This window comes from Mauremys reevesii, linkage group 6 (genome assembly GCF_016161935.1).
Source record: "Mauremys reevesii isolate NIE-2019 linkage group 6, ASM1616193v1, whole genome shotgun sequence".
NCBI lineage: Eukaryota > Metazoa > Chordata > Testudines > Geoemydidae > Mauremys > Mauremys reevesii.
In genome coordinates this window covers 75,335,510-75,479,688 of record NC_052628.1, presented here as the reverse complement: position 1 = coordinate 75,479,688, position 144,179 = coordinate 75,335,510, and the positions used below count along the sequence as shown (strand labels likewise).

Below are 144,179 nucleotides of genomic sequence, written 5' to 3'. Positions count from 1 at the left end.
TATAAACGGACAGGAAATTGAAGGTGAAGACGACTGAGTTAGATGCAGAAGCCAATATTTAAGTTTCTCATGTTGACCTGGCTGACACAGACGATTTAATTTTTGGTTTTAAAAAAATATATATATTTCATTTAACTATTTTAAACAATTTTAACAAAAACAAACCTGATTTTAAAAAACTTGAATGTTTAAATTAAATTCATATGCTTGTTTTGTTAAAATATTATATGTTTGCTGTTGAAGAAAAAAATCCAGAATACATAACATTGTTGTTTTAGTTAAATAAAACAATTTAAATGTCTGTCTGGTAATGTTCTCCTCCTAATACAGCATGGCAAGAAAATCTTCCAAATATTAATGACTGTTCACCTCCCAATGATTTCCTAAATATCTGCTTCAATTACCTTTGGTAAATGAAATAAGCAAACAATCGTTCATTTTCTGATACAGCTGTAAAACTAACTGAAAAGTTTTCAAAATAAATCATTTAAAAAAATTTATAGTGTGTACCTTCTAAAAATGAAACCTACATCTATCTCTGAGTTGTGAAGAATATGTATTAAGGTTATAACAACCAACAAGAATGCACTTTTATGTAGAAATCCGTGATTTAAATCAATTCCACCCTCCTCACCTCCATTTATTTCAATGCAGTGTAGTCTAAAACCTGATTACACTTCATATGTAGGCTTTGAAGGATTAGATTTTTATCTGTAAATGATGGAAATGTCTATTTCATTTTACATGCACAAACCCATGAAAAAAATATTTCCACTGATAACTGAAATTTACAGATAGGCAAAGAAAGAAAAATGTTGCTTGAGAACTTAGTTTGATTTAAGGATATTTATTTTGTACATCTCGACATGTGATGTTGACAATTTGTGTTCTGTTATAATGCTAATTTTTAATTTAACTCGGTGTCTAAATAATTATTGTCTGACATCTCCCCCACCTCCACCCCATGGTCTAACGCCCCCATAATTTCCCACAACTGCAAAAATTTACATTGAAAGACAACTAAAAAAAATGCCTAAAAATAAAGTCAAAATTATAAAAATACAAACTGAATTTGCCAAGTCTATTTATATGTAAGCGTGATCTATTTAAATGTTTAGTTGTTGTTTTCATGGATCAAATGGAAAAGGGATGGGAATGAAGGCCATGGTGAGGACTGAGAGTTAATGCAAGGAATTTGAGAAATTTAATAGGCATGAAAGCACTGCAACAGTATTTAGTATGAAGATTGATTGCAAAAAATAGTTTTTCTTACCATTATGAAGAGTCCGCCATTTTGTTCCACTTCGGCTGTTTCCATAAGCAGTTCAATAGCTTTCTTATTTCCAATTATTTTCACTATTCGGGCTATCAAATCTTTCTTTGGTTCTCGAAGCCTAAAAAAACAACCCGCCACCCCCAGTCAATGGGATTTCTCACATGAGTAAAATTAAACATATGACTTCAATGGGACTACTCAAATGAGTAATGTTATAAACACTACTGTTCGTAGGAGATTAGTTTTGGGTAACTGAAGCTTAAGATACATGTAGATTTTCTCCTTAGGTATCTGTACTATCAACTCAGTTTTTTAAACGGATTTCAAAATATTGTACTTCTGATAGCTCAAACTTTAAGTAACATGCCTTGTTTTGTTTTTAAATATCTTTGTAAGGCTTTATTTCCTCCCTACTGATGTTTGTAAGGTCTTTTCAGCAAGCATTTGCCCATGCACATGTAGCTGCAGCATCACAGCTTACTATCTATGCATGAGAAACCATGAAACTGACAGTACATGAACTGCTGTCACATGAACAGAGTTCACATACAGTAATCTTAAATTCTTTGTAACTAAATAGATGCAAAGTTTTTAGACAAATATGATCAAGATGATGGTATCCTTTCAAATCCAGTTTTCTTTTTAAGGGACACAATGAAGTAGTTCAGGCCTATAGTTTATATTTTATTTTTTTAATTAAGGGTCTGCATCGGGCATGGCGGCGCGCCTGTAATCCCAGCTACTTGGGAGGCTGAGGCTGGCGGATAACATAACTAGCATTTCTACACTGATCTGATTCAGAATGACAATTCCTACAAAGACAGGTATTAAACATGTAAATGAAGGAAAACAGACTTTCAGCATATTTTAGTGTAACTTCACAAAATGTAATGACACAAATTGATATTGCTCATAAAGCCATAAAATGCCAAACTGGAGATTCTACACATCTATAGTTAACTAGAATTCATTTTACTGTACTATAATTTTTCAAAATTCAGAAGAACATAAGATATTTAGTAAGAACAGGCAATGGCAATAATTAGTGTACATTTTTGGATACAAATGTTGTCTGTATCAGTTTTGGTTTTTGTTACTTTCCACAATGGTAAGTTTATGCAAACTATCTACTATTACACACTAAAACCTTAAAATAATGTTGTTAAGTTTGCAAAATCAAACACTCAAAAGTTAGGAAATGCCAGAATTAAGACTGTCTGTGCAATTCTGTATGCATAATACCATCTTTAATTACATAATCACATACTATTTCCTCCCCACAGGACACCAGCCTCATTCAGTGCACAGGATGGACAGTGCTCACTAAGGGAAAAATAGTATATTGTTATGTAATTAAAGACTGTATTATGATGCATACATAGAATGGGGCCTGAAATAAAGTTGCACAAGTAACCTTGGTATTAACATTGACACTATTTTCTGAGTGCATGAATTAACAAATTTAATATTCTTATAACAGTTTTTGTGTAATTGCCTAGGTTTTAAAAAAGGCAAACTGGAAAAACCCAGAAATTCCACCATATGGCATTATATTGACACCCACAATGCTCATCAGCAATGTCAACCTTTAGATCCACAGCACAGACCTCTGCCACTTGAGTTAAGGAAGTAACAGAGCAGAAGCAGGTTGTCCCCTATGCTTGACCCCTTCCACTCTGTCCCTTTTGACCTGTCCTTGTCCCAATCCTGTCTTTTCCCCATACCTTGCGCCTCATCACAGTTCCATTTTCTTCACCTATCCAGTTCCAGTCTTTACTCATCAGGTTTCTCATCCCAGTCTGAGTTCCCTCCTCTTGGCCTCATTTGAATTTTCTCTTTTGCCACCCTGACCTCCAGCTGCCCTCACACTGCCACCCACTAAGGCTCCTCACCAGAGTTATCTCCCCTCCATCCCCCCACAACAGGTTATCAGTCCCAGTCTCCCCATCCCATTATCTCTGGCCAGGGCCGGCTCCAGACCCCAGCGCGCCAAGCACGCGCTTGGGGCAGCATTTTGCCGGCAGGGCGGCAGGCGGATCCGGCGGACCTTCCGCAGGCATGACTGCGGAGGGTCCGTTGGTCCCGCAGTTCCGGTGGACCTCCCGCAGGCATGACTGCAGAGGGTCCGCTGGTCCCGCGGCTCGGGTGGACCTCCCGCAGGTACGTCTGCAAGAGGTCCCCCGGAGCCGCGGGACCGGCGACCGGCAGCGCGCCCCCTGCGAAATGCCGCCCTGCTTGGGGCGGCCAGATTCCTAGAGTCGCCCCTGTCTCTGGCTCCCAATCTCATTGCCCACCCAGTCCTCACTAGCCTCCAGCCTCAGTTGCATTCAAATCAGGTGGCTTCCTCCTCCATGCTACCTGGGACCAGCGAGGATTAATTCTTCAGAGTACAGGAGAGACAGGTTCCCAGCTCTCAGATCAGATGTTGGACCTGGCATAGGCACAGCTCACAAAAGCCCAGAGTGGCAACTGCAGGAAAAGTCCTGATCAATCCTGGGCTGGAGCATGCCCAGTGCAGACAGAATCTTTGAAGGCAATTAGCTACTAAAATTTAAGTTTCTACTGAGCATTTGTGAACTGCAATTTTTCAAAGAGTTGTAACTTAGCCAAATTTGGGCAGGTTTTCCCAAGGATGGCAAAAGGGACATGTCTGAAACAAATGCCACTCCCCATGGCAAATGTCAAATACCTGCTCTGAAGCATATGTGGGTGGAAGCACTAGAGCTTTTTAATTAAAAGATTTCCACAATTTTTCTACATGGGCAAAACATTTTTTTCCCTAGCCATATTCTCAGAAATGGCTGAACACTTTTGGCTGAAGTTTTCAAAATAAATAAATACATACATAAAATAAAAAAGTTTAGCCTCAGGTTGACACCTTGCATGGAAAATTCAAGCGGAAACGTTTACGACTTTGACAAATTTTAACCAACTGAAAACAGGATCTTATAATGGGAAGTGTTGGGCAACCTTAATAAAAACTGGTGCTACCAGACCCACCAATAATACTGCATTTAGGTTTCAGGATTCTGGGAACCTGAACAAGCCATTCAAACCCTTATCTCATAATTTAACATGGCCACCTAAAATAGTCAACCACTCAACAAGAACACAGTCTTATTCTTCCCTTCAGTAACTTTCACATAATCTACTGGATTAAGGAACATAAGATCTCACCGATAAGAAATTTCATCTGCCACTTTTTCCTCAGAATCTTCTTCAGTAATCTCGTACATCCCTTTATAATTCATTTCTAATCTTTCACCCAGTCTGTCCTTGACAGGCCGTTTCCGTTTGAGAAGACTTTGTCCATTTTCTTCCTCTTTTGGCGCTGTTTTTTTGTCATCCTGCATGTATTCATCTAGCTCTTTATTTAATATCTCCACATCCTGGTCAGTTTCTTTCATCAGCTTTTTAGCCAGTAAGTAATTGTAAGACTCAGACTGCCTACTCTTGTCAATAGTACCCTCCATTCCTAAAATTCCAAGTTCAGTGGCCACTGCATCCTGATTTTGTTCCTGAAGCACTGCACCCCAAATATTGTTGATCTTCTTACCCCCTAGGACAGTTGGCTTCTGGTGACTCTGGCCAAACTGAAAAAGCTCTGGTTTAGCAGGAGGGAGGTTAAAACATTTTTGTCGTTTCCGTTTCCACACAGAAGCTTCATCATCTGAATCAGAGAAGCTCTCATCACTTGAGTCCACACCATTGGTTGTTCGATAAGGAACACTTGGTGCACAGGGTGAAATGGTGCTCTGGAAAGGTTTGGTTGAACTGTTGCCATCATGTGGTTTCTGAAATGGCAAAGTCATTTTGTATTCATTCAATTAGTATTTCTAAAAAGGAAAGCTACCTTGATGATTTGATTATAATTAGTCTCACTAATACACTAATTTACTCTGACTCATATGTGAGAATAATTTTAAAAAACAGACTAGACTAGATATACTTTATTTTTAACTAAAACTTTCATCCAAGGACTTCAAAGCACCCTACAGACACCAAGTCTCATTCAGAATACCCATTGATGATTCTCCATTTCAGATAGGTAAACTGAGATGTTCAAGGTTACACAAGGTATCTGTAAAGAATAGATACTACTATAACCCAGTTCTTGCTCCTAGTTACAGGCAAACCACAAGATATACTGCTGCGACCATTGTAAACTTAGCATTCTTTACCGATAATTCCAGTTCTTAAAAATTATCATAAAAAGAGCTCCTAAAAGCCAAGATAATCTTAAAACTAATCTTTTGCCTCCTCAATTTTAGATGAATACATTCCTCTCTTTAACCCACACACTCTTTCAGTAACCTGATGGCATTCCTGAATTATTTTCTAGCATAAAGCAACAGAAGTAAAGACTCTTCAGCTTTTCTTACCACTGTATGAAATATATAACTGCTTTGAATGACAGGGATAGCTGACAGCACAAGACTTTGGAAAAACAAGGTGAGCATAGCCCTATGCATTAAAAATGCATCTGTAGTTTACATGCTCCTTTCTTGGTGTACATCTCAAGACTGTATTATCCTATTCAGCATTATCCTATTTTCTGCACTTCTACCACCATGTATTTCTCATACGATCTGATAATATACACATGAAAATCAGTATTTACTAAAAAAAAGTCTGAAAGCTAATTAAGTGCAGTCTCTCCAGCAGGTAACGGCTTAAACACAAAAAAGAGACATAGCTTTAAATTCAGAAGGAAATAATTGCTGTCATGACATGTCCTGTTGAAAGGTTTTCAACAATACAGCACAACTAACCATTAAAAACCAACAACACGTGCGCTGGCAAACGGTGGTAGTGGAAAAGCAATTAGACAAACGGGTGGGGGGTTACTCATGTTTCACGGGACAACAGTACCTACCTATTTGATAAAAAAAACATTAACTAAGCTCATGCAATGTCTCTTCCGAAGGGAAACACCCAGCAATTCCTAACAAATAATCCCACTGCTCGTCTCCCAACCCCCTCCCCACAAAGCACAGCAACAACAGCTCCCCCTCACCCCCCAGCCAGAGACACAGGCTCACTATGCAACACACCAGGATAGCACTGGAGATGTGCCGGGGGGTGAGAGGATGCGGGCAGGCGGTTTATCAAGGGAACTGTTCCCAACCCATCTCTCCTGGCCCCTTCCCGGCAGCATCTCAGCGCCGCTCCGGCAGGCCAGGGGCCGTGGCCGGGGCATTTCCTCGGGGCGGCGCGTTCCCTCGGGCTCCCCCAGCCCTGCGCGGAGTCTCCCGCCCTGAGGCCCGCCCCGGCCGCCCGGCCGCAGCAGCAGTGGCGGGAAGCCGGGGCTGGGTCAGGAGCCGCGGTGGGGTCCCTGCTAGGGAGGCGGCCGAGCCCCCAGGGCCACCCCTCACCTGCGCGGGGCCCCTGGCCGAGACGCTGGCGGGCATGTCGGAGTCCGAGTCCGAGATCTCCCCGTCCTCCGCATCCTGCTCCATCCGCCGCGCCTCCAGCGCCATCTTCCCCGAGACCGCGGGCGCACCACTGAGCGCCGGGGCCGGAGTCCGCCAGCGCTTCCGCTCGCAGGGGAGAGGGGGAAGCAAATGGCGCCGCCTACCTCAAACTTCGCCCATGCAAGGAGCATCCGCAGGGCCTACATGCCCCAATGTGCCTTGCGCTGGGTGGGCGGGCGCGCCGCAGGGCATGCCGGGATCTGTAGTCTTTGTCGGAAATCCCCATGGAAGGCCTAGTTGGGACTGTTCCAAGGGAAAAAGAAACCCAGGCACGTTGTCCGGACACCATCTTGCCACATCCTATTACATCGGCCACCACCGTCAGGTCTCTGCGTGGGCAACGTCACCCGACTGCTTTGCTAGAGCATGTCACCCTGTCACCACTATTATGGGAGCTGGAGAGAAAAGATCCCTGTGGCTCTCATGTGGTAGCACATCAGCAAGGTGTCACTGGATTGCCACTTCCTGGTGGCATAGTGTTGCCACATTATCTCAACAGATAGCAATACTGAATGATTGTGTTGCTATCTTTTGTCACTCTTCAGGGCCAGTTACAGTCCCTAATTTTATTTATATAATTATATTGTGCAGATGTATAACACCTTCCTTCCTAGGCCTGTAATGGACTTTACAAATGTTAATGAAACATTAGAAAACTGCTATTAGATAGTTAAACATGATTATTCCAGTTTTACAGAGTAAGTTACTGTGGGCCTCCATGCAAGTATGGCCTAGCCCAGTGTTACATGCAGCCAGGATAAAATGTGACTCATTATATACCCCAGTTTCCAAGGTTAACTCACAGTAAAACAGTGTAAAAAGGTGTCTATACTGTAGCCTGATCTGCAGATTGTGTATTAATTATATTGATTACTTAAGAATTCCTAGTTATCATTCTGAAATTTGACAGGTTCTTGTCCCAAGATTAGGCTCAAGTGTTATTAAACTTACTGTTCAGTTGGAAATCACAGTGTGCACAGTTGCAACACTCACACTTTAGGAACCCTTCTGTATTTGTAATAGTTTATTAATACATTTAGCAAAGTCACAAAAACTCTAACCCAGCAAGGTAGAGAGAGATAATAAAGAATGTACATCTGAACAGCCATATACTCACTATGCCTTGCAGAAAAACTTGAAATGTTAACTATTATCTTCCTCATCACCTTCCTCATCATCACCATTGGCCATCATCCTGGCACCTCCCACGGGCTACATCTCTCTCTCCTCTTGTACACAGGCTGGGATACAACTTTTATAATATGTTATGCTGACATCATTATAGGTTTCTTCCCTCTTCTTTATTTTTATTTCCTCACCCTACTAATGTTGAGGTGCCCTTCTATAGGTTAATATTTTAATAATCTCAACTTATCATCATATCTGTCACTTTGTTGCCATGGTACTCTTGTGGTCAGACATCTGCAGATGTTCCTATCCTAAAATATCCAAAAACTGTTTTTTGTTCATATTCTTGTGGTTGCCTGATGTCATTATGTACAGACTTCTCCCTTAAACATTCTGTTCCCAGTTCCCCAAAACTTAGGGATGACAACTGGGCCATTTATGTGTCCCAAAGGTCATAGGTCTCAAGCCTTATGCTTACTGCTAAAGCTAATGTCTTACAGGATACAGGCCTGTAGGTTCCTTGCGTTACTGCTAAATAAAATAAACACTAAAACTAGCTGTGAAAGAACTCAAATGTGAAGTTGCGGAAGTATTAACTAAGGTTTGTAACCTGTCCTTTAAATCGGCTTCGGTACCCAATGACTGGAAGTTAGCTAATGTGACGCCAATATTTAAAAAGGGCTCTAGGGGTGATCCCGGCAATTACAGACCGGTAAGTCTAACGTCGGTACCGGGCAAATTAGTTGAAACAATAGTTAAGAATAAAATTGTCAGACACATAGAAAAACAGAAACTGTTGAGCAATAGTCAACATGGTTTCTGTAAAAGGAAATCGTGTCTTACTAATCTATTAGAGTTCTTTGAAGGGGTCAACAAACATGTGGACAAGGGGGATCCGGTGGACATAGTGTACTTAGATTTCCAGAAAGCCTTTGACAAGGTCCCTCACCAAAGGCTCTTACGTAAATTAAGCTGTCACGGGATAAAAGGGAAGGTCCTTTCATGGATTGAGAACTGGTTAAAGGACAGGGAACAAAGGGTAGGAATTAATGGTAAATTCTCAGAATGGAGAGGGGTAACTAGTGGTGTTCCCCAAGGGTCAGTCCTCGGACCAATCCTATTCAATTTATTCATAAATGATCTGGAGAAAGGGGTAAACAGTGAGGTGGCAAAGTTTGCAGATGATACTAAACTACTCAAGATAGTTAAGACCAAAGCAGATTGTGAAGAACTTCAAAAAGATCTCACAAAACTAAGTGATTGGGCAACAAAATGGCAAATGAAATTTAATGTGGATAAATGTAAAGTAATGCACATTGGAAAAAATAACCCCAACTATACATACAACATGATGGGGGCTAATTGAGCTACAACGAGTCAGGAAAAAGATCTTGGAGTCATTGTGGATAGTTCTCTGAAGATGTCCATGCAGTGTGCAGAGGCGGTCAAAAAAGCAAACAGGATGTTAGGAATCATTAAAAAGGGGATAAAAAATAAGACTGAGACTATATTATTGCCCTTATATAAATCCATGGTACACCCACATCTCGAATACTGTGTACAGATGTGGTCTCCTCACCTCAAAAAAGATATTCTAGCATTAGAAAAGGTTCAGAAAAGGGCAACTAAAATGATTAGGGGTTTGGAGAGGGTCCCATACGAGGAAAGATTAAAGAGGCTAGGACTCTTCAGCTTGGAAAAGACGGGGAATATGATAGAGGTATATAAAATCATGAGTGATGTTGAGAAAGTGGATAAGGAAAAGTTATTTACTTATTCCCATAATACAAGAACTAGGGGGTCACCAAATGAAATTAATAGGCAGCAGGTTTAAAACAAATAAAAGGAAGTTCTTCTTCACGCAGCGCACAGTCAACTTGTGGAACTCCTTACCTGAGGAGGTTGTGAAGGCTAGGACTATAACAATGTTTAAAAGGGGACTGGATAAATTCATGGTAGCTAAGTCCATAAATGGCTATTAGCTAGGATGGGTAAGAATGGTGTCCCTAGCCTCTGTTCGTCAGAGGATGGAGATGGATGGCAGGAGAGAGATCACTTGATCATTGCCTGTTAGGTTCACTCCCTCTGGGGCACCTGGCATTGGCCACTGTCGGTAGACAGATACTGGGCTAGATGGACCTTTGGTCTGACCCGGTACGGCCATTCTTATGTTCTTATGTTCTCTATGGGCTACAATACTTAAGGTCCAAATCCTGAAGTTCTAGTTCAGCTTTTACTTAGGTTCTGGCCCTGCAATAAGGGCAGAACCCTGTGTTTGTGTGGTGCTTGTTGCAGAATAGGGGCCTTAGGCTCAGATCCACAAAGGTTCTTAGATACCTAAACCACAGATTTATGTGCCTATGTCTCAATTTTAGGCTTCACTGCAATTCACAAAACTTGCACTCCCTGTACGTGCCTAAACTCGCTTGGCTCCTAAATTTTCAAGGTAAACATTCCCTTGGTGCCTAAGATTCTGCCTCTGGGTATGCACATTGTTCTATCTCCCTTCTAAACCCAGCACAATCCACAAACTGGGGGGAAATGGGCATTCCTCCCATATCTTCCCTGCAGGGCCCGATCTGGAATGCATGCTCTGAGCACACCTCATGGATTTGGCCCTATTCAGAGTCTAAGCAAGGGACCGAAGGGGGCCAACCTTATAACTTTTAGCTCACTGGTTAGAGCACTTAACAGGGAGACCCATGTTAGTTCCAGTGTCTGCCTAAAGGTGGAGAAAGGATTTGAACAGTGATCTCCCACACCTCTCAGAAGAGTGCGCCCATCACTACAGGAGTATTTTGATGTGTTGATGTCTCTCAATCTCTCCTGTTTAAACTTTAGGGTGAGAGAGAGAATGTCATAAGAATGGCCATACTGGATCAGACCAATAGTCCATCTAGCCCAGTATCCTGTGTTCTGACAGTGGCTGGTGCCAGATACTTCAGAGAGAAAGAACAGAGCAGGACAATTATTGCGTAATCCATCCCCTATCATCCAGTCCCAGCTTCTGGTAGTCAGAGCCTTAGGCACACCCAGAGCATCCTTGACCATCTTGGGTAATAGCCATTAGTGGACCTATCCTCCATGAACTTAACTAATTCTTATACTTCTAGTATAAGAAAATCCTAATTGTCCTCTTATTGGCAATATCAGAAGAGTAGCCAAAGGTGGTTGTTAAGCTACCTGGTATGTGGTATTAACTATACACTATAGTTCCTCCAAATCAGCAGAGCTGGCCTTACCGTGAGATGATCTGAGGCAGCCACCATTAGGACCCAGAGTGTAGAAAATTGTGTCTGCTACTGGTGCATATGTATTCTCTCTGCTCTAGATGCACAGAGATGGTGGAGTGCTGTGCTGGAGGAAGGAGAGCACAAGAGACATAACAGGCAGGCAGGAGAAAAGGTGAGAGGGAATAACAGAAAGCAGCAGGAGCTGCAGGGAGAGAGAGGAGGAGGAGGCTCTTATGTACCTCTCTAGCACCCCCGGGAGCCTGGACTGATTAACACCAGCTTCTCAGGGAACTTCCTGTTTCCTGCTGCTTACTGAACCCACTTGAGGAGAACAGGCAGTCAACTGAAGTAGTAGAAGCCAGTTAGGCCCTTAAGACTCTGATATCTCCCCTCACTCAGGCCCTGCTACCATCCTGCTTATTTGTCCCCTTCAACTGAGTGTTGAGAGCTACTAAAGCTGGCACAGAACAGCAGTCATGAGTGAAAGAAGAAAACGCCCTTCTGGGGCAGCATTCAGAAAAAGAAAAAGCAAAGGAAGCTTTTCTATCTAAGCAGGAAGGCGCTCTCCTTAGATACATAGACACAAATGTTCATGGTGAGCCTTCCGGCCCCAGTGAGGATGTGAGTGGTGAGGAGATGCCTGATCTTCCAGTTAGTCAGAGTGCAGGTGACCTGGCAGCTACTGCAGCATCCATATCTCCATCTCAAATGGATGTAACCATGCACATTCCTGAAGAAAAGTGTAGATCAGAGAAGAATGTGGTGGAGGTGCAAGAAACAGCTGCTGCTGAGTTTAGTTCCTTAAGTCTAGATGATCCAGGACTGTGGACCCACTTGAGCAGTAGCCTGAGGGACTTCCTTGTACTGCATGGGCCACAGCAAGTGAAAAACTTCATGTTCCCCAAAGACAATGAAAATAGAAGTTTCCATCCAACACATTAATCCCCAATGGTGACAAAGTGGAGAGGCCATGGCTTATGTACTCAAAAACCCAGAATGCTGCATACTGTTTTTGTTGCAAACTCTTCTAGTTTAGTATTCCAGCCACATTGGGATGTACAGGAACAAAGGACTGGAAAATCTGGCTAGAAATCTGGCATGCCATGAGAAGGCAGCAAATCACCAGAGAGCATTCCATAGGTGGAAAGGGCTTGAGATGAGACTAAAGTTAAAGGCCACCATAGATGATCAGCATCAAGAGAAGATTGTATCAGAGTCTCTTTACTGGCAAAATGTTCTGAAAAGGCTCATGGCCATTGTGAGAATGCTTGCTACCCAAAAACTAGAACTGTGTGGCACTTCAGATCAGCTGTATGTGCCAAACAATGGAAACTTCCTTAAAATTGTGGAGCTGATGACTGAGTTTGATGCTGTACTCCAGGAGTATCTAAGAAGAGTCACCACCCAAGAAATGTATACACACCACTACCTTGGAAGAACAATTCAAAATGAGATCATACAGTTACTGGCAACAAAAGTCAAACAGAAGATTGTGGTAGATCTGAAGTCAGCAAGATATTACTCTGTTATTCTGGACTGCAAACCTGACATCAGCCATACAGAACAAATTACTTTAATGGTATGTTTTGTAACAACAACAGAACCTAGTGAAAATGTCCCCGCAATGGTGACTGTCAGAGAGCATTTTCTAGAATTTATTGACATTGATGATACTACAGGAGCTGGTATGACAAATGTGCTTCTTAAAAAGCTGGAAGATATGGGAATTGCCATAGCTGACACGAGAGGTCCGGGCTATGATAATAGTGCCAAAATGAGAGTAAAGAACAGAGGAGTGCAGACACAGATCCGAGAGTTAAACCCTCAAGCTTTTTTTGTCCCATGCAATTCTCATTCATTGAACTTGGTGGTCAGTGATGCAGCATCAGCTTATAGTGAGGCTGCTGAATTTTTTAATATAATTCAAAGCATCTATGTATTCTTCTCTGCATCAACTCATCAATGGCAAATTTTGAAGCAACATCTGGGAATATTCTCTCTGACACTGAAACCACTGAGTGCCACACGATGGGAAAGTCGAGCGGAGGCGATAAAGCCTATCAAACACCAAATTGGGAAGATAGATGTTGCCATAGTTGCCCTTATGGAGGATAATGCTATGACAGGAACTGTTTGTGGGAGAACAGTGGCAGAGGGAAATGGAATCACCAGAAACATACATAACTTAAAATTTCTGTGTGGCTTAGTGTTGTGGCATGACATACTGTTTGAAATAAATGTTGTAAGCAAGAGACTCTCACGTGTTGACCTTGATATATCTGGAGCAATGGAACAACTGGACAAAGCAAAGTCATACCTACAGTCTTACCGGTCAGATGAGGGATTTCAAAACGTTCTGAAGAATGCACAGAAGTTGGCAGAGGAACTTCACACTGAAGCTATTTTCCCACTCATTCAAGAATACAAGAGTCACCGAAAAAGAAGACATTTTGATTATGAGGCAAGGGTATAATCCCATGAGAGACCCCAAACAACAATTCAAAGTTGAATTCTTTAACCAGGTGCTAGATTGTGCAATACAGTCAGTTGAAGAACGTTTCATGCAGCTCAAGGAACACAGCAGTATATTTGGGATGTTGTATGATATTTCAAAACTCCTCACTACACCTGAAGAAGACCTACGCCAGCAATGTAGGGCACTAGAGACAGTGTTGACACATGATGACATGTGCAATATTGATGTGAGTGATTTAGGTGATGAACTAAAAGCCCTTTCAAGATACATTTCAGTAGGATCAACTCCAAAGACGGTTCTGGAATATATGTGCACAAATAAGATGACCACTCTCTTTCCAAATGCTTTTGTTGCTCTGCGCATACTTCTAACACTTCCTGTAACAGTTGCTAGTGGAGAACACAGCTTCTCCAAGCTGAAGTTAATAAAAACACATCTACACTCCACAATGACACAGGAGAGGCTGGTTGGCCTTGCAGCCATCTCAATAGCATATGAGCTGGCCTAGACTGTGGACCTTCAGGAAGCAGTTCAAATCTTTGCCACCAAAAAGGCATGGAAAGCACCACTTTGATTATTCAAAGAGATAAAAATGCCAGTGTTTACTATTCAAACAAGAAAAATTACATTTGCTGTTCAGGCGTTTGAAAGTTAAATGTTACTTAAAATTTTTGAACAAGGCATTTTAAGTTGTTAGTTCTGCTTTATTGGGGTAGGTAGCAGAGCAGTACCATGAGAGGAGTAGAACAGGAAGAAGGCAGAATTGAGACCTTTCAAAGTTTTGGCCCAAGCGAGGGGGCATGAGGGTATCATTTGAGCTCCCCACCTCAGGTGCCAAAATGTTGTGGGCCAGCCATGCAAATCAGGATTGATACAGATTGGCAGGCTAGTGTGGACAAGTTGTGTGCTGCATGTGCTATATCTGTTCCATGGGTTGATGATTTCAAGCCCCAAGTCTGGAAATCTAGCACATTTCACACTTAAATTCACTTCAAGATATAAAGAACTCTAACAGTAAACTTTTAACATAGTTCTAAGGAGCAGATGGAAAAATAAGGAAGATGGAAAAGGAAGACATTCAGAGGGTGGAGTCTTTCAGTTCTCAAATGTGGGACACAATAAGACTGTCTTATGTACTTATTAAGTGTGTCCCCACCATTACCACAGTATCTGAGTACTGCACAATCTTTAATATATTTATCCTCACACCCCTGTGAGATAGGGAAGTACTATTATCCTCATATGCAGATAAACTGAAGTTCAGAGAGGCTAAGTAACTTGCCTATGGTCACACAAGCTATCTGTGCCAGATGAGGGACTTAAACCCAGGTCTTTTAACTCTTAGGCTAGTGTCCAAACCACTGGACAATCCCACCTCTCTCAGAAGCACTCCAAAGCCAAAATGCAAAGCAACCTTATAGACACTGTGGATTTAAGGTCACTGTGAAACATACAAATGAGGGCATATTTCTGAAAAGACAAGGTCTGGGCAAGATTTTCAAAATGCATTAGTAAATATCCCCTTTCAAAATTCTTCATGTGGGATCTGTCGCACACTCTTTATACACTAGGTTTAGAACTTCAGTGTTCAATATTGAGAGAAAACCTGTGTCTTTCTAGTGACAAACCTACATATAGCAGTATATCTCTCTAGTGTCTTTTTATTGTCCCTTTGAGAGGTGTCAGAGTCAGAACTTCTGAACATGAACTCTCTGAAGTTTCAGAAGGGTCATTTGAGTTCATAATCTCTGTGAGGCTTCTTGTCAATTTCAAACACAGATGCCTGGGATCCTTTTCTTTCTTGGGGTTCATTGTGTCAGGGAATGGTAGGCCACAGCAGTTATGGCCACAAAGCTCTCTTAATTAAGTGAATCAGGTACTGTTCTAAAAGCATGTCCTTGCCTGAGTCACCTCTGGAGCTGCTGAAGTTCCAACTGCATCAGAAGCTGCATAACTTACAGCTAACTGGAACCTGCTTGATCTTAGGTATTAAATTAACCTTAGGAATAAAGCTTGTATTAAGAGTTACAACTACAGGGAGACTGACTGACTGACTCAAGAAGTTAGGGGATACAGGGCTTCTTACCTCTGGGTCACTAGTTCAAGCCCAGCCCAGGTTAGTAGTGATTGAAACTTGTTATCTAACAGGTCTTGTGGTGACCTCTGTGAAAGGAATTGATAGTCTCATTCTAGTACCAGCTTGCATCCTTCTTGGTAGTTTTAGCAGAGTGGACAATGATTGAATAGCCATGGAGACTGAACTACTTTATAATCTATAGAGACCTCCAGGTCAAAGTTGTGAAGGCACTCTGTCAGGAAAGGTGAGGAAGCTCTAACTGCTTGTTGTGTGGACAGATGAAAGACTTCATCTCCTAGTGAGGAAAATTAGGTAACTTTCAGAACCACTGATTTTACTTTTTAACCCAAGTGCCTACAACATCCAAGAATATTCTTCAGATACACCAAATAGATCCCATTCCTTCCACCACTGAAGTCAACAGCACATTTTGCTGTGAAACTGAATATGTAGCATTTTGTTTGTTTTTGGAAGGGTGTTTTCTGGACTTGTCAATAGAATGCACTTTGAATTTGGCTGCCTTTTAATAAAATGGTTGATTACTTTTCCTTTGCAATTCTCTTTTATCACATTCAGGCAGAATTTTTCATTGCATATGATCACTGTTATGGAATAATAAATAATAATAATACTTAATTATAGAGCACTTTTCTTTGGTAGATCTCAAAGCACTTACAAAGGTGGTCAGTGTCAGTTAAATTTTACAGATGGGGAAACTGAGGCAAAGAGTGATGTAATAACTTACCCAAGGCCACCCAGCAGGCCAACAGTAGACCCAGAAACAGAATACAAGTTTCCTGAGTCCCAGTCCAGTGCTCTGTCCACTAGGAATGAACTTCTCATTTGATTAATATAACACGTATACATTCCACTGGTTATCAAGCTAAGTCTATATATAGTAACATAACAACAAAAAGATGTCCCTTTGTTTTGATTGTAGACTCAAATTCTGTTGTGGCTTTATTTTTTTTTTTTACTAGGTCTTTATATCTTTCTTTTCCTCTCAGTAAGTCTACTTTTAAATGCTTTATTACAAATATAATTCCAAAATACTCTGCATTTGAGACTGTAACTTTTTCTTGCAGGGGCATAATAAATTAAAATGATCATTATTGTTATTAATATTACTGCTAATCAATATATATAATATGTAGTATATAATATAGTAGTATATATATACATAAATAAGCAAGTATTTTCCCTAATTCATATTATGATTATATATATATATATATATATATATATATAATACTTGCGTACAGCTTTTAGATCCTGATACTGCAAATACCTATGCACATGCTTAACTTTAAGCATGTGAGTAGTCCCATTGAAGTAAATAGGATTTATTCATAAGCTTAAAGTTAAGCATGTGCGTAAGTGCTTGCAGGATCGGTGCTTTAGTATCCACTTTAAATTATATATTTTTTGGTTATTCAAAACATGTTGCATTCCTGAAAACATATGGTAGTTATCTAGTGGCCATTGAAAGTCATCTAAATTCCCATAAGCATTAAATGTGAACTGCAATTTAAAGGGAGAAGATACAAGTATCATGAGTGCTATAACTGAAAGCAATTAGATAAACAAACACTACCAAAATACTGGGTGTTTTCTTTGACAGACCCTGTTCACTCAAACACTTGTGCATATGCTTTACTTTAAGCATGTGAATAGTCTCACATTGAAGAGGGTGAATTCAGAGGGAGTACTCATGCTCAAAATTAAGCATTTATGTAAGTGTGCAGAATTGGTACCTTAGTCATTTCCTCCTGTTGTTTGTGCTAGTTTTTACAAAAGAGGGGAAGAACATTTTTAAAAATAGGAAAAGGCAATTGTAAAACCACAAACTTTGGCATGTGTGGTGCAAAATGGCAGGTGTAGTACTTGAAACCAGTTTTAACTTATTTTGTGAGATTTGAACTGAGTTCTGGATTAATGTATTTCTTTAAGCAAATAACATAAGAATATGTGCTTTTGTCCTCTATCACTCTTTTATATTGTATAAACATAGCTGCAGTTTTAATGCTTTCAAGTCCTGTGTGTTTTGAGTGTTTTTTCTACATTATGAATATCAAGTCCTGACTTCTTTCTTTTTACTGGAGGACTTTGACAACTTTGGTGGAGGACTCTGAGGATGAAAGCTAAATTACAGTTCTTCCACTTGACCTACCATTAGAAGTGGTGGGGATATTGGTCCTGATTCTCTACTGTTTTGCACCTCCTGTCACTTTCATCTGTGCAAAGTCAGTGCAAACTGAGTGTAAAATGAGAAAAGGAATATTTTACACCTGTTTTGCATGGGTGTAAATGACTACACAAAGTGCAAGGTAATGGGGAATTAGGACCATAAGGATTCAGGCAATCTGGAATCAACCTGTGCAGTGAGGGTGAGGGCATAACAAGCAGTAACTGCAAAGGTATCAGTGAGTTACTTTTACAGACTTGTCCCCTACACATAGGTGCTGGAACTAGGGGTGCCTCTGGCTTGAGGTCGTATTAACAACCCAAATACCTGGTTTCTGTCTTCAGCACCCCCCACTATAAAAATTGTTCCAGCACCACTGCCCCTACACCTGACATCAAAGGCATCTAAAATGAGTTGAGGTCACTCATGCTAGCTCTGGAGCCATAAAATAAACACTAGCTGAGGACTGTGAGAGTCTAGTAGTAAGGCTGGCAAAAAATGATGTTTACTTGTGAGTGGAGTGGTGCCCAAGGAGGCAGCTCTCAAAAATGGAGACAACCTAAAGGTGCCACAGAGCTAGAGCAGGTAGCCCCAAAAAGTCTGAGTGAGCAGTGCTGTGGTTGCCGATAAAGCTGTGGAACTAGAGCAAGAGTGGAGTCAGTTCCCATATTTTCATGGTTGGAGGGTAAAGCTTCAAGGGAGATGTAGTGAGGCAGAAGCTTAGGGCTTACAGGTTTAGTCCAACATTTTTAAAGGTGGATGCTGATTTTGAATCCCTCAGCTGCCACTGACTTCACAGCACAGCTCCTATGAATATTAACTTCAAGGTGTCTCCAGTCAGACATATTAAAATGGCACCCCAAAACAGTAGTCACTTCTGAACCTTTTTGCCATAGCCCTTCTAAAGAGATCTGTTGGAGAAGAAACAGATGTAAACTTGATGTTTTACTAGAAGTCCTTTCAAAGGACTATGTACACCTTTTCTTGGGACTGTGAAAGACTGATAGTCTGGTAGCACTGCAAAAGGAGAAAGAAGCAATCTGACAAGTGATCAGCAGACAGCAGCCCTTTCCCATTTGTATTAACCTGTTTCAAGGACTGTATGCAGGGGAAACCAGGTATCAACAGATGGAGGGGAACTGATTAGAGATCTTCTAAATATTGCCAGAGAGCAGTAATCTTGTGTGCCAACAGAAGCCAGGGGAAACCAGACCTGGGAGCTTTCAGCATGACAGTACTCCAGGACTCTGGCACTTTTCAGTTGTGGCTGCCCTGTTCTTTTCTACGATGGCATCTTTTCCTTGTGAAATATTTTGGAGTGGATCTTGATTTGCAGCCTGGATACTGATAGATTACTGTGTTTTATCTCCTTTGAGCTACAGAATGTAGTGCAGCTCCAAAACTAGATGACTTCCTCAGGTCCCTTCCAACTCTGAGATTCTATGAACTCAGGCTTCAGAGGGTTTTGCTGTCTCAGAGTTCTCAAATGACTTCTTGTAATAGCCTCACGTTGACGAAAAAAAAGGAAGCTACATAGTTTAACATTCTCTACTGCAAAATTAAAAATACATTTCATTGCACAGTGAAACAAACACGCCTCCTTGCACAGAAGGGGTTCCTTGAATCCCCCAGCTTGGTGCCTGTAGCATTGATTTCTTCATACACTAGATGGCAGTAACTAATTCATTCGCTCCCTCTTTCACTAGCCGGTCTGTAAAAAGGATATGTTATTTCCTGTAAGAATAAACTCTCTCATGTATCGATAGTTGGAGGAACAACTCGTCTTGACAATCTCGCTGAATAACCCCCCCGGACCAAGAATGTGGGCAGACCCCTGAATTCACCAATCATGTCTCCCAGAGTTTGGGGGCGGATCAGGGCTACGTATTGCTGACTGCTTCCAGTAGGTTTGTCTGCTTGTAATACAGCTTCTGTTCATTATGCTGCGGCTAAGCTTTGCTCTCTCCAGACACGTTTTACTGAGGAAGAGAATTTTAGCATCTTGTAAGAGGCCTGCTGCATTTATGTCTACTTTGCTGATCAATCAGCCCCAGTATGCGTGGTTGAAAGACCTGGGACTGAAAGAAGAAAATGAAGGCGTGTATAATGGGATCTGGGGAGGAAGAGGAGAGGTAGGTTTGTAGCTCGAGGAACCCTGAACCAGTGGCATTGATTAAGAGTTGCTGACTTTCTGGATTAGGACAACCGAGCTGCTGCCAAAAGCTGGAGGCGCCTGAAATCAATATGCTGCCGAAAAAAGGAAGAAACTTGTTAACTATGTTGCAGTCGGACAGCTATAAAGTTATTGGTTTTGTGCAAAAGAATTTTCAGTGGGAGAGCAAAGTAGAAATGTTTGTCTGCCCCATCCCCCATTATAGGCTCTCTGAAGTTAATAGTCACTAGGGTTGAATAACCACAAGTTTGTATGTGGCAATCTCTTTAGGCTCCAGCTTTCCGTATGCATTATTTGGCTTGCCTCCTTTGTAGGGCGATGTTATCTTGTTGCTCCTTGAGTGGTGTATTTTTTTCTGACACGCTTTGTGTTTATTGTGTTTTTTGTATGTGTTTGCATTATTACTTATTCCTTTTTGCATAAAAAAAACTGTCTTAATACCCTAGATATCATACCCTCTCCATCCAATACACACCACCATTTCCCCCTAGTTGTGCATATTTCTAACCTGATTGTAAAATATTCTCTCTTTAGATTGTGACAACATATTGCCCAGCTAATGCTGAGCCAATAGCAAGTGTGCGACAGGTAAGTTTGTCTTTTATCTTTCTGGTGCCTACTTAGAGCAAGGGATCAAAAAAGGCACATGGTAGCCAAAGGCTAATTTGGAAAATAAAGTCCAACACCCTGGTGAGAAGGCCAGTCCTCCACCCCAGCTGCTAGGAAGGAGAGGGAGATGAAATTCTGATCAAGTTGCTGTCTCTGGGTCCTCTACCCATATTAGTCTGGCAATCAGGTGGCTGGTTGGTAAATGTGAAGCTCTTGGGTGGCTGCAATGGTCTCTCCCTCCCTCCCCAACCTCCTGCCTGTCTTTTGGAGGGAAGGTAACAATTTTGCTATTCAGTCTCTCTCTAGTCTTGGAGGTGCTACAGAAAAGGAGGAGATTCTGCTGCTCTCCCTTCCCATAATCTTTTTTAAGGAGTTAGGAGCTTCCCTTACATCCCCCATTTTGTGACTAGCTCTAGTGCCTGTTGCTTCTGTTCATAACTTTCTCATCCAAGTATCTGAAACTGACATTTCTCTTCATGGTTTCACTGCATAGCAACAATGACATGGAACAAGAGTCTTCACAATTTCACTGGTCAACTATATTTGCATAATATAGTTTGGACAACTTCCGTGCTGTGGTGCTTAACTAAATTTCTACCCCCTTTATTACAAAAACAACATAAAAAATGTATGTCTATATTGTGGGGAAAAGAAAAACAGGGTATTCTTAACATAGGTTAGCTCTGGTTAAAATATCAGTGAAGACAGCAGCTCAGCTAACTCAGGTTCACAGCTCGAGTTCAACCCAAGTTTCCCTTAGGCTTTAACTCTTGCTAACCCAAGTTAAAAAGCAGAGTTGCTTTGTTTCCGCTACTGTTTTAACCTGGGTTAGCTAACATGGGTTACCTAACCCTAGTTAAGATGACCCTCCCCACTCTTTTTTTCTTTCAGTGTAGACATACCCTTAAGCTCAAATGCTGCCCTTCTGGTCCCATAGGTGAGGTGAGCACAAACCAGTAGATCCAGATGGAGGACATATAGCATGGGAGAGAGAGGGCTTGTTAGCCTATTCTCTTTATTCCCCCACCCTCTAAGGGTTTCAGGCTTCATAGATCCAGTGTGGATGGGCTGGGTACAAAGGAGTGAAGCTGGGAGGGTAGATATTCTGCAATACTTTTAATACAAAATAAAAATAGTAATAATAATAAATAGTGGGATTTACAATAATAAAGCAAAATGTCACTAAATGGGCTATGTGTATTCCCATGATTTTTTTCCCAAGGGGAATACAGCTGAAGGAAAACTTTATTTAAACTGTAAACTTTGGCTAGGATAGTAGATATGTTCCCCATATCTTTGTTTATGATATTAATTTTCCAATTTAATTTTTATTTCTAGCAACTATCTTGTCAGCACAGTTAGAAACCAGCATGTCACACTGTGAACACAGTAGCTTAGAATATAACTTTCCTAAAGAATGATTCCTCCCAATTCGGCACTGTCCACAGAAAATCCATTCTGCTTGAGTCATGCTCACTGCCTCTTCTGTATTTCAGCTTCAAGGAACCAGTAGCAAAGTGACTTTTGTGTTTTGTGTCCGTCCCCCCCTCTTCCCCTCACCTTAAATCTTTGTTCATTTAGGCCACCTTGGAGGACTATGAAGAAACAATAAAGAAAGCTAAAGAGGCATGGAAAATATGGGCAGATGTAAGTTGACAAATGATTATTCATATTTTTGAAAGTGTCTCTACAGCAGATAAGGACCCCTGAAACCACAAAATTACCCTTTTCTGTTAGAGACTTAATCAAGACCCCATGTCCTATACCAAGGATGGGCAAATTTTTTGGCCTGAGGGATGCATCGGGCTTTGGAAATTGTATGGAGGGCCAGTTAGGGGAGGGGGTTGTGGCTTGGCCTCCACCCCCTATATGTCCCGTCCCCCCCCCGGACTCCTGCCCCATCCACCCCTGCCCGCACGCTGTCCCCTGATGGCCCTTCACTGCCCCATCCAACCCCTCCTCTCATTCCTGATTCCCTCCCCTCCCTCAGGACCCCTGCCCTATCCAACCAGCCCTTCTCCCTGTCCCCTGACTTCCCCAGGAACTCCTGTCCCTGACTGCCCCCTGTTGGCCCATCCAAGCCCCCTCTCTCATTCCTGACTGCCCCCCTGGGACCTCTGCCCCATCCAACCATCCCTTCTCCCTGTCCCGTGACTGCCCCTGGAACCTCTGCCCCTGACTGCCCCCATTACCCCATCCAACCCCACCCCCGACTGCTGCCACGGGACCCCTCGCCCCTTTCAACCCCTCTGTTCCCCGCCCTCTGGCTGCCCTGATCCCTATCCACACCCCTGCCCTCTGACCACCCCCCGAACTCCCCTGCCTTCTATCCAACCCCGTTCCCCCACTCCCTGCCCCCTTACCGCGCTGCCTGGAGCACCAATGGCTGGCGGCGCTACAGCCGCACCACCTAGCTGGAGCCAGCCATGCTGTTGCCAATGTGCAGCGCAGAGCACTGGGTCAGGCCGGGCTCTGCAGTTGCGCTGCCCCAGAAGCTCACAGCCCTGCTGCCCAGAGCATTGCACTGGCGGCGGAGCGAGCTGAGGCTGTGGGGGAGGGGGAACAGCTTGAGAGGGGCGAGGGGTAGCTTTGGGGCCGAGCGGGACGGTCCCATGGGCTGGATGTGGGCCACAGGCTGTAGTTTGCCCACCTCTGTCCTATATGATACCTTAAACCTAAATTGCGCGGCAAGGACCTCATAATCATACAGCACCTTTTCCAAGCCCTCACTGCCCTCCAGGTCCAATGTGTTCATTTGATATAAAATGCAAACCATTTAAATGTGTCTCCAAACTTTCAGTGTGCCACAGACATTTGTATTGTAATGCGTTTTTGTACTATAGAAGCTGTTGTAGAGAGTGGAAGGAAGCTAGAAGTCTTTAAAACTAAAGGTACATCCAGACTACCTGCCGGATCAGTGGGTAGCGATCGATCTGTTAGGGATCGATCTATCACGTCTCGTCTAGACGCGATATATCGATCCCCAAACGCGCTCCTGTCGACTCCAGAACTCCACCAGGGTGAGCGGCAGAAGCGGAGTTGACGGGGGAGCTGCAGCTGTCGATCCCGCGCCGTGAGGATGGGAGGGGAGTCGAAATAAGATACATCAACTTTAGCTACGCTATTCCCGTAGCTGAAGTTGCGTATCTTACATCGACACCCCCCTCCCCCCAGTGTAGACCAGGGCTAAGTAAGAAAAAGGTGTGTGTGTCTGTCAGAGAGATGTTTCTTGTTTGGTTGGTTTGTCCTCTCCCGCCACCCTGAAGCTGCCCATGGAGGAGGTTTTATATCTAGCAGGGCAGTTGATCACTGTGGTAATGGGGAAGGCACTATTCTTCTTTCCCCTTGGGTAACTTTTTAATTTTGGGGAAGATGGATATTGCAATTTATTATTTTTCTCACCCCAGAAACCTTTTAGAGAAAATAGCTGCTCTTATCCCAATAATAATATATTTATCCATCATTGTTGGATGTATCAGGCCAAATTCTTGGCTAGTGTACATCAGCATATTTATGCTAGTTGAGAATTTGGCTCATCAGCTTTCTTTCTGCTGAAATTATCAGCAGTGAAATATAGTTAACAAGGTTAACGTTTAAAATATTCATAGTAGGCTTCAGAATCGATAAGCAGCTGAGCATGAATTGTTTCCATTAATATCAACAGTACTATAGTTTCAGCCTGTCTGCAGACTCTGGTAGATATTACTGGAGTGATTACATAAAGCTCACTTCTTGAAGGTTGTTTTTGCAACCAAAAGGATTAGATGGCTTCTTTTTTTGGACAGTTTAGCTTAAGACATCTCTTAAAATAGGGAATTGTGTTGCCAACTGCTCTGCCATGTAAGTACATTATACACTGGGCTCTAGCAAGATATTCACAATTCACTATGTGAAATCAGGGCTGGCTGGCCTACAAAGGAGGGCAGTAAAAATGCATAGTGAGCGTGGTATGTGAGGAATTTACTTTCTGACAGGTCCCTCATATTTGTTTGAAAATGGTCCACATTTCATATATCCTATACTGGACTAGGATAAGGGGAACAGTAATTTGAAGTCTGCATTCAGCCAATGATGGTGTCTTAGCACCAGAACCCGCAAACCCTTATTCCCATGAGCAGTTCTATTTGAGGCCCTGATTCAGCAAGAATTCAGCCTAACATTAAACATGAGTATCCCACTGTAGTCAGTGGGAGGAGAGAGGACAAAGGTACAGTAACTGGCTGCTTCTTCCCTTAACGTAAATAGTGGCCTGGCTGCATGTGCCTGTAGCAGAAGGTGCAGTTTAGTCTCTGAATCAGTTTCTTTAAAAAAAAAAAAAATTTTTTTTTTGTCTAGGTTCCTGCACCTAAACGTGGAGAAATAGTGAGGCAGATTGGAGATGCCTTGAGAAAGAAAATCAAAGATCTGGGAAGCTTGGTAAGTGTCCAGAGAAACGTGTACATATTTGAAAAAGTCAAAATTATGTTTGACTCTGGTTTTAATGTAGCTCTGTGTAATTAAGTGAGAAATTGTTAGTCTTAATAACTTCTAAATACTTTTTGGTTTCCACTAATGATCTGTGGTAACAAATAAGATTTAGTTAACTTTTTTTTTTTAAAAAGGAAGTCTGCATTTTTGGTGCCCTATTTTAAAAATAATGCCACTTTACCTTAGAGTTTTAAAGTGATGACATCACAATTCTCAGGCTCAGAATTTAGTGTGACCAGATAGCAAGTGTAAAAAATCGGGACAGAGGGGGGGGGGGGTAATAGGTGCCTATATAAGAAAAAGCCCCCCAAATCAGGACTGTCCTTATAAAATTGGGACATCTGGTCATCCTATCAGAATTCGATCAATATTTTTCTTTTGCCTCCACTGTCCCTTCTTCCTTCCTTCTTGTACCAGTTCACAAAGCTGTATTTGTTGTAACTTGTGTCTTGTGTGGGAAGCACTGCTTCAGTTTTTTAAGACATTTTGTTTACTGGAAGTGGGCCACAAATATTTATGAATTAATAAACGTAGGATGGGGTTTTCAAAGGTGTTCAGAATTAGTCTAACTCTGCTGGCTCCCAAAGGAGCCAGTCATCAAATTCTCAGTGACTTAAATGGAGTCGGGAGCTAGCACTTGAAAAAAATCATACCTCTAATTCACAAATGGTCTTAAAACTACACTAGGCTCCTGGTCACGCTGTCATCTCCAGTTTCTCCCCTTCCCCTAAGAGCATTGTCCTCAACACACCTGTCAAAACAGGAAAAAATGTGATTCTGAAACTGTCCTCTTTCCAAACAAAGACCTTTACCATGCTCAACTGTCACCATGCTGCTTTCCCACCTTTCTGTGAGACAGGGCATTGATGCTAGAATGATCCTGAAAGAAGACTTCCTCTCATACAGAGCTTTTCAACATGGGTTCTTTCTGGTGATCTGAAAAATGGTGAGAACTAAGATGTGGAGAACGAGGGATTTAGGTCTGTGAAAGGATCTCAGTAAGTGCTGGTGCAGGATATAAAAAGTCGGAGGATTGCTGCTGTTGGACCATTAGGCAGTTTCCATTAGGGAATGAGTGTGCTAGGTACCTCTGTGTTTACGCAGAGTACTGTTTTCCTGCCTAGTGTGGACAGACAGAGGTCTGAAAAATGTGCTAGAGACAGCATGTGATGCAGCTCTGAATTGCTAAAGCATGAAGTTATTACATGGTTCTCAATCTGATAAGGGGAAAAAAATACTAGAACCCCGCTTGAAATCTATGGTTGCTGTAGTTTCAAACTCCCACTCCTTGTCTTTGGTGAACCCACCATCAACCTTTTGGGAGGCAGAAATTCACCCAGAAAACACTCCAGCACCTTTACAGATACAGATGAGCTTTTTTTTTTTTTAAATCCACCAACATTCAAGTGCCCCTCCAACATCCGTCCCTTAGTTACAGAGGAGGGCACCTCTTTCCCCTTGTGTGGCTGATCTTGAGTGCAGTGTGGTGCATAGTGGCCATAAAGATAAGCTGCCCTTTGAACCCAGAACTCAGACTCCTGGCCTGTTGTGTCTCTGCAGCAGTAGCAGGTGCCCTGTTCTGCACCCTGCCCTGTCCCATTTGATACAGTTCCACATGGGAAATTATTCATTACATTGGAGAAGATGGGGGTTAATATGAGAATTGAAAGGTGAATAGCACTGAATAGTCTTTTTACGTGCCCATCAGGTTGGCAGCTCATAGTCATCCTGCCATCAATCAATACATCTGTGTCTTCTCTGTTGTTTCCAACTGGTAAATCCCCAGCTTCTAGCAAAAATATATAAACTGGCCATTAACAAGATTAGGCTTGAAATCAGACGAACATTTTGAACATCAGAGGAGTGAATTTCTGGAACAGCCTTCCAAGGGGAGCAGTGAGGGCAAAAAACCTAACTGACTTCAAGATTGATAAATTTATGGCAAGTAGCTGATCTGTGACTACTACCACCCAGTATCTCCAACAGCTGGTGATGAGACACTAGATGGAAAGGCTCTGAGTTACTACAGAGAATTCTTTCTCAGATGTTTGGCTGGAGAATCTTGCCCACATGCTCAGGGTCTAACTGATTGCCACATTTGGAGTCGGGAAGAAATTTTCCGCCAGGTCAGATTGGAGAGACCCTGGGGTTTTTTTTTTTTGCCTTCCTCTGCAGCATGGGGCCTGGGTCACTTGCAGATTAAAACTAGTGTAAATGGTGGATTCTCCGTATCTTGAAGTCTTTAAATCATGACTTGAAGACTCCAGCCAGAGGTTATGGGTCTGTTACAGGAGTGAAGTTCTGTGGCCTGCAATGTGTAGGAGGTCAGACTAAATGATTATGATGGTCCCTTCTGGCCTTAAAGTATGTGAGTCTAAAAAATGATCCTGTGTGTTCTTAATGTGGTCAGGTCTCACTAGAGATGGGAAAGATTTTTGTCGAGGGTGTTGGCGAAGTTCAGGAATATATTGACGTCTGTGACTATGCTGTTGGCTTGTCCCGAATGATCGGTGGACCTGTCTTGCCTTCAGAAAGTAAGCACATGTATTAAAATTTGTATTTATAAAGTTCTGGATATAATGGAGCTTGTTCTACATTACTGCACTGTGGATTATATATTTATGCAAGTTACCAGTTTACTGTATCTGCTGTTGTGACTTGTTTGATCTATGTGATGACCTGTTTTGGTGCTACAGAGTGCATCCATTCTTGTCTCAGTTAGAAACTACATACATACAGTAACTAAGAACTGAGTTCCTCTCCATTAACAGAGTCGCTAAATCAAAGTATAGAATGAGTACAGCAAAATCTAGCTCGTTTGCACTAAGACATGGGAAACCTGTTGACAATTAAATTTTGCAGATTGATGAGTCAGCAAGAAACATGCTTGTACTTTTGTTTCCCTCATTATCCAACTGACATGATTATTCCTTACAACTAGTTTACCAGCATGCTGTAGAGTACAACTGTAACACAGCAAATATTGTATGAGTAATTAATTCCTACAAATAGACTTCACTAAAGCTATTAAAGTTCTGCCGGAAAATGAGATGACGCTATTTGATGGAAATATCTGGCTTGTGGATTATTGAAATCAGTTTCAGCAGATCATCTAGCTGGAATGTAAACACCCTTTCTATGTATTAAGATACTGCCATGCACCAAGACAGCTCTAATACAATTTTGCTGAAACTGACCTCTCTTTTGTTCCCTAGCAGGCTATCTGCATTGACTTTTTTTGTGTCTGTCCTAACAGTTGTTAGAAAAATACTCTCTATTATGCAGCAGAGCTTATGCTATGTTTTTGTTCTGATAACTATGCAACTATTCTGGTGCATTTACCAGCAAGTAACTTATGTTGTGTTAAAAAATGTCCTACAATTGCCAATACAAAGGTAATAAATTGAGTTCTGCCCACATCACTGCAAATAAGATAAGATAAACTATCCACCTACTTCTGATAAACAAAATAGATGGGTCCCAGAAGTCGTCAAACTTTGGCTGTCTCAGATCCTGAAGATTTGTTGCAGTCCATGCCTTTTCTTTTTTTATTTATTGAGCAAAACAGTCACGCACACACACACACACACAATCAAATTGCTCTAATTTGTCTTTTTTTTTTTTTTTTTTCCCCCAGGACCTGGCCATGCCCTTATAGAACAGTGGAATCCTGTGGGATTGGTAGGAATTATCACTGCGTTTAACTTCCCTGTAGCAGTATATGGTTGGAATAATGCAATTGCAATGATCTGTGGGAATGCTTGCCTCTGGTAAGATGCTCAAATACTTTAAACTAAAATGCTGATAGTGGTAGTCTTTGCTCATCATAGCAGAGTTATGTTTGTAAGGCCACTCTCAGGCATGTAAGGAATGCTGTATTTGAAATGTCAGGTCTCTGCTATTCATCCCACATTTACAAACTCTTCACTTCTGATATCTCTAGGTTGGCTTCAAGTCCTGCTTAAAAGCTCTATTCTACCTTATATTACTGTAAGCTCTTTGAAGCAGGGGATGTCTTGGAATTCATGTCTATACTGCATCTAGCACAATGACTGTAACAGCCCAATTAGATACTGAGCCCTCTAGGCTCTACTGTCATACAAATAATAGAGAATATGGTTGACGTTTAAGAATTGGGTACATAGAGCTAGGCATTCGAATAAGTCATTTTATTTTCAAAGGTTCTGGGTACCTGTAGCTCAGCTTCACTTAACTAGAAGTTCTGGATCCGTAACACCTCTAAATATTGAGCCACTTCCACCTAAGTATCTAGCATTAGACACTCAAATCTGAAAATGTCTGGTTAAGCTTACTGTGCCATACCTCTAACTCTGATTCCTTGCATATTACAAGAGTTGCATATGGTATTTTGGGGAATGAAAATGATTTTGCATTTTTTTTTTTTTAAAGGAAAGGTGCTCCTACAACGTCCCTCATTAGCGTAGCTGTTACAAAGTAAGTTTTGGAATATATGCACATATAATTGCTTTTGCACTTTGTCTCTGAGATCTTGAGGCTGAGATGAGAGTGGCTTTGTCTCCTTCCCCTGCCATGCAGACAATAACAATGTATATTGAATAAATTTGTTCCCCTGGTTGCCCCTTTTTTGAGTCCTCTGCTGGGCAGTAGCAGATGTCTGGGATCTTGCAGTTCAGCTTCTCAGTGTCGGAGAAATCAATGATGGAGAGTCTGCGTGATGTTCTAAGTGTAACATGTTTTGTTTGTGCACGTACCAATTCTGAGTGAGACTGTGAAACAGCAGCTGATGCTTCCGTCTTCCAGGAACCTCAGCCCAACACCAGTGCCTAGATTTCAGGAAGCAACTTCAGGCTCTGATTAGTGTTAGTTCTTTAGGCAAACTCTCCTGCTGCTTGCACAGTTCTCGCTCTCCTGAAGTTGCCTCAAAACAGAACCTGGCCAAATCCAAAACTAAAAAGCCAGCATGTCTTCCCAAGAATCAAAACTTGCTCACATGCAAAGAGAAAAAACCTTGGACAACTGTAATAATGCCACTCGGTGACACCTGTGATGACACTATCAATACATTGAGGAGATGGCTTGTATGCACTTTAACCTGTTTTAAGTAATGAAAGTACTACAATATTTATACTACTATTCATTCCTGAGAGTATGCCCCTGCCCCCCCCCCCCATGCTAGATGCTACTTCCGAGAATAATTCCATTGAATTTCCAAAGGAAATACTATGAATTATGCTATAATTGGGATTTTATATGCGCATCTCTCTTCTCTTTGCCAAGTACATCCTGGAAGGTGCACGATATTTTAAATATGTGGATTTTGTTATAAGCCTTACTATTACACTGGACAAAGATCTTTTCGGAGAGGAGAATATATTTATATATAAACAGTGCACCTGATACAGATGATAAAAATAAAAAATTAAGAGTCTATTTTTTTTGAGACAAAGTGAAAATAGTAACTGCTGATTTTTTTTCTCACATGCATCTGACTGAGATCTCTCAAATCCCAGCCTCTCAAGAAATTTCTCTTTTTTTCTAGGATAGTAGCCAAAGTTCTGGAGGATAACAAAGTGCCTGGTGCAATCTGCTCCCTGATATGTGGTGGAGCAGATATCGGGTAGGCAAAACTTCTTGCATTTTGTGGAGAAGGGAATGGCGGAAGGGTGGCTTATGGGAATAGTCTAGTTTGAAAATAGCTTTGCTCTCTCTGAGCCTTGTACTACACTTAGAACCAATTGAATCTACCTTGTTTTATTTGCCTCTAACTTGGACATGCCTGTCTATCCATAAACTCTTTAGCACAGGAAACATCCTATCTTGACTATCTGGAAGGCATCCAGCACATTGCTGGCACTGCTGTAAATATGTAACTAATAATTCCATGGACCATTGCAGGAACAACCATGTTACTACAAACATAACAAAATGTGAATCTAGCTTCTAGTTTGGTGAGGGATTTGTCCCCATTTTTAACTCTTATTCTTCCCCTCTCTCCCTACTTTGTAGCCACATCTAACAAACTCTCTGAACAGCCCTAAAGAATACAGCCTGGGTATAGTCCCTGCTATATCCCTTCCCCCAACAACCTTTATGGGCATGCCAGTTGGGGATGTTCACTCCCATAGAGGTGCATGTGAGCCCACAAAGTGCCTAAAGCCTTGGCAGCCGTACACCCCAAGTTGTAGTTGATAGCCTGGGTCTGGTAGCATTAGGTTAGTTGCCGTGCCAATGGTGCTGTACAAACAGCAAACAAGTGCTTAAAACTTTGTTCCTGTAGGCAGGGTTAGACTTCAGAGTTAGTGCAGATGGCACGGTACTAGAATCTGACACGGAAACATGACACTTATTCTGGCACTTTCGCTTCTTTGAGTTGCATTCCAGTTAGGCACTGACTTGATTCTTTTAAATCTGTTTTGTATTCCTGGCTTTCAAAGGCGTAAATGTAACCTTTTGTTATAATTAAAGCTAAGATTTTGTCATGCATATTTTTAGTAAAAATCACAAACAGGTCACGGGCAATAAAGAAAAATTCATAGAAGCTGGTGACCTATCTTGTGCATGACAAAATGGGGAGCTGCGGGGTCCCCACACCACCCCTGGGGGCTCTTCTGGAAGCTGTGGGGTCCCTCCACTGCCCATGACCTCCGTGACTTGAGTCCACAGGGCCTAGGAGCTGCAGGGTCCCCCCACTGCCTGCGATGGCTGGGAGTTCTGGGCCCCGCAGTTCCCAGCTACCATGGGTGGTGGGGAGACCCTGCAGCTCCCAGGCGCTGCGGGCTCAAGTCACGGAATCCATGACTTCCAGAGACCTCTGTGACAAATCATAGCCCTAGTTATAATTAAGAAACACATTTCTCATGTCAACTTGCTCCAATTGTACACACTTTTGAGGATAGTCGTGTTCTCTTATGTAGCACAGCAATGGCAAGAGATGAGAGAGTGGACCTGCTGTCTTTCACTGGCAGCACTAAGGTGGGCAAGCAGGTGGCACTTATGGTTCAAGAGAGATTTGGTAAGTATGTAGAATTTTTGCTTTTTCCTCTTTTAAGTGTTTGGTTTGTTTAGGAAGTGAGGCTGAGGGAACTCTGACAATAGAACTTGTCTCAGTTGCCTTTTTAAAAAAACCAAAAACTTTTGTGTTACAAGTGCAGCAGCGAAGCAGCATTTCTGCTAATTCTAGCCTAATCCAGGACTTTTTTTTAGAGTCTTCTGAAATCTGGCCTCTGCTGTACTCAGTGGGCCTGCAAATTGTTTTTTTGATGGCCTCTCTGAATCTACCTGATTCTTGTCTAGTATGTGGTAATGCCACTGTGGTCAGCAGTGATTTCTGGGAGGGGTCAACAAAATGATCCTTGGGAAACTGCCTCTCCCGACCCAAGTGTAGCTGCCTCATCTTTTCCCTTTTTTTTAAAGAAAAGGGGAGGATGTGTTATCATCAGGACATCTGCCTCTGCTGCAGAAATGTTGCGGAATCCTGGATCCATGCCCGATTGTCAACATCTAGATGTTTTTCAGTGGACAATTCTCCATATAAACCAAAAGCCTTGGGCCACTATCCCTCGATCCCTTTGAGGATTTTGGGTTGCATTTTTCACTCTCTTCAGTCACTCCCTGATTTGAACTATAGAATTCACAGCAGCTTTCACTATTAAGGGCTCAATAAGAATGGAAGGCCATACCTTCCTTCACATTTAGAGATTTAGGACACTTGCCAGGAAAATAAGCACAAGTGCTAATTTTTCTTGCTGATCCCCCTTTGATTTCATTATCATCTCTCTCATTGTCCATGTCTTTCACACGCTGCACTACTTCAGTGTTTTTTGTTTTTGTTTGTTTGTTTTAATTTTAAAGCAAAAACTCTCACTGTAGGCTGGACTTTGTTACCCTTAGTCCTTGAGTAGCACCATTGGTTTCAGTGGGAGCATTCGTGGAGTAAGGTATTGGTCCCTGTACAGGGACCGTCTATGATTGTTACTCATAGCTAGCTTCTTAACTCACGTTATTGTTTACTTATTTTAACAGGACGGAGTCTGTTAGAGCTTGGTGGAAACAACGCCATTGTTGGTAATACACAATATAATAATCTCTTCTCATATAAGTTATTTCTAATGTTAATATTGCGTTCATAGTAGACTAATCTTTTTATCAGGGATTGTCGTCTTCTGTGTATGGAAAGTACCTAGCATACAGTGAATGTTATCACAGCTGAAGGCCCAGATTTAATAAGTTCCTTAGGCAACTGCCTGGCTTGAAACACATGAAATACCCTGCTGAATCAGGACTAGATAATATGTGAACAATGATCCCTCCCCCTCCACACACACACCTCCCTTCTCATAAGCAGTCCTCTACCTTCCAGCTCTCAAGGCTCTACATCCTAGTCACCATCTTCCAGTCAAGGACTAAATGGAAATCCCTTTTGAATGTCAGTGCCTCTCCTTAACTGGCCAGAGGGATCACTGTGGAACAAAACACCCTTAAAAAGCTGAACAGGCAGCCACTGATCTTGGCATTGAGGGATGGGCATTATAAATTGCACCCAAGTTTTTCACATGGTTGTGCTGAACATAAACACTGGATCATAAGACTTCAATTTTTAGCTTGAGAAACCCTATAAAATAGTAAAGCTACTACTGCTGTTCTCTATTAACTGAAAACTGTAATCTCTGAATTTATTTTTCCCAGTTGTTGCTTTTCCCAACTTTGGTTTATTTATTTTTGCATTGCACTCTGCTTGGGTGATAAGTCTAGAATGGTCATTTTTCCATCCTGGTTGTTGTGTACTAGCGCACTGCTGTTCTGGGGTTGCAGTATTGTGAGGGACAAACTAATTTAGGAAAATACAAGTGAAAGTCAAGAAACATTTGTCTATGTATTGGGCCTTGGGGGTGTGGTTTTATTTATTTTTCTGGTATATTCAAATGATGGGATATAAACTATATCACTTGACGACCATGTTTAAGGATGGCTTTAATTGGTGGGTAGGTGATTTTAGTGTTCTAGAATATATTTATACTTAAGTGCCAGCCAATAGGCATATAATTCTGGGAAAACATTCTTAAGAAAAATACCTACTTCCCTCTTTGTTGTCCAGTAGTATAGTTCAGATTTAAGTATCTCAAAGCCTGATCTAGTGCCCATTGAAGTTGATGTGAGTCATTTCCATTGACTTCTAGGGAGTTGGATCAAGGTCTTGGAGAGCAGCTGGGAGCAGCTCGGGTAGCTATACACGGGCTACCTCTGCTTGAGCTAATGTGCTACAAGATCAGTGTGGCCATGGCAGCACAGGGTGCAGCTCAGGGTAGGTGCTCGAGTTTGTACCCAGCAGGTCAGGCAAGATTGTACCTGAGCAGCTAACCCGAGCTGCAGCTTGTGCCACTGCAGCCACGCTGATATTAACATACTAGCTCACGCTCGCACATGTATGACTACCTGAGCTGGCAATTGTACCTCCTTGCTGCTATGTAGATATAACCTTAATGGGGGCAGGAGAAATGCACACTAGTTAACACTTGATGTCCTGGTATACTTTTCCCCCTCTATTGCACACTTTTAGCCTTCTTAGGTTGTTGAATTTCCAACCTTGCTAATGGATAAAAGATCCCTCTGAAACTTGTGTTTAAGTTTTATTTCTATGTCTTGTGGCAGGAAGTAGCATAGATTATCTTCCTGTTGTTTTAAACATACTGCCTTTTGTTGTCATGGTCTTGTCTAGGTGACAGGGTAAAAGATGCCTGATCATTTTTGCCTTTTATTTAATAATCTTGTAAACCTAGTTCCTGCTGGCTAATCTGTCTGAAATCTTTTTGAACAGTCAAACCCCAGTATGACACCAGTTTGAGCTATCTTAATTTTTAAACTTCTTTTTCTGCTTCATGATTTTTTTTATTTTCTTTTGCTGTCCTGGATCCTCTGCATTAGTCAGTTGTGCCCTTTGGCATTGATCCTCCATGCTATCTGACCACCCTTTGGTGGTGTTTCGCCAGGCCATCTGGGTTCCACTCAAGCAGAATAGAGAGGGGAGGGATGCAGAAAGCTGGCTGCAGTTTCTTGATTCACAATCAAGTTGTGTTGCTTGGGGAACTTTGTTCAAAGTGGCCTGGAGAACCAAACCTTTGTGCTTAATTCCAGATACATACAGGAAATTAGTTTTAAAGTGCCCTTAACCTACACTATTCATTCACCTCTTTCCTAGTGCTACCTGAAAGGCCTAATATAGTTTACTATGTTGACTAATTTGTGTCCACCGAATTTAGAGGGGCTTGGAACCAGAAGCCAATAACTTACACCTTGATGTTCAATTCCTCTTTAAGTGTTTGAAGATGCAGATCTTAACCTAGTCATCCCTTCTGCTCTATTTGCTGCTGTGGGGACAGCAGGCCAGAGATGCACAACTGCCAGAAGGCTGGTGAGTAAATATGTATTGTACAGTTGGGATAGTTAAATCATCCAGTATGAAGGAGAACAGGAGTAGTCTTAAACCATACTTCTAATGCATCTAAAGCCAGTGGGACAGGAAAAATGACTATTAACCTGTGGATTTAAGTTCCAGAACTATTTCCTTACATTTCTTTTTTTAAAAATACCCAATCACGCTAAAACTGTAAAATATAAACTCTAACATTTCTCATCCTTTATACTCATTGAATTTCACTTTGCTTTCATTGCCAAGGCAGTCATCTTCATTTATTTGAAATATACTGTAGTTTCTGCTAGCAAGTAGTGCAGCAAGTAGTACAGTGTTTGGATTATAGCACATAGGGATTTTTCTTTAGTTTTTAAATAAGTAATTTCCATCGTATTAAAATTGTTTTGACTATCTCTGTTACTATTTTTTGTATAAAAGCTTGTTTTAACAAAATTTAAATATTAGAGTCTAATTTAACTGATGTCCCTTTTTAGATGAATATTTCCTGCTCAAATTATGGTTTTGTTCAGTAGAACTTCAACTAAAAACTAATGTGTTCAGCGCTCAAATATTTTATCTAATTATTACACTTCAGACTTCAAAGACAAATTAAAAATAAAAACTAATCTGTTTTGCACCATCCTTACAGATGTCAGTTGTTTAGCTACTATAAAAAGTGCAATTTTGGTATGAGGAACTTCTTCTCAAACTCAATAGAAGCTTTAGAAAGACATTTATAATCCATTGTAAATGAATGTTGCAAATTAACCATAAGCAAACAAAACAAGAATATTATATCAGTGTGTTTTCACCATTTATTTTGACTTGTATTTGTTTTAAATTGATAGCTTACGTACTGGATTTTTGTGTAAGCTCTTGAATCTTAGCATGAGACTTCACAACAGTAACTTGATATCAAAGTTCACTTGAGATGGGGAGCAGCACTCTTTTTAAAAAAAAAACTGACTGAAATGTGAAGATTAGCCAGGCTCTACTGTAAATTTCAGTACTTTTGTAGTGAGAGAGGCTGCATGTCTTCAATTTTCAGTCCAGTGAGTAGGGTAGGATGGGGTGAGAGAAAATATTTCAGACTTGCTAACTAGATTTTAAATCTATTTATCTTCTCTTAGTATTACTGGGGACTGATTCAACAGGCATTTTGTTGCTAACTCTCTCGATGTTATCATGAGTCTTATGATATTTGGAGGGTTTTTTCCCTAAAAATCCCCAGGTTATAGTAGTGTGTGTGTGTGTGTGTGTGTGTGTGTGTGTGTGTGTGTGTGTGTATTCTCAACTTTTCATTTGAAAAAATATGCTTAGACCTTGTGGAGAAAAGCTTTGAAAATGTGACCTGGGCGTCCCCTGAAGACCCAGAAGGCAAATTAAGACTCTCTTAAAAACTATTCTCTTTTTTTTTTTTTTTTAAAGCAAGTCTCATGATTTTTGAGGCCTTATTTAGGCTTTTTTTGAAAGCTTGAGGTTGATTATACAGCTCCTATTCTTCAGGGATGCCCAAAGCTCAACACAGGAAGTTTTGCAAATTTCAACAGCTGTGATATTTTACTAACTGTTTCATAAAACTCTTGTGACTCTATTTAGTTCTTGCATGAAAGCATCCATGATGAGGTGGTGGAGAAACTTGCTAAGGCCTATGCACAGATTCGCATTGGCGACCCATTGGATTGTAAGTAGGGTTTTATTTTATTTGCTCCTACCTATGGAGGGAAAAGACTATTACAAAATGATTGAGTTAGCTTCAGTTAGAATAGGAGCTGTGAAATAGGGAGGAGGAATCTAATTAGTCCTAATTGTTTTGTTTATCTTGGACATATTAAATGGCTATTTTCCCAGCTATCATGGTGATAGGCATGTTAGAAATGTATACAGTTGTCCTAAAATAATGTCTTTGATTTCTGTGCCATATATAATATGTTTTTACTTTTCAGCCGCCACTCTGTATGGGCCTCTCCACACTAAACAAGCAGTGATGATGTTCCTTGACGCAGTGGAACAAGCCGAACAGCAGGGTGGCTCTGTGGTGTATGGCGGGAAGGTGATTGTTTTTACTATCTGGGCTGTTAGAATAGAGCATCAGAAAAATGACCACAGATTGGTGGGTGACGGAGAGCCCAGATCATATTCTGACTGGTTGTATGAAGCTGTCAGGAGCTTCAAATATGTAAGTCTATCAAGTCTGACACTTGACTGGTGGGTGGGGATGGCTCGACCTGAAGTCTGAAGCAACATGTTTTAGAGAATTGAGGTTAGTCTGGGAAAATGAAATCCTGAGTTCAATGTCAGCTGTGCCACTAACTCAGTATCTGGCCCTGGACAAGTCTCTTGCACTTTCCCCAATCTGTGGAAAGAGAATCCTGCTTTCCTTATTCCTGTGTTGTTTAATTGCAGTTCACATTTTCACACACAGAAAAGCAACTCCCCTCTCCTCCAAACCCTGGCCTCCCATTCTCAATGAAACACTGGAGTTAGGGCTCTGAAGGACATCCTGAGTCATGTAGGCATCTCCATGGAGCAGGATAATAAACTCTTATCCAGGACTTCAATTTGGATTATTGCAATCTCCTCCCTGACACCCATATCTTTCCCAGGTTTCTGGCTGGTGGGTCTTGCCCAAATGCTCAGAGTCTAACTGATTACCATATTTGGGGTAGAGAAGGAATTTTTTCCTAGTTCAGATTGGCAGAAACCCTGGAGGTGGAGGGAATTTGCCTTCCTCTGCAGTGTGGGGCACGGGTCACTTGCTGGTTTTAACTAAGGTAGATGGTGGATTCTCCGTAACTTGAAGTCTTTAAATTGTGATTTGAGGACTTCAGTAAATCAGCCAGAGGTTAGGGTCCCATTACAGAAGTGGGTGGATGAGGTCCTGTGCAGGAGATCTGACTAGATGATCACGATCGTCCTTTCTGGCCTTAAAGTCTTTGAGTCTTTGTCTCCACCTTCAGTGCATTCAGAACATAGCCACTCAAGTGACCTTCCCTGCTTGCCATTCACAACACATATGGGAAGAGGGAAGTTTACTGTCTGTAGGGTCACTTTGCAATTTGATTTTGTGTGTGTATAATTGTATATGTAATGCTATACATTTTGCTCTTCTATTCTGGATGTGTTACAAAGTAGAATTTGGTACAGTGTGTTCAGTTTAGCTACTCATGGAAGGTTTTCTGTTTCTCATTGCAAGATATAGTTATTGCATCCAGACTATTGAATGGGATGCACTACGTGTACCTAGTTCCTAAGCCAAACACTGATTTTTTTCTGAAGTAATAACTTGGCTATCACTTTTTTTGTGTGTTTTGAAGGTTCTAAATCGCCCTGGTAACTATGTTGAACCAACAATTGTGACCGGCCTTCTCCATAATGCATCCATCGTGCACACTGAGACATTTGCCCCCATTCTTTATGTGCTGAAATTCAAGGTAAAAAAAACAACAACAAAAAACAGAAGGAGGAGTGAAATGAGCTTTGGTCCAGTGTTATTCAAAAGTGCATATGCCCTGTATGTTAAATTGAAGCATGCAAGGGGGAGAGGGAGAATGAGAGAAGTATTCCCAAGTGTGTGTCATGTTCATGAAACTGTTCTGATTAGGTGTATTATTGGCCAGTTATTATGATTCTTAACTGTAGGGGTATCTGGCATAACTGCATAGCTCAGGACTTGTTTATGTTTATAATCTTATTTAAAAAGCACCCAGGCTTAAAGATGGTAGTCTATACAGGACTGTAGCTGATTATTGCATAGATTGGGGGTGGGTAGGGGGGAAGCTCTTTGTCATTGCCTTTCTGTACAACCAGTGTGTGCAGGCATGCTAATATGTGACTAGGTGTACAGCTATTTGCCACGTGATTAACATGATGCAACATGGCACTAGTTTAAGTTAGCATTCTGTTTTTCATGGTACCTTTTTGTGGTGGTCACTGCTTATCTTCAGTAGTCCTGGCATAACTACTTATGTAATTCCTTCCAGACAGAAGAAGAGGTCTTTGCTTGGAATAATGAAGTAAAACAAGGTCTCTCTAGCAGCATCTTCACCAAGGATTTGGGCAGGATTTTCCGCTGGCTTGGGTATAACTCTTATATTTTTCCTCTTTCTAAAACACAGGATTGTCTAATTTGCAAACACTTAGTCAAACATTACTACTTCAACATTAAAGCCTCTTTTCGAGAAGACACCTGGCTCTTTTCCTTACCATGTGACTACAGAAGTTCACATTGTTTGTCTACCTTGTCTTTGCTCTTAGGCCCAAGGGATCAGACTGTGGTGTTGTAAATGTCAACATTCCAACCAGTGGGGCTGAAATTGGAGGTGCCTTTGGTATGTTAATTACATTTCCTACCTTGATGTTTTGGAACAAATTGATAAATTTAATAGCAATACGTCACCAGGCCCAGATGGTATTCACCCACGGGTTCTGAAGGAACTGAAATATGAAATTGCAGAACTACTAACTCTGGTATGTAAACTGTCACGTAAATCATCCTCCGTACCAGATGACTGGAGGACAGCTAAAGTGACACTGATTTTTAAAAAAGGCTCCAGAGGCAATTCTGGCAATTACAGGCCAGTAAGCCTGACTTCAGTATCAGGGAAAATTGGTTGAAACTATAGTAAAGAAAAGAATTATCAGACACATAGATGAACACGATTTGTTGGGGAAGAGTCAATATGGCTTTTGTAAAGAGAAATCATGCCTCACCAATCTATAAGAATTCTCTGAGGGAGTCAACAAGCGTGTGGACAAGGGTGATCCAGTTGGTATAGTGTACTTGGACTTTCAGAACGCCTTTGATAAGGTCCCTCACCAAAGGCTCTTAAGTAAAGTAAGCAGTCATGGGATAAGAGGGACGGTCCGCTCATGGATCAGTAACTGGTTAAAATATAGGAAAAATAGTAGAAATAAATGGTCAGTTCTCACAGGGAAGAGAAGTAAATAGGATCCTCCAAAGACCAGTGCTGTTCAACATATTCATAAATGATTTGAAAGAGGGGTGAACAATGAGGTTGCAAAGTTCACAGTCAATACAAAATTACTCAAAATGGCAATCAGCTTTGGACTTTACTAATAGTTACAAAGGGATCTGTCAAAACTGGGTGACTGGGCAACAAAATGGCAGATAAAATTCACTGCTGATAAATGCAAAGTAAAGCACACTGGAAAATATACTATCTCAACTATACATACAAAATGGGATTTAAATTTGCTGTTACCACACAAGAAAGATCATTGTGGATAGTTCTCTGAAAACATCCACTCAATGTACAGCAGATGTTAAAAAAGTTAACAATGTTAGGAACTATTAGGAAAGGGATCAATAATGAAAGAGAAAATATTAATCCATGGTATGCTGACACCTTGAATACTGTGTGCTGTTCTGGTCGCTCCATCTCAAAAAAGATATTAGAATTGGAAAAGATACAATGAAGGGCAACAAAAATGATCAGAGTCATGGAACAGCTTCCATATGAGGAGAGATTAAAAAGACTGGGACTGCTCAACTTAGAAGAGAGATGTTTGGGAGGGGAGGAATGTGATAGAGATCTATAAAATCATGAATGGTGTGGAGAAAGTGAATAAGGAAGTGTTGTTTGGTCCTTCACATAACACAAGAACCAGAGGTCACCCAATGAAATTAACAGGCAGCAGGTTTGGAACAAACATAAGGAAGCGTTTCTTCATCCAACACACAGTCAACCTGTGGAATTCATTGCCATGGGATGTTGTGAAGGCCAAAAGTACAACTGGGTTCAAAAAAGAATTCGATAAGTTCATGAAGGATAGGTCCATTAGTGGCTATTACCCTAAATGATCAGGGACACAACTTCATGCTCTGTGTCCCTAAACCTCCAACTGCCAGAAGCTGGGACTGGACTATAAAGCATGGATCATTCCATAATTGCCCTGTTCTGTTCAGTGCCAGATGCTTCAGATGGAATGGCCACTGTCAGAAGACAGGATTCTGGGCTAGACAGACTATTGGTCTGAACCAATGTGGCCGTTCTTATGATGCTTTTAGATGATCATATCCTACAGCAATGGAGCCTATGGTATAAACCTGAGGTTCCATTTTTAAAAAACAAACAAACATCGTTTTTGATTTTTTCCCCTTATGAATACTATTTTCTTCTTGCATAGATTCTGGTAAAGACTAGTCACAGCATTGCCACTTTAAGAATAGCTTATTTCAGGTCTTCTGACCACTTGATTTTTAAGGCCAAAATCTGCCCAATTTCCTCACTGTAAATCTACAGAAATCAATGTTATTGCTCTGCATTTATGCTAGTGTAGCAGAGACTAGAATTTGGCCAGTGGCAAATTTTCTGTTCCATTTAGAAAAATATTTATTTAATAAAAGGATAGCATATGGAACACTTATTGCTGTGAAGGAAAGGTAACCCAAAATACCTTGATGATGGGTATGTTAGAAAAGATCTCATAGCTTAGGGTAACAACCTCTCACTGGGACAAAAGCACAAACTATTAAAACCAAAATTCCAATTGCTGCATGCATAAGGAAAATGGCTTTTAGAGAACCGCTATGTATGTTGTTATTGAAACTTGATTCCAAATCATGCCAGCTAGTGAACTTCTTCCTAAGGGGATCTGTAAAACATATATTCACCTTTGGCACTTCTCTCTTCTAAACCTCCCCATCCTGAAACAAAACAAAATAAAACTGCCATAGCATTTCTCTCACACTACATAGTTATTTTCTCCAATGAAAACCAGCCATTCACATAATACAGTTGTCAACAGGAAGGCAGTGAGACAAAGTGGGTGAAGGCCAGCATTTTCAGCCTGAGTATGTGGAGGTGGGTCTCTGTTTTTCTTGTAAAGTGGGGGAAGGAAAAGAGCTTTTTTACCTCTGAGAGTTGTAATTGAACTTATTAAAAAAACCCTCTAACCTTCCCCACAGTACAAATATAACTTTGGTTGAGTGTGGGAGCATAAAATAACCACAAAGGAGCTTCTAGCCCTCAGCAGTGTAATAATTTTTTTTTTTGGTAAGGTGGTGAAAAGCACACTGGTGGTGGAAGAGAATCTGGCAGTGATTCGTGGAAATTGTACATGAGAAGGTCCACTTGGTAAGAGCTAGGCTTACATAATTTATATACAAATCAATGTAAAAATGCACAGGTAAACTTACTAAAGTTGATCTCTTGCAACGGAAGATTTACAAGCTAACTTCCCATGGCAGCAGGAATAGTCCCTTAGCAGTAGTGTGGACACTACTGGAACTTCCTAGCTAGTAGCAGTCTCAGAGATTGGTCAGTGGTCTGTTGGCGAGACTGCCCAAAGAGCTACAGAGACCAACAGATTTTTGTAACAAATAGTTCATTATTACAGAACAGGAGATAACCAATTACAGGTATAATCTGCCCTTTTTTTAAGAACAAGGAAGAGATATATTCATCCAAGAAGGAAGTAGGGTATTAAAAACATCCAATACAAGGCCAAAAATCTAGATACCCATCCTTTTTGGAAAAGAGGGGAAAGTCCTGACATCTATAGAAGGAATTATATTTTTAAATATATTCGTTTCAATCTTCCTGATCTTGAACTTGATTGAGTAAAATATAATTGCTCTGATTTGTAAGGAAATCTGTGAGGTTGCCTCTACAGAGAGTAAGGCCACTACTGACAGTGGCAAGTATTTAGGTAAATACTTAATTTCTATGAATGTCCATTTTTACTGGGCGACTATTGACACACACTGTCCTGAACCATATGTATGCCAATAACTAACATCCTTGCTTCTGTATGCAGAGGGCCACGTAGGGTGACCAGATGTCCCATTTTTAAAGGGACAGACCCGTTTTTGGAGACTTTTTCTTATATAGGAGCCTACTACCCCCCACCCCCGTCCCGTTTTTCACAGTTGCTATCTGGTTACCCTATACATAGTATAGACTAGGAAGTAGAAGTTGTCTTTCAAATTACTTCTACTACTGAAAGCATCAGTCTGCCTCAACACTCTTGGTTGGAGACAAATGGAGGATTATATCTTCAGTCTGGTGAAGAGGAGGTAGTTAGGGAGGGGATGCAATCCTCCTGTGCTGCCCAATTTTTACACTGTAGAGATTGGTAAAAATGACTTTTTGCCATGCTTTTTAATTTAAAACAAACTGGCAAATGCGTTAAGGAAGGCTTGTAGACATGAAACAGTTCTTGTAATTGATTTCAATGATCGTCTATTTCCTAAATTCTTCTTGTTTCTCTTTCAGTACAATCAACTACAGCAAGGATTTGCCTTTGGCTCAAGGAATCAAGTTTCAATAACAACCTTGTGAAAGGGGGTATCCTGAAAACTCCTGACATTTCAGAGCCATGCACTTTCCAACATTTGACTGAGATAATGATCTGAAACTATACTGCACCAAAATAAACGCAGCAGCTACAGTACTTCTATGTCAGAAAGCCAATTGTTATATTTTGCATCAAATTCTTATTTCAGTTCTGAAAAGTAAATTTGGAGGGAGGGGTTTTGCATTGCATTAAAGTGGCCTGCAGAATTTTACAATGCCTTTTCTATGTGCTGCAGCATCAGCAGAATTTCTGTGCCTTTGTCCAAACACTGACCTTGATGTGGGTGTGGTTGTTAGATCCGTGCTTCAGAAATGCATGTTCAGTGTTTAACCAATATCTTGTCCCATATCAGGGACTGTAGTACAGGGGCTGCTGATCCCCTTTTAAATATATAAATAAAAGCACATTTCAGAGACTCATGATGCTTCTGATTTTTTTTTTCCATGACTGACTTAGGGCTAGGACTCTTCGACTTACTGGCCCCATTTTCTCCCTGCTGATAGTTCAGTATCAGAAGTGCCCTTGGGCTGGATGAACCATTTGATATTCCTTGCTGTCTGTCAGCAAGGAGGACCCCATCCCTCGTACCGGGACATAGAAGATAAGATCGTGGGAAATGGTTCCTGCTCCTGTACTCTGGGCTGCTCCAGTTGGCAACTGGGGATTGAGTCATGGGGCCAGATTATCCTTTGTGTTATGTTCCTTTTGTGCCACTCAACCAGCATAAAGAAGCCATAGACCAGGTGCTGGGGAATATCCTTAGGGAAGAAGGAGTCCCCAGGGAAGAGGGGTTTGTTGGGGAAAAACAGGGTGGCCAAAGTGCTATTGCACTCCAGATATGCTCAACAGCCATAATGGCCCCTGGTAAATTACAGCAACCCTGAGGGGGTCAGATGGGAGCTAGACCTACAATCAAAGAGGTGCAAAGGTGGCTGTAAGATGCTCCCCTTTTCCCAATCCTGTGCTGAGCAGATCGTGGGCCAAACAGGCACTGGGTTGGTGGTAATCTGGTCAGTGTTATAATATACACAGTTTTTCTCCCCAAACCTCCATGCAGAGGATTCCATAATTGCAGAACATGCTGATGGGTTCAGTTTGGGCTTTAGCCCAGGGCCACAACATAGATCTATAAATCATGCACTATCACATGAGATTGGCTACAAATGTCACAATCCTGCTTCTTGCAGCACTAGCTGAGTCTCTTCGTAGCATGTAATAATTTTTTTATGTAAAACAAAGAATAGATTATTAACTTAAAATACTTGATAATTCCATAGCGTGGGAAGTCTTTTGGATGGCACTTTCTAAAGAGCTGGAAGCTGACCTGACTCGGCTACAAGAGAAGTCAATGGGAATTTTAGCAGACCTAGGCCAATGCTGAACATTTTTGAATGTCCAGCCTTTGATTGTAAACTGACTGGTATTTAAAATAGGACATAGTCTTTGTAGAGACATAGAAGTGCATCACTTGAGACATTCAAAACTAGAACACCCAGTCCCCCAGCAGCAGATGGATCACTAGTCATTACATGATTAAACTGTTTCCCCTTCTTGATGCTCCTTAGTTCTTGCAGAGACTTCAGGGAAATTCTCAGTTTCGAGCACCTCTGCAGCTACCCTTGTTTACTGCTGACTATTGCCACCATTTATCTACTTTATAGAGAATAAGTAACAAGCACCTGCACATTATTGGGACTATAATTCTATCTAGACGTTTGCTGATCTCACAAATCATGAGATCAAAGCTCATGTTGTTAGTGTAGTTGCTAGAGTTTGATCTGGAATTACAGTTCAAGCCTTCAGTGTGTGACTGGTTGTATTTTAACACACTTTCATCAGATCCTTAGATGACTACTGCTACCTGTGGGTGATTCTAGCAGCTCTGTAAAAATGGGTAACTGGACATCTCTGATTTGGTCACCAGAGTGGTTTTTGTTGAAGCTGGTCTGGGGAGGGTGTAAATGATGGTGGGGTAGTTTTTGGCATGGATACTTGTGCCATAGATTAGATGCCTATAGCAGCAGTATATATGGTGAATTAATAAGTCAGATAAGTTCAGACTAAACTGCATTAACTGTCATTTGATTGTTGCACTCTGAGAAAGCCAGTTTGAATATTTATGAAGTATATGTTCTAGAGCTGCTAGTGAGCTACATAATGCAGCTTGCCATATAATGCAACTGCTGTTGGTGGCTTCTGCTGGTGCATAAACTTAATTACTATTGAATGTGAAACATCAGTTAATTGCAAATGTTACGACGTGGTCAATAATTAATTTCTTAATACAGTATCATTTACTATGAAATGACCTTGAAGAGAAGACACTTGCAAACGCCTTCCTTTGGCGGGGGGGTGGCGGGGATTTTTATTTGTAGCCAATGAAACACATACATTCTACTAGTGCCTTTTCTTTTATAAGCAGTGTAGCAGTGGCTTCTGTCACCAACTAATCATGAAAAATCACCTACAAATCCATGGGAAAGAATTGCTGTTCCCATTATGTTCCATTGTATCCTAGCACAGTTTGTAATAAGAGAGTGAACTACCAGCCTGATGACATCGGAATTGCTTTCAGGCTCAATAACTAGTGGATACTACTAGCTTACAGTGAGTCTCAGGTTGGATTTTTGCAAATAGCTGCCCTCGATGCTAAATTAACAACCTTGAAAGTCTCCGCAGTTATCTTCTAGTACTAATACAACAGCAAATTCAGAATTGCCTACTGCATATATTGCATCATGCTGCTCTTTCTGTGATATCCCTCTTAAAAATCTTTGTTTTTGTTGCTGAACATCATAGGAATTCAAAACCTTGTGGTTACCAAAACTCTAATTTGATGCCACTACTGTGTGAGAAACCAATTAACTTGTACTGAAATCAGTGGAAGTCTTCGCATTACTTTCAATGGAAGCTGTCCCTAAATTGATGGTCATGCTCAAAAGTGCTTTGCCAAGCTTGTCTTGTGAAACATATGTCACATTCCTCCTGCATAATGTAGCTCACTAGATACACATTACATAAATGTGTACTGGTAATGTGAAAAATAGACTGGGTACAGGGGAAGGGGTAGAAGGGAGATATGAAGTATTAAAAATGTATATATTGGAAAGGATATTGTTCAAGAGGTTATTTCTACATGAGGCAGGTGGGTTGCAAGTACCTTTGCAGTATCCTTTACATAGTTCTCGAAGTGTAGTGAGGTCTGCTTGGCTAGTGTTCATGTATCAATGAAATCTTGCATAACTGAAGCTGTGAAAGTGCAAATTATTTTTTGAAGTGAAAAGGAGACTACGTTTCTTTATTGAACAGCAAAATTGTGCTGAACTTAGTTTTTTTTTTCAACTTCCAGGTGCATGCAATCTTTGAATAATTGAGTTAGTTTGCCAATCCCACTTGCTGCTACTATATTTTTTCCAGTGTTGGGCATCTGGCCTCAATTTGGAAGTGATCAGTAATGGATACCCATCTAAACAATTTACACTGAGTTGTCCATAGCATAATTTTTACATTAAATATTTTGTGGGGGTCGAGGTGGTAGTGGGAGGAAGAGAGTGAACTTGCCCACCCTTTATGTAACATGAACAATTTCCAATCTTTTGGAGTAAGGGGAAAAACACTTGTACAGTGAGCTGTGTGGACTTCATTTTCACTTTGTCCTCTAGGTGGCACTGTTGGTCAGAACAAGACCTGCTAAATAGCAGCAGAGTGCATTTGGTTTTTAAGTTCTCCTTCTGACTCATGAGGTCACACTGTGGAACAGCCTTTGCATTCATTAGGCAGATGGGTAAAAACACCAGCCTCTACTTTTATGAGTGCCTTTTACATTCTGCACAGCTGGGAACATTACTTCTTTAGCTGATAATTACAGCTACTTCACTCTGCTTAAGCCTCAGCTGATTAATACCATTCTTGTATAAAACATTAGCTTAAAAAAAAAAAAGTCAAAGATGAAAATACTATTTCAGTTTAATTGCACTCAAACACCCATCCTCCATGGAAAAGGGCAAACCAAATTAAATACCTTATTCAATGCTTTACTTCTATTTGTTTGGGGGTTTTTTTTGTCCCTTTTTCAGTGCAAGAATCCCCCAAATTGGGTTGAGCGCACTTCTGTGTGGAATGGAAACTGAGAAAGTTCAACTCCTGTACCATAGAAGAAGGAATACTTTTCCAGGAATGCAAGTTTTATACCACCTCTGTAAGTTGGTAATAATAATTTACACTCCCATAACATCTTCTATCCAGGGATCTCAAATTCCTTTGCGAACTGTAATGAATTTAGCTTTGCCATTTCATTGAGGTAGGGAAGCATTATTATCCCAGTTTTACAGATGGTGAAATGAAGGCAAAAAGGTTAAGTAACTTGCCAGGATCACACTCAGAGACGGAGAGCCAAGAATAAAGCTCTCTTGCCTCTATGGCCTATGTTTAATTCCCATAGGCATTCTTGAATTTTCAAGTTTTCACCTTGAGGTTTAGAAAACAAAACCCCCAAGCCGCTAATAGACCTATTGTCAGTATGTGACTTAGACAAGGCTATAATGATACAATGTTCTGAGCGCGATAGGTGTCAAATGTAAATGGAAAGGGTCTGAGGATATCATTGCATTGCATTGCATTGTCTTGAACTTTAGTTCTAACTTAGAGCAGGCTTCCTCCTTACTGATGCAACACTTATTTTTCATGGACCATTGATTAAATATTGCAATCTTGATCCCACAGAGTGAACACTTCCAGGTTCCCAGCACTATCTTTTATTATTAAACAATATTTACATATAGTGCTATAAGTGTGCATAGCACTTAACATAGGCCCAGATTGGGAACCCCTTGCTTACTCAAGTAATCCCATTAGAGCCTGTGGGACTATTCATGGAAGTACTTGCTAGTTTGAAAAAAGGGTTCACAATGCCAACTCTGAGTGAGTAAACTCATGATCCCTCCTCTGAAACTGTTCACAACATCAGAGGGGTAGCCGTGTTAGTCTGGATCTGTAAAAGCAGCAAAGAATCCTGTGGCACCTTATAGACTAACAGACGTTTTGGAGCATGAGCTTTCGTGGGTGAATACCCACTTCATCGGATGCAAGTGCATGTGAGGGCTCTAAGGCAGATAACAGGCAGAAGGATAGAGGAAGAAATATGTAGATTAAGGTTATGTGAAGAAGGAAGGTGCATGGCATACAGGATCAGGGAGGCCATTCTAGGCATAGGAAGTAGCATAAAAGAAGGTGAGAGCGAATTACGGGAGAAATTGAAAAGGTGACATGGAGGGAGGTGGATTGGTAAAGTTTGGGATCCAAACACAAGAGTGAAGAGATACAGGCAAGGGCAGAGCCTTGAAAGTGAGGATGAGACAACTAAAACTGATAGGGAGGAAATGATAAAGGGAGGATGTGGTCATAGTGGTATACGAGAAAGATAAGTTTGGCAGCAGTATTTTAGATAAATTGAAGATTATATTAGGAAGGCTACAGTGGAGGAGGTTACAGTAGGGCAGGTGGGAGATTATCAAGATATGGACATTGCAGCAGGAATGGAAGGGATGGAATGGATTTTGGGTCTGTTGAAAAGGAAGAAATGACAAGATTTAGCAAATGCTTGAAATGATGGTACAGGACAGAGAGACGTCAAGCATGACACGTAGGTTGCAACTCTGGGGAGTGGGCAAGATTGTGGAACTCTCTACTGTGATGGTGAAAGAATGGGAGGACTTGGGGCAGAGTGAATCATTCCTTTTTTGAGATGTGTTCTGACCTTTACAAGAAAAATGACTGCAATATCTCTTAGCCTATGGCTTGTGTAAGTTTGCTCTGTGTTTTTTGTCAACTCTGATGTAATAATAATCCATGTATTTCAAACCATGCTACAGCTGGTACATTTGCTAACCTTATACTAGCCAATATTTGCCTAAAATACTCCAGTTTGCATGCTGATTATGTTATTTGCTATTCCAGTTGCTCATCACCAGCTCCTTAAAGAAAAACAAATAGATTAAACTGAGGGCTTAGCTCTGTCTATTCAATATGGATTGTTCCAACAAAAGGACTGGTACATGGGTTGTGTGTATTTGTTTTGCAGAAGTCTCTTCTTTTTTAAATTGCACAATTATCTGTTACCTATGGTGAAAGATTCATGCTTACATCTGAACATTAACTTATTTCTCCATTTTTTGTAGCTGGGTTATGAAATTGGCAAGTGCGGCCCTAATAATTTTGCAAATCTTAAGCAACTTGTGCATAAAGTATGAGCTGAACAGGAAATAGAACATACATTTCCTGCCTTCAAGCTGTATGATTTAACCACTAGAGAAGCAGCTGCTTCATCATAATGTCAGGTTAAACCACCAGGAAGTCACAGTACTACTTTTTATCCCTGATGACAACGGCCCTGAGGCAGCTTCTACTATAGTTAAGGGGAATTCTGGTGCAGATTCAGGCCTTGTCTATACCGTGCGCTAGTTAGTGTGCAACACACTGGCAGGCACTGGGTGATTTGCACTCAGCTGGCTCATAACAAAAGTTCCCTAGCACACCTTGACATAGTCTCATTATAAAACTGCTTTATATCAGTGCTTACTGGGGAGCTTCTAGTGTGTGCCAGTGTAACCCACATACCTCCAGGCTGTGGTGTTCTGTCCCATCTCGTGGCACCGAGACCACTTAGAGAGAGGTATAAAATGAGTCTGTTCTACAGCCTTTGCTAACAGGCGCTTGGCTTTTAGCCACTGCAGTAGAGGTTCATGCACTAAGCTCCAGAGGCCCCAGGTTTGATCCTGCCCACCGACAACCAGGGTCTGTCAGCGTTACACCAGCAGGGTCTATGTGTACAGTTTGTGCACAATATGCTTGTGCACATTATAATTTGTGTCTCAACTAGTGCACACTAGCACACCCAGTAGACAAGTCCTTACATGGGACCAGGCCTCAATTCCATCAGCATATTTTTTGGAAGTCCTATAGACTGAAATACCTTGTTGACAGCAACTGTTATACCTACCTTTGTTTTAAATGCTCATAGATTCCAAGGCACCAAAAGGGACCATTTTGATCATCTAGTCTAACCTCTGGTATAATACTGACCATGCAATTTCCCAAAAATAATTCTTTGAGCACATCTTTTAGAAAAACATCCAATCTTGATTTAAAAATTGTCAGTGATGGAGAACCTACCATGACCTTTCCTAAATTGTTCCAATAGTTAATTACTCTTTTAAAAGTTTACACTACCTAGCCAGTCCGAATTTGTCTAGCTTCAACTTCCAGTCAGACTGTGTTTATACCTTGCTCTGCTAGACTGAAGTGTCCATTATCATATGTCTGTGATTAGAACAGAGTGTTTGTTCACTCCAGTAAAGCGGTAAGTTGCTTATGTACTGTTTCTTAAAAGGGAACAGCAAACTTAACTTCTGTAAGTGTACCAGGAGAGGGCAGAACACTTCAAGGCAGATAGTTTTGGGGACATTCAGGATGGGGAGTGTGTTTGGGGTCACCTTGCATAAAATAAGTGGGTGATAGAGACTAGAGTGGGACTGTTTGTGTTGTAGGCAGTTTGCTGGGGTCAGAGTGCTGAACCCTGGCTGCTCAGCACATAGACACTCAGGGGCTTTCATGCTTGTCTGCTAACTGTTGGTGTCCAGGCTGTGAGCCACAGCAGCAGAGCATTTAAGGCACCCAGGATTATAGGGCGGGTGGTGACACAACCTCTCACTAGTCTGGATTGCACCCCAGAACACTACACCCTCGTGTGCTTTATCTGTTTAGGACACTGATCCATACACTTCCAAGATCATTTTCTTCTGCGTAGCAGTGACTTGGAAACAGGTAATGCCATTTTTGACACACAGTACCACATCCCCTCCCCTTTTGCCCACTCCAGCTTTCTTAAATAGGTTATATAGCCATTTATTTTAACATTCCCGTCATGGGACTCTCCCACCAGCTTGCAGAAATACCAACTAGAGCAAATTTATACACACAAATGAACAATTCCAGTTCTTCTCGATTGTTCTATCGCTGGACATCTTGAAATCACCCATACAGCTGAACCTAGGAGAGCCTCTCTCACTCCTTCTGAAACTCTCCTGTTAGCTGCCTCTGTTCACAGCTGTCTAGTTTGCCTAGCAAATAACTTTTATACCAAGTCTCCCTGCTTAGCTCAGCTCAGCGCAGTACCAGGGAGTGACTAGCCATTCAGAGACTTCAAAGAGTGGAGCTGATCAAAGCTCCAAGGATTAGAGCCTCACATCCTTTACCAAGGGACCAACAAATGGATCCTGTCTCAGCTGCTTACTCAGGGGCCTATGGCCTGGCTACGCAACCCATTCACAGAGAGCAGCCAAACAGTAGAAGCCATGGACACTTAGGACAGTGTAGCAATAATAGATATTAACATGTCTAGCAGCAAGTTTCCAGGCAAGTATTGCTCAGTTTAGGTGATGTTATAAGACACAGGCAAATGGCTTTAGCCATCTGAAAAGTGCAACGATCCCCAATAAATGTACTACTTGGTATGTCTTATTCCTACTAAATTCCTGGATCAGCCACTCTATGTTCTCATTTACTAGCCCTTGAATTGCTCAGTGTTGTTCAGACTGTTGTGCAAAATGAAATGATCTTGCTCTTTTTCCTCTGAAATCACCTACACAATCATGAATGAATTTCTTCCTTGCTGATAGCATTAGGAACCTTAGTGCCCAGCAGCATTTAACCTTTCCATCCATGACCCTTGTAGAATTTGGCTGCAAAAGTATTAATTTTATTTTTCCCAAAGAATCACCATGGGCAGTGGGCCTAATTTTCTTGCTATGCCTTATCTTGTGCATTGCATTTTACACTCACTTTGCCCAAGTGTATGTGATTTTGTGGCACAGCAAGAGCTGCAACTAAGCATTTTAATGCCTGAGGTGAGCTATCATATTTGCACCACTAGAAGTGATGCAATTTCTGCCTTCCATTTAGCACAGAGGTTTTCAAAGTGTGGGTGTGTGTGGCGGGGGGGGCACCTTCCTAACAGGCTGCACGGCACCCTACAGTTTGAAAACAGTCATCTCCTGCCAGGACCTGGCAGACTGGAAGCTGGTGGGAGCCACCTGATCCGCTGGGGCCCCTGGCTTTCCATGCTGTGGGAGCCGGGGTGCTGGCTGGCTGCCCGGCAGCCCTCCCTGCCCTGCTTCCCAAGCCAGGCCACCTCTGCACAGTTGATGCTCCCCAGGCATGGCATGTGGCATAGCTCCAAGCCTGTGCCCTGAAGGAGCTCGGCGTCGGCCAGTGATGCCCCTGGGAGTCGGCCCCTATTCGTAGCTGCCATAGGATGCTCCCAGAGGTGCTCCATGCAGTACTCATCCCACCTGCCTCTCAACAGCCTGGTCACACCCTCTCGTCTCCAGGGGACCTGACATTGCAGCTGGGTCACTCCCACCACACTTGCTGTGTGCAGAGCGGAATCGCCCTGGCTCCCGTTGGCTGCCCTGCCCCACCTCCTGGCTGCTGGGCTCACAGTCACACAGCCCAAGCTCTGACCTCGGCCACACCAGCACAGTGCCCAGCCCAGGACTTGCTTCCACCAGCTCTAAAAACCAAGGCCATGAGAATGGAGAGATCTCTAGGGTTACTATATTTAAGTTCCCAAATAAAGGACAGTGCCAGGAGGAGAGGGAGCTGGAGGGGGCGTTTAGGGGGTGTGGGAGAGGTGTCTGGGTACTGGGAGGGATATTTGGGGGGGTGCTGGAATGGGTTTTTGGAGGGCACTGGAGTGGGTACCCACTGGAGGTGGGCTGCCAGTGCGGTGGGTGGGGGGAACCAGCTTATTGGTGGGGGGAGCCCCAGCTGCTGCTGAGGGAAAACTGCATGCAGGGCTCCCACTTCCCCCATTCTCCTTCTGCCCCCTGCCCCGTCCCTTCCCTCTCCCCACCCCCTTTCCTCTCCCCACTAGTCTCTGCTCCCTCCCCCTACTCCTACTCCCACATGCCCCTGTCCCTGCCCATTCCCCTATCCCCTTCTCTTCCCTTGCCCTGCCCTATCCCATCCCCCTTCCTTCCTCTCCCCCCCCACATGACCCCCTTTCCCCCTTGCTCTGTCCCCCCCCCCCCCACAGGCACTCGCCTTTGTACAGAAAACAGGATGTAGGCCATAGAGGGGGCTCAGCACATGCAGAAGGGGAAGCCGAGCGGCACTAGGATCCAGGCGGCAGCGTCCAGCTGCAGAGGCATTGAGAAGCAGCTCTGGACCAGCCCCTCCACTCCTGGCCAGGGCCTCTGTTTGGGGGGGGGGAGGGGAAGGGGGAGAGAAATGCCCCCAAAACTATGCCCATGGACTCTGGCCCATGCTGCTGGGCTGAATTCTGTTGCAGGGGAGGGGCTGATGCCGCTGGGCCGGATCCTGCACGGTCCCATTTTTGCACCTCTTGCCCTCACTGACTCTGTGCCCTGGGCAGCTGCCTCCCTCACCCGCCCTAGTTATGGCCCTGGGCACAAAAGAGTGGAGTATCAGGGTTATGCAGTTGGAAACCTTTGGCACAATAGGGTCTTTTGTCTTGTTGTCTATTTTTAACAATACTTTGCATCCATTTGTCCTATAGCAGGCGTGAAGTGAAGAGGCTTTCTTTTCCTCCATCACAGTAAAGGAAGTCTGGTCTAGCTGACCGTGTCCAGGTCATAGATTGGTTAGTGAATCCAGCTTGCTATTGTAACCCACACACCTCCTGGCTGTGGTGTTCTGTCCCATGTAATGGCACCAGGACCACTTAGAACGAGCGATTAATGAGTTTGCTCTACAGCCTTAGCTAGCAGCAGGCTGGTTTTTAGCTCATGCGGTAGAGGCTCATGCACTAAGCTCCAGAGGTCACCTGTTTGATCCAGCCCATCTGTGTTACACTATCACTGTTTTTTTTCCTCCCATAGTGAGCTTTCTAATTGTTTTGTTGGTCAGATTGGATGTTTGGACTGGACTGATCACAGCTGTGGCTGCAGTGGACAAACACCATGGTTTTGTTAGTAATTCACAAAGATCCATTTTCTTTTCCCTCTCCCCACCCCGAGAGCACATTTTAATCATTTTGGAACATGCCAATGCTTTTGCCTCACACGCTTTACTAAGCAGAAAAGGGTTTTAATCACAGTATGATTGATAACCATAGTTAAACAGAACATTAGCCTAATGACATGTAACTCCAGCATGGTTGTTAACTTGTGTACAAGTTTATTCCTTAAAAAGGAACTGATGTTGCCAGGCTTTAAGTTCAAACGAGTGAAAGACAGACAGGTCCCTCTTGTTCTCATGTGGCTTGCAGTTGTGGCTGTGGAAGCCCAAAGAGAAACATGTAATAGTGAGCTAGTCCTGGGGCATAAGCAGTGCAATTGAATCTGCAGAATAACATGCACATTTCACACCCTCCATGCGTCTGTCCACATGTAGAGTCAAGCAGGCACAGGTATGAACCACAACAAAATCCATATAAAGTGAAAAGGGTGTAACGCATATTTAAGTTGTTTTATTATAGAGGGAGCTGATGGAAGTCTCTGATTTTATAGTAGTAAACTTTATATTCTGTGTTTTAACCTTTTTACATTCAAGATACATTTTAAAAGTACATTTTGGGGAATGGAAGCAAAACTCCTCTACTGCTAACAAAAAAAAAAAGAAACAAAAATTATACCAAGGAACCCAGAAGCAAATCTTTCCACCTCACCAAAGAAAAATCAGGATATGCTAATAGCTAATTCAAGAAATAGGAACTGAGTGATGAAAAACTGAAGGGGAGGGAAAAAAAGACAGGTAAATAGCAACAGTCAAAGATGAGAGAATGATTGAAGTACTCTGCTTAGTGTTAAATGAACAATTTAATCACTAGTCACTCACAATGGCCAAAGCCATCAACTAGGAAGTGTTGAGAATGTGATCATGGTTTCATATGGAAGAATACAATACTGTTCTTAACCTCACATATTCATAAAATGATGCTAATATTATACTTGTTATGGCAGACATTCTTCAGATTTAGATATTAAAGGGCTGTGGTCAGTGTTTTAATCTGGTTTCTGATGGTGAGAGGCAATATAACACAAGGTCTTGCCTCTTGTGAAAAATTTTTTATATATTATTCAGTGTGATCCTCAGTATGACATTATGAGGGCCTGATTCCTGGACTATGAACAATAGAAGAGTAATGAGCAGAGTTGTGTTGGCAGCATGATTTTAGAGCTCACTACTACCAGAAATCAGTCTGAAATGATTAAATATCTCCATTTCTACATGGAATGAAGTTCTATAAATAGGGAACAAAAAAGAATAATTGCAGAGCAGTTTGGTTTTTTTTAAATTTGCTGTGCCAAAACTTTCCAAATAGTTTCCACTTGCTAGAGGCTGTATTTGAGTAGTTCCACAGTTAATACAAATAACAGAGGATAGGCGAGAATAGTCTTATACAGCACTTACTATAAGAGCATTTATAGAGCATTGGCCTGTAAAAAGTGGCTGGCCAAATTATGCTGAATGTCTTGTTTTCATTTATTGCATGACATTAAAAGATCAGAATGCATTTAATGTGTTTTTAGCTAACAACCATTCTATGGTTCCAAAGAGATGTTATGAGATTGCAAATGGGAAAAGAAGTGGTTTGTGCAATTGTGAACAGGAGGAGAGACATACTTTTTATGAAGATGTAGTTCACATTTTTGAGCCTCCCCTATTTAATAGTATCTGTGTTCTACCACTTGAATACTTAGAAAACCTACAAAAACTATGCATCATGATTAAAGACTACTGAAGAAAAAAAAGACATCTGAGGTGATACCAAAAGATTCGGTGAAAGCAAACATAGGCTTGGTTTTCAATAGAAGACATGAGAGCAATTCTAGCAATTACTTTCCCATAAGTTTAACTTCCATTTCAACCAACATAATAGAACAAATTTTGAGGAAAAGGTTGAAGAGCAATGCTGGCAGAAATGGGGACTTGAGTGGAGCTGGATTTGCTTACACCAATAGTGTATTTGGTATCACTTTTCTGAACTTTTAGGGTGAAATCGTGGGCACTGTTGAAGTCAATGACAAAACTCCCATTGACTGTAATAGGGCCATGATTTCAACCTTAGGCCATTTCTTCACTAGGCTAAAGGTAGTGTGTATGTGTGGGGGCTAATGCCCGTTAGCTAACACAAAATAAAATCCTAGTGAAGGCAAGGCCAAGGTAGTGTTCACATATTATCTCTTTGAGGTAAATCTAGCCTCACCCCTACTGTGTACCTCAACTGACTAACACGCAAGAAAATTACAAACTATATTGTCTACATGAAGATGTTTCCAAAGATCAGCTAATGTGGTAAAACTCCTGCCATCCTTTTTGAGCGCTTAGAGAATAAGGGCTTATCTGCATGGGGAAGTTGACTGACATAGCTATTTTCCCCATGCAGACAAGCCTTAAAAGAACCACAGGTGTAAACCAGCATGGGTTTATAAAGACCAAACCTCAGCCAGCTAACTGGATAGCTTTTTTGATAGAATTAGTAAATTAGTTAATGAAGGGGAGATAGTAGATTTAATATTTTAATGTCAGTAAAGCATTTGATGAAATCCCTCTTAAAGTAATTCAAATTGGATGGCATGGGAACACTGGCATGTAGCTCAGTAAACTGGCTAAAGGGTGAACACAAGGGGTAATGATAAATAGTAAAGTATCTGTTGAGAAAGGTGTTTAGTGGAGTACTACAAGGATCAGCGGTACGTTTCGTCTTAAAACTTGGGTAACTTGTCAGTACTGTGCTCTGATTGAAGCTGGATACCATGTAGTGATTGTTTTAGATGTAGTTGTTCACATGAGAATCATAAGCCTGTGTCACGAACTGTATTCCATGAGAAAAAGTCAAGAGTTCATCACTTACGTGTTGGAATTAAACATTGGTAAAAAGTGACTTCCCTGTACAAACTTCCCTTCACGGCTTGCCTCAGCTGCAGCTTTTGTACTGAAGCAGAATGAGATCACATTGAAGGGTTGTGCTAATCCTCCAAAGTCATGGGCTCTACCATGCTGGTGGAACAGTTCCTGAGCTGTGTTTTGCACTATACCAGGAACCAGTTGTAATGAAGCGGTTAAGCCACCGGTTAATTCTTTACTTTGGAAAGAACACTTAGTGCTATCTGCAGATGTATAGATAAGAGCTAGTTTTTAATTTTGCACTTGGCAGCACAGCCAACTGATTGCTCTCTAATCTGCCACTAAGCACTGGTAAAGTGCCTTCTCAATGGAAAATTACCTCATCAGTATCATTATGTATGAAATGCAATTGAAGGGGCCCTTCAGTCTACAGCCCTATTTCCATGCTTCCTACATTGCCGAAGACCAGGAAACTTGTTTATAAGCAACTAATGGAGTTTAATATGGACACTTCTATTTCGTCATGACTTGAGTAACTGAGGGATGGCCTTTCACAGGGCTTCCTGTCTGACCAACAAGGTTGGGTTTTGAATGGCTCTGAAATCAATGAGTATGTGACCAGTAACCAGATTAATTCAACACAGCGGATACAAAGTGTCATGTACATAGGAAAAAGATAACTGCCATTAAACACAATACACAAGATGATTATGCACACCATTGTTGATTTTGTTTTGCTATTGTTACTTAAGTAGCTACAGTACCTGAATATTAAGTGAAAGTTGTTCTGGGAAGGAGAGAGAGAATAGAAAAAGTGAGATGTATAGGTGGGAGAGATGTGCATAGCTACATCTTGGGAGGAGCTACCTATAGGCTATATGACATCTTGTAGTAGCTCCTTGTTCTTTCCATGATATATAGGAATAAACTCTCCATGGCAGGGCAAGCTCCGTGGAAGGTAGTGGTGTCACATCTTTAAAACCTCTTCTCTGGTAGTCTTCCTAAGCTAGAATTTGGAGCACTTCAGGGTGCACCAGGTATGATCTAGCTATTTAATTAAGCTTTTGCCTCTTTTTTAGTAACAGGAGGTTTGCAGGGGTGGGGAGGGAGGTTGTTAGTAAGTAACCTACTAATAGCCTATCATCTAGTCCCACAATTTTGTGAAACCCTGATTTTACCAAAGTTCTGTCTTCCTTGCATTATAAAATTTCTGCTACTGGTATAGCAGCCAGCAGGAATTAGGGAGGAGCTCACTGATTTCAAGCCACAAATTTCAGAGGCAATAAGTAAGATTTGCCATTCTATGCATGCTAGCAAATTAAGAGTGTTAAATAAGGGTGCTGCTATTTCTCACCTGGCAAACTGCAATTAATGTACGAGAGAGGTAGCCGGGTTAGTCTGGTTCTGTAAAAGCAGCAAAGAATCCCGTGGCACCTTATAGACTAACAGACGTTTTGCAGCATGAGCTTTCGTGGGTGAATGCACTCTTGCATCCGAAGAAGTGGGCATTCACCCACGAAAGCTCATGCTGCAAAATGTCTGTTAGTCTATAAGGTGCCACAGGATTCTTTGCTGCTTTTGCAATTAATGTGTAGCTTCTTCCAAATAAAGAAGTTATGTTATTTATAAAAAGCATATGACAGAGTGATAAAAGGCCCAGTTTGTTTGCTTCAGTTTCACTTATAAATAGCCGTTCTTTTTTCATTATCTTTATTGCAGGCTATTCCTCCTTAATAACTTCAAACTCTCAATGCTCTTAAGTGCAGCAGGTTACCAGTAACTGCAGCTGATCCAGTCAGGTGATACACTGATAACAGTTCCTAAGAAATCTGTAGCAGTAAGGGTATGTCTACGCAGCAGCTAGAAAGTATAATTCCTAGGTCACGTAGCCGTAGACATGCCTAAAAATAACATACACAGCAGTACTGGCAGTGGTTTGGGCTAGTGGCCTGAGTACGTACTCGAAACAGTTGTGCTACAACCTGTCCCCTCTCAAATGTAGAAGGAATGTGATGAAAATTTGACATTTTATTGTTTTTGTTGAAAATTCTCTCTCTCTCACACACACACACACACACACACACACACACACACACACACACACACACACACACACACACACACACACACACACACACACACACACACGGTCATTTCATGAGCAACTCTGATAGAGCTCTAAGGCCCAAGGCAGAGGCAGAAGGGTCCCAACAAATGGGCAAAACCCAGTTGGAACAGACAGGTGAAACTCAACTCCTCTGCCTTGTCATCCCTGGTAATAATCCTATGTGTTTTACTGCAGCAGGGGATGATCTGGTCTTTATTGACTAGAGCAAGTCCAGAGCTGTGAGATAGAGGCTCTACGTGTTCTTACTAGATTAACCTTGCAGAGGTTTCATAGGCCCTTTCCCAGCAGCTCTCTGTTTCCCAGTCTGGGGAGGGCATTGCACCATAATTGGCACTTACACAACACCTTTTAGCTCTGATCCCATAGTGCTATTGAAACATTTATAACACACTTGTGAAGTGATCCATCATCATTCCAGATTTACAGTTGCAAAAACTGAGACACAAATGAGTTGCTGAAGGCAGTGTGCAAGTGACACTACCAATATCAGAAGACAAGTATGAGCTCTGACCAGGGCCGGCTCCAGGCACCAGCCCAGCAAGCAGCTGCTTGGAGTGACCAACCGAGAGGGGCGGCACGTCTGGCTCTTTGGCCGAAAGTCCCTCACTCCCTCTTGGAGCGAAGGACCAGCTGCCAAAGACTGAAGCAGCAGCAGTAGAGCTGCAGATCGCGCTCTTTTTTTTTTTTTTTAAACACACACTGCTTGGGGCAGCAAAAACCCTGGAGCCAGCCCTGACTCTGACCTTCCCCCACAACAGAGCAGTGCAGCGCAGCAGTTATTTCTCCTGCATTAGAAAAAAATTAGGTTACTTGGATTCACCTTACCTTGAATTGTGCCATCTGGGTTAAAGAGACAAGTTTCCGAGCTACACAGAGATCTTCTTCACCCACCTTGTGTGTCTCTAATATGCTGGGACCAACACAACACTACAAACAACATGTAGGTTAAAGGGCAGCTATCAGCCCAAAGATCTATTAGAATAAATTCGGATTACTCATTCACTGCTGCAATTGTTTATTCTGGTCACTGTTATCTAATATATGTGCTTGGGGAACAGTATGGTTAGTGATAAATCTTTAGCTTACCTGCTCTCCTTCCCAGTCTGCTGTAAAACTTAACTCAGCATATTACAATACAGTAGGCAGTCAAAATTTTCAGGGGGTGTCTGATTTTCATAGGGTGGAAGTTCAAAAACTTTCTGAAAAGCCCCTTTTAAAGGAGCTTCAAGTTGGACACTTAAAAATCAATAGTCACTTCTGAAAACTTGGGCTTCTCCATTACAATTTTCCCCATGAAATTTGTAGGAAACAAAATTACTCTGTAGAGAATTCCAGCAAGTGTATTTTATATCCATTTGTTTGGTAAATAGTGTAGTTCTTGTTCCTTGTCCAATTAGTTTGATTTTAAATCTAAAAGAGACCATAAAAACCCGCCTGGTTAGCGGTTCCTCACCACTAAATTCAGTAAAGATCTCTTCCAAAGTGGGTGTAATCAGAGCTTGTCCAGCATGAAACCCCTCCCCTCCCACTTACTGTTAATAGGTAGAACTATTTGATGTCTTCACAACAAAATCAGTTGACCCTGCTTCTGAGACATCTTTTCTGTGCTTTGTAATTTCAAGAACTGCTTTTAATTCATACCCTCTGCAAATTCAAAGTCAGCTCCTCAGTTGGATGGAGTTACATAGGCAGCTCTGTATAATCTCCACAAGGTTTAAAAGACACCAGGTTTAGAAATACTGTTCAGATGTATTTGAACACAGACTGGGATAGTCTTTTCTCCATCCTGGGCTCTGCTTACAGGGCTCTCTTTGAATTAAATAGGAGGCATGTGGGCACATCCAAAGGCAACATTTGGCCTTTGGATGTGCCCACATTAGCGATCTAGGTTGTGAAATTTTTTTTGAATAGTTAATTTGCCAAAACATGCAGTCTCAGTTGACCTGAAACTTTGTGAATTTGATCCAATTTGTTTTCCCTGGGGAAAAAAAAACGTATCGCAGGCCAGCAAAATAAGACAATTCCCCCCCCCCCATTTTAACTTTTAGCCCAGGGGTTAGGGTATTTGCATGAGATGTGGGAAACCCCAGCTTAAATCCACTCCATGGAGCAAGGACTTGAACTCAGCACTGCCCCATCCCAGGTGAGTGCCTCATACTCATCACCAGGCTATAGAGTCACTCTTGTGCTCTCTCTCTTTGGGCCAATGAATGTGTAGGTAGGTCCACAAAGTGGACCAGCTTCAACAGGAGAGATTGAGAGCAACCCCTTCTAAAACAGCCTAGAGCCTGGTCCTTGCAGTGCTCACTTGGGAGACAAGAAATCTGAGTTCTAGGCACAGACCCGTGGGGGGGAAGAGGGGATTTAAACCTGGCCTCCTACATCCCAGACAAGTGCCATAACCATAACCTAAAGGTTATAAAACAATGGTACGCTCACTCTTATTTTGCTAGCCCGAAACGGACTTTTCTGATTTGCTGACAAATCCCAAACATTTTCAGCACTAAACCAAAAAATTGATTTTTTTGTCCAACTCTACTTAAAAGTTGCCGCAAGAGGCAACAAAAATTTAGTACAATCTCTGTTGTGGTATTTCACCAAGTAATGTCATGGAGAAAACTATTACCAGCCTTGGCACACATATCATATTGCAAACTCTGAGGCTCAGATCTACTGCTGGCCTACGACTCTCATAGAGCGGGTGTTTCCAGGGGCCGTTGTGGGATGGACCGAGCTGTGTTAGGGCGAGAGGAGATAAGACTGTGGAGATCTAATGTTTTGGCAATTCCTCACTGCCATAATCCTCAGCAGTGGAATCACATTAGGACAGCTCTCGGTTGTGCCCTAGCTTGTCTCTCCTGTTCCTTGCATTAAATTCACTGGTGGAAGTCAGCTACTGCCCTCCATTGCACCCCTGCAACTCTACTGACTCTGTAAGTGAGGGCAGAATGTGGCTCATATTTGGGAAAGTGAGGTGAAAAGTTGTGTGTGGAGAGATTTGTTTATCAATTTGCTCAGCTATTGATATTTATACCTCTAAGTAAATAGGAAAGACCCGCCCAGAAACTTTACAGCCACAAAGAGTACATTCAGTGGAACTTCTGCCATGCTGTGTTTAGGATGGGATGGAAAGTGGTCACTTGGGGTGTGGAACTCTAACTTCCAGCATGCTGGAGAGCAAAGCCTTGCAGTGCTCTCTTCACTGAGGTGTGTATTTGTGGGGTCACCACATCAACCTGAAACAGATCCACTGAATGGGAGAGGTGCCCAATGGGCACCATATACAACTGGCCCCTAGCTCAGCTGTGCAGATTGCTGCACCTTGCCTACAGGCTGAGGGCAGAGGCTTTACCCAAAGTTCACAGCAACATGTTACAAATATGGGCCAGATACTCAGTGGTGTTAGAACTAGGGGTGCTGGTGGGGCTGCCGCACCCCTGTGCTTGAAGAACAAACATCTGTTTTCCATCAGCAGCATCCCCACTATAAAAATTGGTCCTGCAGATCCTCAGCTGATGTAAATCGGTCCTGGTGTTACATGGATTTACAGCAGCTGAGGATCTTCTCCAGTGGCTGGAGAGGAGGAAAAATACATCCACACTGAGAATCTGAATGAAAGCCTTCAATGGAAAGGCTCTCATGGCCTGCATTAGGCTTTTGATCAGGCCCTAGCTGTATTGTGTATGATGATTTTTAGAAAATGGTTTGAAAACAGATTTTGCAGGCACAAAATTGATTCACAGTAAGAGCAACATTTCTGATTGCAAAAGCCTATATCAGCTTTGTTTATCGTATAAAACTGTTACAATTTCACTTGTACATTCCACATGTAAGACTTTTTTAAACAGTTTTTTTTAATTAAACAAAATAAGGTACATTTCACAGAAATGATTATAAAAATGCATATATAAACATCTGTTTACTTACAGGCTCTCTCTTATGCTACCCTAAATATTGCCTCATGAAAACCAATCAACCCACTTGGAAACCAAAGAGTTAAAATCACCAGTTACTTCATCATTTAAGGCTCTGTGAAAACAACAGAACAATGTAACAAGAGGAACACCTATTTTTCTTCTAGTCACTCCAATAAAATAGTTTCTATTATTGTATTTTCATTAACTTGCCAGTTCCCACTGTGTAAGGGTGATAGACTCTGTGGGATCTTCTGTGACCAAATTAGCTATGGGACTCCCAGTAACTGGAATGGGAACTGCACAACTAAGACCTCATGTGACACTTTGAAAAGCTGACAGCGTCTTAGCACTGAAGGACATCCTGAGCAAACTATGTTACAATGATAGTTTAAAATATCCGGTATATTTTAAATCTGTGTTTAGCAGCTCAGTGTGCCACCTAGCCTTGTAAACAGTTTGCAGAAGCTACAGTTCATAGTGGGTGGGATATTCTGTAAAAAATTGTGAGCGTTTGCATAGGGCTTGATCTGGTCATCTACTGGGCACTCAATTTCCATTGAAGTCAATGGGCCAGATCCTCAGCTGGTATAGCTCCAATGAAGTGAATGGAGTTGTGCTGATGATTTACACCAGCTGAGAATCTGGCACATAAGAAGCAGAATGCACTCAGCACCTCAGATTCAGACCCAGAGAGAACAGACATGAAGGTATTTGACACATGCATAGATTTTGGGGAACTGGAGCAGAAGAGAAGAAAACTAAAAATGGAGTGTTTATTACCGGTAATAACTACAGTAATATCAGAGAGACAGGGGTCTCTATCTGAAAGAGAACAAGCATTTTCACATGATGGTTCCGTAGCTGTACATCCAGGACCAAATTCTGCTCTGTCACATCCATGTAAATGAAAAACAAATATTGAGATAAAGAGAGTTACTCCAGATTTACACTGGAGTAACCAAGAACAGAATTTGGCCCCAAACTATAAAAATCCCATACTGATGTGTAACTAGCAATGGAAAAACATTATCAGCATACACAGATATATTTCATTGCACAAGAATAAACCACTCTCCAGATTCTTGAGATGGAGAAGCTACTGCAGCAGTCTGTGTGGCTCTAGATTCAAAAAATGGAACATGAACTCCAGCCTGCAGAGTTCACTGCAGTGTTTGATGCTGCTTATCAGACGCAGGAGAATGAGGTATGAAGTAGCCCAGAATATGAAGGTTTCAGTCACCATCTTCAAGTAGTCTTTGTAAGTTGTTTTGTATCTTAAAGAAGAACAGAAGGTTCAGATATACTTACTGCTATTCACAGTTAGAAAGCATTCTTCAGTGCAAGTTTGAGTGCATCAGGTAATTCTGGCACTGCTATTTATGCCCTTTCGAATGGTTGCTATACTCAAGTCAACCCAACATCCATGTGCGTCCCTTGGTACGGTAAATTGGGGTGACTGCCCCAGGCCCTGGAGGGTCCCCGCACATCGATAAAATCATGAGGCGGTGGGCAGGGAGGTGAGGCAGGAGGATGGGTGAGGTGAGGAAGCAAACAGGGATGTGAGCAGCAGGCAGGCAGGCAGTCAAGGAGGAGCCTCCCTACCAGAACCTCCACCTCCCCGCAATGCCTCCCACCTGCTGGCAGTTCCCGCCGATCAGTGCCTCCTGCCTGCTGTGGATCAGATGTTTCACGGCATGAGAAGGCCCGGGGGGGGAGGGGGGGGAGAAGAGGAGTGAGGGCGCAAAAGCATGCTTGGGGGAGGGGATGGAACTGGGCAGGGAAGAGGCAGGGTGGGGGTGGGAAGAGGTGGGGTGGGGCCTTGGGGGAAGGGGTGGCATGGGGACAGGTCTTGGACAGAGCCAGGGAGGAGAACCCCATCAAGATTAGAAACTTGGCACCTTTGTCCTGGGCCCACACCCTCCTAGGGACAGCCCTGGCCAGGTACAAACTCAGTTGGAAAGCTGGAACTGAGGTGTCAGGACTTAAGAGCACTTCCAGTAAATTCTGTAGCTGCCCTGCTCTTCCACTAAGTTTGAGCTAGTGAAAGAGCAGGGCTACTCCATGACTAACAGTAGAGTTGGAAAAAAAACCCAGTAATTAATTTAATTGACTAAGTGATTTATCAATGTTGTAATTTTTCAAAATTTCATAATTGATCTTTTTTTTGATAATTGAAAGATGGTCATCTTTATAGGTGGCCAAAATCTCAAGAAAACATCTACAGAACTTTTATCAAGAGCCTTTGGGTTTTTCAAAGTGGGAAATGCAAAGTGTTTTGGCGAGCTCAAACAGGACAGGCTTCCCCCTCATCCGATGGACAGTAGGATACAATCTACAGATCATGAAGTAAAACATTCCATACTCCAGAAATCAGCCTACTCCTTTAAGGAGAAGCAAGGTGGCAGCCAGCACCAGGGAAAAGATACTGGGCTCTATTCTCTGCCCCAGCTACTTTGTGTTGTAGAAGGTAGTGCAAAGCAGCCAAAATGCTACCCAAGGGGACAATTGGATGGTGCAAAACTAGCTTAGCCAGCTCGATGCCTCCTGTTTCTCTCTCCACTTTAGCATAGGGCATGTCAAAGTGGGACACAATGTGTTCTGCCAGAGCCTCAGCTGCCATAGCCACTGGCTACAGATGGTGTAATATGGAGCTGCCTTAAAGCTGCTCTAAGATTATGCCATGCCTAGTCCAGCCCCCAGTTGACCCAGGATCAGGGAAAGTTACCTTAAAACTATGTTATCATACCCCCACTTCCCTGAGGCACACCTAACACACCCGTTAAGAGAAAAAAAAAAGCAGGGATAGGTTCACCGAGGGAAAGGAAGAAAGAAATGGAAAGAAAAAAAAATGAAATCTGCTTCCAGGTTAATACATACAAATTTATCTAGTGCCTGCATTTTAACTGTATTCCCTTCTCAGAAGAGGTGGAGGAGTCAACCGAGATCCTGGGGCTCATATATGTGAGGCACGAGTCCTTTTGGTTTTTCATTTCAAGCACTTGTCTGGTGGATACATCTGGTACATTTGGCAACCAAACTGTATGAAGCCCATCAAAAATAGTCTAAAAGTGCTATTGTGGTACTAAGCCAATGGGAATTCAGTGGCCCACAAGTGTGGAATTCAATAGAGCTGGGAGAAATACAAGGTCACATTCAAAAGAGGTCACTGCAACAGGGTCAAATTCTGAACAGGCTTTTTGAGAGTAGGTGTAAGGCCAGACTTCTGCAAGTCTATGGGGAAGATGTGATGAGGAGAGGAAAGCATACATTAAGTACAGGTACCAGGACTAATAACTTTCCTCTTCTAAAAAATAATTTATCAGAGCAGAATGTCAACCCAGTAGTACAATTTTCACAAATAACAAATAGCTAATTATTCCATATAGTGTTAGCTTAAATGCTTGCTAAGGTGTAGCAATTCTTTATTGAAGAGTGCCAGTGCCAGTTTAGAGAGGTGTGTTGGTATGCAATAACCTGTGCTCAGAGGACACTAGGACCATTGTATTGTAAATTGGCAGCAATCCAAGTGTGAAAATATGCACAGTTAAGGTCCCTTTAGGGGTTCAATTCTTTTGGCCCCAGTTGAGCAAAGCATTTAACAAATCCCACTGAAATGAATGAGACTTCAGAACATGCTCATGTGATTTGCTGAACTGAAGCATTAGTCTTTATATGAGAAATCCCATTGTAATGATTTGGCCTGTGTACTTGGGTCAATATTGAAAGTCTTTGAATATATCTTACCATATAGTGATAACCTCCTCTCACTCACTAGTTTTAAACTAGTAAACATTGAGAATGAAGTCAATTGAATGACTCCAGATTTACACTGAAGAGAGAATCAAGCCCCATTTCCTTGGTAGCAAAGTTGTTCTGAAACCTTTGACATATAGATAGCAGTGATATTAAATAATCTCAGTGACATGCAACCTGAAAAGTTTGCTCTGGAAAAACAAACTGTATTAAAGACCTTGGCACGCTATCAACATTTTAGAAACAAAAAAAACCCTCATGTGATTGTAGTATGTAGGAATTCAAATAAAGGGTTATTACAGTAGAAATACAACCTACATGCTGAGCCAATGGAAAAAATGAAACCTTAGTTTTAATTATCAGTTTACTGCACTTGAAGTATAAATGTAACCGAGTGAAAATATACCTTCCTGCCTAGCTTTGTTTTTGTTTGATTTTCCAGCTGGGGATAGCAAATACATTTAGTTCTGCAGTTAGTAAATGGAAAAGAGAAGAGGTCATCTGCAGGGAACAAACAGCTGGTGCATTCATGTTACTAAGCAGTAACAGACATTACTAAACACCCACTTTGTAGGCGGACACCGGCATTCCAGCAGGTTTTATGTTTCTTCAGTCTGTTTTGTCCAAACAATATCACCCAAGAAAGGTAATATCAAAAGTCTGTTGCCTTACCAGCCAAAAATGAAGGTCATTAACTGATCATAAACACAACAAATCACTGGAGGTTTCAGAGTAATTAAATGGCAATTGATCTCTCAACCTCTCATAAGGGAGCACTCACACATACTGACACACATGCTCAGGCTTAACTGTTAATTTATGCCATTGTCCAAGAACTCTCTCACCTCAGGAAGGTGGTGCACACTCTTCCAGAGATGCTGTTCAGAGATCTACAAAAGCAAATCTTGGAGAGTCTGGTACTTTTGGGAAAGAAACATCAGTGGTTTGACAAAAACCTGTTGTGATCATCATGTATCCTGAGTAGCGGGCATTTAAGTACTTACATAATATTATTCATCTCAATCAATTACCTTTTCCAATTTTATGAGGTTAGCTGTTAGTTCACCACAGAGAGCATCAGCATTAATTTGCAGATGGGATCCCAGGCCTTGTTGCACTGGCTGGCTGTTAAAGAAAAGAACGAGATGTGAAGGAGGAAAGAAAAGATGAGAACAATGAAGGATTTGAATGGGAACATTGTTACTGCGATACTTATTTAGCACAGTATTTCTGTAATGTAATTTGTACCCTCAGACTACATTCTTTACCAGACTAATTCTACAGAAACCAAGATGGAAATTCTTAACATTTTTATTAGTAAAATCTCTCTAAGTATGCTTGTGTCTTATGGGGAAATAAAAAGAGTGGAAAGTGCACATTAGGATTATTCTCTATCCTTTAGAAGTTTGGACCACATTGGCATGACCCTCCCTCCATTATCAAAGTGGTTTGAAGGGGCCATAACAGTTTCACACAATTCCAGATAAGGAAAAACAGTGGATGAACAGCTTTCCAGACATTCCCATTTAAGGATAAGGCATTATTCCCTTCCTACTCCTTTAAATTAATAATCAAGAGCCTAACTCTGCCCTATGATAGATGCACACTAGCCCCACTGTCAGTGGAAGTTGCATAAGTAGCTGAGAGCAGAATTGGACCCTAAATGGTGCAACAGTTTTTCGAAGTGGGCTGGAATGTTTTGTCAGAGAGTGTTTTGTCATGGATGACTCACCAGGAAAATGGAGTTAGAGGTGTAACGTAACTTGACCCAAGAGATTGGGCCCTTTCAATACTTTGCAGACAGGCCCACCCATTCTGGGTATGGCACTGCCTTGTGTTAGGTTTAGCCTTTTGTTGCTTTCTTTGGCTGCTTGTTTTTCAGGTGGTGCTTCTCCAGCTGGCTGACTATGTCAACATTTCCAGGTACAACACCTGCTGTTGCAGTTTTGCATTCTGGTTTACTATTTGATTTTTAACAATTTTTTGCGTGCTAGATTAGGAAGGTTCACAATCACATGAGGGCGAGAATATAGTCCACTCTTGAATGTAACCCTAAATAAACTGGTCAGTTTCCCCAATTATATCCACCTTTGAACCCAACTAGCTGTGGTTTTGGTGCAGCAACTAGGTGTTGCGATGTCTGGGTAGGATCTTAAGTTTCTGGGGCTCAGACCGGTGCTAGGTCAGGAGCCCTAGCTAATGCAAGTTGTGCTCTGACCTGCTATGGAATAACTATTTCTTCTCTAATTGGCTCTCTTAAGGACAACTGTCTTCCTGCTGCTGGGTTCCATTCCTTCCCTTAGCCTGGGAATCATGTGCTTGCAGCAGAGGAGCCTGAGGAGAAATCTGTATTGTCAGACTTTCATGGAGCCCCCAGCTGCTCTGTGCTGAAGACTAGGTTGGCTCCTGATAACAGGTAGGTAAAGAATGAGGTTGGCAAAGGAAATATTATTTGTTTTTGTCTTTAACAACAGCCATAGTGGGTGCTAAGAAATGGGGCCTGGAGAGGGAACTATATTGTAATGAGAAGCAGGCCCTGTGTTTGCTTAGATAACTCAGGAAGGTCAGTGAGTTGCTTATAAATATACTATGTACCTCACTGCCTTTTACCAAGGATGATGAATGTTCATTTGGAGAGTCCGAAGGGCTAATCCAAGACTCTCCACACACTACTTACTTTTTATTGACTTCTCCATTAACTGAGGCCATTGTTTTGGGGCATGGAAATCTATTTTAAACCACCTGAAAGTGCAGATGAGAGTTTATTGGTTTGGTATTGGGGATTGTGCCTTCAATGGCTGAGATTACCAGACAGAGCCTGGGTGGGGCACCCTGAAGCTCTTGTTAAGCACAGCCAACTGGAAGCGCAAACAGAATAAACTTGATCTCTTCCAAGCACCTTAAGCACTGAATGATCCCAGAATACCACAACTGGCTGCACTAGAAATAAATGCTTATTAAATCTGACCTCTTATGTTTTTTAGTGCAATATAGACATATTCATAGTACATAGTAGGCAGTAAGAATAAATATTCATGAGTTAGTGGATTAGGTTATTGATATTGACATTAACTGAATTACTTGTATTTTCTCCATCTACTTCTCCCCTTGCCCCATTAATATACTTAAACTGTTAAGGCTAGGTCTGCACTTAAAAGTTTTGCTGGGAGAGCTACCTCAGGCGTGTGGGGGAAAAAAAACCCCACCCAAACAAACAAACCCCCCCACAACCCCTCTTGTCTATATAAACTATGTCCCCAGTAGGCGGGTTGCCCACTGGGGACAAATTTCCCCCCTGACCTGAGCTCTGCATGCTGCTGCAACATTGAGGGAATGGAACTGGGCCACAAGGGTCATGGGAAAATTCCCCTAGTGAACGCACAGCACACAGCAGCCATAAGTGGCCGTAACAATTTCTGGTGGAGGGAGCAGGCCCATAGTGCACAGCACTATGGGGGCTCCAGCCTGCTCTGAACTATGTAGCAGTCTTTAGGCAGCCCTCAGGAGGTTGCTGTAAATTAAAGGACCTTTTGACTGCTCTTATTTATGCTGATGATGGCCATGCTGGTACCCAGAGCAGCCCAGATTCTTGAGGGAGTCAACTTAATGGGGGTATTAGTGCAGTAGGATGGGTATAGCCTGAAGAGGAAGGTAGCCCAAACCTTCAGGAACCCTCTTCCCCACAATACACAATCAGAGGAACCCGCCTGCAGGTTTTGAAGTGTCTAAAGCTAGCCGGATCAAACCTTTGTTCTCCAGGTGCTCTTTGCAAAAGAGCCAATTTCAGGAACTCTGAAATATGCCTCTTTGAAGGAAGGGTACAGTATAACTCTAGATTGTCCCATAACACTGTGTGTAACCTTTACTCCCAATTAACTGAAATTTGCTTAAATCCAGGTAACACCTGAATTCTCTTGAAGTATCCCAATGCTCCTGAGAAACAGAGGAAGGAGACTAATGCAGGCTCAAGAACTGCATAGCACTAAATTGTCATCAATTATCAGGAGGTTTTTGAAGATAGGTGTCCAGCAGGGCTCAGTACGTAAAAACAGAAGAATATTATTCTCCTTTAAAAATGATGCCTTCTTACTTATTAATATGGGAGTCAACAAAGGAAGCCATGGAGACTAGCCGTTCCTCCAGAACATTGATTTTATATCTCATGTAGAAGGTAGAAAAGACTAGGACACAGACACTGCAGGGGAAAAATAAATGACAAGACAGCTGCGTTAGTTGGAGCATAGCACCCTCAGACCGATGTATCCAAAAAGAAGTTTGACAATACTTGTCATTTTAAAATCAATGAATAACTTTATTATTTGTACACTAGGAATTGTACAGTGTGGGATTTTCAAAGCTGCCTTAGAGCACTGGACTCTCAATTCATCTGGTGCCCCCATGTTTCAGGTAGCTTTGAAAAAAATCTCATCCTTAGAGTCTACAGCAGTGCTAAGTGTTATTTGGATGGACATTTATGTAGTGTTCTTAAACTTAGCTGTCACAATCACCTTAGAGGTTTCTATAGGGCATAGGCTATAAATTCCACACCTGCCCTGGATCACTTCTTTGAACAATTTAGAAAGTTCACAAGAAACAGTATTCTTCTGTTGGCTTTTATACAGAAGAACAAACTTTACTGAACGAGGAGGAATGAAGAAACCCACTTTTAAACATGCTTCTAGTTTTACACTGGGCAGGGGTGCAACTCCATTGAAATCAGCACTGTTGTAAGACTGGTGTAATAAAGGTAGGAGGAGACTCTGATGGTCTTGGTAAAAAACTGTTCACTTACAGAGCTGCATAGAAAACAAGTAGGTGATTCAGAGACAAAAATCTGTGGGACTTCACTCTGTGGAAGAATCCAAAGGCTCCAGCCTGGCCTGTCGTGAGAAGAACAGAATTATTTTGATCAAAGTGGACTGACATAACACAACAAAAGAAACTTTGCAAATATGTGGCAAAGGATGTAGACAGTGAGGGACAGATACTCTACTGATGTACATTGGTTTAGCTGCCTGCACCTATGTGGAGCTACACCAATTTATACCTGCTGAAGATCTAGCTTTGGTTCTTTACCATTTCTGGGAACGTTCCTGCCTGTTCCTTCAGGCATATGTTTACTGAGTATGTCTGTATGGACAGACTTTACTTCTGCCTTGGAAACTTTCAGGTGAGTCTGGGTCTCAATGACGTGGTAATCTGTCAAAAACAAGATTGGATTTTAAAATTAAATGAAGCACAAAGGAAATGATTACGGTCATCTTAGACAGAGTTTCCCCCCAATATGAAGATCTGAAGGGAAGCCCTTCTGGGATCTGGATACAGGTGGCTGAATTAGAAGATTCATCTTCATATTTTAGTACAATCTGCATAAAAGTTCAACATTTTATAAGCTAAAAAAGCCGCAATGGTGAAATGCTTTGCTATAATGTATTCAAGTTTCAAGTTCCTTGGGCAAGTTTAAAAAAAAGTTAACCTGCAAAGCTCATGAGGGTTGCCATCTGTCAGTGAAGAATATGTAGAAATATTAGACACAAATGTTCTATAGTAATGACCCAAACCACTTCAGTAGCAATCAGGGCTGCCCAGAGGATTCCGGGGGTCTTTGGCGGTGGGGAACCCTTCTGTTCCGGGACCCGCCGCCGAAGTGCCCCGAAGACCCGCGGCGGGGACCCCCCGCTGCCGAAGCGCAGCCCGGCCTTCAGCGGTAATTCGGCGGCGGGGGGTCCCCCGCCGCGGGTCTTCAGGGCACTTCGGCGGCGGGTCCCGGAACAGAAGGGCCCCCCGCCGCCGAATTACCGCCGAAGACCGAGCTGAACTTCGGCGGCGGGTCCCGCTCCGTCTTCGGCTGTAATTCACCAGCAGGGGGTCCTTCCGCCCCGGAGCGGAAGGATCCCCCGTCGGCAAAGACCGGGAGCGAAGACGCTCCTGCGCCCGGCCCCGCAAGAGTTTTCCGGGCCCCCCGGAGAGAGTGAGGGACCCCGCTCCAGGGGCCCCGAAAAACTCTCGTGGGGGCCCCTGTTGGGCTCGGGGCCTGGGGCAAATTGCCCCTCTTTCCCCCCCCTCTGGGCGGCCCTGGTAGCAATATCGTGAACTCTGGGGCATTGGATCACTACTACTTTTTAAAAGGATAGCACCAATAAACATGCTTGCTTCCTCATATTCTAAAGGGTGTCTTTTTTTTTAATTTAAATTAAAAATTTTGCTCTTGCCATTGAGTTCTCACAAAAACTGAGTACTTGGAATTTTAAGTACTTGGATGCAGGCATATACTGGGCAGAAGCACAAGTGTATCCACTATTCATTTTTTGTTGGAGGAAAGTAAAAAGGAAATATGGTTTTTTGAAAATTACTCTCCTATCTCCTCTTCATGTAGGTACAAATATTTAGTCCTAAAAGAAGGTTTTCTAGATTATGAGTGGAAGTGAAATGAGAATAATCCTAGAACCTGCCCTTTTGAAATGAAGAGCACTGAAAATAGTGGTTTTCACCAAAATAGCAAGCTACCAGGTCAATGTGACTAAATCACAAGTCCTGCCATTAGCCACACTGACCAGCCACTCTCTTTGATGACTGCCGATTTATTTTGCTGGGAATTGGATGGTAGCTATATTTAGGAATCTGATTTAATTATATTCAGTTCAGGTTCTGATAGCATACCTGTAACTGTGGAATCTGAGTACGCCACAATGATGCACTAAGTTGTTTTTTTTTTTTTTTAAATGGGATGCTGGGGCTTTTATTTGTGAAAGCAGGTTAGAGAAGCGCACTTTGAATAGAGCAGTACAAGGAAGTTCTTAGTTCCTGCAGGACAGAATTCTGCACTCTTGAAGCAGCCTAGAGAATACAAGTATTAGAAAAGTTGGCCATATAACTGGTGGTATAGCAATACTGCCATGGAGATGTGAGCTAAAACTGAAACGTGTTCAGTGGGTGGTAGCAACTCAGCAGTTTAGTTGTTGCTCCCTACCATCACCAAATCATTTCAGAAACCCACTTGGTAAACATGGGTGGGGTGGCGGGGGGGCGGGAGGAAGAAGGGCTTCAAACTTTGTGGCAAAGTAAAAAGCCCTACTAAATTAAACCTAACCCAGTTAATAGATTCATAGATTCTAACTCCAGAAGGGACGATTGCGATCATCTAGTCTGACCTCCTGACTAGCACAGAACAGTTTCCCAAAAATAATTTAGGCTATTCTAAACAAAAAAAGAGGATTGATACACTGCCTCATTCGAAGTTACTGTTGTTATTAAAATGGCTTTTCATGCGATACAGATAATGATTTGGAATTGCAAGGCAGAACACAGAATGGCCCAGGAGGCATAAAACATTACAAGTACTAGACACTCAGGGCACATTGGCATTACTTACACTAGTGTAACAGCAGATTTTTGCCTTATTTCTTTAGATTGCAAAGATTGACACTCCACTATTCCCATTATAATTAAAGGATGCAGCAACATCCTCTCCGCCTCCCACCCTCCTCCTGCAATGTTTTGGGATGATTGGTTACAGAAAGCAATTACATCAAGCAAAACACAGGGCTAAGGAAGGATAACTTTGTATATATTAAGGCATTTGCAGATACTGTTCAAAGAACCTTGAGTGAATAAGCTCATATGCCCAAAGCCAGCCTCGTCTAATAAAATGGTGGAAAAGTGGAAACATCTGCGATACTTCCCAAGGCTTCAAGGATAAATCGTTTTTGTTTTGTCTGTCTTGCACCATTACACAAAAGCACCTATTTACTTAAACTAATATGGGATAAAGCAGGAATTCAGCTGTTCATATTAGGAATGGATCAGCAGCGAAGGAGGAAGTTACATTGCTACTTGACATATAAAACTGAAAATTAATGCAGTAGACAATATTTTGTGAACTTAAACTGGTTTCTGGTACAAAGGCATACAAATCACTGCAGTTACTTTAAGTAAAAAGAAAATTAGATTCTTGATCCTAGGAACAGAGTTTAATGCCCTCAACTTTTCAAAGACAGACCCAGACTCAGGACAAGAGACCAGGATGGCTGCCTTCAGTGCCAACATTCAGGGGTGGCAAGTCACCATGCTCGAGGACCCCAACAATATTTTGTGCCTGGGTGACAGAAAACATAAGGCTGGCCCTGTACAAAAAGACTTACAATGTAATTGCTTCACTTTGCTTCCTAGTGTGAGTAGATAGACACGTGCTAGCTCTGCTTGAGCAAGTGTGCTAGAAATATCTATATAGCTGGGGGTAGCATGGGTAGCAGCTTGGACTAGGTGCCCGAATACATACCCGAGGGATCCAGGTAAGTTTGTACTCAGGTGGCTAGCCTGAGCCACTGCCTGTGCTATCACAGCTACACAGCTATTTTTAGGATGCTTGACTGAGTAGAGCTAATTCATGTCTTGTCTACTCGCCCTGGGAAGCGGGCTCCCAGCTGGAGTGTAGACATACCCTGAGAAGCCTAACAAATAGGAATGCCAAGTAGAAATAGGGAAGTGGTCTTATCTCTGTATAGGGTATTGCTTAGACCATTACTGTCTATCTAAGGTGGTTATATAGGTCACATTAAAGAATGAGGCACTCATTTACTATGTTAATGTATTTATTTTCACAACATCCCTGTGAGAAGTGCTACTACCCCAGTTTGCAGATAGAGAACTGGGGAACAAAGTCGAAGGTCCCACAGGAAGTCTGAGGCAGAGCAGGGAACTGAATCCAAATTCCAGTCTAGCACCTTAAACTGGATCATACTTCCTCTTGCTAGACTACTGGGTTCAGTTCTGGTGTTCAGACCTCTAAAAGGAGGTTAAAAGATTGGAATAGATTCAGAAAAGAGCTACAAGAATGATTCAAGGTGTGGAAAATATGCCTGAAGCAAGAGTAAAGCAGCTTGATCTATTAGCATATTTAAAAGAAGGTTAAGAGGTACCTATATGTACTTATATGGAAAGAAAGTTTTTGCTAGTAGAGAGCGCTCTAGACTAGCAAAGGCATAACACCCCCTCAATGGCTGGCAGCTGGATGTAACATTAAATCTACACGTCTTAATTTATCTATCATCCGTTCTTTCCTCTCCTCCACCAAAACCACACTTTGGGAAAACATGATGTAGATCTTCATAGTATGATACTTCCTCTCCATTCCTAAATGCTTTGATGGGGAAAGTTCATCTCTAAAGCATGGTCATTAGCATCTGATTTAACATCCATTGAAATGAATGGCACAGTTCACACCTCAGAACCATTGCTTCAGGCTGCCAGCAGACTCTGGCAGATGTCTTTGCCTTGGTTACACTTGGATTATGTTCTGAAAGTTTTCTTCACAACCCATAGCTAGGCATTTTTTAAAAAAAAATCAAAGCTGAGACTCTGGAGAACAACTGAGACGTCCATCTGTACTCTCAAGGCTAGCCTTTCATGTCACCTAACCTTCGGAGGGTATACCCCACACTTTGGAAAAACACTGCTCTAAATACTTTCAGTCTTAAAATATTGAGATTATGCTGACCTTGGAAGTGTTCCGATTCAGGGGTCTGAGAGCCAGTACTGCTAGACTCTTCCAACTCTTGTCTCCGATGGGGCACTACACCATCCAAATCTGAGTAGTCTTCACTGAAATCCTGAAGGGACAAAATGTAATGGAAAAGACCAGGCAAGGCCTAAAATTATGAAGATTATTTGTTTTTACTTCATTACTCTGGGTCGTTTGCACCTGAAATTTGTAGCCAGAGCAGCAGAAATTAAAAGGTGTCACTCTAGAGATGAAGAATTTAGCATAGCTGTAGCTTGAACTATTTGATCATTGATTGCAGCATATGTCTGCTACTGAATAGCAGCTTTTCTTCAGACCAATGAACTGACCTGGCACATAGGGGAAAGTTTGCAAGGGGAAGCTTTGAGAAGCCTGTTATTCTGCCTTCAATGACAAGAGAAGCCGCTTACTGCAACTCTAAAATAGCACAGAGCATAGTAAAAGATTGACTGCTGGAAATGCAGGCACGTGGAAAGGAAGAAAAATGCAAGTCAGCACACAGCCCACATACAGACCTTAATAACGGGCATTGTTATATATACTCAGTGCACATACAGACACCATATCTATTCATGCATCACTCTTGTGGAGAGAAGATTACATCTATGCTGGTATCACCAACCACTTGCAGTTCATTCAGAGCTTTGAGGTGACAGAATGTGTGTGTGTCAAGCTTTTCTATTGTCTCAAACTGAAGGAGAGTTTGGACAATTTGGACTTTTATTTTGCTTTTGATAGAGTTCCATTTATTAACCATCTTACCAAAGGCAGGGTCATAGGGCGATCGGCCCCGAAGCTGTTTTCGGCGGAAGAAGGATTGGGACTATTGCCAACACTTACATCCTGAAAGCCAATTTTTAAATAAAAAAAAAGTTATTTAATTGCTAATCTTTAAAATAAAAAGCAGTCATAAGGAACATAACTGAGCTTCACAACTTCACTCTGTCAATACTTACCTCTAAGTGTCCACAGACAGATTTTAATAGCTTGTAGGTTGTGTCTCTGGAGAGCAAGGAGACAAATATGAACTGAAAGACAAAAGTAATAATTTACATAATTGTTTGAAAAAAGGTATTTTGCACAAGTTTCATCTTATCAGTTGTTAACAGGGTGCGCTTGCTGGTTCAGCAATTACTTTCAAAGGCCTGCAGATAGTAAAGAAAGGCCTAGAAGATATGAAGTAAAGAACACAGTTTAAGAGTTTTATAAAAGATGTGGACTAGGCCTATAATTTGCCAAAGCCTGCAGTCTACACCCAGGTAAAACTCAGAAGTTTTGCCAGGTAAGAACTATATTTTCTCCATCTTGGGGGGGGGGGGGGCGGGCGCAGAGGGAGGGGGAAGTCAACTTGCCTTATTCTCCCTGGTCAAATTATATTGACAAATCAGACCCCTTCCAATGCATAGATATTGTAGGAGTTCTCAGGTTTTTTTAAAAAATAAGCAAACAAACCAGAAACAATCCTGAATACCAATATGGGCTGCTATTATGCTGTATCTGAACTAAATTACATTGTTACTGGTTGGACAGGACATCACCAAGCAGAGCCAGAGGTGCTGTAGGAGGTGGGGCTGCTGATCCAGTAGATGATACTTTTCCCTCCAAGACCTGCTGCCACTAGATAGGACTCCCTGCAGTTGCATAAAGGGCCCCCAAAATAGATTAATTTCCTCAGCTGTTTTAGCTCCATCCTGGATTGCCATGTAGTAATCTGGGAGGTTTGTAGAGCTGCTGGTGCCCTGCTTCTCTATACCCGCCCCCTTCTCTCAATATCCTGCAGAGCTGCATCTTCTGTGGGTCCCAGGGGAAATATGGTACTCTGGAAGATTGAAGCACCCCTTTCCCACAGGACAGGCAAAGAGAAGGTCCCCTCAGAGGGGTGCTTCAGGCCATAGAGTTGGTCAAATCCTATAAGGCTTGGTTTTGTGACCCTAAAATGGCCACATGGGACTGGTCTGTGCCTTGATATTCTGAACAGCCACCTGGCAACTGCTTCCTCAAGATTCCACCATGACAAGTTCTAGGAGTAAGGAGAGAAGAAAGCAAGAGAGGTCAAAGATAACGCTACACTTACCCGGTCAGTGACTGTTGCTATGACCAGAGCATTTGGCACCAGAAGGGCAGTTTTGGTTTTCTTTATTAGTTTTACCGAGAGCACAGGAATACTAATCTGAAATGAAATCATCATGTTGTTAGAGTGCCAAAATAATATAATACTTCAATCACCTTATTGGTTACGTACAAATAGCAGTTTGTGTGAAAACCAATCCACTAACATAGATCAAGTATGCTGAAACACTAAATCTTTTCCAGAGCCCCGTTCTGATTGTTACACACAATAGGTGTGGGTTGATGTAAGGAGCTCTATTTTTTGCTTTCACTCAAGTCTAAATGTTAATTCATCAGCTATGTTTTACGCTAACAAAAGTTTGTGAAGCATGTAAGAAACAAAAGCAATTCCCCTCTCCCCATTTCTGGGGTCTAGAATTTTCAGAAGAGATCTGAATTTATTCTAATTTTGCAGAACATCTGGTCAGCAAATAGTGTAAAAGAAGCGAGGTCCCATAGCAGACTATTTAGGAGAAGAAACATTCCAGAACATAGCTTACAGGAGATACAGGTCAAAGAATCAACATATTTCAAGCTCTACCCCACTTCTTATACAGTGCCTCGTTTGTGGCAAGCAGCTGAGTAAACAGTTCAGATCTTTCAGCATAACTAAAAGGATTTAGCCCACGCATGCTAAATATAAACATCTCCATGTATGCTGTCCAGCCTTTTTGCAAATACACCTGCAAACTATACTTTACATAAATCAGTACTTTCAATACTTTTCCTTCCTGCCTTCATTAGTGAGATCATATGCTTGATCACAAAGTTTGGTTTCTAATGAGGACTTTCTCTTAAGTTTCAGGGTGTTTTAGTTCAGGAGTTTGGTATCGGCCCCACTTCAAAATCCCATATTACTAGAGAGAGCATGAAGGGCAGGCTCTGTTTCCAACAAAAGACTGGCAGCAAGACAGGCAGATGTGACACTTCAGGCTATACAGAGGATGGAATGGTCACCCCGTTAGAATTTCTGTTATTTACACTTCTGACTGATGCAGAGTCCAGAGAGACTAAGACATGGGAGAGATTAGGAAAGAGGGGAATGTGTCTAAAATTTGGCTAATAAATGACCTTTCATAGCACTGAATTGAAAGCATACATTAGTACTGCAGACTAAGAATTATAATAAATTGAAATAGATTATTCCATAAATAAAAAGTCTATCACCTTTTAGTTGTTAGCTTCTGTTTATGAAGAGCCTCTAATGCAGGGGTCCCCAACGTGGTGCCCGTGGGCACTATGGCACCCACCAAGGCATCTATGTGCACCCACCTACTGGCCGCTGGAAAAGCAGCTGCCGAAATGCCGCCAAGACGCGGCAACGTCAAGAAGCGCTGCCGCCGAAATCCCGCTGATCTTTGGTGGTGACGCCTCTTGATGATGCTACTTCTCGGCGGCATTTCAGTGGTGACGCTTGTTGGCGTTGCTGCTTCTTGGTGGCATTTTGGCAGCTGCTTGCCCTGCGGCCACGCTCCTCGGCAGCTAGTCATCAGGCGCCCGCCACACTGAAAAGGTTGGGGACCACTGGTCTAAGGAAAGCAACACTGAGACATGAAATGGTCTTATGTTTTGGCTACCTATCACCACCAATGCTTTTGCTTATGTTTAGCCTGGGTATGACATTTTGGTCATTCACCATTTTAGGGATGGCTAACCAAATGGATACTCTACCCTCAGCTTAAAGACTAGAGAAGAGGTCAAGGCTTTGATCAAAAGCCATTGCTAATAAATTTCTTGATAAAAAGATGGGCCTGAATCAAAAGCCTCAAGTTCAAAACACCCCTGAGGTTTTTGGGAGACTTGGATGCAAAATTTGCAACTCTGGCCCATCTCCAGTTCTCAATTTCATGTGTGTGCACGCGTGTGTATGTATTATTTTTTATATATAATAAAAATACATCGATACACACCCCCACACCACCCCCAGAACTTCTACTTGGCCTGCTTACTATGCTGTTTTCACATCATGACCAGAATGCCTCTAACCCACTTCTTTAAATCTCTACTGAAAATAGCCTGCTTACCTCAACCTGCTTCTTTTACCTTCCCTCAGGGGTGCTAGAACAATTTGTGGGGGTGCTGAGAACCCCTGAACCAAACTGTAAATCCTGTATATGATGGAAACCACGTCAAGCCATTGTATCATATGTTGTGTAGTTAGATGGTAAGAATTTCTTAACAGGGCTTTGTTTGTAATTTTTTTCTGGAAAATGACTTACTATCAGCATTATCAAATAAATATATTTAAATAAAAGTAGGTCAATTAAAATGTATTCTGCAAACTTCATCAAATAGAGTCATCCTGACTGCATTAAAGTTTAATGAAGTTTCTGCTTAATACTATTTTGATGACTGATATTAATTGATATCCTAGTTCAAAAAGAGGAAAAATAAATAAAGTGGGATGGAATACCCATTTCCTACACACTTATGCCAGCAATTGTTTACCAGGGAGAATCACTGTAAGACCATTTCACTTCTACTCATCTGTGCTATTCATCTGCAATACTCACTGTCCAGAGGACTGAAACTATGGGCAACTTGGACTATGCAGCATAACCTGATATTGTGATTCAGAAGTATGATTCATTCTTGGGAACATTTGTGGTTGCTGCACAGCCCAGAAGAGGCAGGAATTGTTACTCTTCTCTGAATTCCTTCAATTTCTCAATATCTTTCCAACAAGTAACCTAGGTGCAGTTGTATCACAGTCATATAAAGAGAGACCGTACATCTCCTTGCACTATGATGGGATGTTTTTGTGTACCATATGTAGCCCAAAACCTATACTGATTTATTTTGAAGTCATAACACATTGCTAAATGTCTAATTCCTAAGTCTCTTTCCACATTACTGACTTCCCAGGTTTATCCCTCCCATTGAGTGTCGGATTACATTTCATCATGTATGTTAGCTTGCATACTTCAAAGCTCAACTTCAGTTTGGGCCAAAATCTGCCACTTACTTGTGCCGAGTATCAGCTTACTCTACAAGTAGTCTCATTAATTTCAATTGAACTACTGACAAGGAAGGTTGTACTCAATGAGCAAGGGTGGCACAACATGACCCTTTTGTTAATTTCAGCTTCCTTATTTGTTCTATATGGCTGTTATTAAACACTTGTGCCATTTCCCCATTCATGTCAAAAAATTAACTGACTAATCCAATCTATTAATTCACAACAAACAATAACTCAGTTACTTGAGTCATCTAATAGTACACCTTGCAAATGCAATAAGCTACTATTATGAACAATTTATCATTAATCATTCTTTAAATCTATTTTACATTCTTAAAAAAAATTCCTCCAAATATCAGGTGTCCTATTAAGGCCTTTGACCTGATTTCCTTCCTAGGCTGACAACTCTAATCCATTTCTCTAACTAAGTCAAAAGGTATGGCGTCAGCACCCTAGTAATTATAGAAGGAGGAAAGGATGTGCATCTAAACCTTATTCTCATTCAAGGAAATGTACAAATATTTTACACGTTCAGGGCACAGTATTCCCACTGAAAAGAACAACTGCCCAAAATTCAGCTACACCGATTTGTTTCGGTGGGATCCCAAGGACTAGAAGTCAGGGCAAAATTTATGTTGAAAACAGAAACCTCTTCAAGCAGGGACCATCTCTTAATTGTCCATACGTACAGTGCTTACTACAATGGGGCCCAAAAACTTGCTTGGAGCTGTCACACCATGATACAACATGAAAATCTCTAAGAACTCTTTCCCCAAACAGCCAGTACTGGCTATAGGGGTAAGTCTGTACCTCCACAACCAACCTCTGCCCATCCCAGCAGACCCACAGGCAAGAATACAGAGCACTGGGTCCAATGGCCTCCCTTCACCACTCCACATAGGGAGTAACAGCAGTGGTTGGGAGAATGTGCTTCTCCAACCTTCCCACACCTCCTCAACTCCCAAACCACACTCTCCCTGCCCATTGTGCTTCTTGGCCTTGTCTCCTCCTTCCCCCTTCTGTTTGTCTCCTATCTTCCACTTCTACCCAGAGTGTCCCCTGTAACACCTCTAGATTTTGTAGTGTAAGTAACAATTATAAACAAACATTAAAAAAATTCAGACATGGAACTAACATGATGTGGGCTTGTCAGTACTCTGATCACTGCATATTGAATGCCTTTTCTTCTGCACATTGTACAGCACAATGGCTGACAGGTGCTTTTGGGCATTACGGCAATATAGTTGTTAGTGTTCAGTAATGCTTAAGCAAGAAGATAAGAGGCTTAACACCACTTGTGCATATTAAAAGAGCAGGAATTTCTAGAAAAATCACCAAGATCCCACATAATTACATTGCTTTTTGCACACAGAGATGCTACTAACCTTGGTGTCTTTACCAAAGACCTTGGAATGGAAACAAATCCAGTTTTCAGATATAAATAACTTTCCTTGGTACAGAATTTCTTTCTGTAGAGCGCAGGTAAAGCCTATAAACACAGATATATTACATTAAAATTTTTTTTTTGAAAAAAGGAGTGAAATAAGGACAACCCAGAGAATTACAGCCCAGTCAGCTTAACTTCTGTACCCGGAAAGATAATGAAGCAAATAATTAAGAAATCAATTTGCAAACATCTAGAAGACAATAAGGTGATAAAGAACAATCAGTATGGATTTGTCAAGAACAAATTGTGTCAAACCAACCAAATAGCTTTCTTTGACAGGGTAACAAGCCTTGTGGATGGGGTGGTGTGGGGGGAGAAGTGGTAGATGTGGTATATTTTGACTTTAGGAAAGCTTTTGATACTGTCTCGCATGACCTTCTCATAAACAAACTAGGGAAATGCAACCTAGATGGAGCTACTATAAGGTGGATGCAAAACTGGTTGGAAAACCATTCTCAGATAGTAGTTATCAGTGGTTCACAATCATGCTGGAAGGACATAACAAGTGGGGTCCCGCAGGGATCAGTTCTGGGTCCAGTTCTGTTCAATATCTTCATCAATGATTTAGATAATGACATACAGAGTACACTTATAAAGTTTCGGCTGATACCAAGCTGAGAGGGGTTGCAAGTGCTTTGGAAGATCGGATTAAAATTCAAAATGATTTGGACAAACTGGTCTGAAGTAAATAGGATGAAATTCAATAAGGACAAATGCAAAGTACTTCATTTAGGAAGGAGCAATCGGTTGCACACATACAAAATGGGAAATGACTGCCTAGGAAGAAGTACTGTGGAAAGAGATCTGGGGGTCATAGTGGACCACAAGCTAAATACAAGTCAACAGTGTAAAGCTGTTGCAAAAAAAGCAAACATAATTCTGGGACGTATTAGCAGGAGTGTTGTAAGCTCTTTCGCTCTACTCCATGCTGATTAGGCCTCAACTGGCGTATTGGTGTCCAGTTCTAGGCACCACATTTCAGGAAGGATGTGGACAAACTGGAGAGAGTCCAAAGGAGAGCAACAAAAATGATTAAAGGTCTAGACCTATGTGGGAAGATTGAAAAAATTGGGTTTGTTTAGTCTGGAAAAGAGAAGACTGAGGGGGGACATAACAGTTTTCAAGTACATAAAAGGTTTCATCACATGACATAATTTTAATTAAAGATTAATCTTTAATTCCTGGAGACTCCAGGATGATCCTGCAGGGTTGGCAACCACGAGATGAGCAGGGGTGCTTTAAAAAAAAGCCCTGTGCTATTCATAAAAATAAATTGATAAATCTCTTTAAAGCACACAAAAGAGTTAGTTATGCACAGAAAAATCGTTAGAGCTCAAACGTGTATGAGTTTGAACTCTGTTAAACCTTCAAGGTATTAAAAACGCATTGTAAATAGGGATGAGCCAAATGAGTTAAGAAGAATTCAGGAAGTTTCTTACACATTCTGAACTTAAATGTAAAACCTTCCATTGAGGAGTACAGCAAGATACACAATGTGAAAAAGCTTCCAAAGGTTAAAGTACCTTACACAATGACTTCCACTTACTTCCTATGAATATATTATGCTCATTTCAGGTTACCACATATTGAAAACAAGAAGAATTCTTGGTGTGTTAGCCACTTCTCTCCCTAAACCCACTAAATACAATATGAATCCTGTAGATTAGTCCCAAAGCAGATTGAGAGATACGCATTTGAATAGGATGCGTTTTATGTTACAGCTACAGAACAATCCCGCCTTCCCCATTTATGTAGTGCATGCTGACCACATGCGGAGTTGCTATTCCTTCTTTTAAGGTCTTGCCACAAGCTGTGCATCTTTTGTGCTCTTATATAGTTATGGCTCTATACAGGGGCGGCTCTAGGCACCAGCGGGCCAAGCACCCGCTTGGGGCGGCATCCTGGGGAGGGCGTCATTTGGGTCCGGCGGACCTTCCGCAGTCATGCCTGCGGCAGGTCCACCGGAGCCCGGGACGAGCGGACCTGCCGCAGTCATGCCTGCGGCGGGTCCCGTCTTCCCACGGCTCCGGTTGAGCTCCCGCAGGCATGACTGCGGCAGGTCCGCTGGTCCCGGGCTCCGGTGGACCTGCCGCTGGCATGCCGGCAGGAGCTCAACCGGAGCCGCGGGAAGAGGGGACCCGCCGCGGGACCGGGGAAGGGCGGCGCAGCGCTCCGCGCTGCTTGGGGCAGCGTCATTTCTAGAGCCGCCCCTGGCTCTATATAAACTTTTAAAGTTTAACACCCTCTAACCCACTACTTCTCTTACCAACACCTGAAATTTAAAGGGATTGAGCTTGATCACTGTGTATTTCCAGGTAAAAAGACACAAAGTTTGCCAGAACTTTAAGAGTTTTACATACTTGAATGTCTTCAGAATGAACTAGTCATTTGGTCAGTTCTCTCACACCTCTACTGCAGGTTTTGGTAGGATTAGTCAGTAGTAACCAAGTAGAATGTGTAAATCTTGGTTATTTCTATTTGGAAGTACAAAACTGTCATCACAGGTTATGATTCACAAACATCTCCTGACAACTGAAAACAAACGAATGATGGTGTTTAATTCTGCAAGATTCCCACTGGAACACTAAGTAGATGGAGGAACAGGCCTTATGAATATATAAATCCAATCAGCTAAACTGCTCTTATAACAGAGATGTTCATTTACGTAGTGGATCTTGAATAACCGACAGCTTCTATTGTCCTGTCATGGATTCACTTTGCGTTCTGGGACAGATAAAATAATGGTGTGGTACTTACTTTGCTTCAGTGGCTCTGCAGTTGGAACATCCAGAAATAGCTTGTGATAGTGAGCATTTGCCTTGAACTAAAATTAAACAAACAGAACACATTTTGGTTATTCCTTCATTAAAATATATTTACCCCCCTTAATCTGCACACTTGCTTTCTCCTTTAGAATCCTCTATATGCTCAGATACATTGGTGATTAGTGCTACAGAAATGCAGTTAAATGAATAAATACCCCCTTATTCTCAAATTCAAGAGTTCTGGAAGTAAAAGATTGCCTTATAGCTCTTCTTTTAAACACCTCAAAAGAAGAGAGCTCAGTGATATTTTATTTGTGTTTGCACAACCTTTATACGACAGAAAGATAGCACTAGTTTTAGTGGTTTGAGAGTGGTACATCCATACTGAGCTTTTTGCTAACTTTACAGAATCCTCCAGCTCTGCTGTCTGGATAAAGCACTATCTTCTGCAGAGATGGAAGAGGAGGAGGCACTAGTTGTAATGCCATAGTTAGAGTTGAATTTTCTTCTATAGCTGTACCATCTAATGTGATGTGAAGAAATTCACGAAGGCAGGGCAGGAGAAGTAACACTACTCAACTCGGGGGGCAAAACTACATCCATACTCCAACTTAAATCAGAGGACAGCAAACAAAAAACCTCAAAGAACATTTCAAAGTGAGAAATATACATTCTAGATGTTGCCACATGAGTGTATCTGCACCAGTATGCTGATGTGTTATATTTAGAATAGATATGCAGAGGGCAAGGGCGAGGAGGGAGAGAATATCCCATGGGTGAACTTTCCCAAAAGAAGGATGATATTCTAAAATCTTTTGAAGTAAACTGGAAAAGTCATCTTCTGCTCCTGTTGAAGATTGTTCCTTTGTCTCAAATCCTCAGTGGCTGTACTTGGTAGTAAGGCTTCACTTTTGCACTTACCATGTTTCACTCAAAAGCACTGGGCAAGAAACCAGTGGCAGTGCCCAAACCTTGAGTACTTACACTACAATGAACAGTACTGTTACTGGGCTAGACAATGCCAGTATAGTCATTTACTCTAACTAAAGACACACACGTTATCGCTGTATTACCTGATTTGAGGCACGTTTTTTCCTTTCAATCTTGGAGTCACTCTTGATATCTGCTGTCAGGAGGGGGCTATCCACATTGATCTTTGTCCTGAGGGTATGAAAACATTCCTAATACCATGCTTAGTGTAATTTCATTAGTTTTGTTACCATCCAGATCTATACTTCTGTCTATGGCACACATTCATCCTTTATTAACTTTCATTCTTATTCTCCTGTCTCTTGATGACAACAAAGCAGATAAGGACAGTTAACATCAGTTTCAGAACACGCCAGGTCTCACAGATCAATGAAAACCCTTTAACGTTAGAGGGAATGTTCATTTCCTGTTTAGAAAATTAACTACTGTTAGTTTCTTTTGTATACTTTGTTCACCTTATAGGCAAAGACTATGGCTTTTCTTTTGGATAGAAGAACATAAGAATGGCATACTGGTCTATCTAGCCCAGTATCCTGTCTTCTGACAGTGGCCAATGCTAGATATTTCAGAAGGAATCAACAGAACAGGGCAGTTATCATGTGATCCATCCCCTGTTGTCTAGTCCCAGCATCTGGCAGACAGAGCCTTAAGGACACCCAGAGCAAGGGGTTGCATCCATGATCATCTTGGCTAATAGCCACTGATGGACCTATCCTCCATGAATTTATCTACTTTTTTTGAGCCTAGTTATAGTTAAGGCCTTCATAACATGCCCTGGCAATTATTTCCACAGACTGAAGTACTTCTTCACACAATGCCCAGTCCTTATATTGGTTTTTAATTCGCTGCCTATTGATTTCATTGGGTGATCCCTGGTTTGTGTTTTATGTGAAATCATCATGTGTGTCATTTGATATAGTCACTACTGGGTTCAAATCTTGAATGATAGTAAGAATATTAACCCTACAAAAAACACTGTACAGGGACTATCAGGTAAATTTTTTGTGGGACAGAGATGTCTGACTGGAGAGGTGCAGTCTATAGTGAAAATTCTTGTACTTCCTCAAGAGTTTTACATGAAGCAGCAGGGAAACACAGTATGTGCAAGAAGATTTAATAGGCTCATTTGTGTTTGCCTTGTAAGCAAATCTGTGATCCTAGGTTGGTTGTTGCACTGGTCATCTAAGGAACAGGCAAGAAGACATGCCATTAGGACTTCCGCTCATAACCATGGAGTGTGTCATCTAACTGTTTGACTAGGATTTTAAAACCATCACAGCCTTTGTTTTGGAGTTATTGGTATTCCCTGCCACCCAAACTCTTTTGTGAAAATGCTAAATCAGACTTAGAAATCTCTGTAGCAGTATATACTATCACTGAATCCTGTTTCCCTATAAGAATGGTGTGATTGAGGGGTTGAAGAGACAGAAGATTCTTATCACAGGGATCCCATATTAGGGCTCAGTTATACCTTTGTCATGAGCAAAGGACTACAACATTCTGCTGCACCAGGAGTAGCCCTGGAGCCAGACAAAGCCTGGCAGCCAGTCTCTCCCTGTTCTGCAATGGAAGTAACCTGCACCAGGTCTAGATCTGTGCAGTGTATTTCCCTTGGCATACCAGTACAACTATGCCAGCTGGTTCTGCCCACTACCTACCTCATCCTGTCCTTTCCCACCTACTTGCATAGGGGGTTGGATGTAGGAGCCCCAAGGAGGTTGCTCTTCCCCTGAAATGCTCCTTTCTGTGTTCCAATAGCTGGCACAAGTGAGCATCTGATACCCCATTATTCCCTTGTACAGCGGCACAAGACTGGGCCACAACCAGGACCTTATGTTTACTAAATATTTATCTGGTTTCAAACCATTTTTTTTGGATGGGTCTCAGCAATTTTTATTGCTGCTCAGTTTCTGCTAGTCAGTTTTCTGACATTACCTAGTGGCACCAGCTTTTTTCCGGTCATCAAAACATTCAGCCTCACTAGTAGGGGTCTGTGGCAATAGGCTGGGTGATTTTCCAGCCTTCTTTTTTTCCTCTGCACCATATTCTCCATCTGAACTGCAGAGAGAGAGAGAGAGAGAGAGTCTCTTTATCTGAGGATTCATAACAAGGTCAAAAAACAAAAGCCACTGCAAAATGATCTAAAGAAAATTGTCTGTTGTGTATTTCAAGTCATTAATTTTAGATTTTAACATATAAAGATTTTAACAATAGGCATTCTTGTATCTTTGATCATACTTGGGAAAACTAAATGCATAGCCTCCACTCTTGTTTACTTAGAGCTTTAATCGTCAGTCTTTTTCTGTCATACTAACATAGGAACTTAAAATAACCTTCTAGATCAGCTAATGTCTACATAGATACTACAGTGACTGGTGCTAAGTGCTCCTTTGAAAATTTTTACTGTTTTGAAATTGACAAAAGTCCCCCTCACCATGTTTTTTTTTTATTAGTTCTATAAATAGCTAACAAATATAGTTTTTCCTGTTAAACCCTTTCCATGACATGCATTTCAAAAAGTTGTCTCATTTTCTAGGATGCAGCAAAATGTACAAAGTGTAGCTATAAAGCCTTATCAGGGCATATTGCAGAACCCACCGATAAGCCCCAAGTTAAAGACATCAGTAAAAGAGCACTTTCAAAGATCTTTGTGAGGATTCTCACTAACATGCAGGAAAGTTAAAAAAAAAAAAAAACCAAAAAACAACACACACGCCCCTATCATTTTGATAAAAGCACCAATCTAGCTGAAGGATAACCTCAAACCCTACATATGAATGTGGAACTGCTTTCTTTGTTTTCTAGAGCAGCGTTCAAATGTCATACTTTATAAAGCTTTCAAATAAAGCAAACAAGGAGCTTATCTTGTTCCTTGTACTCAAGTACACAGCAACAGCTCTTAAAATCCATTTAACTGGGAAATTTAATACCAGCAGATCAAAATGTAATATTCAATGAGGAGTACACCTTAATGCAAAAATGTAACTATTTAGTACACACTGTCATTTAGTGTCCTGGAAAGACTCTCCAACCACAGACCTGATATCACCTGAGCAACATGAGCTGCAGCATTGAAATTCTAGCAATGGGGGCAAAATGATCAGAAACGAAAGTGCTAGTATTACACAATCAATCGTATTTGTAGTCCAGCTTTGGCTCCAAGTAGTAAAGGAATAAATCTAAACTAAATGAGTTCAGTGCTTAACTGAGTCAAGTAGTTAAAATTTTTTAAATTTTCTAGTCAGCCTACAAGTTATATGTTATACTTAACTTGATTTTATTATAATTGGCTATAAAGAATGTGTTAAGGCAGAGTTTCTCTTAACTGGAACCAATAGGTCCCGTTTGACCCCTCAGTCACTACTTACTACAAAGTTTCCATGAAAGCATTTTTATTCTATTTTATTTTAAACGTGAAGAAGCATCTGTCAGGTTTATGAAGGTGACCTAGGTCACACTACAGGATCTGTGTTTAATAGCCTGTGTATGAGACTGAAATCCGTCTTTCCCATGGCAAACACATATACTGCCATACTAAGTTATATGGTAGGCAAAATGGTAGCCAAATTTAAACAAATACACAACCCTTTGTAAAATTTGCCCTGATGCTTAACACCATTCTAGATTTTTTTTAAAAATTACACACACACACACACACACACGGGTAAAAGTCTAAAGGCAAAGGAGGAGGCTATCCAACCATCTGTATTTTTAAGCCTCTTTCCCCATCCCCATCCATTGTTTAATACTGTTCCACATTGGAAGCTGATATTGATTTTTTTTAAAAAAAGAAATCAATTGAAGGCAGAATCCTCTGGTATGCATGGATTTTAGTTACGAAGTTGCTTAGGTTTTTTAGTAAGCTACCACATACATCTCTTATTTTGGGGATCAAATCCTAGAAAGAAAGATTAGAAATTTGCCAATAAACAGCAAGGAAAATAAGAAGGTAGGGTAAATGTTGCATCTGTCAACATTAACTGTGTTCCTTAAAGGTGGTCCTGGATGACCCCAATCTACAAGAGACCTCTCCGTGTAGTTTTTAATAGATCTGTATGCAATTTTACAATGGTTATACAGATGGCAAGGCAACCGCAGTCCAGATCATCATTTTGATAATGACATTTTGCAATGTAACTTCAATTAAAAGTTTTGGTAGATATTTTAATTACTAAACCAAGACCAAGACCTTGTCATTCATATTAGCATAGGACTTCTCAGACTGACTTCAATCTCATATTTTCACTTGGAATTGCACAAAGAAATCAAAAGAGTGTCTACCTGACGTTGGCAGAGTGAGGTCAGGAGAGAAACATTGCAAAATGCTCATGCAAATCTACCACATTCTCTCAGCCAGCAGCTGATTACCAATGTTTATTTTATAGGACACAAATAATCAGAGCCTTATGCCTTATTTACATTGGGATTTGTAAATTTGAAAGCTTGAGAGAACACCCACCTGTTGAGCAACCAGTCCCACACCCAGTGAATTTAATGCCCATGAAAGAGATACCAAATAGACATTTGCTAAGGAAAATTCCATTTACTCACAGAAGAGTCAAAGCACAGGGATCAACACAGCAAGTTTCCACACTGTTCCACCAACAGGCGTCAATTTTGTCTGACCAGAGGTAACAGCTTTCAGTGACTGCTGATCTAACCTGAACCAGAACTCTAGAGGCATTGGGTAGCACAAACCTTTTATATCAAGAACCCAGACCAGCAGTTTTATTTAGTTTGAGGTTCCAATGGGCATGAACCTCAAAGAGGACTTTGGTCAGGACCTGGGCTGGCCAGGGATGCTCCTTCCCACTACAGAACAGGTTGTGGCTATCTTAGGGCATAGAAGGGCCTTGTGGCCCCTTAGCCACTTCTTATGATGGCTTCAGGAGGTAGTCAGGTAGTCAACTGTCCGTCTCTTTCCCCCCCAAAGTTTTTAAGATTCCTGGGAGAAGTAACTTGCCTGAGAAGGAAGCAAGCAGTGTTGGGATTGGTGAGTCTGTGTGTACACACCTTGAATTTAAGTAACCCTTAACTGGATGTAGGATTGTTATTTATATTACTGCCATGTTGAGAGGCCCCAGTAGGAATCAGGGTCACACCAGACTGGGCACTGTAAAAAACTATATAAAGAGGTTACAGTGCTGCTTACAGAGAAAGTTGACAGGAGTTAAGTAGGGACACAAAAACAACCAGAAGGAAGGATGAGGAACAATGAAGCATCATGCAGTTAGTTATTCAGATTTCTCACGGGGCTCAACAAGATAAAGCGAAGCCGTTAAATCTCTCTGTATAATACACACATACCCTTTTCACCTCTTCCTTTCTCCTGTAACAACCCATAAGAGCGAAATTCCTGCCCATCTTCAAATCCTTTACAACCTATGATCCATTGAGTAGTTTTGTTTCCATCTTGTTTTTTTTTTTTTCCTTTCAATTAATCCCTCCTCCCCACTTGCTTTAACTGTGGAACAGTGGTATAAGTGACTTCACACCTAAAATTCCCTTCCCCTGACTCTGTCCATCATTCAACCCCTTGCCTTCTCTACCAACAGCAACTCCAGCCACCATTCCAAAGTCACAAGGCTCCACCCATGCATGCCTTTCCTAGCATAAAGGTGCAGCTCCCTGAGGATATGGGGTGGTAAAAAGTGTTTTAGGGATTGAGGAAGTGTGGTACTATGTTATTCCTTTTACTTGTTCGGGGGGGGGGGGGTCGAGGGAGGGAGAAGAGCTGGGCTCAGCCCAACCTGTTCACCTTCTCTTTTCACTGCATCTCTAAAAGCAGCCAAAGTCCTTTCCCCGCCAACTCAGGCCTTGCCTCCAGGAAGAAGAGGGAGAGTCCTGCCAATGTATTGGTGTACCTGATTAAAGTAAAGTAGACTCCACCCCTGCAAATGTGTGTCATGGATCACAGCTACACATGCCCTTCCTATGTATGCTTCATATATACCCTCCACCAACACCACTGCCACATGCAACACCTAGCTCATGCAATCAGAAATTCAGTACAAAGGAGTAAATCTTCATTTCCTCTCATACGAGCCTACAGATCTCTTGGGAAGCTAACTCACCACAGCTGTAAAATATCAGCAATAGTGTGTAATTCCTCTGCCATTTCAGGCTCCTTAGATACTGCTGCCCCTTAGTCCACCTAGTTCTCCGCCTGTAGCATACAATAGTCTAGTTTCCTGAGAGTCTCATTTCAGTTGTTAGATTTAGTGTGAGTGTGATGTTGGTGGCCTGTGATGCACAGGAGATTAGATTTAGATCTAGTGTTCCAAAGTTTTGCAATTTGAAGATTTCACTCTAGTCTAACAGAGCAATTATTGAGAAAAAGTAGCTCCACCTCAAAAAAAAAGACCAAAAAGGTGTTATGGTAGGTGTCATTTTGCTTAACAGGGTTTTCATGCAAGTGGACCATTTTTGTACATATCAAGGTGAAATATCAAGATTTTGGAGTTTGTTGTGAATATACACTTTTAAATGCACAACTCTAATGCTGATAGAATATCAGCTTCAAGATGAACATGCAAAAAGAAAATCTACCTACTTTTCAGACATGCCACTCCCTTTAAAAAAAATCGCTTTCAGATTTATTATGGCACAAAGGGAATACATTTTAAAGTTGTAGAGATTCATCATCACTGATGAGTCACAGTTCAAATGACAACATAAAATTAGTGACATTAAAAGGATATGAACTCTGTATTAGAAAAACAGTTGGTTACAGTACATAACCAGAATATACACCAAGAATGGAACCGAGAAACATAAGATTAACTCACAGTAAAAGAAAAAAAGAGCAGGGAAATATATTAACAAAAAGCAGTGAACTGAATGTGTATGTAATGAAGTGTACTGAGACCCATCATTAGCAAGCACATTTTAGAAGTCATGGGAAATGGATCTTGTCTCTTTTATACACTGTATATAAACACAGAAAACTAGTGGCAGATCTGGGAGCCCAAGTTCTTTATGCTACAGAAAGAAAGAAAGTTCCTTCCGAAGTCAGAAGATCAGCCACTCAGACTTGTAGCTAACCTATGTCGCAAAAATTGTATTAAGTTGATTACAATGGAATTTTATTTGAATTTTTTTCCTTTGAAAAACTATTATGAAGTGTAATTGCTACTAAAAACCTACACTACATCCTGTTCCCTTTGCACTCACCAAAGACCGCTTTTTGGATGTTTTGGCAGATGTTGAATGAAAGTTGCTTACAAATATTCAGCGTTATTTGACCAATGCACTATAGGCATTCATTACGTGTTCTGAGAAAGGTCCAATAAATTTGATTTGTTTTAGTTCTCAACACGTAATTCAGCAAAAATGAAACAATCCCTAGAACACACAGAAGCGTATTATGTAGATCCTTAATATTCTGTAGGTTTGCTCATATTTCCCTAGACTGGCTATTCTTACCTTCCAAGTCCACCCTCTCTCTGAGATCTTAAGTAGCGTCCCACTAGCTGCTGCTTATTGTATATTAATCTCCATCATTCTAATTTACAACAGAAACATGGATGACCAGTTCACACTCCACACCACCACCACATTGCCATTTGTTCATTTTTGTTGTTTGTTTTCTATTTTCATTTTCTTTGGAAAAAAAGATTGGACTTCACTGGTTGCAAAATGCACAAAAACCAAAAATTTTTTTTTCTTTCAATATTTCAATCAATCTGATGAATGCTGCTGGACAACTGCAATGCTACTACCTGTTATACTTTATTTTTATACTCCTTTATATTTATTACTTCCACAGCAACACACTACAACACTTTCTACTGTTACATTTAATCTGCCAAGTGAGTAATGTGATGTGTGAGTGTCGTCCCTGCCCATGTCTTTATTAGTTGGGTGTAATGTTTTAGTGGGGAAATATATTTTTATATGAATATGGATTTATGATTGTCCTGCAACACATTAAACACACGAGTGGCTCGTGGTCCTGGGGAGACTTATTATGGGGCTCGGGCAGTAAAAAATGTGTAGAGTTCAGCTGTGAGGCTTTAGGCTGGAGTCTTCCCCCCTCAGGGGGAAGGGGGGCCCCACCACAGCCCAGCAGATGGGCTGAGCAGCTGCAGGTAATTATTAATTACAGCACAGACATACCCTGTGTGTTTAGTTATGTGGGGTTACTTGATGTGGGGTTATTAAAAGGACCAAGCAGGGAAAGCAAAACAACGACATAGGTAAGAGCCCTTGAGGAAACCATGGGGAAGCTGTTTATTGGGGAATACTTCCTACTGAGCTCCAGCCAAACTAAGAATGATTTACTCTTTCCAAGCCTAGGCCTAGGATCAAATAAAGGATACTAAACCATTACAACACAGAGGGCCTAGAAAAGAGGGGGTTTGGGTGATCCAAGAGGGGGAGACAGGAGAGAGGCCTGTTAGAGCAAGAGAACAGAGAGCAGGCTAGAGCAGAAAGAAAAGAAAACTAGGCAGATGAACAAAAGAAAAGGGAGCAAAGGAAGGAAGGTTATATATAAAAATTTATTGTTTTGTTTTTTTACTTTACCTTTTTTTTTTGTGTGCTTTTGTATATAAATAAAGACTAATAGATTTTTTCTTTGAGTCTTGTCCTGTCTGTGGCCTGTGTGTCTGTGTGGTCACAGGCTGACAGAAAAAAGGTTTGTACCAAAAAACAGTGTTGTTGTTGTTTTGTTTGTGTTGGGAAGACTGCTGTTCAGTTCACAGATCAGACCAGAGAAATTCAGATGAGAAGAGACCAAGGTGAAGAGGAGGAGAGAGAGAGAGAGGGAGATAAGAGGAGAGAGAGGTAGGTAAAAGAAGAAAGAGATCCTTTTTTCTTTTGCCAATGTGATGAGACAGTCAGATCCAGGACAGCAGATGATAAGAGTATAAAATATAGAATGAGAACAGACACTAACACCATATAAAATCCAGAATATAAGAATGCATGAATCTTCTTAGTCTGAACTGTCTGTTGAGTCTGAGTTGTTCCTCATTCTGGATGTAACTATCTGTATCTGTACATGTACCTATCTTTAAAAGAAAGATTTAAAAGAAAACAAAGAAAAAACATAACAGAAAAAACACAAAAACACATTGGACATTGTGATTTTTGTGACACTAATAAATTTGAACTAAAGATATATTCACAAGCAGAAACTAGAAGCAAAATAGAAGAAGAAAAAGAAGTGAAAACAATGAAGGAAGAAGAAACAATGATGCTAAGCTGAGGAGTGTAATGATGGAATGGGAGTGGATGGATGGATTCTAAAAATGTCTAACTAAAAAACTGACTCTCTGTTTAAAACACAGCAAGAGCATCTGACTGAGGATCAATGTTGTATGTTGGAGGGGTAAAGTTGTCAGACATATCTTTATATATGTGAAGAGAGTGTGTTCAAAGCTTAAGGAATTCAAGAACACTAAAATTGGGGATCAGCTTGTTATTACAAGTGGATACAGAACTAAAGATAGTGGATGCTCTGTTCTTTTCTAGCAGACACTAATGGTCTGCATATCTTCAATCCCTTTGAAAGCAATGTTAGGAGGCTAATTCTCATTATAGAAACAACTCACTGAGCCAAATATAAACACAGAGTGAAGCTGCTATAGTAGATGTGACTATATTTGAATTATACCCTCTGCCCTGCCTCCAGCTATCCCTCTCTCTTTTACCAGATCTTCTGAACACCATTGTTTTGCTCAGTGTCAGCCCTTCTCAGCAATACAGGCAGCAGTCTGAGAAGGCACTGGGCCTATGATGACTGTTTCCTGACAGGCATTGCAATGTGTGCCGTATGCATATTTTGCCTATGAAATGGCTCTTAGGGTGACACAGAAGGATTTGGGGACATTAGCACTGGTGAGTTAACTATCAGAGTGAGGAAAAGCTATTTTTTGTCATGGGTTATATTTGTGAGGGTGAGGAAGCAGAGTTATTTGAATATTTATTGATGTATTCTCACTTTGCAGCAATACCTTTAAACATAGCAATATATACCAACATTTCAAACCAAATGTGTATTCTTATATAGTATTAGAAAATTTGAATACATTTGAATTTTAAACAACTAATGAATTTTGTCTAGTGAAAACAATAAAATTGTCTAGTTATTAAGCATGGACTTATACCTTTTAAAACAGCAAAACAAAATGGAAAGGTATCTTATTGTACTTTTTTAGCCCAGTGGATAAACATTTCACATAATAACCAGGTCAAGTCTCACACCATAGTACCTCAGCAGACAGCAGTAAGGTCATTGTGACATTGTGGACGTCATTAGCATGTACAGTCTCAGTTCTTAAATACCATCTATTATTAACAGGCAGTATTCCCCATCTAATCAAAGACAGATGCTATCAAGTTCCATAGAAAAATAGAAACAAATTCCTTGTGCCATTAAGTGAGAGGCTAATATTTTATAAAAAACAGAACAGAACAGGAATGTAAGCCATTCTGATTGTTCTATCTTTCTTCAAAGTGTCCCCAGTCCATCTGTCCACTTAAAAAAAAAAAAATCACTCCAATACCTCACCACTGCAACTTTCTGGCTAGCCTCAGCAGAAAGTCCAAGGATGGAGCACTATTCCCAAAATCAAAACAGGGCCAGATCCTGTGGGGCATCCAGGCTCCTGGCTGGGAGCAGTGAGTGGAGCTGAGAGCCTGGACTCTCAGCTCCCCACTCTGCCCCCTTAGGTCAGTGCTGGTGAGGATATGTCCCACTGACCGAAGGCAGGTAGTGTGGACATGAACCACAGCAGTCATTACTGTGGTGTCTGTAAGTTGACTTAATATAGGTCGACTGACGTTTTTAATGTAGAAATGCCCTAAATTTTATTCAGGATCAAGAAAGGGAGGGAAGAGGCACCTGCAGGTCTCAGCTTCCAATTCTTTTCTGCCAAATTAAATAAGGAAGAAATGTAGTTGCCTGCAGAATCTGCTAACAGTCATACTTACAGTAGGGCCTGACAAATATTCATGGTTTATGAAAATCCATGGCTGCCACCTAACAATGCAGTCATTTGTGGGCATTGTCACAGGAGTAAACAAGTGAGGAAAAGAAAGCTTGGCTTCACCACTGGAAAGTCTTCACACTGTTTTTTTTAAGTGTTTGGAAAAAGTATCTGCCTTCCAAAGTGATATTCTTCACATGAGTGTGAGCCAAGTTTTCAGATTTAGCTGTGCTTATGCAAGAGATCTGTTGCATGAATATGGTAGATTCTTCAATATCCTTGTAGCAACGGTTAGTTGTATCAGGTGCTTTTAAAAATATAGATGCAAGGAATTTTTTTTAAACTTAACATATTAAAAGAATGTTAGTGAAAAAGTGTGTTGTGAGATTTAGGAAGTCCTACTGGTTCCTTTTTAAAAATGGTATAGTGGAGCACTTACAGCGAGAGATTAGGCTGCTAGATGCAGTGTACTCAAGATCTCTTCTCTTTTATAACATTTTTTAGAACTCTTCTGTTTTGGTATCAGGGATTATAACTGTGCTAAACTGTTTTAATCTGTGTAAAGAAATAATCAAAAATATCTAGCTCTTGATTAGATACATAGAAAGCGAGAGAAGGAAAGGGACTGTTGAATGGAAGCTGATCAGATGGATGAGATATCTGAGAATTAGCACAGACACCTGATCAGTCAACACTGCAAGTACAGTCTTTGTGCCAGAAGCAGACCTAAAACAAAGCAGACTGGGTCAAGGTCCAGGAGACTTAGTGAACAGATATCACAGAACTGCCTGATCTCAACCTTCTTAATAACGTTTGGCTAAGAAATATAGATTAAAGACAAGGCAATAATTGGAGAGTTTGCTAAAAAAACAAAAACAAAAAAAAACCCCACACGCTTCTTGACTTGTCACAGGTTCAAATCATAAGTAATGCACTGCCTGTCCAACTAGCCACTTTTCCCCCCCTCCACCAGAGAGGAAGGACACAGGTCTATCTTAGTTTATTACTCAAAACTCTCCTAGCACCTCAGCAAGCAACCCTACCCAAATTCAGCAGATCCACAACTTGACTCCTGCAGTCATGTGTCTGCTTCCATGGAGAGAGACAGCAGATCCGAGCAATCTTATCCACTAGGAAACATGAAGACTTCTTGCAGCAGGAAGTATTGGACTCTAATCCTGGATGTAAGCAGTATGCAGAGCCTAATTAATCCAGAATCTGCAACAGCTCCTTTGACCAGGACTTTGCAGATACAAATAAACATTTTTTTCCCTCTCCTGCAGTATCATGAAATAAGATTGCAGAGGGTTTTTTATGTTGCAGTATAAGATTTCCACCTCTGGCAATCTAGCCATCTTTTATCCCATTTTCACATTGCACTGGGGATCAGTCTGCTATAGTGACATCTCTTGCTACAATTTGTATCAGCCATCTTCACTATTGCCACACATTGTCATCTTTCACAGCAGCCAACCTTCTGTAGAATTTTCCTCTCTAAACTGGTTGTGACAGATTAGTGCATCAGCAAACTCCATGCTGTTTTGTGAACATTTTTATTGTAAACTGCACTGCATCCTTCACTTTTGCACTGTAGCCTCCGTCATAGGCTGGGACACAGGAGGTGTTACGGTCTATCAGTCACAAACACATGCTCATATACATATGGGAAAGCCATCAAGAGTCCTCAGCCTGGCCCTGGATAGTCCTCCATTCAGATACGTTTGTTCCCCATTGCCTCCAGCCTTTTGTTCTAGGGTAAACTTAACAATAATCATCCTGTCATTAGGCAACACAACACAGCATTTTATGATAAGGAGATAGTAAAGTTCTATAGATTGGAGTAGGCTGGAAGTAGACAGACAGGCAATTGTCACCTGTGTATTGCCTTCCCTCAGGTGAGACTCTCTTGCTGTTTTGTCAATGGAAAAAGGACAATGTGTCTGTAGAGGCCTCTGGATTTTTACCTGGTTTGTGAGAAAACATTGAGTATTTCTCTCCATTTGACTCAGCTATTGCTCCCCGAAGAGCTTTCTTTCTATGGAAAATAGAGAGGCAGACAGAAGCTGCTGTACTTGGCTATCTGCCTTCTACATCCTGAGCCAGAGCTTCTTGTGCAATATAGCATTTGAGGAAATAGCTCTGGCAGAGAACTTAATTGTATCTTGGGAGTTGTCAAAGAATACTGGTTAAGACATTTTTCTTCATATTGATTTTATCTTTGAAGGTTGCTAGACCAAGCAACAGCTCTTCTAGCATAAGGGCTGGCAGTAACATATGCCTGCATAGTAAATGAAATTTATACTTTCTTCCTCAAGGGCCTGTCAACTCATCTGTCTGGTCATGGGGGTGCAGAGTGGGAAGAGTCAGCTGGGTGACAGTATTAGATCCCACTGCAACATCTGCTTTAGGAAGCTGTACAAAGTTCACATTTATTCTTCAGAAGAGATACAGAGCAGCTTCCAAATGAGAACAGTTTTGTATAGCTTCTCTGATTAAGCATGGTAGGATGTGTTTGGTTCTCTTGGTAACTGCCTGTTGACAATGAGGATCTGTTCTAGCTTCAGGAAGGAAATGTACCACTATTCCAACTACAGGATAGAAGCATTTGTGTGGCTGGGGTGGGGAAGAGAAAAGATATTATATTTGGGCATCAACTAGCAGATCTGACACTCTGAGGGTCCTGTGGTCACTGTTGAACATTAGAAGAGAACACCAATTATAAAGCTGCTGTCAGGGCTGTAGGCAGCTAAGTCTAGTGGTTGGAGTCTGAGTTGGCATCGAGCCAAGGGTCAGAGGTGGATTCAGAGACCGGGGCAAGAAACAAGAACAAAGCAGGAACCAGGAGCAAGGCAAGCAAGTAGGATTCATGAGTCAGGCAAGAAGGCAAGGTCCAACGTAACAACTAGGTAGAGACCAGTTGTAGAGACAACTTCCTGTGGGTTTAAATAGGAAGCCCTGACAAATCAGAATTCATGATGTTCCTCCAATCAAGCCCTGAGAAGTCCTCCCTGATGTCACTTCAGGTTTCATTGTCTTTCCTGCTCAGAAGATTAGTAGCAAGCCACTGAGTGGCAGCAGAGAGGTAACAGTCAACTGGGGACCCTGGGGACACATCTTGAAGACCAGTAGGATCACGACAGTTGCCAGCAAAAATTCTTCTTTATCTCTATGTAAGAGTAACAGTGGTATTAAAAAAAAAAAAAGGTTTGGAATCTTGTTATTTTAGGAGTTTAGTCAATGGGTTTAGCTGGTGTAGAGCAAAAGCCTACACAAACTCATGCTCCTGTATGTGACACACACAGTAAGAGAGACAAGCTGGATGATGTAATAACTTATTGGACCTGCTTCTGTTAGTGAAAGACAAGCTTGTGAGCTACACAGCTCTTTTTCAGGTATCACATAGTAAGACTTAGACAGGCAGCTTTGCACTTGTGCATGTTGACAGTATACATGACCTGCAGGGCAACCGGGGTAATTTTACATGGCCTAATTTTCAGGAGTACTGAAGAACCACAACTGCAAATGAAGTCAGACAAGTGCAGGTGCTCAGCACTTCTGAAAATCAGGTCCAGAGCATGCATTATAGGCAAGGCTGAGAGCACCACCTATTAGTAAGGTTGCCTAAAACACTTCCCATTTTAAAACCATGGTATCAGTTGCTTATAGCTTTGGCAAACTGTTTCAGCTGAAATTTTCTATGCCAAGTATCTGCCTAAGGTGGATTCATTTTTGGGAAAATTTCAGACAAAATAGTTCAGCCATTTCTAAGACTAAGCCTTGGAAAAAAACAAAAACAAAAAAACCCCACACATTTAATTTTATATGGAGAAAACAGACAACCTTAATTCTAGTATTTCCTAAGTTGAGGGTTTGCAACCTTAAATAATGTTCTTTTAAATGTAGTTTTTGTATGTAGTATAAGAGAGGATTATGAACATGGTACTATTGATCAGAGGACACTAAACCCTTCTATTGCAAAGTTCCAAGCATGTAAGTGTGTCAGACACACACTTAAAAAAATAAAGTGAAGAGCAGACATTTAAAGCCTACTGAGCCTAGCTGAAGATTGGCCAGGTTAACTCCTCTTCATAACTAGAAACACTAAACTGCAGACAGCTGCCAAAAACCCTCACAGCAACCCCACATATAATCGAAAGAGTAGGGAGGGTCTTTACCAGTTTCAAAGTCTCCACCAATTGCATGGCCCTAAGTCACACACATTTCAAAGGAAAAATAAAGTACTGTGTACTGTGACCTGAATGTCAACAGACCAGGGCTGCCATTTTTTTTCCTTCTCCCAACTTGTGATAATGTTTCTGTTTGATAAATAAAGTTACCAATGATCTACAGTATACATATAATTATCTGATATGTATTATGACACTATTCCTAGCAGGGGACAGTTTTTATTTAATTATTTTCTATAGCCCTTGGAAGCACTTGTTTTTTTATATTTTCTCTCAGTATTAAGGAATACTTTTGCTTACCCTACCTGTAATGTCCTACACTCATTTTTAAGTTAAAATCCTTCATTTCTTAAAGTCTGGTGCACCAAGATTAGCAAGACAAAATTTGTCATGTGCTGTAATCATTAGTGCATGGAATGTGTCAGTTAATACTAGCCCTACTACTCCAGCGTGCTAGCTCACAAATACACACCACATACCGTGTTCAGCATAAAACCAATTATGTACTGTTTTAACTGGTGTATTGTCTGGAGTTTTCTATCACAGACAGATTTAGAGAGCATGAACCTGATTCTCTGCAGTATAAATCAGAGTGGCTTGCACTTAATTCCTTTGACTTCAGTGATGTGAAAGGAAAATAAGGCTCCTTACATTACATACAATATGAGAACCAGATACTCTATGACCAAAAGGGATTTACATCAAGATATCAATCACAGGAATGCCAATTTGGAAGCAATTTAAGGACTCTTGATGTGTTTAGGAAGAGCTTCAGAGAACAACTTCTCTGAGGAGTAGAGAGAAGAAAGAAGAGTTTAACATATGACATGACATGATAGTGTAAGATACTTTAGCTCAACATTTCAGGTGAAAACCCCATCCCAGAACCCTGAACTGTGAGCTTAGCACAAAGGCACAGTGAGAAGAGAGGGATGCTTTTTAAACACCACATTGAAATAACCAATGTGAACACGTTTAATGATAGCTGTTTAAGTACTGTAGGGTTCCACACAGATAGTTACAATTACATTTCATAGATACAGCAACAGGCCAACCCCCAGCAAACAAAGCTTCCGTATCTCAAATTCCACAAAACTCTCAACCCCACAGAGCCTCACACTCCTCAACCATCTACAAGTGCTGACTTATAGACATTGGCTCTGACAAATGCCCCAAGTTTAGCTAAGGTAGATTATTATGGACCAACAGGCATGGGGATGGGACCAATTTCTAGCTCAAGGGCCCCCAAGGAGTCCAACAGGCAGTCCTCTCTTACAAAGCAAAGTACCTCCAGCTGGAGTGCCTCTGCTGATTGTCAACTACACTGCTAGGGCACATGGAGCGAGGGGGCAGTCTCTTACAGACAGCTCCCAAGCCACTGGGGACACAGGCCATGGTGAGCACACTGCCTCAGGAAGCTAGGAGCTGCCTGATGGAGGGTTTTGAATATCAGTTGGATTGCATATTCAGTGGGAAGCAAGCATGGATATTTTAGCACAGAGGCAGTATGCTCACAAGGCCTTTAGCTACAGGAGCAAAGTTACACCAACTAAAACCTGACTTTCAAGCATACATAATTACTCCTTTTTTAAATAATTCAGATCTTTCACCATATGGAAATTTGTAAGATTAATTATTATTTAGCAAAGCACCAGAAAAGTCCAGTGGTTTGGGAACTAGCCTGGGACTTGAGAGACCTGGGTTCAGCTCTATGTCCTGCCACAGACTTCCTGTGTGATAACTTTGCGTCCCTGTGCTTTGGTTGCTTCTCTGTAAAATGGGGATAAATAGCACTTCTCTACCTCATAGGTTTGTTGTGAGGAGAAATACATTAAAGATTGTGGGGTGCTCAGATACTGTGGTAATGAGGACCATATAGATTCACAGAGTGTTATCCCACCTGTCTATCAGGAAACCCAGTTTCTCTTAAAATTGAAGCTTTGCCAGAAAAGCTTACCGGGGGGGGGGGGGGAAGAGAGAGAGTGTGTGTAAGGAAACAGGTCTGATAGTGTTTTTAAAACACTATCTAATGTCATAAGGATTGCATTACTTGTTTCTACAAAAAACATTACAAAGTTTCAAGTGACATGAAACCCTTTGATGGCAGGGTTTGTTTACATCCTTTGCACTCACAAAGTCACACGCTTCCTCAATTAATGCAACACTGATTTTTTTAAAAAAATATGTCTAGTGCTCTGAGAGTTTTCAGAAATTAGATAGGTGCATTGCTTAACTCCTGCTTTAAAAAAATAGATTGCTGTAGTAAAAATCAAACAAAACACCCTTAAAAGGAGTGTCATTGAAACTACAGATGTGCACTTGATTTTATGTGCTACTGTAACTAGAAGAGGATCTCATAGGGATCTTCTATTTAGACTCACACAGCCTAGGGTAGTAATATGCAGTCCAAGTGTATATATTTAGTCTAAAATTCACATTTATACAAAAAAATATAACTATATGATTAACAAACATAGGTCCTGATTCCACAAGCAGATCCTCATGACCTGACCTTTGCACCATAAAAAGCACCATTGAAATTATTAGGGATCCACAAAAATGGATCTGTATGCAGGGTCAGGGCCATCAATTGTAGGAAGTCAGTGAGCTCAAGAGTGATTCAGGGAACTGCCTCTTCATTTGTATGGGACATAGTTGCTCCCTTCCCCACATGGGAAGGGGAAAAAATGCAGAACATGCCTCTTCCGTTCCTGAGGCAATGCTTCAGGAACAAGTTATTTTTGCCAGTGCATTTCACTATGGTGGGTATTTTGGGAGTGTACCTGTTTGGACCAGAGATACAAGTGTTGGAAGCATAAACACCTTTCCAGAAAATGAGATCGCTGCCTTATGTTCTCCATCCTCCTAAATGTGTTTACAGGATTGAGATTCAAGTTGGCTTGAAAATGGAATGATCTTCTTGTGAGAAATTTCAGTGGGTTGGACAAATAATTTAGTCCCAACTCCAGATGAAAAGTCAAAGATTAAAATTTTTCACAGGTGGGCACATTCTGAAAAATTCAATTTTGGGAGAACTAAAACTGAATTTCTCAGCTTTCTCTTAGCTCCATGGACAGCTGCCTTTCCATGGTGCCCAACTCCCCAGGAAGTTGGAGTCATGGGGTGTCAGGCAGGCCTTGGAGGCACTTCCTAGGTAGTAGAGGCAGCCCAGGCAGGATGACCCGCTTTCTTGCCTACATGGTTTCCATCAAAAGTGTTGGCACACTGTTTAGATTCCATCAAAACTGCATTTTCTGACAGGTAAGGGTTGTGTTGGAAAATTTTTGACCAGCTCTAATCATGATCTGTGATGCCTAACTGGGAACTGTAATTTCCAACAAGGATGAGGCCTTAAGGTGCAAAATTCAAACTCTCCCAAATTCAGGTTTCTTTAGAGCCGGATATTTGGTTTGGGTAGAACTCTAATCTCTGGTACTCTGGGTGGCATGTGAGTAACACTGGTCATATCTTTCTTCAATATTTTATTGCAAAATTGTGCATCAAGTATTTTCAACTTTCCAAGAGTATTTTACATTTGAAGGATCGTTTGTACCTTCACAAGCTACATATATACAGCACACAGGAAATGCAGCCATCTGTCAGGCAGTAAGCAGAAGCTAAACAGTATACAGCACACTGCACAATTTTTTGGTAGGGAAGAACAACGGGAAATTTTGACCAAGAAAACCAGAGCAAACCTATAAGAACTATCACGAGGTCTATCATATTCAGGCAAAACAGATGGGAGTTCAGTTTTAACTGACAGTACTCCATGTGGTTTGCCTCATCAGTTATACATGGAATTATGTACACATCATAAATAACTTATCTTGAACTAAACAGAGTGGGGATAAGACAAAATAGGGAGGGGATAAAGAGCATACGGTATGTTGAAATAGTGAAAGATCAGCGTGTTGTGTATATACTATTAGTTCTTTGGATTTAAAAAGAGGCAATTACATAAACATATTGAGGAGGTAGTGGGATGTTCAAACAGCACCCAAAATTATGCTTGAGATGGGTTCTTCTTTATGAAGGAATGCTGTTGTAAGTGTTAAGGAGAAATTTTAAGGAGGAAACCTCTATTAATGCAAAGTTAATAAAAATTGAACTTGTACAGGAACTTAAGTTCTAGTCCTTCTGGCAGTCACAGAAACACATTCTGTCTTCCTTTGCGCTCTCTCTCTTTTTATTTTTTAAAGCTTTCAGATGAGCACTTTTGAAAATGTTAAGGAATTTAGGAATCTGATTCCCCAGTAACTTTGGATTCTAGTGCCACTGACTTTCAATGAGACTTAAGTTACTTTTGAAAATGGGACTTATCTTCCTATGTTACTTAAGCACTTTTGAAAATTTTACCAATATCTTTCTCCACCTTCTGTTCCCACCTGTACCATGGATATTTTAACACAAGCATTTTTTCCATAGTGAAGAAGTAATTATGTAAAGACATCATGAAGGCATGATTTAAAAGAAACACCAACCCTTTCAGGAGAGACATTTCTAGTCAATCTCACATATTAATGTTGTATTTGGAATGGCCATTTTATCTTCAAAGCTTTACCCCCTTTCTAAAGTAAGCTCAATATAAAAAGGTCACTCATCATACAGAGTACAAGAACCTTCAAAGATTAAAAAGGGAAAGAAATTTAAGTTGGAACGAGTTCCTGGGTATCACTGCCACTAAAGTATAGAGCGAACACTGAACACAGAGCTAGAGATACTGATCTTTCGAGCCCTGCGCGGTTTGTATCTGCATCCGATCTGCAAACATGGTCCGCGGATATCCACATCCGCGGATGCAACGCAAGATTTGCAGGGCTCTATTGACCTTTACACAATACGATTTTCCTGTCAGTTTTCCATTAGTCAATAGTTATTATTCCCCCCCACCCGCAACTTTGGAATAAAAAACTCCTTCCCTCCCCTTAAATACAGAGTACCATTAAATTAGGGGAACCAGGGAAAAGGGAAGCAGCATTTTGGTTACACCAAATGAAACTCTGACCTTTCACTTCAGCTCCACTTAGAGATAAGGAGAATAATTCTAGTATCATTTACACCTGTGTAACTGTCGAAAAGTCAATGGAATTATACCAGTATAAAACTGTTCTCAGGGGAATCAGAATCAGGACTAGGGTATGCTTCCTGCAAACCAGCATTTTACACCCCCCAAAGTGTCCTGTGCTTTCAAGGAAACTCACAACGAGATGTTTAGAGGGTTTTTTTAGGCTGGATCTAATTATAGTTCCATTACTCTGAATGAAGGTGAACTTAACCCCCTCCCAAATTTCTTGTTCCGAAGCTGGGGGGGGGGGGGGGTGAGAGGCGGGAAAGGATTCAAACCACTTTTAGAAGACAAACTAAAGTCATGTGAGATAGTACATCATTGTTACTTTAGTGACTAGACTTTGTACAATACCAGCTTTGTTGAAACACTGGATACAAACGTGAAGATAAGTTCTGGCAGACAGAACTCTGAAGACAACATATGTACATGTTCCTCAGATAGCATTCTAGTCTCCCAGCTTTAACGAAAGCCAGACTCAAGTTCTGTTCAGCCCTATTCGTGGTCCCCGAGTTACAAAACTAGTCACGTGTAGTTGGACTATAAACAGTTCGCAATTGGCGTTCAAATATTTTTTTAATTTCACATGATCATATCGAGCCTGCATTCCTGAAACTTTGTAGTCTCTCTACTAAGTTCCAGCGTTAACAGCTGTAAAAGAAAACAGCAGAATCACAAGGCAGCCAGTATCAAAAGTTAAGAAACAACATAAAATGTATACAGGATTTTTTCCTTTTGATACTGTAGATATAGCTCAGCTCGGCCCCCACGCAACAGGCGCAGAGACTTTACACGCAATACGTCGGATACTTACAGGAGTAGGACACCTTTGTTTTCTCTTTTATTGACAGCCCTTACAGGTTTTAGTTCTTCCACATCAGACTGTTGTTCAGTCATTAGCACCGTCTGCAGAAAGCTCTCTGTGAGTATCCGTGTGTCTCCTCCTCGACCCCTTACTACCAACAATTGAAATAAACCCTCCCTCCCACACAACTCTCTCTTGAAACTCCAGAGAGCAAATTAAGCCCAGCTCTTTATCTCTGGCTAACCTGAGCAAGTTTGAGCTAGCCCTGTCAGCGAGAATGGTAAAGAGAAGGCAGAAGAGGGAGGGGGGAAGGAGAAAGAGGAAAAAAGAACGAAAGGAAAGAGACATCCTTTTCCCCACCCCACCAGTAGTTGGGGGTGGGGTAGGCGGAAAGAAGGCGGGGAGAAAGCCTGTTCAACAAGTCTTTCTGGGAGAGGAAACTAATGAGCCAAGCAGGTGAAAACACAGTGATAACAATTCACAGCTGCTTTACTTTTTAAACCATAAATGTATTGGAATGAGGCTATAAAATAGGATTTAATGATGTTAAACATAATTACAAGCGCTGACTTTACATAACTTAAGATATAATAACAGTGACAAAGAACTAAGGCAACACACCATGATCGCGTCTTTTTAGATTACACCAGGAGGCTGGTCTTTTACTGTCACAATTTAAATTATTCAAACAGGATGTTGCCTCATCGGGTACTGCCTCCTGATTACTTAAACAAAAGGTCTATTTAATGTTTTATATGGGAATGACAACGATGACAAGAGAGGCAAGTGGCTGTGCCATTAACCCTTTGCTGCCCCAAAGAGCCAATTTTTGTTTATTTTCAGAGCAGACAATAGGCATGGAGTAGTGGTCCCAACCTGGATGACTAACAAGTTGGCCTTGATGACAGGTATTTTTATATTTGAGATGCCATAGTAATAAGTGTGGTGTAAAACCTTAGATTGATTTATAACAGCAATCACCTACTGCATTTTTATAGTGTTTTTCATCCTGAAGGATCTCAAAGTGCATCACAAACGACACCACTGATCTTGCAAATTGTTGCATCTGTCTGCATGGAGCCCTTTTGAAATCAATAGTGCTAATTATAGGTACAACAGTCTTTCCTAATGCAACAAGTTGCAGAATTAGGCTTATGTACTTATGCATCATGGAGGATGGCAGTCAGCCATTAGGCAGTAAACTACATAATAATAATATAATAATAGGGAGTGGGAGGAAGAGGTAAGGACTGGGGATATTGTTTGTCCCAGTGTTCTTCAATGTCAATCTACACTTACAAAAAGAGATGAGTTCTTTACAGGTGGGAAAAAAAGGCACTTTTTGGTGTCTAAAGAAGTCTGGAGAGGGGATGGATTTTGTATTTTCCTGCTTGTACATTAGAAACTCAGGTCTCTCTAGACTGAAAGTTTTTATGGTGTCTGGAGAATAAGTGCAATGATGACATCACAAAGGCTAGGGGCTTGATCCTGCTCCCATTAGGTCAATGGCAAATCTTCCATTGATGATAATGGAGGATGATCAAGAGAGTGAAAGTTGAGCAGGGGAAAGCAGACTGTTTAAAATTAATTGTTTTGTGTGTGTTTTTTTAATTTTGAACATATTTCACTTCAATGACTAATTCACATTTTGGATAAAGGAAGCCTCTGTTGAAGTTCAACACCTTTGCCCCTTCAGTTAGCATTTTAGATCTCACAATAAACATATCTGAGACTTCCTAAGGTCCTCCTGCAAACCCAAGAAAGATCAAACTCTACATTCCTGATATTTCTAACATAAGCAAACAGAGAAATTTTGGGCACTTCTCATGAGACACTCAGAACCTTCCAGGTTTATGTCCCAAGATTTACCTGTGACTGTTAATATAGGCAGTACTCTGAAGAAGTCTGCCTAGGTGCCAGCGGTGTGAACCCTCTATATTAGGATAACTCACTAATCACTAGAATAATTCACTAGAACTAATATTTTCACCTATGCTGGCTCAGATAAATCTGTTTTCTGCCTCTGTCTAGCAACACCCTAGGTTGGCATGGCAGCCCCAAGAAACCATCTAACGTCATGCAACAAATATACAGTAGGATCAAATGTCAGACCCCCCACTTGTACTCTGCAGGATGCTGCTGAATTTGCAAACAGAGAGAAATATTAAATGGCAGCATCTCACACAGGGACTTCTTCATGCTACCAATGAAATATAAATGAGACTATCAAAAATATTCCAGATCTCTGATTGTATTTCATAATGGGTAACAGGTCCAAGTAGAAAATATATATAGTTTCTTTACATAAAATACCATAAGTTTAATGGTGTGGATTGTATATCTATTTACATGTATATTATAAGAACTAAAATAAAATAAAATAAAAAAATCCCCTACAAAACTGGCCCATTTTCATGACATTTAAAATGTATGGTATAAATACAATACATGTTTAAATCTGTATCAAAATCACCACCCCCGATCCAGTAGAGTCACCGAGACTCCACACAGAAGAAGAGGTCTTTGCTAGGAGATCCCAAAGTAGGATCTGGACATTTGTATGTATTTCAGATTTTCTTCTTTATGTAGTACCAATAGAATTCTCAGCTGAATTTTGTCTGATGATGGGTGAAGCCTATTGCAGGGTTTCTTATAGCTTCCTCTGAAGCATCTGGTACTGTCCACTCTTGGAGAAAAGATACTGGATTAAATGGACCACAGGTCTGATCCAATATAACAATTCTCATGTGTCTATATAAAACCCTGGTCCTGCAAATACTTAAAATTAAGTATGTCTATGTGCTAAGGACTGGGGCCTAAATTTCTAGCCATTACATATAGCTATTACTGATTTTGCCCCATATTTCCAGGAGTAACAGACAGTGTGAAGAAATATGTATATTCTGCTGTGACTTGGTGCCCTTTCCTGAAGCTCACCCTCACCTGAGTATTCTTACTGATTTCAACAATTGTTGTATGCAGTGCAGTTGTAGCTATGTCAGTCCCAGGATATTAGAGACACAAGGTGGGTGAGGTGATATATTTTACTGGACAGAAGTTGATCCAGTAAAAGATATTACCTCATCCACTTTCTCTCTCTGATTTCAACAAGACAGCTCAAGTGAGCTGCAAGATCAGACCCCTTGCTGACTGGCCTGGAAAAAAAGTCACTTAACCTCAGTTAGTGCCTTATTTTTCTTGTCTTTAAAATGTGGATAATAATGCTAACCAATCACCAGAGTTGTTGTGAAGATTCATTCATTAGTTAGTATTTATACAACAGTTGGAAATATAAAATACTGAGTATTGTTATTATTAAATATTTATTAATCTAGTAAAATAAAATAGTTTCTGTAATAGATTCATAGGACTGGAAGAGAGGTTTATCTAGTCCAGTCCCCTGCACTCATGGAAGGACTAAGTATTAGTCTATGAAGTATACTATGTATAAGTATAACTATGTATACTAAGTATGCTATGAAGCTGTTACAGAGTTCACACTTGCTGGGACAGAATGAGCTCTAGGATTCTGCAGGGAGATGCAGGGCTTGTGTTGCAATCTCATGCTGCTAGCCAGACCAGGTGAGGCTCATTAGCTCTAATCCAGGATAATTAAAAGGCCAGGTGCCTCTCTGCTCAGAGAGGCAATAGAGAAGCTTGGGGGAGGAAAATCAATTTATGAGTAGCTATACTTGTGGAGAAAGCATAGAATGAAATGTAGGGTAGATTTTTGTAGCTGATAAGTTGTTTAATTTAATTTAAAAATAAAGGCAAATATGTGAAGGGGTAAATTTTAGCCTATAGCCAGTGTGTTTAGATTGTTCAGAGTAAGGTGGGAATTTTACCTGCTTATATGTGGTAATTGGAGTGGGATTATGGGCACACCCTACACCTGCACAGGGGCGGCTCTAGCTTTTTTGCTGCCCCAAGCACGGCAGGCAGACTGCAGCCCAACAGGCTTTGTGTGTGTGTAGTTTAGGTTGTTATGTTCATGGCATACACAACGAGAAGTTACATAAAATACTCTTTCTGGAAGGTTGCAACATAACATTACTTTATTTTAGGCACCCAAGTCTGAAAATTGGTGGCCTTGGTTAATACCTGGCCTCTGGAATTATTTTAAATGTCTGTATGGATCAGCACATCTGGAATCAGAAGTGAAACTGCCAACATACCTAGAGAGATACTATTCTTAGAGTATTGTGAGGACAAATGGAAGCAGGAAGTTTCAGAAATCTAGTGAGAGAACCTGCCGTTTTGTTGAAATTTCAAAGCAAATTCTGAAATTAAAATTCTGAGATTAAAAATCCATGGCAAGATTCCTGATTTGTATACATTGGTGTATCTTCACTGATGTCAATGGAGTTATGCTGACTTACATCAGCTGCGAACTTGGCCCTTGACCGTCCAATACTTAGACAAATGTAACCTTCATTCTTCTGAGGGTTTGTTTACATGTTGAGCTGGGGGTGTGATTCCCTGCACAAGAAGACCTACCCGCACTAGTTCTGGTCAACCTAGCATGCTAATAATAGAGTATAGCCCAGAAGTGAGTGGCTACTTGCCCTGACTATGTGCCTTTGGTCTCAGAAGGTACTACTCAGGGCAGCTTGCCTCTCCTGTTACTTGTGCTGCCAGAGCTACATTACATGTTTAGCACACTAGCTCAATCAGAGCTACGGTGGGTATGCAGTGTAGATGTACCCTAAGAGTTGTCCATGTTGTATGTAGCTACATAGCTTCCTATGCACAGAATCTCTAAATGTGAGAGGTTTGTCAACCAGGACTGTGAAACGGTTTAAGGAGCGGGGACTTAGAATGAGGGACATACTCTGCTTTCTCTCTGGTGGAAAACTTACACTTATTTTCTAGAAAATGGTTAATTGAGGAAACCTAGAGCCTGCTCTGCCACAGATTTGGGCAAGTCGCTTTTAAAAATCTGCCCCTTAGTCTCTGTGCTTCAAATCCCCATCTCTAAAATGGGGATAACAACACTTCCCTAACTCACAGGGGCATGTGAATATAGATAAGTTGAAGACTGAAGTGCTCAAATATCATAGCCATATATGTGCATTAGATTTTTCTTAGCCTAAAATAAGCTATCTAACCTGAATGTATATGTGGTGCACTTTGCATTATGCCTATCTGTTGTGATTTTGTATGTGTGGTGGGGGAAAGGGAATAGCTTGGAAGTGATTTAGTGGACAGAATACTAATTACAATGCTTGCATATTTTAAAAATCTGCTTACGTTTCCTTAGAGGTTAGTTTGTAGCTGCTTGAAACTAACTTAGTTCTCATGTCTAAATTAATTAAAAGTGACTCTCTAGCAAATCATAATTTTTCAAGAAACCCAAGCCTCTGTGGGCTAGAGCTTCAAAATTAGGCACAGGTGAACAAGATGCTTGTGCTCAGATAAACTACTATCTGCAAACTACAGATTGGAAAATGTATCCCCAATCTCTGCTCACAAATAGGTGTTAGCACTTTGTTCCATGGCACATCATCTTACTCAGTAAATGGGTCTTGGAAAATTCTCAATGCATGACATTTCATTGACAAAATGCTGTGTGACAGCCTTCACACAATGCCTTTTCATTACAAAGAAAATGTAAAATCTAGAATTGAAAATAATAAATTCAGGCACCAGACTATTTATATATACATTTTTGATTCGGAATAGAAAATCTGTGACCGGGTTGTGTCACGGAATGGTTGGTGCAACAAATACATTCTACAGTAAGGTATTTAATATGGTCTTTGATCACAATGACACAGTTCTATCAGAACAAGTTCCCTTTATATGTTAAGCTATTGGATGTGCAGGTGCTAATGTGGCTTTTATTTTGAGATTGTGGCAAATCTTCTGACATAAAGGAGAAGGCACAGTGGAGCTTGTGTTGTTATGCAGTTGTAATTGCCCCTGTATAATAGGTGCAGTAAGGAAACTATGTGAAGATCAACTGCTTGTCAGCAACAGAGACCTGCTGTTATTATGTAAAAGTCCATATCCTAGTGTGTCTAATAGTAATTACATAGCTTTTAAAAAGTACTCTTGGAAAACATAGATATCATTGTATTATAAAGCATAGTTCATGGCTATTTCATGTCTACTGTGCCAAGATGCCTTACAAACAAATAACAAAGATGTGTACCTGCTCCAAGGAGTCTACAGTCTAAGGTCTTGATCCTGAAACTGGATCTACTAGACCAATTTACATGATCAGGGCCTAATCTGGATACAACAGAACAAAGGATGGCAAACTAGATTGGGATATAGGAAGGATGTGAAATGTATGAATAAAAGATAATGAGAGGCATAAGGTCCCTTGTCTGACACCCCTGCTAACCCTGGCTTCTCCCCTCCTTTCTTCCCAGAGTATTGATGTAGGGCTGCTGGATCAGTGGGCTCTCAACCTTTCCAGACTACTGTACCCTCTTCAGGAGTCTGATTTGTCTTGTGTTACCCCCAAGTTTCACCTCACTTAAAAACTACTTGCTTACAAAATCAGAAATAAAAATACAAAAGTGTCACAGCACATTATTACTGAAAAATTGCTTACTTTCACATTTTTACCATATAATTATAAAATAAATCAACTGGAATATAAATATTGTACTTACATTTCACTGTATAGTAGATAGAACAGTGTAAACAAGTCATGATATTAAATTTTAATTTGTACAGACCTCACTAGTGCTTTTTATGTAGATGGTTGTAAAACTAGGCAAATATTTAGAGTAGTTGATGTACCCCCTGGAAGACTTCTGCGTACCCCCAGGGGTAAACATACCCCTGGTTGAGAACCACTGTGCTAGATGAAAGCCACACTGAACAGCTCCTCCTAATGGTCCAGTTTGTTTCCATTTAAACAAAACAATTAATATTGCTTTAAACATAGGATATAAATATTAATATACTATAAATAAGCACCTATACCCAAAATGTGGCCTTATATTTCCTCAGCCCTACATGCACTTAAAAGAAGGTGAGCTATAAGATATTCTGAATGCTTCAGATAGATTTGCTATGTAAAGTGCTGCAAAGATTAATCTGTATTTATTATATTTTCATTTTGCATCTGAAATATTACATCCACACTGCTCTTTTTATTTTTCTTTACATTGAAAAAATTCTGATTTCTGAAAGAGAATCCTACCATGATAGGTGGTGACCAGAATAACGTTATTGACCATCCCAGGACAGGTCATCTTCTTTCTAGTATCATTCAGATACCACAGTCACTATTACAAAATCTAGATTGTAAAAGCTGGAGAATTCATAACTAGAGTTGGTCAAAACACTTTCAAAGAAACAGTTTTCTGCTGGAAAATTCAGTTTTGTCAAAATCAAACATGTTATATCAGGGGTGGGCAAACTTTTTGGCCTGAGGGCCACATCGGAGTTCTGAAACTGTATGGAGGGCCGGATAGGGAAGGCTGTGCCTCCCCAAACAGCCTGGCCCCCACCCCCATCTGCCTGCTTCCACTTCCCACCCCTTGACTGCCCCCCCCCCAGAATTGCCCACCCATCCAATCCCTTCTGCTCCCTGTCCCCTGACTGCCCCGACCCCTATCCACCCCCCCACCCCCTGACAGGCCCCCTGGGACTCCCACGTCTATCCAACTGCCCCCTACTCCCTGTCCCCTGACTGCATGCTGGGACCCCGTGCCTCTTATCCAACCCTCCTGTCGCCTTACCATGCTGCTCAGAGCAGCAGGACTAGCAGCCGTGCCGCCTGCCGGAGCCAGCCATGCCACTGCACTGCCCGGCAGGAGCTCACAGCCCCGCCTCCCAGAGTGCTGGTGGCACAACGAGCTGAGGCTGTGGGGGGACAGCAGGGGAGAGGCCGGGGGCTATCCTCCCTGGCCGGACGTAGGGCAGGACTGGCCCATGGGACATAGTTTGCCCACCTCTGTGTTACATGAATGTTTATTTTGACAAAAAAAATTATAGGAAAGTTAAAATGATTCCTGTTAACTTGTTTTGTTTTGATTATGTTGAAATATCTTGGTTCCAATATCCATTAGATTCATTTTGTTTAAACTTTTATATTAAAATAATTAATACTGAAATATAAAAATCAAAATGAGATATTTTGATATTATTGAAATGAAAAGCTTTGATGGTTTCAAAATGAAATTTCCAGAATTTTTGTTCTGAAGAAACATAAAAAAATTCTGCTTTTTTGTTTCAAATTGGAACCATTTTTTTGGTTGAACAAAAACCAACTGTAGTCAGAACCCTGCTCACCAACGCTACTCTTACTGCTCAACAGTCTTCAGCCATTCATATAGATACTACCTGAGATGCTGCTCCTGTCACAGCTGACACGGTTTTTGCCCATCCTATCATTAGAAACTCGATTATTACTTCTCTGGTATCTTTTAGAGTGCACCAGCAGGACCTACCCAATTAGAGTGTTCTACATAGCAGGCCTTGGAGAGCTCTTTGCTGTGCTGGGTAGACAAGCCCTAAGCTTTAACCTCAAGTTAGTTATGAATATTGTGTGTGTATGTACACATGCATTTTTTTGTAGTGAAGATAAGGCCTGAATTTCAAAATTTTGGCCTAGGCTTCTAGAAACTTGAGTTCAAGGCCCCGCTCTACAACAAACTTCCGGTCTGACTTTGGGTAAGTCACTTAGGCCTGGAGCCACAACGGGACTTAGGTATGCAAGAGGTTGGAGATCCCTGTTCAAATGCAATCTTTTGATCAGGCAAAGGGGGGAATTGAACTAGGGTCTGTCATAGCATGGATGAGTCCCCAAACTGCTGGCCTAAAGTTTATAAGGAAGGTCCCCTCAGAGCACCCCTAATGGACTGCAGGTGAGATAGGCAGGGCAATCAATGCCTGTCTTCATCTGGTTTGAGGATTGCACTGGAGCTTAGGTGTGAGATTGATCTTGGGCATCACCACCTCAAGCAGGTGTCTGATGCCTGAGGCAGAAATTAGGCACCTTAGAAGACTTTTTTACAGCAAAAAATTAGGCACTGAGTGAGTCTAGGAGGCAGAAGAGTGGGGTTTTTGTGGATCTCAATGGCACCTAAATATTTTTGTGGATCTGGGCCTCAGTTCCTCACCTGTAAAATGGGCATGTCCCTACCTCACAGGAGTGATATGAGTCTTCCATAAATTTATTCTGTGAGGCATTCGGATACTACGGTAATGGGGACCATATAAGTAGCTGATGTATTTTCTTTTCCTCTTTTAAAAGAAGGTTGATGTTTGAGTGGGAAATACACATTATCATTCTTCACCTTCATATATAGACTTGAAATACAGTAATTACATCCGTCTCAGAAAATAGAAAGACGCCACATTATAGTCAATAGCGTAGTAGCTTTTGGAGCTCCAGCCGCACCCAAGACAATTTAAACCAGGATTTCTTTTCTACACTGGCAGCTACTAATGAAGGGTGAATGGGGCTTAAAGGAGGGAATTTAACAGATGGGGACATTTCTTCAAAGAAATAAAAGCCTCCATAGCAGTGGCCTCTTTTTCCTCCCCCAGTCTCTCTGTCTGTTGTGGTAGTGGAGAGAAGAGAGAAAGTAAAACTTCAGGGCAGCACTATATAGCACAGTGAGGTGAGGGAAGGGCTGGTAGCATCTTCAGCACCAGGAGCACCAGATAATATAGTCCAGGAAAGAAGAAGCCTCCAGTTCTTAATACTCCTTATCCTGAAGTACACAGTAGTGCAGAGAGCCGCATATGCTCCCGGGATGCCTTTTCAGTCCTCTTTGGGGGCTAGGAACTCTTGTCGCTGACATGCATCCACCTCAGCAGGGGTCTCCATCACAATGACGGATAAAGTGATCTCTGTGAACTGGCCCGAAAGCACATAGGTAGTTCGGACCCAGGTTCTATTTTTCCCAAACTCCTGGCAGGTAGATTATTGCAATAAGGATGGTGCTATTTTAAATGCTCATATTTTTGCAGCTATGAGGATTCACTGCATGCTTTCAAATGTGTTTTTTATATAACACTGACTATCACCAGGTTGATGATGATTTGCAAAACCAAAACAATGAGGTCTTATAAAATCAAAACCATCCTAGCTTCTGCTTATCCCTGTTAGGTACAATATAAGAACAATTAGTATTTGGATTATGTAAAGGAAAAACTGACAATAGTTTGCTAAGTATGTCCCTCACTCCCTTCTGGATTCCAAGGGAGGAAAATAGTGGACCCTGTGCAAACAACTATTAATATTGTGTTAATCGTTGTTTGCACATGTCCATTGTTGTGTGTGCCATTGCCATCTATAGCAAAGGTGGAACATGATATACAGCACACAGACACAGCCAAGAGCTGTGCAAAAGTGAAGTGTTTGAGGCAGGAAAATTTTGGGTATGCAACAAATAGGTAAGAAAATGCTAAAACTGACTAGTGGGAACCACAGTGAATACCGTGCATAAAGATAGGTGTGTGTGTGTGTGTGTGTGTGTGTGTGTGTGTGTGTGTGTGTGTGTGTGTGTGTGTGTGTGTGTGTGTGTGTGGCCAACTGCCTATGTCACAATACAGCAGTGGCCAGAGTTCTACATAACACTGCCATGAAACTTTACAGAAGAATTTGTCTAGCACTAAACACCAAGTGCCAAGGTAAAGTCATGATGCCTGGAAAGGGTAAAGCAAACACAGACCAAGCATTAAGAACAGAGCCATAGTTTTTGGTTGTATGGCACATACCAACATCCAGTTAGAAAAGGCCATGGATAAACAAGCAGTGACCTGTAAGCAACCTCAAAGTAAGATGCTTAAAGCCAGACAGAGAAGCAATATGATCACCAAATTATGCTTGAGGCAGGACCTGAACCCAGGAACTCCTGGATCATAAGGCCACATATACAGTCATATGCTGTGCCCTCTTCCATGTATGGATTCTCTGTAACTTGAAGTCTTTAAATCATGATTTGAGAACTTCAGTAACTCAGCCAGAGTTTATGGGTCTATTACAGGCAGCGGGGTGGGGGTAGGGGTGAGGTTCTATGGCCTGCAATGTGCAAGAGGTCAGACCAGATGATCATGATGGTCCCTTCTGACCTTTGAATCTATGGGTATGTCCAGACTACCCGCCGTATTGGCGGGTAGCGATCGAGTTTTTGGGGATCGATATATCGTGTCTCATCTAGACGCGATATATTGATCCCCGAACGTGCTCCCGTCGACTCCGGAACTCCACCAGCACGAATGGCGGTAGCGGAGTCGACAGGGGAGCCGCGGACGTCGATCCCGATCTAAGATACTTTGACTTCAGCTACGCTATTCACATAGCTGAAGTTGCGTATCTTATATTGATAAACCCCCCTGCAGTGTAGACTAGCCCTCTGAATCTATAGTAGAATTCTGTCAAGTATCCTATCAGGGTCATTTCAATGACAAAGATAAGATTAGATAAAGACTTTTCACTAAGCTTTACACATGTGAGACATGAGCAGGCTCTACCTACAACCACACAGATACAAAATTGTGTTGGCAAGAGACCCGTAATGCAGACATGTGGAAAGATGTTGAAACAGCAGCACGACTTCCAATTCTATCACACATGCTAAAGAGCCACTCCTATTTGGCATACAAGCAAGTCAGTGAAGGGTTGTGAAATATCTGCAAGTCATTTAGCATACAAAATATGTACAAAAAGCACAAAGTAAATCAACTATGCACACACTCATAGTCAGTATATGTCACCTGAGCTGTTCCCTGTGGATTGTCATGAGAAGTCAGGACTATGAGACATAAACACTATTATCCACAAATGTAAATGTGCATAAAATTATTCCCACAGGCCACACCATCAGGCAAGTGCCTTCTCACAGTGATAACACACAATCAAAACCTCACACCCATATCATCAGCACTTCCTCTCCGAAGGACCCACAGGCATATCATATGCCACATCCATCCTCTGGTGAGGATCAGTACCGCTTTGTTATCCATTATATAAACACTCAGACTACTTGTATAGTATGCCTTGCCCACTAAATGTCATCAACACTACAACAGGTTAGTTGGGTTCTTCTTTTGACCCACCTTATTACCTACCAGACAGGGGAGCCCTGCAGAGGGATGCTAATTGAGCCCTATTGATTTACTGTAGCAAGTGCAGCACGTTAATACACTGAACATAATAGAGGTGTGAGTGGCCTCTGAGTAATCCTAAGGGAGGAACAACTTTTTAGTAGGAAGGATTGGACTGATGTTCATATTATTTATTTGAACCTCCACAGTATGTTGGGACAGCTTTGTGGCAGGATGCTCACAAACTCATCTGACGCAAGTGGCTGAATAGCAGTTTAATAACATTCACCCAGTATGGAGGGATAGAGAGACCTTTATTCTGAAAGTGGGGTAAATTGCAGCACAGTTTTTGCTACAGGCTCAGCCAGGTTCACATAGTTGGTATAGTTGTATTGATTTCCTTTCTTCACAAGCATGAACTGCATGTCCTCTTTTTTCCCCCACAGCTCCTCCACTTCAGCTTATTAAAAAATATTGCTCCAGTTCATGTGATGATCCCATACTACAAAAATGTTAATTCCCTCCATCTCTCTGATGTCCTTCTGGATTTTATGACTCCTATCATCATCATTACCTATGGGCTGGTCCTTCCTTCTTTTATGAGGCATGTCAGAAGAGGTGCTCTCCTCAAACTGTCCGTTGTTTCTCTTGGTGGGTACCAAAATCATTGCAGTATCCACTCTTCCTTCTGGTAAGGTTCCTTCTTGTGAATAAAACTCAAAAGTGTCTGGATTTCAGGCCCAAATACAATATGATCCCTGAGGGCTTCTTGGACATAATTACCAAAATGACAGGGTGGGGACAGCTTTATTATTATAATAATAATACCCAACTCTTACAGAACAGTGAAACTTCTGCTAGTAAGTTTTTGTACCAGGTGAAATCATGGCCCCATTGAAATCAATAGCGAAGCTCTCATTGACTTCAGTAGGGCCAGGATTTCACCTTTCTAATCAGGTCAGTTAAGTCCTTGCAGATCATGTCACCCAGTGCTTGAGGGAAATTTAGTCTGGGAGGACTACAAATATCAAATCAAGAATTAGGAAAGTAGATTATGAAAAAAATGTCTTCAGTGTATATTGTTGTAGCCTTTATACCTAAAGTTCAAAAATCTCACCTTTTAATCATAGTGGAACCCAGCCATTTTTACCTGTCTTTCATTTATCCAAAACCCTTTTCTTTTCTGCTATTACTACTACTACTACTTATTTTTTTGTATTAGAGTAGTGCCTAGAGGTTCCAATCCAGGTCAGAGCCTCACTGTGCTAGGCTGTTTATGTATTTATAGTTAGAGACAGTCCCTGACCCAAGAAGCTTAGAATTTCTAAATAAAAAAGCCATACAAAGGGTGGGAGAGGAAACAGAAACTGAAAGGTAAGGTGACCTATCCAAGTTCACACTGCAGATCAGTGGCAGAAGCAGGAGTAGAACCTAGGATCATGTTGCTTCTCTGTTGCCGTTATCATGCTGCTGTTATAAAGGGGATCCTATCCTCATCGTAAGTTATTTTCTTATGTCTCCTCATCCAACCAAGCCAGTTATGCCTGTTTAATTACCTACAATGACTTTAATTGGATGAGGCTAATATTATTCATTCATTTGTTTTTGGTAGCCCCCAGATTTTTCCAGATGTCTAGGAAAGGAGGGTCCTACCCTGAATTGCTCAAAGTGTAAGGAAAAACTCAGAACGAGGAAAAAATATAACAATGAAAATGAATTGCAGTAGTCCAGTCAGCTCTTCTCTGTTTTTACAACAGAGAAGACTGTGGATAATAAACTGTTCTACTGAACTATTTATTTGATATGAAGCAGAATTGGTCTCTAACTTTTTTTTTTGCTTTTGGAACCTGTAAGAAATGTGTCCCAGATATAACAGGCCACATCAGACAAATGCTTCTCCTGGAGAAGTTTGGTGTGTTATTGAGCAGTGAAACAGTTCACAATGTTTTAAGTGGTCATAACTGGGTTGCAAAGATAGCACATGTTTAAGATGAAAGGTAACCCTTCTCCTTACTGTTCAGTTTGTCTGAATGAAGCCTTGGCAACACAGCGGAGTGGGTTGGGCTGGTCTCTGAAGGATTCTGTTGTCACCACCAGAACTTCATTTGTGTTTAGTGAGAGTTTGCATTTTGAACAAATATAGAAAATTCAGCAAGAAGAACCTAAATCTATGGATCCCTAATAAAGATGCTTAACAGCTACACAGTACTTTTCATATTCAAACTGCTTTATGGCCATTAAGTAACTAAACCCCACTTAGACCTCTGTGCAATAGATAAGTAAATATTCTTAATGCCACTTCACAGATGAGGAATCCCAAGTGAAGAAATGAAGTGATTTACCCAAGGCCATACAGCAAATCACGGGCAGCGCCAGGAATAAAGCCAAGATTACAGCCACAGATCTTTTTCATGATACACTGCTTCCCACACTCGAGTCCTCTTTCGATTTTCTGTCAGTTAGCTTCAGTCATTATTGGCCAATGCTAACCCTTCATTTCCCTTTACAAACACCTGATGTGTATAGTAGATGCTTTCAGTAAGGTCTTTTACTCCTGCATTATCATTTTATTATTGTTAAGGATGACCATATATACAGAATGCAGTTGGTATACATGGAGCTTTGCAGACACCAGAGAAGATAAGGACCCTGATCTAATGATCTTAAAATTCTCATTTGTACATATTCAATACATTGGATTGGCCTAAACCACAAATAAGTCTAGATTGAGACTTTTCTAAAGTTTGGGGGATTTGAATGTAGAGATTTTAGAGATCTTCATGGCTGTTGCCAGTTATTCTGGCCTGGAATGTGGTTCTCTGAAGCCAGGACAGCTTCATGAATCTACCTTGACAGTGCTGCAGACACATATGGTTGACACTCTTTTTGGATACAGATCCCAGGCTAAACCTGACCCATAAACAGTGCTGTGCATGCTGTACTACTAACGGAAGCCTCCGTTATAGCTCCACAGCCTCTGTCTGTTTCTGAAATCAAGTCTGCTCTTAGTCAGAAGCAACATGCTGTCATGGTGATAAATGAGGAGCTCCCCTGTCTGAAATGTTAATAGCCCCCTGGATTCCTGCAAATTTATACTCATCTGCAGAGTGCCAATTTCAGCAAGAGAAAAGCAGAGGTATATAAAAGCTTAAATATACAGTCGCTCTTTAGCCTCAAGCATGACTAATTATGATGGCTGAGAACAATCATTAATATATTAAATTGTCTGTCTGTATATCTTCACACATGGATAATGAATAATATTCTATAAATAAACAGGATTGTAATGAAAATATTAATTGGAATAGAAAAGCCTGCATGTCTTTTTTAAAATCTTATTTCACGGATAGCGGCACACACCTCCCTTTAGGTGAGTGTGTCATAACTGTGACGCACATACCGAAAACAAGTTCATAAGAGCTCACTCCAGCTGCCAGGTCATGCCATGGAATTACACATGCTTCTTGCTAGGTTGTCTGTTTTTTGTGTTTAAGTTAGTTTATGTTGTTCTAGTGTTTGCTGTTTAGAAAGGAATGTTTTTATTGAAGGCCTCTATGATCACCACCATCCACCTGACTGAGCAGGATTGGACTGGGTTTCCACAAGGTCTGTCCACGCCACTCCTCACTTGGCAGGAGAGGTTGTTTTTGAGTGACATGACGCACAGGAATCTTTACCCCTCGAAGGGCTGATTACATTGCTTCCAGAGCATCCATAGTATCTAGCTGGGTGTACATGTATATGTGGTGAACTGAGTATAACAAACAGTGGATGTTGATCTGAAAATCAGGCCCTAATTGACTTCCTTAAGGAAACAAAAGGAGCCTCTGACGCATTTAATTACAACTCAGGAATTCCTGGCTCCCAATCCTGTGCTCAGGCTGGTAGACAATCTCTCGCTCATATTCAAATTAGATAAAAAAAGCTATTATTGAGATATAAACATTAAAACAAACAACAATAATATTTCACAGGAAGTGAGGTGAGGCCATCAAACTAATTTTCACTTGAACTGTAAACACTATTTCTGAACCCTGGTCTCCAATTATTTTAACACTTTTTGAGATTTATTCTTGAGTAGCAAAATAACAGTTACATAAGGGAATGGTCAGGGTGCTCCTCATGAGGCACTGTGTGACTGTGCTTATATAACACATCAATTGCCAATTTCTAGTAAAAAAAGACTGTGGTGGTTACTAATAGCATTTGGGGCACTGGGCAGATACAGGGGTCAAACAGTGGTGAAAAATTCTCATCCAAGCTACAGTGGTGGCAGAACTATTCCAAGAGACTACTTCAGCCCACAGGCTCTTTCATAGTTCCCATCCCCCACAGACATAGGTGCTGGAACTAGGGGTGCTGCCACACCTCCTGGCTTGAAGTGGTTTCCATTATATACAGGGTTTACAGTTTGGTTCAATGGCTCTCAGCAAGCCCACTATACAAATTGTTCTAGCATCCCTGCCCACAGAAGGGGGCGGATGAGAGGATCCACATAGCAGTGTACACTTTGGTCTTCTCTTTTCTGTTTCCTTCACTTGTGTAAGCTCCTCCCACTCCACCCCTGCTCAGAGAAGAGTGCTGTGCCATGCCATGCAGGAAACTGTACACCCACTGTACAGTCCGCTCTGCATCCAGAACCCTCCCTGGCCAGTGGAACCACACTGATGGTGTGGCGGTTGATGGTAGTGCTGCTTGGGAGACCTCTGTGACTGCCAAGGAGGAGCTGGATTTGGCACTTAGAATATGAGCTTTTCCAATAGAACATTTGACTAGAGAGCCTTTATGAAATCTCACATCACACAAACACTTTCTGCTATTATGGTAGAATCCCTCTTAAAACTCAATTTAACAAGCACTATAAAGTTGCCCACAGGCCATAATGCTTGAGAAAATATGTGACCTACTTCCCTGCTTTAGTACACTTTAAACCCACTTTGTATTCAAATCCAGTTTTACTTTCTAAATAATACTTGCCCCCTCACTGGGCTGGCATGAGACTTAATGACTGCAAAGAGCTTTGAAATCCTCAGATGGACAATGCTATACAAATTCAAAGTCCTACTTATTATTTTTAATTATTCTTATTATTGCTGTACAAAAATAAGGAACTGTAGTCTCATAAATCTTGTACTCTCCCATAAATTCCCCCACATGGCTCCCTTCAGACTAACTGCCGCATACCAAGTGCACCATTAAATTAGGCTTCAATAAAGACTGGGAGTGGATGGGTCATTACACAAAGTAAAAACTATTTCCCCATGCTAATTTTCCCCCTCCTGTTATTCACACCTTCTTGTCAACTGTTTGAAATGGGCCATCCTGATTATCACTACAAAAGTTTTTTTTTCTCCTGTTGATAATATCCCACCTTAATTGATTAGTCTCGTTAGAGTTGGTATGGCAACACCCATTTTTTCATGTTCTCTGTGAATATATATCTTCCGACTGTATTTTCTACTGCATACATCCGATGAAGTGGGTTTTAGCCCACGAAAACTTATGCCCAAATAAATTTGTTAGTCTCTAAGGTGCCACACGTACTCCTCATTCTTTATACCAAGTGCAGTCACTAATCCAACTGTAATCATTATCACTGTGTGCTTTGTCTTCACGAATTAAACTTCTTTTTAGGGTTTCCAGCAGCATAGGTGTTCTGGTGCCATCCCACTCTTTTGCTGCTACTCTAGCTCCAGATATAAAATAGGTTCAGAATGCTCAATAAGAGTCTGAACTATATTGAACTTACCTCATAAACACTGATCCGATGCTATCTGTAAGGCTGAGTGGAGAATCATCACTGGGCTTTCGGAAGCTGTTCTGATTCTCATAATGAAAAACAGTCTCATCCAAGGAATGCCTTTTCCTCACCATTTTAAGGGAGTTAACTGCAGAATTCAACAAATTCAGCACAAATTGCCAATCTCCAAAGAGATCCTTTAAAAGCTCAGCCTTTCACTTTGGTAGGAAGTGCATTCTTGGTGTGAATCCAGCTCAAGCTAGTTTTTTTTTTAATCTGTTAATAAGTAACATATTAGCATGACATCACAAGGTGGTTTTCCGTTTGTCCACAGTGCTTCATATACTTGTTCCAAACAAGTCATACTGTGTGGTGTGATATGACTTTAGAACTTATTACTACTAGTCCTATTACCTAGCTTGTATATATTACTTTTCATATGTAGCTCTAATACTAATAGTAATAATATTCTGCCATTTAAATAAAGAAAATGAGGGTATGTAAAATAATTGCACTTTTTCAAATAGTATTTCCTTGACAAAGTTAGCATCAGAAACAAACAGAAATACGCTCTATCATATGGACTATTTTAATGGATTATCAGCCTGACTCTAATTACCAGCCAGAACAACAAAGTATACTTTATATACTATATAAGCTACTATATTTAAATCATTTGGCATGTCAAAGCCATTTTATTGCACACCCACATTAACATATATATATGTGTGTATAATTATTGATATATGTACACGTTTTAAAGTGAAGACACTGCAGCTCGTTTAAATAGGAATAAGCCTTTAACATTCAAATCACCAGATAACAATGAAGCTTGAGCAGTTTGCCTAACCTTTCTTTCCAGGGGGAGCTGACAACCATTAACTGCAAGTTGCAGTTTCCTGTTTGCTGAAGATGGTGGTAATGATTGTATATAAGAAAACTATGTACACGGTGGAAAAAGTTTGTTTTAAATATAACTTCTTCAATCATCCTGTACAAAGGCATCAGTCCATGCAGACAGACCCTTATGCCTGTACAGAGTCCCTTTATCTTCAGCCTGGATAGAAGGGTCTAGCCATGAGGATTCCATTGTCTGATGGATTCTAAGGGCTTGGCTACACTTACAATTTGTAGCGCTGGTGGAGGCTTTCCAGCGCTGCAACAACACCCGTCCACACTTGCAGGGCACAACCAGCGCTGCAACTCCCTGGTTGCAGCGCTGGCTGAAAACCCATCCCGGCAGGGGTATAAGGAGTGCAGCGCTGGTGATCCAGCGCTGCTCAGCAGGTGTGGACACTCACCAGCGCTTTAATTGTCCTCCAGGGAATAAGGAGTTATCCCAGAATTCCTGTTCAGCCACTCTGCACATCAGTTTGCACTCTACTGCTCTTGCCTCAGGTGACCCGCCCTTTAAATGCCCCGGGAAATTTAAAAATCTCCTTCCTGTTTGCTGCAGCCAGGTGTGGAGTGCAATCAGTTAATCAGTTACAGGTGACCATGCCTCCACGCGGCAAACGAGCCCCAGCATGGAGCACTAGTGAATTGCAGGACCTCATCAGTGTTTGGGGTGAGGAATCTGTTCAGGCACAGCTGCGCTCCGGCCGTAGGAATTACGATATCTTTGAGCAGATATCAAGGGCCATGCTGGATAGGGGCCATGATCGGGACGCACTACAATGCAGGGTGAAAGTTAAAGAGCTGCGGAGTGCCTATTACAAAGCCCGAGAGGGTAATCGACGATCCGGAGCTGCCCCCACGACCTGCCGTTTTTACAGGGAGATGGACGAGACACTTGGGGGTGACCCCACTGCCAATCCCAGGATAACGATGGACACTTCTGAGCAGGCTGGGGGACAGGAGGAGGAGGCGGAGGAGGCGGCGGGGGGGGAGAGGAAACCGCGAGTGAAGCTCCTGGGATGGGGGAAGACACCGCAGATTCCCTGGAGGCATGCAGCCAGGAGCTCTTCTCAAGCCAGGAGGAAAGTACCCAATCACAGCAGCCAGCAGTTGCAGAAGGACAAGCAGAGGAGCGGGTTACCGGTAAGCGGCTTTTATTTTCTGGGTGGAAATGTTTCTGGAGAGGAAGGGGGGTTATGGCTGCATGCATGCCAGCCTCTAGATGTGGAATAGCCCGTTGATGTGGTCTATCACATCGCGGTAATCTGCTTCAGTTATCTCAGCAAAAGCTTCATCCAGAGTGTGGGCAATATGCCTGCGCAGGTTTATAGGCAGAGCCACTGTGTCCCTTGTCCCAGTGACGGTGACGCGTCCGCGCCACTCTGCTGCCAGTGGTGGGGGGACCATTTCTGAACACAGGCACGCCGCATAGGGTCCCGGGCGGAATCCACATTGCTCTAAAAGAGCCTCCCGCTGTTCCCTAGTGACTCGCAGTAGGGAAACATCTTCCAGGATTAAGTCCTGTGAAAAATGTTGGGAGACTCTTTAGTGAAGAGATAGGGAGATAAGATCACCCCTGCATCTGCATCTTCACTCAACCCCTCTAGCACTCCAGATTACCCGAAGCAACCAGCTCCCCTCTATCACTCAAGCCCCACTTCTCCCTATATTAGTAAGCACCCCTCACTCACCATTTCGTGGCTTCTGTTGTGTTATGCGTGTGGGGAAAAGAATGCTAAAGTGAGAACTCCCTCAGTGTAACAATTCATGTCTGGAGATAGTGGATACAATGCTGCCCCTGTTAAATGTTGTCATTTCTGTGTTTCTACAGTGACCTTGACTACTGGACTGCCCAGATGTTCAACATCACAGAGGCTTCAAAATTTGAGAAAAAATCCCCGAAAGAGCAAAGAGGACATGCTGAAAACTGTTCTTCATCACTCTGCTCGAGAGAGTAAAGACTTGAAGGAGTGGAGAGAGAAAGAAAGCAAGATCCGCCAGAGGGAAAGCAGGAACCGGCAGAGAAATGCAGTGGCCAAGAGGAAAAGCACGGAGCGGCTGCTAAGCATCCTGTCGCGCCAAGCAGACTCTATAGAGTCACTCGTTGCCATGCAAGCAGAGCACTACCGTGCTACTCCCCCACCCGCCCCGTCCTTTTTGCCTTGTGCCCCAATGTCAGCTCAAACCACCTTTCCCCAGCATCCAGGTTCTTACCACCACCAGCTGCCTCCAACACCTGTACGTTCACCAACCAGCCCTGATACCTACCACCCTTACCCTCTGCATTCAACCCCCATCACCATGCAGTATATGCACCCTGAAGTGCAGGATTCATTAAACAGCAATCCAGACAGGACATATGCAAACTTGTGACTGTACAGTTCACCAACCCACACCCCTGCCCTCTTGTGTTCATGAAATGTTGTGTGTCTGTCTGTCTGTCAAGGAAGTTTTTCTTTTCAATAAAACAATTCTTGGCTTTGAAAACAGTCTTTATTATAGCAGATAGTGAAAGATACCTTAGCCCAGTAAAGAAAGAGGCACTGCAAATCATATTATTATTATGGATAATAGAATAACAGTGTAAGCAGTGCAATTCACTCCCATGCAAGGCAGCAAACATTACTGTTGGCTTTCAGCCTCAAATTCTTCCCTCAAGGCATCCCTAATCCTTGTAGCCCTGTGCTGGGCCTCTCTATTAGCCCTGCTCTCTGGCTGTGCATATTCAGCCTCCAGGACTTGAACCTCGGTGGTCCATGCCTCACTGAATGTTTCACCCTTCCCTTCACAAATATTATGGAGGGTACAGCAAGCGCATATAACCGCGGGGATGCTGCTTTCCCCCAAGTCTAGCTTCCCATACAGACATCTCCAGCGGGCTTTTAAACGCCCAAAAGCACACTCCACAGTCATTCTGCACCGGCTCAGCCTGTAGTTGAACCGGTCCTTGCTCCTGTCAAGCTTCCCTGTATAGGGTTTCATGAGCCAAGGCAGTAACGGGTACCGGGTCTCCAAGGATCACAGTGGGCATTTCGACATCCCCTACTGTGATCTTCCTGTCTGGGAAAAAAGTCCCTGCCTGCATCTTCCTGAACAGGCCACTGTTCCGAAGATGCGTGCATCATGCACCTTTCCAGGCCAGCCTGTGTAAATGTCAATGAAACGCCCGCGGTGATCCACAAGCGCCTGGAGAACCATAGAGAAATACCCCTTACGATTAACGTACTCTGATGCCAGGTGGGGGGGGGGGCAGAATAGGAATATGCGTCCCATCTATCGCCTCCACAGTTAGGGAAACCCATTTGTGCAAAGCCATCCACAATGTCCTGCACGCTCCCCAGAGTCACGGTCTTTCTTAGCAGGATGCGATTAATTGCCTTGCAAACTTGCATCAAAACGATTCCCACGGTCGACTTTCCCACACCAAACTGGTTCCCGACCGACCGGTAGCTGTCTGGAGTTGCCAGCTTCCAGATTGCAATAGCCACCCGCTTTTCCACCGTCAGGGCAGCTCTCAATCTTGTGTCCTTGTGCCGCAGAGTGGGGGCGAGCTCAGCACACAGTCCCATGAAAGTGGCTTTTCTCATACGAAAGTTCTGCAGCCACTGCTCGTCATCCCAGACTTCCATGACGATGTGATCCCACCACTCAGTGCTTGTTTCCCGAGCCCAAAAGCGGCGTTCAACGGTGCTGAGCATTTCTGTGAATGCCACAAGCACTTTGGTGTCACACGCGGCAGGAGAATCGATATCGATATCATCGTCAGACTCCTCACTGTCACTTTGGAGTTGAAGGAATAGCTCGACTGCCAAACGTGTTGTGCTGGCGACACTCATCAGCACAGTCCTCAGCAGCTCGGGCTCCATTTGCCACAGAAATCGCGATTCACACAGAGAGTAAAACAGAAAGACACTCACAATGGCGCCAAACGCTGCCGGAAAGAGTGAATGCTGGGATGTGAAGCGATGCACCACGGGGCGCTGGCAAACAGGAAGCGGAATGACCCGCACACTTCCTTCCCCTTCCCACAATACTCAGCGCCAAAATGGGACGAGGTGCTCTGTGGGATAGCTGCCCACAATGCACCTCTCAATACAGCGCTGGAAAGTGCTGCAAGTGTGGCCACACTGCAGCGCTGGTAGCTGTCAGTTTGGCCACACTCCAGTGCTGGCCCTACACAGCTGCATGACCAGCGCTGTAACTCCCAGCGCTGCAAATTGTAAGTGTAGCCAAGCCCTGAATCTATGAACCTGACTTCTTATACTAAAGTTCCATAAACAGATTCTTTAACAATGCAAATGGCAATGAATTTGGACTATTCAATCAAAATAAATGTTGTTTAAATTATGACGATTTTCTGTACAATTTACTCGTTTCTTTGTATAACTAACCCCCCCCCCCAGTCTCTTAGTTTTAGAAAACAAAAATCTCTTTTGTGATCAATGCAGAGCAAACTGTAATTACATCTACTATAAATGACAGAAACAACAGAGGGGAAAACAAGCTATGACAACACCATGATTATCACCACAAGGGAGGAAGCAAAGATCAATACAAAACAGCATATCCCTTTGGAGGTGAAAACTCAAAATCAATTAAGAAGTATTAAAGAAAAGATAAGGAAGTTAGGTTCACTGTGATACAAACATATCAAACACAAAATTGACAGGTAAAAAGATTGTAGATAGAATTTTATGAAATGAAGTTTTAAAAAATGAGTGAAATCTGTACTTTTGATCTCCTTAAATATTGTCTTTGCAATAACAGACAAATGATCTCCCCCCAAAAAGGAAGTTATTTTAACTTTTCTGCTCCCCTGAGTTAAACTCTTCAGAATTCAGTGAGTTAATTCTTTCCAGAACTATATTTTATGTCTCTGGATTCCAGCCATCCAGATCTTTTAGTTGCCCAGGGTTCTGCTGGATGGAATTAGCTTACAATCACCGTCTGATTAGCCATACAGTATCTCTGCACTTTATTCCTCTTTTTGGAAAACAAACAGATAAAAAGGTACCCTTCAACAAACAGAGCAAAACCATGACAATGCCATTAGTTCCTTAAAGGAGACTAAAGATTTCATAAAAGAAGAGGGTGGAAGTGACCAGAAGAACAAAACCATGGCCAATTTGCCCCTTGTCATGGTTTAGCCATTTCTGTTTCCCACTACTCCTAGTTCGTTCAGAGGCTGGGTGGCTGCTGCTGCATTAGTTTGACAACACAAGCACAGATGTCTAGTCTTGCCAAGCCCCAGAATTAAAAAAATTGTGCATCAGGCAGAGTAAGCTCCTGACTGTTCTTCGGAGCTGCTTTCTTGGCCAACCATCTTACTAGAACTGAGTCTGAGCCAGCTGTCTTTCAGCCAGAGCCCTGCTTCACTCAGACATTTCATGCTTGCTATAGATCCATAGTGTTTGAAACAGTGAAATGAAATTAACTCCAGTGTGGAATGGCAATGTCATGTTTTAGGTAACAGAGGTAGGTGAGTGGAACTGCATGAAACATGGAATCCCAGTGTTGTACACAAAGCACAATGACACTGACAGAGACATGTGAACCAAGTGTAATGCGTGGGATAAATACCATGAGGTACTAGATGATGATTTGTATCATGGCTGTCAGTAGAACACCAGCCACAACTACATCCAACAACAGTAACAGGAGCAGGCCAACTGCAATATAATGAACCTTGGAAGGATTAAATTTTCATCAGTAAATATTGGTAAATGCTGATTTCACCGTGCACACACAAACTGATGAAAAAATATTTCCACCAATAATAATAAAAATTCACAGATAGGCAAAGTAAGAGTTGGATTTGAGGATATTTACTTCATATAGTTTGACATGTGCTGTTGACAATTTGTGTTTCTATGGTTATAAAGCTTTAACTTTTTGAATCATAATGTCTGACTGCCCCACCTAATTTCCTGCAACTGTGAAAATTTAAATAGAAACAAATAGAAAAAATATTTAAAAATAAAACATATTATTCATCAAAATTATATTAACAAAAATCAAAGCCTAAATATGACAATACAGCAAAGACCTAGCAAGGAGACCTGAATTTAAGGTTTGATTCAAAGCTGGCTGAAGTGAATAGAAAAATTCTCATTAACTTCAATGAGTTTTGATCAGGGCCTTAATCAGAGCAGCACAACCATGACTCAGTCCTGCGCAGCAACAATGAGCCCAGCCTGTAGACAAGAAGCACAGGAAAAAAACAATTAATAGAAAAACTGAGGCACCTACACCAATCAATAAACACAGCTGGAACAAATCATGGGTTTGATTGCTTTGATTCTCTTAGGAAGTGCAGAGAGGAGCATTTATAGAGACAAAGAACGCGAAGGAGCTAAGCTAGGAAATTTTAGCACACGTAAAACCTTTCCTTTCTTTTCTTCCACAAGAAATATTAAAAATTTTCATTTTTCTTTCTTTGGTGCCTACAAGCCCCAGTCAGAATCATGACCTTATTGTGCTAAGCACTGTATAAACATATTGTACTATACGGACCTTGGCTAGAAGATTTTATAATCTAATTTTAAAACAAGACATAACTTAGTGAGTTTAACAAACAATAGAAGGGAGGACAGGGGAGATCACCTTGCTACATAACAGCACATACCTTGATAAATCAGACTGAATTAAATGGGTGGGGATAACTTTATTTTAATAATTATTTTGTTGTTTCCCATTGCTTATCTTTTTTAAATGTCTGTTTTTACTAGAAGGATCCCCTTCCTCCAAATCTCTGCTCTTGCCTGTTTCTAATTTTTTTTCACTGTATCTTAAAAATTCCTTTCTCTATTCTATCATTAAGAAAATAAACAAACAATGCAGACAAAATATCACAAGTAGTTCCCCGGCTATCACCTTTTCTTCTTGATCATGGCCCTCTCAAAATGCAGTCACTGCTCTTTCCCCATAGAAATAGTATCATATATGTCTACATACATGTACCAGACTTAAATTCAATATACTTGGGTTTCTTCCTGCTTCAGGGAGAAAGAACTTATAAACTCTGTACTTTATTGTTTGTTTAGTAGACTGCACCATCAAAGCAACTGTATTTTGATATTTACTGTTTGGAAAGGGTGTGCTTACCTATTTTTTGTCTCCTTTGATTAATATCATCACTGCCAGGGCTCTCTCTTGGGGGATACAGGAACTGTTGTATATCCCCCTTCCTACATAGAGCACTAGTTGCTATATCTACCAAGTGCATCGATTGAATCCAACTATCTCCCATCTTTCTGTCACTTACCACTTATCACAATTTACCACAGTCTCTTCCACTTTCGTATTTAGTAATTGTGCATAGTGCTTGGCCTTTGATATGAAGGGTGAGGTTGCATAGCCTCCTTGCTGGTCTCATTTGATTTAACTGTGTTGCTGGGCAGGGCACTTTTGAAGAACTGTGGCTATGTCTACACAGCAAAGAAAAACCTGTAGCTGGCCTGTGCCAGCTGACTCAGGCTCGCAGGGTTTGGGTCTGTGGGACTGTTTTGATGTGTAGACTTCTGGACTCGGGATGGAGCCCAGGCTCTAGGACCCTACACGGTGGGCCAACCACAGGTTTTTTTTTTTTGCTGTATAGACATACACTGTGTGTTCAGTGTCTCTTCATTCCCATATACAACATTATTTCTTATACCTACTAAATACATTTATTGGTCTCTGATTTTCTGTCACCACCTATCACTATTCACAATAGCCATTAGCACATATACCTCTACCTCGATATAACGCTGTCCTTGGGAGCCAAAAAATCTTACCGCGTTATAGGTGAAACTGTGTTATATTGAACTTGCTTTGATCCACCAGAGCGCGCAGCCCCGCCCCCCCGGAGCACTGCTTTACTGCGTTATATCCAAATTCATGTTATATCGAGTGGCGTCATATCGAGGTAGCAGTGTATTTTTATAATAATTTTATAATAGTAATTTTATGTGTAAGTACACGCATAGTCCTAATTGGGAAGGGCATGACAAAGCATAGAAAATCAGGCAATTGCACTTTTCCTTGAGGTCCCTTTGGAGTTGGTTTAGCTATTCAAAGATGAGTCTGAAAAGTGGAAAAACATTTGAGGGAATGAATGGGCTATGGGATTTGTAGAGATGTAGAACATTTCATTTCTAGGTCACTGGTTTAATTCTAACCAAGTTATTGGTGACAAGAAGTTGTCTCTGCTTCCTGCTTGTTCAGTGGCCAGTGTGAAATGTGTTAGTGTTCTCAAGCCAATCATTGTCCACAAATGACAAAATCACTAATTGCCACCTTTGTAAGCATTCCCAGGAGAAAGGCTTACACGGACTGAATGACATAAAGACTGATTCCCTGTCGCCTTTATTAGAACTCCTTCATCCAGAACATGATTGAGGCACATTGGTGGGGCAATGTATGGAAGCATGCACTAGTGCTGCTGTGTTTTTTTGGGGAGGATAAACATGGGGACTTTAAACTCCACTCTGTTAATTGGCAATGAATGCTAGCACTAAATTCACTTGAAAGATTGATCCATTGGTTTTCATGCCACTCATCCTCTTCCTTTGCAAGTTATTATTTATTTATTTATTTGTATTACAGTAGTACAGAGAGGTCCATCAGAGCCACATTCTCTAGGTACTGCATAGACTTAAGAAAGACAGCTTCTACCTCCACAGAATTTACTGTTTAAGTTTAAAACAAGATGACACAAGATGAAATAAATGAGGGATGGGGTCTGGCAAGAAAACATTATTTTTTCATAGACCAGCTATGTGCATGATTTGTAATATAATCAGAAGGATTCTTGAGATATAGGCAGTTTCAATAAAAGCAGATTACTGTACAATACTTTGTAATTTAAAAGAGAATTGTCACATCTATTGTTGAAATTAGAAATCCATGATATCCAAGTTACAGATAATCGCAGAAAAGGCCCCTTTAAGGTAACAATATTTAGCATTTCTGTGGCATTTTTCATCTGAGGAAATCAAAGTACGTTACAAATATTAGTTAATGAACTACATGCCGCCCATGGGAGTTAGGTGAAAAATATGTTGTTTTATCTCCATTTTACAGTTGGGTAAATTGAAGGACAGAGATTTAAGGGTGGATTTTTTCAGAGTGCTCAGCAGAGGTCTAATGACAGTCCATTGACTTCAGTGGGAACAGAGTTGCTGAGTGCTTTTGAAAATCTTACCCTCTGCTGACTTGCCCAAAGTCACAAAGCAGGCAATGATACAAGTGGGAATAGAACTCAAAATTCCCACTTCTCTGCTCTAACCACAATACAGCACGCCTTCCCTTGAGTGACTACTTTGTGTCATGAATTACTATACAAAAAGAGCTAAAGAGAAAGCAGAGCTTTTTTTGGCTCTGCTTGCAGTTGACAGCATTACTAGCAGGAGCTGAAGCATAGTTCTGGTCTATTCATTTCTGTACAAATCCCTAAGGTGGTGGTGGTGACAGGGGTTAGATTTTTAACGAACTGCTTTACACAGCTCCACTTTAATCTCCTAATGGCATTTCCCCCCCTAATCCCTTGCAATGAGATTGAAGAAAGATATAAAATAGATGAAATTAATGCTACAGAATTGGGAACTTGCAAGATAATGTTGGTAAAATAAAATAAAACACGTTAATCATTAATGTATATTCCCAAACATTTTTACATAAGAAAGCATGTTTAATCTCTGCATAAAAATCTGCTTTTGTGTTACAAACATCATTTCATACTTTCTGGTGATTACACAGCTAATGGTTTAGAATCAGACAATATTTTCTTCAGTATAGGGTATTACTTGCTATGGAATTACCATTTTCTGTAGCTAAAATAGACTGGCTGGTAAACTGGTATCTAACTCACCGGCAAATGGAATGGCAATCTCCATCTTTTAAATTTAAACTTCAGCAAGGGGTGGGCAGAGGAATGGGAATTTTGAGTTCTACTTCCATTTATATAATTGACTTTGCTTTGTGACTGTGGGCAAATTCATGATGACATGTCAGAAGACCTCAACTGCTTTATTTATACCTTATTGTCCAGGTTACAGGTAGTGTATATGTAAAATGGGACAAAATATTGCCATACTTGCAAACATTGTTTTGCACTACAAGCTGTTCTTTAGAATAATAAAATTAGCATTAAACTTTAATCTGTCTTCTGGGTAATGAAAACCAACAGAAAATATTGCGACCTGTATTAAGAAGTGAGAGAAAAATCTTTTTCCAACACTTAATGAATGAGTCAACTAGATTTCTATTAAAAAACAATTAGTTTTGCAGTCACTGTTTCCCCCTCCCTAGTTAACAAACAGTCTGTTAGTGACTTTCTGTATAGTTAAAACTAATTGAAAACTCTGTAAATAGGTATATTTGAAAAAATTAAGTTATAATTTTCAAAATTATTGATTTTTGTTAATGTGTTATATTTATAGCCATAACCAGTTCTACAGCTTATGTCATTTTAAAGTAGTATCATTCTAACATTAGAGGTGACTCAACCAATCATTACCATTCCTCTTAAGTAATTTATTATTTATTATTTGTGTTACTGTAGCCTAGGAACCCTAGTCATGGACCGTGGACCATTGTACTAGGAACTGTACAAACAGAACAAAAAATTGGTCCCTGCTCCAAGGAGCTTGCAATTTAAGTATAAGACAAGACAAGACAGATGCATACAGACAGGCCGATGTCAATGAGACAGTATTTGTCAGCATGATGGGCCACTGTCTCTGCACACCAGCACCCTAGTCATTGTCAAATTTTTTGTAGGCATTAAGGAGAGTTTTGAGGACAATGAAATAACTTTGTGGATGTTTATGGGAAGTGCCTCCCAAGCATATGGGGCAGCATGGGAGAAAGCATGAAGGTGCTTGTTTGTAAACATAATGTGGGCAACAGAGGCTGGAATCATGGGCAAACTGGATGCAAGCATTGACAGCTCAATAGCAAATAAGAACTGATAGATAGGATGGGGGAATTGACTGCGAAGGTCCTTCAAAATGAACACCAGCAACTTATGTCTGATGTAATAGAGAAGCGGGAGCCACTGGAGGGATGCAAAAGGAGAGGTGACGCAAGGGCTGTTTTAGCCATGTTGAGCTTGAGCTGATGGCTAGTCATCCACAAGGAGATGTCAGAAAGAGAGGCTGAGATTTTAGTTCCATGCTGTAACTTTTTGTTTGAAATGAGGCAGTGGTGTTGAGGTTGACTATATGCATACGTTAAGAGTTCTCATTATTAGGTTACTTTAGTATCTGTATACAAACAGAAAGAACATTGGATTAGCTCATGCCACTGGATCTGACACATCAGGTTTAGGTCTCCTCCCAGCTGCATCCTTGATTCAGAGCACAGATGCTGCTGTACTTTTCCAGTGATACAGCCTACAATTGCCATCTTGAGTTCCTCTTTTCCAATTCTATCCTAGATGCTCACCAATCTGGCTTCTGCCCTCTACACTTCCCGGGAAGCACTCTTGCCAAAGTCTCTAATCACCTTTTCCTATTCAAATCTTGGGATCTGTACTCTGTCCTCATCCGCCTTGAACTCTCAGCTGTCATTTATATCATTGCTTATCTTGATAACTTTTCCCATCTTAGCTTCTGTGATTCTATTCTTTCCCAGCTTGCTTCCTACCTGTCGGGACCCTCCTTCTGCATTTCATTCAGTGGGTCCTCTCCTCACCTCTTCCTCTTTCAGTGTGGATTCTACAGGACTCCATCCTTGATCCCCTCCTTTTTACATTCTATGCTTTATTGCTGGGCAAAGTTATCACTTTACCTGGCTTCAACCATCATCTCTACACCAATGACTACACAAATCTATCCCTTCATCCTGTCTCCCTCTGTCCAGACTCACACATTTGACCAAGCTCTCCACGTAGGGATGCCAGTGCATCCCTGTTGAGTTTCATCACTATAACTGTAAGGAGAATTTGGACCATTGCTTTGTTGCCTTAAAATTTCAAAATCTGCAGCACATTTTTGAAAGAAAATTGTCCTCCTTTTGCGCAGTAGATCTGTGATGAATCTAGCCACATATATAAACTGGAAAAATGTAGAAAAAGGGTCAGAATGAAGGATAAGAATAGGATAGCAAGATATTCTGTGGGAACAATTCAGTACTTTTTTTTCCTAAGACTGCATAACCGGTAAGTTAGTGAGAGACTGAATTCTGTAGTTAAGTAAAACTGAATTCTACCATCTGTTGAGTCCTAAATATGTGGCAGACTAGCACCACCTAGTGGATTATAACTCTAACTTTGTTGGACTAGCACCACCTAGTGGATTATAACTCTAACTTTGTTTTTGTCCCTTTTGCACCCTCAGGAGAATTACTACTTTCATTTTCAAAGGGCTGGAAAGGGATTTAGCTGAGTGAAGCCCATGATAATAGAAGTCACATGACTAAAATCTGCAGAGGCCTGGAATTTGATATTTTGGTTCGGGAAGGTTTTGATTCACAGGAGCTCCCCAGGTGCCAGGGGCCCACCCTGGGTATGCCTTGCTTTTCTGCCTGTAAGGAGCAGCAGCCTAGAACCTGAGTTTGTGGATTTCTGCTTCCATGCTGCCACCTAACAGAAGAAACACTTAACAGGTCATAAGTTTCAGGTTGTGAAAGGAGGGCCCAATTGACAGGACATTCCCAATTGGTCCGGACATACTATTTAAGCCTGGGGAAGATACAGGAAGTTTGTCTGTTCAACTAGGCGGAACCTCAGCTAGCTGTTGCTACAGACCCTGCTTCCTCATGCTGCTCCCGACCCCCAGTAACAGAGGGGTAGCCATATTAGTCTGTATCCACAAAAACAATGAGGAGTCTGGTGGCACCTTAATGACTAACATTTATTTGGGCATAAGATTTTTTTTTTTTCCTCCAATCCCTCAGACAGAGACAAACACCTACAAGATCTCTATCAAGCATACTTAAAACTACAATATCCACCTGGGGAAGTGAGGAAACAGATTGACAGAGCGAGATGGGTACCCAGAAATCACCTACTACAGGACAGGCCCAACAAAAAAAAATAACAGCACACTACTGGCCATCAAGTACAGCCCCCAGTTAAAACCTCTCCAGTGCATCATCAACCTATCCTGGAAAATGATCCCCCACTCTCACAAGGCTTGGGAGGCAGGCCAATCCTCGCTTACAGACAGCCCCCCAGCCTGAAGCAAATACTCACCAGTAACTACACACCACACCACAGAAACACTAACCCAGGAACCAATCCCTGTAATAAACCCTGTTGCCTACTCTGTCCCCATATCTACTCTAGTGACACCATCTGAGGACCAAACCACATGAGCCACACCATCAGAAGCTCATTCACTTGCACATCTACTAATGTGATATGTGCCCTCATGTGCCAGCAATGCCCCTCTGCCATGTACATTGGCCAAACCGAACAGTCTCTACGTAAAAGGATAAATGGACACAAATCAGACATCAGGAATGGTAACATATAAAAGCCAGTAGGAGAAAACTGCAATCTCCCTGGACACTCAATAACAGATTTAAAAGTAGCCATTCTTCACCAAAAAAACTTCAAAAACAGACTTCAAAGAGAAGCTGCAGAGCTACAATTCAATTGCAGACTTAACACCATCAATTTAGCCTTGAATAGGGACTGGGAGTGGCTGGCTCACTACAAAAGCAATTTTCCCTCTCTTGGTATTGACACCTCCTCATCAATTATTGGGAGTGGACCACATTCACCCTGATTGAATTGGCCTTCAACATTGGTTCTCCACTTGTAAGGTAACTCCCTTTTCTTCATGTCCCAATATATACTTATGCCTGTATCTGTAATTTTCACTCCATGCATCTGAAGAAGTGGGGTTTTTACCCACGAAAGCTTATGCCCAAATAAATCTGTTGTATCTATTCAAACCTGCTCTAAAACAAGCTCTGCACAATGAGTGGAGTCAAAAACGCATCCCTTTTCTGAAGTATGGTTTATTAACAAATAAATTAACAATACGATAATGTAAAATTTAGCTAAAGACTTCTTCTGAAACTTGGTATCATCCCAGGGTTTCTACCTCAGGACTGCTCAGCCCACATCCTACGTCCTCTTTCTCATTAGTGAACCATTTCACCACGCAAGTTAACAGGATCAATACCTGCTGACCAGTTGTTTCTGCAGACACCGCAGTCTGATACACTGTTGAAGAGATCTTATTTTACATCTATCCCTTCTCCTGCGTTGTAATATGTAAGAAAAGTCATTGTTAAGTAACAGAACAGTTCCAATGTTAAGATGTATGAATTTCTACTTCTGTATAATTTGTCTATATTACAGGATTTATATAGGTGTGAGATATCTACATTAATCTTTCTATCAGGTAGACAGGAGAAAATGAGTGTAGATTGCCAATACATGTGAAAGCTGAACAGTTGGTGTGCAAAATGAGCAATCAGCTCATGTGTAAGTGAGGAAATCATTCCTTAGTCCAGTGGTAATGAAATCAAAGAAGTAAATGATTGATTCTATATATGACCTGGGAAGACTCAATAAATAATAGAGATAAGTCCAAATTACAAAATTGGACTCTAGACTGGAGGTAAAATTGTTATCAGTGAGGTTAGAATCTGGCCCAGTGTGTTTGTAATTTATTGGTGAAAAATGCTTGAAGGCTTTTGGAGTCTATAATGAAGCTTATCTAAAAAACCAAAAGGGCAACATGCCTCATAGAAGGTACAAAGGGGGATCAAGGGAACAAATAAACCTCTAATATAAATACACACATACAATCTAGAAAACATTGAAAAGGAAATAACACCTGAGCTTTCACCCATGGGACTTTACTTATATTTACTTATAGCCTATAGAGAGTAGAGAATTCTAGAACTATGAGGCCTTGATTGAGCACTACATCAGCACTACTCATCCTGCTAATTTAAGTGGCCTCATGGGGGAAAAGTGAAAAGTAGAACAGGACTAATATCACAAAAGATCTTTTGTAGGTGTCCACTTAGAATTAAATAATAACAACATCTAGCTCTTCTCTAATGTTTTAAATCAGTAGATTTCAAAAGAGCTTTACAAAGGAGGTAAATATCACTTCCCCCATTTTACAGATAGGGAAACAGAGGTACTAAGAGGCAAAGGGACTTCTCCAAGGTCACCAAGCAGACCAGTGGTAGATCTGAGACTAGAAACCCGGGCTTCTGATTCACAAGCCAACATACTTTTAAGTAGGATATACTGCCTCTCTGAGTTTACTTCAGCTTGATCCAGTTTGGTTTTCTGTGAATGTTAAAGCGACTGAGTTTTAATGGCAAAAGTGTTCACAGAAAGCAAATTTTAAGCTTGTATGCTCAAGTATTCAAATTACAAGAGGTGTAGTTTATATGGAATGAGGCATTCATGACACAGCAGGGGAAAAGATTTAATAAAATCCTTCCTCAGAGCCCAGGCACAGAGGCAATTAAATGATATAGATAAGGATCTGACCCTACCCTTTGTAGCTCCCATCACACATGCAATTGTTTTGTGTCAATAACTGTGGTGATAAAAGGAAATTGCAAACTAGTAAACACAGGCAGTTAATATAGTTTTTTTTTGGGGGGGGGAGGGGTTAGTACACAGCAGGAGGACAGTATTTCCAAAAACCTCACCAGAGCTTTGGCAAAGAGACAATTAAAAAAGCCATATAAGGATCTAAGAGCACCCTTTGCAACTAGGACATGTATCATTATTATGTGTGAATGCAAGGAGAAATTAAATTTAATTTCTACACTCAGCACCTTACAATAGCCTCATTTTTTCTAGGAACAATGCCAGGTTTGTGTGGAGAAAGGAAAAGGGTTTAACGTTTTCTAAAATTCTGCAATTGTAGTTCTCTCCTGCTCCCTTTCCCTGTAGAATTAAAGCTCTAGTGGTTTCTTCAAGTCCTCCTCCTGATAATAATCCAATCGAGGAAACTGCAACAAAACTATGAGACTTACATGGCCAATCTATGCAGCTGAAATTTCATATACTGAGTATTGAATGTTTGCAACAAAATGTTGATGATTAATCCATAAAGAAAGAAATACTCTCAGAAAATTCATTAATTAAATCTGAAAGTAAATACTTGGCAGGCATTCTGGTAACAGAACATTTGCCTAATAAATTATTCACTTGGCTCTGGTGAAAATAGTGATGGCAATAAAAAAGTTCATAAGTTATAAGCATTGTTTTTTGCTTATACCCAAAATATCCTTTACTGTGCTATACTTATTCTGAACAACAACTTTCTGAGACAATGCTGAATAAACTCAAACACAGTAATTGCCATATTGGAGCAGAATATTTGTCCACCAAGTCTGAGGATTAAGGTGTCCCCTGCCTCTCTTGTGGCTAATTGTGCAATGTTCCTAGCTGGAGGCTTGTCAAGGTAAATCATGAGTGAAGTTATAAAAGTGTCATGGTGAATCTGTCACTATATTGCAGACTGACTGTGTAGCAAGTAAAATGCTTGTGTAAAACTCAGCTTGAGCCTACATAGGAAATAACATTTATTTTGTTTACTTGGAGGAGTAGGAAACTCAGAGATGGCTCATCAGGTGCTTTTTGTTGCTGCAGAATGGTTATTGAGTTTTTGCTCTCCATTAGCTTCATGTGCCTCCCAGGGTTTAACCTTTCAGGCTCTGCAGGAGGTTTTTTGAGCATTTGCCTCCCCGTATGCTACCAACTCAAGTGCAAAAGCCTCAGAATGTCAAGAGTTCTGGATATTAAATAACACACCTAATAACGATGGTATCAGTTACCCCTATGATAATACTGACAAATATCCAGTCTTAATTTTGAAACACAATACTTGAGTAGGTCCTGAGAATTCCATTGCATTTCCTTGCAATAGAAAAAAAAAATTGTGTTCAGTCAGAGAAGGAATTCTAGATCTAATATTTGAATTTAGAAAGAAAAATCACTTTTATGTGTATGCAAGGAAGTTGATGCTTGAATCACAAGCCCTTGGTGACGATAGCTGCACAGCCGGTAAGTCTGCCTACACTTTGGAATAAATTTGTTACAATAGTAAGCAACAATAAAGGATGCCCATTGTACAACATAAATTTCAGAATATAGTATAATCTGAATGCAGGTCAGTGATAGTTCAGAAAATGCTGCCAAACTGCAGTCACAGGAGCCCCACTAATGTTAGTGTGAGGTTTACTTGTCACACTCCTCTGCAGTGTGGTGTTATGTATGAACTGCTATATGTAGCTGAGAGCTCTATGGGGATAAAAACTTGAGCACCTGAAGAATTAGGACATGACCTTG

General features: G+C 41.4%; 3 protein-coding genes and 1 long non-coding RNA gene across 5 annotated transcripts in view; 2 read left to right on the top strand and 2 right to left on the bottom strand.

Annotated features, from left to right (window-relative positions):
* Positions 1-6,978, bottom strand: part of PHAX (phosphorylated adaptor for RNA export) — a 20,926-nt gene extending 13,948 nt beyond the window's left edge. Inside the window, exons 1-3 of one of the 2 annotated variants that reach the window (XM_039545212.1) lie at positions 6,855-6,978; positions 4,454-5,070; positions 1,274-1,394 (exon numbers count right to left, since the gene is read on the bottom strand). In XM_039545212.1, coding sequence (XP_039401146.1) covers positions 1,274-1,394; positions 4,454-5,070; positions 6,855-6,881 — 765 coding nt within the window. In that variant the 5' untranslated portion in view covers positions 6,882-6,978. The other variant, XM_039545211.1, reaches the window with a different exon arrangement.
* A 12,784-nt stretch (positions 6,979-19,762) lies between these two features.
* ALDH7A1 (aldehyde dehydrogenase 7 family member A1) lies at positions 19,763-44,225 on the top strand. The gene is made up of 18 exons (XM_039544944.1): positions 19,763-19,981; positions 20,557-20,610; positions 22,213-22,278; positions 24,967-25,047; positions 27,509-27,632; positions 28,736-28,868; positions 29,509-29,553; positions 30,620-30,697; positions 31,995-32,092; positions 33,103-33,144; positions 35,394-35,488; positions 37,088-37,172; positions 37,435-37,541; positions 38,806-38,922; positions 39,472-39,569; positions 39,746-39,819; positions 42,513-42,588; positions 43,729-44,225. Exons 1-18 carry the CDS (start codon positions 19,790-19,792, stop codon positions 43,781-43,783), a joined length of 1,620 nt encoding a protein of 539 aa, XP_039400878.1. The 5' UTR covers positions 19,763-19,789; the 3' UTR covers positions 43,784-44,225.
* A 19,415-nt stretch (positions 44,226-63,640) lies between these two features.
* On the bottom strand, positions 63,641-108,671 carry GRAMD2B (GRAM domain containing 2B). The gene is made up of 14 exons (XM_039545274.1): positions 108,271-108,671; positions 89,203-89,325; positions 87,351-87,438; positions 86,270-86,336; positions 83,451-83,554; positions 79,072-79,167; positions 77,954-78,025; positions 77,760-77,840; positions 76,974-77,085; positions 72,554-72,676; positions 72,270-72,357; positions 71,568-71,672; positions 68,509-68,602; positions 63,641-64,998 (listed from the first exon to the last, which is right to left on the bottom strand). Exons 1-14 carry the CDS (start codon positions 108,351-108,353, stop codon positions 64,957-64,959), a joined length of 1,278 nt encoding a protein of 425 aa, XP_039401208.1. The 5' UTR covers positions 108,354-108,671; the 3' UTR covers positions 63,641-64,956.
* Positions 108,672-109,025: 354 nt separating this feature from the next.
* LOC120408406 lies at positions 109,026-123,518 on the top strand. The gene is made up of 3 exons (XR_005600674.1): positions 109,026-109,169; positions 120,726-120,970; positions 122,586-123,518. It is a non-coding gene; the product is annotated as an uncharacterized LOC120408406 (long non-coding RNA).
* Positions 123,519-144,179: the final 20,661 nt, after the last annotated feature.

Bases quoted from the DNA above. Each gene is read 5' to 3' on its own strand.
- ALDH7A1 (XM_039544944.1), top strand. From the start codon at position 19,790: ATGCTGCGGCTAAGCTTTGCTCTCTCCAGACACGTTTTACTGAGGAAG. The intron at 27,633-28,735 runs GTAAGCACATGT...TTTTTCCCCCAG, and splicing joins ACCTGTCTTGCCTTCAGAAA to GACCTGGCCATGCCCTTATA. The intron at 33,145-35,393 runs GTAATACACAAT...TTCCTCTTTAAG, and splicing joins TGGAAACAACGCCATTGTTG to TGTTTGAAGATGCAGATCTT.
- GRAMD2B (XM_039545274.1), bottom strand. From the start codon at position 108,353: ATGACTGAACAACAGTCTGATGTGGAAGAACTAAAACCTGTAAGGGCT. The intron at 86,337-87,350 runs GTAATACAGCGA...GTTTAATTTTAG, and splicing joins AAAAACGTGCCTCAAATCAG to TTCAAGGCAAATGCTCACTA. The intron at 68,603-71,567 runs GTAAGAAGGCAT...TTTCTTTAACAG, and splicing joins GTTGACTCCCATATTAATAA to CCAGCCAGTGCAACAAGGCC.